This window comes from Platalea leucorodia (genome assembly GCF_965183815.1).
Source record: "Platalea leucorodia genome assembly, chromosome: 5".
NCBI classification, from domain to species: Eukaryota; Metazoa; Chordata; class Aves; order Pelecaniformes; family Threskiornithidae; genus Platalea; species Platalea leucorodia.
The window spans coordinates 22,098,633-22,239,776 of NC_138827.1; the positions used below are offsets into that span (position 1 = coordinate 22,098,633).

The 141,144-nt window shown below is 49.0% G+C and overlaps 4 protein-coding genes across 5 annotated transcripts; 3 read left to right on the plus strand and 1 right to left on the minus strand.

Annotated features, from left to right (window-relative positions):
* Positions 1–20,642: 20,642 nt before the first annotated feature.
* On the plus strand, positions 20,643–59,034 carry WLS (Wnt ligand secretion mediator; the record flags this gene model as incomplete). The annotated part of the gene is made up of 12 exons (XM_082314459.1): positions 20,643–20,748; positions 37,264–37,536; positions 46,841–46,965; positions 48,174–48,335; positions 49,385–49,521; positions 49,916–50,084; positions 50,271–50,368; positions 50,691–50,754; positions 51,610–51,753; positions 53,423–53,506; positions 54,987–55,140; positions 55,689–59,034. 12 exons carry the CDS (start codon positions 20,643–20,645, stop codon positions 55,796–55,798), a joined length of 1,626 nt encoding a protein of 541 aa, XP_082170585.1. The 3' UTR covers positions 55,799–59,034.
* Positions 59,035–72,713: 13,679 nt separating this feature from the next.
* On the plus strand, positions 72,714–73,310 carry DIRAS3 (DIRAS family GTPase 3; the record flags this gene model as incomplete). Its single annotated transcript, XM_082312115.1, has 1 exon — positions 72,714–73,310. The coding sequence occupies one exon, from the start codon at positions 72,714–72,716 to the stop codon at positions 73,308–73,310; it is 597 nt and encodes a 198-aa protein (XP_082168241.1).
* A 15,974-nt stretch (positions 73,311–89,284) lies between these two features.
* Positions 89,285–116,302, plus strand: GNG12 (G protein subunit gamma 12). Of its 2 annotated transcripts, XM_082314598.1 has the most exons (5): positions 89,285–89,326; positions 97,653–97,710; positions 98,342–98,441; positions 114,690–114,798; positions 115,921–116,302. In XM_082314598.1, the coding sequence occupies exons 3-5, from the start codon at positions 98,437–98,439 to the stop codon at positions 116,044–116,046; spliced, it is 240 nt and encodes a 79-aa protein (XP_082170724.1). In that variant the 5' UTR covers positions 89,285–89,326; positions 97,653–97,710; positions 98,342–98,436; the 3' UTR covers positions 116,047–116,302. The 2 variants fall into 2 exon arrangements, with proteins under 2 accessions (XP_082170724.1, XP_082170725.1); XM_082314599.1 differs by lacking the exon at positions 89,285–89,326 and having other exon boundaries at positions 97,584–97,710.
* A 5,638-nt stretch (positions 116,303–121,940) lies between these two features.
* GADD45A (growth arrest and DNA damage inducible alpha) lies at positions 121,941–124,115 on the minus strand. The gene is made up of 4 exons (XM_082312435.1): positions 123,961–124,115; positions 123,773–123,874; positions 123,475–123,688; positions 121,941–122,740 (listed from the first exon to the last, which is right to left on the minus strand). The coding sequence occupies exons 1-4, from the start codon at positions 124,002–124,004 to the stop codon at positions 122,627–122,629; spliced, it is 474 nt and encodes a 157-aa protein (XP_082168561.1). The 5' UTR covers positions 124,005–124,115; the 3' UTR covers positions 121,941–122,626.
* Positions 124,116–141,144: the final 17,029 nt, after the last annotated feature.

Here is a 141,144-nt window from a genome sequence, read left to right on the forward strand (position 1 = left end):
GCAACCCTCAAAAATTTGGAAAAGCTAATGTTTCTTTTCATAGTTTTAAAAGTAACTCTGTTCACTCTCTCAAAAAGCTAAAATCTTAGCTCCTCAACAAAGCTGGATTGTTTTAAAATCATGGAAAACATTTTTTGAAGACAAAACTTATGTCTGAGCTTTGAACTCCGTGAAGTTTACCATGATTTGTAGAATATCTCTACCTTGAGTTTTGGTGCAAAGTTTCAGCAAGGAACTGAATATTAAGCAACAACACATAGAAAATTACATAAGCTATTACCAGACAAGATATTGCAGTGATACCATAAAATCCTTCTCCAGTTATTGCTTTCCTGAGCCACTTGGCATGAAATGTTAACTTGACTTCTACTTACTATTATCATAAAAACCACAGGGGTTTCTTCTTGCTGCTACTTGTTTTGTCAAAGATCCAGTAATTGGTAACATGTGAATTAACATTTTGCAGTAACAGAAGAGTGCACCAACAACGGTCAGAAGTGGTGTTCTGAAAAGTCACTTGAGCATTTAAACCTACAGCAAGCATCAGGGCTAGAAAACCACAATCTTTAAGAAGCAATGAACTTTTACATATCAAATAGCTTACATTTCTCCTGCTGGTAACCGCCTATGTGAATATACAACTAAAATGGAAACATGATAAAAAATTAATAGTCATCGCAGATCCTTTTATGTGATGCTTATATTTTTGTAAATCTTTGCAGTAAATTCTGTTGTATCTTCATACTGGAAGAGTTTTATACTTGGTTTGAAGGTTTTGCAATATTATGTACACTGCTTTGTTAGAATTTTAGTTATTGGCAACATGTTTAGCTTAGTTTGGTGCACTACAAATTATGTGTGTGCTCCATGATGTTGATTGTGACACATAGTGAACAACCACCACACTAGAAAAAGAATGAAAAAGAAAAATCAGAATCAAAACACCCTGTAAAGTCTTAAGGTACTTTTTAAAAGATTGATGAATTCTCCAGCCTCCTGTGGGTTACCTCTACTATACAGGCTAGTGAATTACTTGGATCATCTTCTCCCTCGTATCCTTGACTTAATTGAGCTGTAGTGTGAGAAACATTCATTCAACAACTGCAGGCGCTGACGCGGCGGGGAGCTCTTCAGCTGGGCTGGAAAGCGAGGACTGCAAGATTCAGAGATTGTTCAATATAGCCGTTAAAACACAGCAATGGATAAAGCCTTCTTGAAATCTCTGAGTCATTGGATAGATCTTTTGATTCGATATCTTTTTGAACTAGGGTCACCTATGGTTCCTTTGCAGCTCTCAGCCTCGCCGTTGCATAAAAGAGGCCTTCACATTTCACCCGTTTTGTCTGACGAGATCCTTCTTTCAGCGTTCATCCTTCATGACCACAATTCAATCATTTAAGATGACAAAAAACACCTAACAGTGGGTTCTCAATTGTAATGGAGTCATTTTTAGCTGGTATTCTTAGTAATAAAGTAAAAAAGGAACACAGGGTTTCAAATTGGAAGCAACCTGGTACTTTTAAGAAGCTATTCTAGATAACCAAATGAGCAGTGCCAAAGAAATGGAAGGAAATTTAAATTTTGTCCTTGCAAGATACTTTAATCCACTATTTATAGCAACACTGTAAAATCAGGACTGTCAGAGAAAGAGCTCTGTAACTGAAAGTGGAAACTCGCTGGTTCCGGACCTGGCCCTGCTTTGTGACAGTAAGCACATCGCTTAATTACGTTGTCTTGGTGTCCTCTGGTTTTGATGCTGGTATGAGAAGCACCTACGAGTAAGGCTGAATGTACCTATGCTACAGAAGAGAAGAGATGGAGCAACAAGTTTTCTGCTGGCCGGTGGCACGAAGCGCTTCCTGCGGCAGGTGGGGCTGGGGGACTGTGTGCCATCCTCTTTGCCCCTCCGGTAAACCCAGTCCACACTGGTGACCCGAGAATCGCTGTAAACAGCGAACTTTGAACTGTTCATAGGGAGGATATTATAGAAAGGCAATAAACCATGGCTGGGATATGCAGTTAGCAGAGTGAATTTTTCCACAAAAGCCGCAAAGAGATTTCCAGTGTAATGTTTTTAGCTTTGAAAATATAATCCAACTTTTTCATTTTTAGGTCTCTGACCGTTATCCTCTGGTCTCAGCAGAACAGCAGCAGCGTATTTAACAGCTTCATTAACGCCAGAGTAATAATTATCTACTGCAGGAGTGGCTATCGCGTCAGGAATTTTTATACCAGAACTGCAGCAGCATCCTGATTCTTCAGAACTGAGGAGCAACTTTTGTAAAGGTACAAAATTAGTGAAAAAGATTATGTAATCTGAATCTAAAACAATACCAATATATTAAAAAAGAGAAAATGGGAGCTGGCTGCACTGCAGAACTGGTAGCTTACGCAGAATGGGGTTAGTTACAGCTGCTCAGAATAACTGTTTCATCCTCCACCCCTTCACAGGAAAGGCTAAGGCAAAAGTGCAAGCTGTTGGCTGGGCTGAGTAATTAATCCACAGGGAATGGCTTACCCAATGAGTCCACTTTGTACATAGATTTGAGTTATAACAGTATTTGAAATTATGTATTTTCATTTGTTTCCTTGCTACAACATGATCGTAAGTTACCTGCTGTGGATTTTTTTCAGTGCAATATTCAAAACCGTGTGTTTCCTATTTAAAATTGGCCAAATAATCCAAATGCCAGTTTCTGTTTTCTTTGTGATTATTAGTTGTGTTTATTACATTTATATATATAAATGTAGTATCTAAATATTCTCAGAGTTATCATACTAGATTTCAAAACATGCACAAAGCAATAACAAAACTAAAGTAAAAAAATTTACAGAATCTTGGAGTATTTGCTGATTTATAAAAGACAGAGATCACTAACTATGTGTGAATCATAAAGGTGGGAAAAACAGATCATCTATCATGTTTCCTTCCTCTGATTCTTGAAAACAGAAACTGGAGCTGGGTCAAGGGTGCACTGCAAGAAATGCATTTCTCTTTCAGAGACACTTACTTAGGGAAACAAAGAGAGAGATGCGAAGCTTTGCACATATTTACAAACTCTTTTCATCTTAATTACGAGCATCTGAGACCTTACAATTTTTTGAAGCATCAGGATGGTACAGTGATGTTATTTTATAGCAAGGCCTGTACAATTATAGTTAGAATTCACATGCACATTTTCACATAGCCCTTAGGTACCTGGTTAATCAGTTGGGTCCCTTAGTGACTCTCTTCTAAGATTCGGGTTAGTTTCGGAAGTGTAACATTTCCAGAGCCTTCCCACCATTCTGCCTATTAACATTTTTAAAATGACACTTTAATTTGGTATTTAATTATTGTCCAGCCTGGAAAGGAGGGAGCCAGGGTGGAGGGTTTGAGGCGGCTGCTGAGGGCTGCGGCTGGACCGGCCGCAGGGCCTTGCACCCTGGCACTTACCTATCTTCATCCTCAGATCACCTGTCAGGTCGCAGCCAAGCTGTCTTTGTGCTCCCAAGATCTTGGCTTAAACATTATTTATGCCTTTTCTTGTAACTTGGCCAATCTGCATAGAACCCGGCTAGGGAAGTTGGGGTGTGCTTTATAAATCGCCTGTAAAGCTACAGCATGTGGCAGCAGCGTGAAGTTTTCCTCTGCACCCATTCCCCATCATATATGGAGAAAAGACCAGTAAACGTGGGTAGAGCAGAGGCAAGGAGCTTTCATGCCCTGGCCCATTACATCACTTCGGCACTGCCCGCTGGTTATTTGCTCTCTATATCGCTTCCCCCCAGGGGGCTCAAAGAAATCAGCAGATCTCCCCCAGCAGAGCTACGAATCCCTAGTCCAATTCATTAAGGCGCAGTGGGACAGCCAGGGATTAATCAGAGGGGGAATGCTGTGAATTCCTGCGTGCTCTTTCTTTCCCCAGCGCAGCTGGTGGCGGGGACACTGCCAGATGAAAGCGGGGCTGTCAGCATCCATCAGCCTGGCTCCGGCAGCTGCATTCCAGGGGATGGACTGGCCTCAGCTGGTAGCTCTGGTGCCGCTTCCCTCTGCTAGGTTAGACGTGGGAGGAATCCAAATTCAAGTACACCTCACTCTTCCAGCTTTTGATCTGTTTTTAGGAGTTACCAAATTCTCTAAGACAAAATGAGAATGGAGATATTTTTGAATGTTAGGCCACAGCATCACAGAAACCAGGGATGGGAGAATTTATTGACAGCCCATCTTCTTGCCACTTCGGAGTTGTTCTCTTTCTGATCTGAAATTTCCTAAACGAGGTTTCCATGATGTAGCAGGGAAGCTATTCTTAAGGAGCTTTTTATGGGGAATTCTGTTTTCTCTAGGGTGTCATTGTTCAGTTACAACTTAACGTAGTAGTTCTTCACAGTGGTAAAATACCCACTGATAGAGCTGAATTTTTCTTTTTTTTTCTTCACAGAATTCCACTATATGTATTAATCATCTTCTGTTCTTCAGCCCCCACAGCATTGTCCACGTGTATTACCATTACATAGCTGTGCTGCGATCATACATAGGACTCACTGGGTGGGAGCCTGTGTTGTTTATTGTTGCATTTTTATCTGAAGAGTGCTCAGCTGCACTGCAAACAGTAAACAAGTATCAGAAATACTGTGATAAATGAATGTTAGAACAGCACAGCACGAAGCAGTGGCCCAGCAGCCTCACTGCTAGGTCTTACCATAAAATCGGGCACTCATTAGGTCTGCCGTATTTCTGGAAATGTGTCCCTCCAGGTTTCCTCCCATGAAGACAGTGATTCCCAGTAATCCCCTGCTGTGCTGACCGCCAGCGATCTGCCACATCACAGTCAGCAGCCTGCAGCTGGCCAGCAGAATCATTTTCTATACAATAATGATGGTCTGTGAGAAATGTTAAGGAAGGGGAAAAAATTGGAAACGATTGCTTTTAAGACAATTTAAGTTCAAGGGCCAGCCTGTGCCAAGACTAATCCCAAATGTGGCAAAAACTAATATGCCATCTTTTACGAATATGAGAATCAATTTATTTGTAATATAGTTTATAATACTATTAATTAAATTTGTGAGTACATATGATTTTAAGTAGTAGCATACTCATGTTAAAAGTCTTTATTTAGAAATTTGGGATTTGGGGATTTGTTTACATTTTAGCATATATAATTCCAAAAATCTTAATTCTCTTTCATTGCTATTTGCCATTCTTCAACTATTTTTTCTTTCCTTCTTTGATTTGAAAGGCAAGGCCATTTCAGGTCCACTTCGGCACCTGTCTTTGCAGAATAGAGCATTTACCACTTGGCCATGCAAACAGTTGTGCCAGGGTGGCACAAGGCTGGGGATAAGCAGTCAGAGATGGTAAAGAGGTTTTACCTTAAGCCAGTGCTGCTGTTAAAAACTGATTCATGAAACACAACCAGGGGGAGGGAGGTGAAAAAATGAGCATGGGGATGAAGGTGAATGACATGGGGGAAGAAATTCTTAAATCAGCATTGCCACTGGAAAAATTGTATTTTTATCCATTTCAATTGTATCCTTAGTGTCCTCAGGCTCCTGAACTTTGGATGTGAAGGGCTGAACAGGCCTATTTGCTATTCAGTACCTTTTCATGCTTTTCTGTGATTCTCTAAATATATTTATCTTGTACATGCATATGTAAAAGTCTGTTATTTTAGTTATTGTTTTCCTTCCCGACCAAAAGCTTGTATTCCTACTAGTAAAGACTTGCTGGAGACTAAGTAGGCATTGTTTAAACACTTCCCATCTAGCTCCACTGGGATGCTTCAATCTGTCTTGCTAAAGAGAAAAACAGATTAATCATTCTTAGGGTTTGGTTGGTTTTTTTTTTTTTTAGAATACCTGATTCTGACAGTGAAAGCAATTTGTGTGGCTTAACTGTGATGCAGACACTTTCCTCCTGTTGTTTGAGTCATACTATCTTATTTTATCCAAGTTCTTAGAAATAACTCTCTGAAAGGTCAATCTTAGTTTAGTAATTGGGATTTTGGGGGTTTGGTAGGAACAATCTAATTCCAAATAATTAACCTGGACAGCATGTCATTCAAGGAAGAAGAAAATAACTCTCTCATTTCTCTGCTTTCTTCTTACATCTCTGTACAGGTTACCAAGCCCTAGGGTCTCAGTGTGCAGTCGTACAGTGCGTCTGCTCACCTGTTTATGCCTCTCGAGAGGTGAAGAATGAGCAGAACGTGTCTGAATTCCTTCTGCGCAGGATAGCTGAGCTGGGGGTAATAATTTACTGCAGATACAGACCGACAATAAATTAGTACGCCCCCAAGAGTCTGGAAGAAACAGAGGAGGAGCAGTGACTCATTTCTGAGTCATAGAGCCTCCCCGGATTTATCCTGGGATGATGTACTGTATGCACCACTCCTTGATCTGGTCTGTCTCGAAAGGACAACCGAGCCCTCAACAGCCCTGGATATAATTGTGGAAAAATAAATGCTAGCAGCAATCATTCCTTGGCAGGAGCAGACTTTATTATGCTTTGTAAGATCTTCCCTGTATCAGGTCAGTATTTTGATAAGAAATGGTGAAAAACACACAGGGCAGATTGGTTTGGCTGATCAGGCAGCCTGCAATCAGAATTTGTAAGATCACCCCTCTGCAACCCTTGGCACGAGCTACAGGAGCTGCTTTGGGGTGTATCAGGGATCAGTCAGAGATCCTTACATTGTTAAAGTGGTGGGCAGCCATGCAGCAGCCGAGACAAGGCTTATTGTGCTTTTTCTTTCTCCTCGGTTTCTTCTAAAGGTTCTTTCTAATGAGAGCATTTTCAGTTTAGCACTGTTTCATGCCTGAGGCTGCATCAATCTCCCACCCAGCCCCGATCCCCGTGGCTGCCCGCCACGGGTGTGCTCAGGGACCTGCCCTTCTTCTCAGCACCGATTCCTAACGGCAGGGGAGTATGGAGGTTTCAGACCTCTGGCACAAACAAGGCGTCCTGTAATCAAAACCATCTGGCTTTATATGGGTCCTTTTGAATTGGGTGGAAACCACCACTTGAGAATGCCAATTGTACCAGAAGCTTTCTCAGCCAAATAAAACTCATGTAAGGGATTTGTACCAGTCCTGTGCTCATTCGTGGGGTGTACAAGACGATAGGAGCAGAGGTATCTGGAAAGCCCTGCAGTATTCTGTGGTTGGGGCTCCAGTGTAATTACAGCAACTTCAGACCCTTGTACGGCACAGCATATAGGAACTGTAAAGCTTCCCTAAAGTCATGGTCCCTGTTCTTTGCCAAAGCACAAGAATAGAGCCGCTGAAAATCTGGAGTTTAGACTTTGACAAAATCTGTTCTGAGGCGGGAGCAGTTCTAATTCCTTATAATCTTGTCAGGACTGTTTACACCATGTTTCCATACTAGAGCTGTGGCTGCATTTGTCTTACTGGGCACCAAAATCAAGATTTGAACCCCTGTTTATGAAGTATTTTGGTTGAAGGCATTTTAATCTCTTTGCGGTGCTGACTACTAGCTGGCAGAATAGCTGTGCTAGTTGGACTGTGGACTGTTTGTTGCTAATTTTCACAGATTCTTCTTTTTACAGATCACAAGTATACAAAGACTTTGTGTGCGATTTGATGAGCAATCTAAAAGGAGGAGGTTGTATTCCCTCTTTTTTCTACTTTCCCTTTAGTCCAAGCCTTATGGTTCCACTTCCACTCTATTATTCAAAGTATAGCACTCATTAGACCTTTTGGTGAGCTGATTTAACTCCCCGTCTGGCAAGAAACTGTTAGCTTTGCAAGATAAAAAGTGTGCTTTCTGCTTGGTTAGCAGTTGGAGGGGCCCAACAAGCATCAGAGCCAGCACATGATAAGCTTCAGGAATGCATGGCTGTGAGGAAAAGGAATGGTTCCTCCCCCTTTAAGGATCAGAGAGCTATTAGATCAGCTTGCTCCATCTCCTGTAACTTCACCCTGAACCTCCCACCATGTTCCAAATTTGAACAGTCAACAGGTTAGGAAAAAGTGAACAGGCTTTCAAACTCAGACACTGGTGCAGGATGAGGGGACCAGCAAGCTAAAAACAACCACAGAAACTCAACTGACGGCGCAAATGGGACAGGAGAGTTCTTATTTCTCTGTGTCTGTCTAACAGACCTCTTTTGGCTTATTATATCTATTTCCTTGTGAAAGTTTTATGAATAATGTATCTTAAGTCCATTAAGTGTCAAGATATTTTGGCAGGGGTCCATCTGAATGACAGTTCTGTTTTAAAGATGATGAATGTCCACTGTAAAAAATTAATTCTCCTTCTTCCTGTTAACTGAGATAGGTATTGATAACAGTCTGAGAAGATGAAGCCTTCAGTCACTAAATGGTCATAAACATTAAAAATGTATGTAAAGAAATAAATTTCTCTTATTTCTATTTCTTTTGCACACATCAAAGATGGTATACAATGAGAGGTTTGGGTTAAAGATTAGTGCTAAGTTTGATTTGAGACGATCTAATGAACTGTAATAGACACCATGCTGAACCATACAGCATCGCCAGTAGCGAATATACCCAGATAGAAAGGCAAAATTCATTAGAAACATCATTGCACAAGAAGGAATATTTATTTCTGTGACTTCTCTATCTTTCTATCAAATGGAGTCATTTCATGAGCAATTCTTGCTTCCTGCTGTATGAGCAGGCCTCATTGCAGGTGCACAGGCGGTTCTAATCATCCTAACACTATCAGGCAGTAAGAAGCTCTCAGAAAAAATACAAGGATGTAACTCAACATTACATATATATATGCAAATAATTTTATTAAGCACAGTTTAGGAAGCTTGGCTGCTATTTTTTTTTAAATAACTGAATGCAAAATAAGTTTGCTACACCTATAAAAATAGCAGTTACAGATAGACCTCCAGATCAGAATGTTATTCACAACATTAGACTTGTGATCAATATCTGTGAGCGAGTGTTGCTACAAATAGTCATGCTATGGTAAACGTACATGGCGTTTGCTTCCTGCTAGCTCAGAACAGTTCATGCCCCAGTCATGTTGCAAAGTTTCTACTGGATTTTATCTTCAAGTACATACAGAAGAAACAAAGCCACTCGACTCAATGGAGAACAAAAAAATCCTCCATGTTCTTAGATTGCATAGCAGTATCATGTACTCACTGAAAGGAAATGACCACTAGCTCTGCCTTTGCCTTATGAGGTTATATTTTCATTCCAAGAAGACTTGCATTTATGCAACTATAAATTAGCAGATTAGAAACAGGAGGAAAGCTTTGCCTGCGTACATGTTCCGCAGTATGCGGGGCATTTATTGTAAATCAACAAACTGGTCCTCCAGACACAAATCTCTTTTTGAACAACGCAACTGTGAAGTTTGTATCTGGATCTGATGCTGCCACCTGGTGTCTAGGTGATGCTTTAGGCTGGCCCCAACCAGCAGGTGAGGGCCATCCCTGGCCACAGGGCTGTTGCCATCCTAGATCGTATAAGGGCCTGGGGTAAGAGGACCAGGGATAAAACGGGCTTGTAAGCTTAGCTGCACCTAAGGATCAGCTGGATTATCTCCAACTCCACAAAAAGCTGATTCCATCTACCATGCTGTCCGCAGCGGCCAGTGAGGAGGAACCTGGGTTGTGAAAGTCCTCAGCACTAGCTCTGGTAGGGGGGAACTGGGATTCTTCTGTCTGGAGCAATCTGGCAAATTGTCATTTCATCTTCCCAGCAGGAGCAGGCAGGAGAGTGGCCCTGGAGGCAGGACAATCCCCACAGAGGGGTCCAGGGCTTTAAGATGGGTAAGCGCTAGAGTCAAAAGACATCTTTTAGGAAGCAGAGACGGAGGACTTCACAGTAGCTTTCCATTTACGAGATCAGCTGTACAAAGTGAGCAGGACAAGAGAGACCCGGCCCTGAAGGGTGGGACAGTTTGGCCGAGCTGGCGTGTAGGGTGGCTCTGCTGCCACTGCGCTCAGCTGCATCGCAGGGCGGCTGCGGTGGAGGGGCACTGCCTTTGATAACAGTGATTGATTACGCAGCCCTCCTGTTTTTTCTTGTGTCATAACGTGATATCGGTAAAACTGTTTGTGTAGCCATGCTGTGAATTAGGTTAGAAACACCCACCACCCCCCTGTTTATTTTTAACATGGATGAATCCCTCATCCAGTTCACTCTGCAAAAACACTTGTACAAGAATTTGCACGGCCTCTTGACGAACCGGATGGGAAATCAATCCAGCTGGAAAAACAAAAATCTGTATCCCCGTTCCAACCAAAAAAATTATCTCCCGGCCAAATCAGTTCCTCAGTCTGTGCCATGCTGCGCAGAGACAGGACAAAGCACCCGTGTGAGGCACAGTTTAAGCAACCCAGCCTTTGAATGTGAGACACTCTAAGGCTACAAGTGGAAACAATTTCCTCTCCACCTCTTTTTCTTTCCCTCTTTTTCTTTCTTTCTTTCTCTGCGGCATGCCTTTTAGCTTGGTTTCACTATACAGCACGGCTTTACCAGCATGGAGCAGGGATAATTCATATGGCCAGTGCTGGGGAGAGGAGAGGCTGCCTGAGCTGATGCTGCTGCCAGCAGAATGTCTGGAACTGGGGCCAAGTAATCAGGTAAAATGCTTTCTGTCTGCCTATGCCAAGCAGTGTCTTTTTCTATTCTCCAAATATTTATGTCTTCGCAAAATAGATAAACATTTCAACAGTGGTCTCTTTAGCGTTTATTTCCAGCACTTAATGTGAAGTTGCTGTTTCCATGCCCCTAAACCTCCTTCAATATGACTAATTCACACTGCGTGAGCTCCTTACTTGCCTAACCAGAGGCACGTAGCCCCATAATATGAGCAACAAACGCAGACAGAGAAGTGACGGGAAGTGGTGACGGGGACAGCTGCGCTGCTGCGTGTTTGCATACCTGCAATTGAAGTTCACGTCTCCTTAGTTCTCCTTTTCCTTTCTTTTTTCCTCCTTCCTCCTTTTCCGCAGTGGTTAACATAAGAAATTTGAGGTTTAAAAGGTACCTGTCTCTGAACTTTCCAAAAGTAACAAAAATGCAGGAGAAGTTCAGAGAGTTAACGTTAAATCTAAATTCAGCTGGTATATTACAGTTCAGTGTTTCCTCTACTATTTATTAGTAATTTACACATTTAGTGTATCTTCTCATCTTAAAATTCTGAACTGCTCACTGATCTACACTAGCAAACATGCCGTCACGTAAGAATTTTCCCAGTTAGGATTAGTAATTGAGGAGCTGAATTAATCAACATTGTGTGGTCTGTGGCAGCCAGCAGATAAATTCCCCAGTCCCCGTTACTGCTTTTACTTTCTGTAAAAAGCCTTCCGTTTATATTTTTAGAGCTTAGAGGATGGCATGTACAGAGCAAGTTACATCTAAATAGCACGCTCTCCAAAAAGTTTGCTATTTTCTTAATGTTCATGAATATTTCAGGAACTCATGCTAAGAGGTTTCGGTGCATTCCAGGACAATGATTTCAGGTTTCTGTTTTGCCTTAAGAGGAAACGTGGCTTACTGTGACACATTCTACATGGTTTGCATTATTCTTTTAGAGAGGGTTTATTACTGTTATAGAATCAGATGTCCTGAAAATATACTACCTTTTTTTTTTTTTTGTAAGAAGGAGTATATGTTCTTAATGCTTTCTCCCTGTTTTTCCATTCTTGTCATCAGTCCTTGACACAAGATGGGCATCATTTTTGACTGTTGTGAGAGTAGAGTTCTCTCTAGAAATTCATGCATTCTCTTAAGTCATGAGCAATACCAGAGTTAAGGAATAGAGTTTACTTTTCTCACCCTTTCATCTCATTGTTTTCCATTGCTTGAACCGGTTAATACACTTGGATAAAATTTTGCAGTGACAGCAGTGCACAAGATGATAACCAAATTAGTCTTTTCCAGCTGAAATGTCTGTGATTCTGTTGTAGAATAACTAAAGGGATTTGCATGAGCATATATTATAGCATCTGGGAAACGTTAGCTTAATCACAGTACAAATTACATTTAAATATTTAAATATATAATTTCATTAGTAATCTGCTTCCTTTGCTTATATTGATGCATTTTTAATATACCATACAACCTCTTAAAAATAATACTCTGTTAACAAATACATTTGTTCCCTACAAGGTATATGTTCTCAGAAAACTGAATGAGCACTTAAATAACATATAAAAGTTCAAGATCTGTGCTTATGCTGATTACTTTTACTTTAAAGAAAAGCCTGATAGCAGACTAAGGAAATTATTCTAATTTAAAAAACCAGAACGTGAGAAAAGCCAATATTAAAAAGTATCTGGGTCATTCCTACTTGTAGTTAGAGCAGAGAACTTAAGGACTGCTGAGAGACAAGCTCTAGCTAATCTCTCTATCATAATGTAACATGAACTTGCCTTGCAGCTGATATAGGTGGGTTTGCACAAAAATACAGAGCTGCTAATTGGGACAGTCATTTTGCCAACTTTGCATCTGGGAGCAGAAAGGCAGAGGGCTGACTGATAACCCAAACTGCTGCATATGAATGTGAATCATTGCATTAAGATTAGAGGCAATGGATTATTTTTCCCTTAAGTTAGACATTTCTTTCATTAACTATTTTAGACTCTGAGTAAAATGAGGACAGCAAGATTCAGTAATACAAAGTCCTTTGACCACACTACATGTTTCTGTTATTTAGCTCAGTTAAACGATGCTCAAATAGTCAATGACACAGAGACAGCAATTTACTACTTCAGTTACAAGGCACTTCCATGCCCAGGGACATAGAGCTGTAACTCCTAATTACAGGTGGATTAATCTGTGACAACTGAGACAACTATTACTGCTAGCTGCCCTCTTCTGCCATGGATCACCTCCTCACAGGTTTGGGAGCTGTCTGCGCTTCTTGGCCAGCTCCATTTACAGCCCAATATAGTGATGTAATTTGAAATCAGTGACAGTTAATGTAAATATGCTGGGTTGTGAACTGGGACAGCTGAGGAGCAGAAGGTTCCTTGACTAGGATGTGTATCTACAGGGATGGAAACGTCCAAGGAACACAGCTCACAGCAATAATTGCTTTAGCCACCCCACCTCTAATCATCTGCTCTTGGAATAAGAGCCTGCACTTGGGCTCAGATTAACAAGAAAACCATCTTTCTTTCTAAATTTTTTCCCTGTATAATACACATACTTTTATTTAAGAGGACAATAAAACCTATCTTGCTAACTCTAATTCAGTCCCTGGTCTGTGGGGCAGCTTGCCTTGATTACATTGTACTAAATTACTCATCTTGGATATATGCTTCTCTTTATTTTCTCTGCCAAAAGCAAAAATATGATATTATTTGGCAAGAGGAATGTGTATCTAAAATGTCAAATTACAGCTCATAACTATTACGGGATAGTTTTGGCGATAGCCCTTTGTGATTGTTCCAAAACAGATGTCTCTTTCTAGGAGATCCTTAAAACTAATACATGCTTTATGTTTGGTTTTAGGTGGTATTTTGAGAGTGTCACACAAGGACACTAGCTGGGTGCATATATTGCTTTAGTTTAAATTTCTAATTGCTCAAGACTTCTGAGTCTTCAGATTGCATTAACTGATAATTCTGCGTGTACACACAGCGCAAACATGGAGAATTGCAGATCGTGTTTTACAATAACCAATATAGCCAATCTACGAAACTGCATGTTATTTAACATAACAGAAGAATAAAATGATAAAGCTAGTCCATATTTGTCAACTTTTTCATCTGACGTTACAAGAGTTACCACTGAAACTTGTGCCTTTGCCATCTTAATTAACTAATACCAGCTTTTACTAAAATTGAATTAAAGCGTGTTGCTTGGTGTTACAGTTCTGAAGCAGGTACCACCGTTACAAATGCTCAGCCCACGTGCATTTGTTCACTTCTCATGGGACTATGAAAAGTCTCCAGTGCTAAACTTAGCGTGGATTGAATTCATGGGAATATAAAGGCTCAACAGAGAAATGGTAAGAGGCTGTCAAAAAACCCTCTGGAATTCATTCTTTGTATTCTGAACACTGATAGGAGCAATTGAACCATGAAGATTTTACTATAAACAATTGTACAGTTCAGCTAGTAGAAGGAATTTACTTTTGCTAATCTTACTGTCCTAAGATAGCATACTGGACATCATTTTTAATATTAAAGTATCCATATCTATTAGTAATACAACTTTTTTCACTGGCTTTTGAGGAGGTTACCAACCTGGCGAAAGGCAGTCTCCCAGGATGGATGTATGCTTGAAGCCATTCTCGTGTTTCACTGCTTCTGTATGTGGTGCCTACTTGGATATACTATTCTTTGGAGGCCCTGAACCCAACTGTGCCATGTCTGAGCTGGTATCGGTGATGTCCATCACTGGAGTGGATGAAAACAGACACGCAGGTAGAGAAATGCTAGACTGGAATGGTCTTTGTAAAGGAAAGACATGATATTATGGTAGATGCCAGAAGTGGCGAGTTTTGGATAGGGTTTGATGTGGAGGTTCAACACAAGGCAAGAAGCCCTATGAGAGGTGGAGTGACCGTGGTAAAAGCCATCACAGAAGTTTGATGCGAGAGGGGAGATTCAGTCTGAGGGACGGTGGCTGAGGAAAGGCCCAGCTATAGAGAGAGTCCTAAGAGAGAATAAAAAAGCAGAGCTCCAAGCTTGCATTTTCATGAGGACTGAGAAGAGGCAAGAAGTGGCAAAATGGTCCATGGGAAAGTTCTGAGAGGCTGAGCACAACTGAGGCTGAGCACAACTTTGGCTGATGATGCATGGTCCACTGCACACTGATCACACAAACTTACACTTGTCAAAAATATCAGGGGTGCCATTTGAATTGATGCGACAAATTTAGACCAGGCCAGCATGGTATATTGTCAGCCCTCAACTGCGGATTAGCAAAACCTTCTGAGTGACCCGAGTTATGTGGCTTCTGAACAGTGGCTTTTTTAAAATGGATTTTGTAGAGGTGGGAGGTAGTCATGTGGGGGTGGGGGGCATTAGGAGTGTTTTTGATGAGAGAAATCTTTTGGGCCGCCGGATGATTCCTTAATTAATCAAAGAGAAGGATTCAAGTAGAGCTGTACTTACTGCCAGATGATCATTATGTTATGGAAGAGGTTTGGATGGAAAAACTTGGAAATTCAGTGATAGACTAATGATGAATCTGCCCTAGACTTGTTCAGATATCCCGTTGCAGAAACTCTGCCTCTTGATGATTGGATTAATGGTTGAAAGAGACAGCTTGGCAGACTCGAATAAAAGCCTTTCCACAGATTTGCTTTGGAGGGCTTGAGCCTTTTAACCACATGGTAATTGCAAAGACTATAAATAAAATTTTAAGATCTAGTTTAAACAGTCTTTAATAAATTATTTTAATGCACTGTTATTGGATCCTCCTTCAGGATATCACAAGTCTGCACTTTCAGTCTGACAAGCTGAAATGTGCTCTCTGTCAAATTATCAGCTTGGTTCTGTCTCACATACTTAACGGAAGCCTTGATGTCCCTATTGAAGCTTCATCCTAATGCGAGGAGGGCTTTGTCATCTGATTGAAAGCATATCAGAGAAGAGCCATCAAGAGAATTATCTGGGACTGTTCTCTCAATGTTTTTCAAATGCTGGTCCACACCCAATGAATTATGGCTTTTCTTGCCTAGTTCCTTACCGAGACAGGCAGGACTTGGCAAGGAAACAGAGCGCAGAGGGACAACTGAGTGGAGACAGTTGCTTTGAAGCAACTCTGAAGCTGGACATTGCCACCCACCCAGTGCTGCTGAGGAGTCCAGTAGGTACAGAGTGGCTGGGAGCGGGCATTTGGGGCTGTACTGCACAGGTCTTCTGTTCTCAGCTGTTTGTGGTCATTGTGTGCTTTAAGATTAAAATCCGGGTGGCTGGGTAATTCCCTTACTAAATTTGTGTTCCTTTCTTTCTTGTCATATTGTCATCAAAGAAATTATACGAGGAGTCCATGACTCCCAGCAGAGATGGAGCTTCAGGTTGCACATGTAAAGCCTGAAGAACAGCATGGGATCTCAGATCTAGCAGGCTGGGTGGCTTAAGTAAAAGGTGTCATGCAGGGGAAAAAAAAAAAATTAAGCCTAGCTCTGAGTTCCCAGATGTAGAAACAGTGGCAAAATTCAACTTTCCTGGTTCCTAATAAGTGGATGAGTATTTAGCCTTAAACTACAGTGGCGCTTGGAAATCACTCAAAATATTTACATTCTAGAGTGGGGCTTGCTTAAGATGAAATATTGCATACCTGTCGATTTTCTTCCTAATCCTACCTGCAATGGACAGTTACAAGTTGTAGATCTCTGTCTACTCACCGATCTCAGCCCCCCCACACTATTTTTTTGATGTGTGCTGCACTAAGTTTTACATTTGAGTATCTTTATGAACCACCAAAAAGGCTTTTCTTACAAAGATAAAATGTTCCCCACCATCTGTGCTCTAGAAATAACATAAAACGCCCTTTTCCTGTTCTATGAGAAAATTTTCCATGTTATCAGTATTTGTAAGAGAACAAAACCAGAAAGTTACCTATGCAAGCAGTTAGGAGTACTGAGAAGTAAGCAGTGGTTTTTAACACTTTTAATTGTCTTTCCCCCGTAGCAGCAAACTACACATTATTTATTACTAGGGGTAACTTTGTAATGCATTAGGTGTATTCCAAAAAAAACCAAGAAACTGCAGTCATAGCATTAAGCAACACCAATACCCACACTGAAAAATATAGCCTACAAACTGGAGACCAGAGCCAAAGCTTAATCCCCACAGGTCTGTCGTTGTTATGTTGCATGCTATATTGTAAAGAAAGTAGACAAGTACAAACAAGAGTTCAAAACATTATATCTGGCGGTAGATGACCATGATTTAATCAGCTTTTTGTCCACTACTATACTTTTTGTATTTTACATATGGGGTCAGAGTCCACCGTTGTGCTGGTATAAATAACAATGCTACTAATATTAAAAAACCTTGCCTCTGTAAAGCAAGAATGAAGCAGCTCAATACTGGAATTCTATGCAGCAACATAAGTCCAAATAACTGTGGTGGGGGTTTGGATTTTGGGGTGGTTTGGGTTGGTTTTGGTTTTTTTTTTTTTTTAGCTTTCTAAAGCTGGAAATTATTACTGTGATCATGTCATTTGACTTCCTAATGCAGATCATAGGTGTTCCTTTGTCAAGCCTTTCTGTTGTATTTGTAGCATATGTCCTTCTCTTACAGTTGGGTTTGGAAAATACCTCTAATTCTAGCTTTTTTTTTTTTCCCCAAATTATTTCTCTTAACTGTCCAATTGAAATGAGACAACAGAGGAGAAAAAACACTGACACTTTCAGAGAGTTTGATCTCTGTGCAAACTGAGCATCCAAAGACAGTTTTCTCAAAACTGTTGCAGTAACTCGTAGCACAGACACGTAGCACCAAGAATTAGGAGCTTGCGGAAACCCCGCTGAGCCCTTACCTACATCTGCAGGCAGCTAAACCCCTTTGAAAATCTGGGCTCTAGGCCCAACCCTGCAAAGAGTTCTCTGTGGAAAGACTCCTCCTCCTGCCTGGGGCTGGCTGTAGGATAGCTATTTTAATAGCTGAAGCTTTCAAAACAGCCTGAAGCAGTCAGGAAAAAATAATGTAATAAGCGGCAAGTAGATGAGTTCCCAGATGATTGATTCTGGAGACCTTACAAGTTGTGATTTGTAAACAGCTGAAAAGGAAAAGCGATGGCTAGAGATGTACTTTCTAATATGCTTTGGGCCAGTTTCTCTCTTGTGTGATTTTCTGTGTGGTCACTTTCTGGCAAAGGAGAGGTCCCAACTCACTATGGTATGTGCTCTATACGCCCTTTGGACGCGTGTCAAAAGTCACATGTGATTAATATCTCTAAACTTTGCGGTATTAAAGATGTAGGAATGTGGTAGAGATGGAAAGTGCCTTATAAATGTGAAGTATTGTTTCCTGTGTTTCTGTTATTTTACTTTTTTCACTTAGGATTTTTTTATTATGGCAAGAGCTTAGCTCTACCTCTTACATTTTTGTCCCAGAAATAAATTGATCGGAACAAATGGGACATTTAACAGAAGATTGCACCACGTAACTTTTGTAGAGTCATTAAGGTAGATTTGATTTAGTGGCACTCATGGCTCCAAAGATGTTCAGTCATATAGGTCCTTGCATTTGGATAACTGTGGGACCTGGAAGGGTGGCCTGGACTTGTAAGAGTCTCCTAGTCAGCAGGGATTGCAGACTCTAAGGGAACCAATGCAATTCAAAAGCTCGTGCCATTTCCAACAGAGAAAATAGCAGAAGTTGTCACTCAGAATCAAATGTTAGATTAGTATTAGATATTTCAAAATAAGCCTTTTTAATAGCAATTTAATAGCAATTGCTCTATGTGGGTATTTTTTTTTTTTAAATGTCAGTATAAAGTATTTGGTATTTTAAGTCTTTAATTGTCTTGGCAAAAAGCCACTAACAGGCTTTGATTTTGGAAGCACATCTGTGTGAATGATCCTCGTGGGTTCATAATGGGTACGCAGGACTTGTCCATTAAGAGCTATTTTTAACAATGAAGTCATAACTGTAATGTAAAAGTAAAGCTAAAACTAAACTAAAAAAAAGTTAAACTTGCAATATTCTAGAAGATTAAACTGTCCCGCAGTCACAAAAGGTCTAAGGTTATCCCTGACGCCTATATTCCAACTTCTGTTATTAGCCTGATGGTCAGAGGAAGAGAATTTGTTAGCTCTGCACATCAAGAAAAGATCACAGCAGTAAAACACATGAGCTTGGTTTCATTTAGTTTTTCAAGACCAACTTTGGAAGCCAAAGACTTACTGCTAGAAAACCAACATAAGCATTTGGGGATCATTTCTGCAATCCCTTTCAGATGGATTCTGTTGTATCCAGGATCTTGATCGTAGCATCACATCTTATTACATCATCCAAAATACCTCATCAGATCGTTGGTTGGCCTCCAGCATTATATCTTTGCATGTCGCTGGCACCCTGGGGGTCCGACGCGTGAAATGCTCCTTTGAATGCATAAACCTGAAGGGCTGGGTTCTAGACTCAGGAGAGGAATTTGCCACTTTGCTGGGGAAGGGTTGAGTTGCCAGCTGCGGTCCTTTTTCTGGTCATGGAAAGGGCGCGAAGAAAACCAGCTAGTGGCGGTGACTGAGGCCTGATCTTGGGCAGGGGCACATACCCTCCCTCTTTCTGAAGGGGACCTCTTCCTAAACATCTATCGGCAAAACATCAAGTACAAACAGTTCTTGTGCTTACCTCCTTGGGTTGACTGTACATTGTATGGTCAAGGTCTGGATAACCCTTCCCGTCGTCTTTCCTTACAAGTCAAACCCTATGCCCTCTGCTTCTCTACTCTTCCTTGAATTTCTAGATTCATTTTTGATGCTGCTACCTGTGTCGTTGTAACGCGCAAAGCTCCCATGAGGCTAGGCAAGGCAAATAAGCACACAGACGTTGTCTGTATCCTGAATGAACTGAGCATGTTGCTCGAAGCCAGGTAGGTTCGGCTACAGGGCTACCGCATTGCGTTGCCAACACCTCTGCAATCTTACTGTGATTTCTGTTGGGTTTTTTTGCATTTTTTTCTTCTAAACTTTTTTTCTTGTCACTGACTCTTTGCTTCTGATTATTATTGGTTTGTGCCTCTAAATATTTGGCCCATATTTCATTTTGTCTGTATTTTTGTCACCTTTCCTGGCTTATTTGTCTTCAAGGGGTGTTTCCAGCAGCTCCCCATCTAGTTTCAGTCGCAGACGACAGTATTCTGTGCTCTCCGTTGCACGTCTGACGGGGCAGCACAGCACGGATCCTTGTGCTATCCCGTGAATAGCTGGAAGGCACTAATGCCAAAAACCAGAGGTGGTGGCGGGGGGTAGCGAACGCATCCCGGGGGATGTGCGGGGACGTGCGAGCGGGCAGACCGCCGCCGGCCGGGAGGCGAGCGGCTTCCAGGGAGCGGGAGCGGGAGCGGGGCCGGGGCGCGGCCCCCGCGCTGCCGAGCGCTCCCAACCCGCCTCTGGGGCCTGGGGACGGGCGAGGGGCAGCAGAACTCGGAACACCGCCCGGCGTGACCTGCCGGGGGGAATCACGGCGGCGCGAAGGGAAGGACAAAGCCTCGCCTCAGAGCTGCGGGAGAAAACGGGAGACAACGCGGTAGCGCCCTTCGGCCGAGCCGGAGGCCGCCGTGCCGCCGCCGGGCGGGGGCCGAGCCGCCGGGGCGGGAGGGGGGCGCGGGGCAGCCCAGCCCCTCACCTGCGGCGCCGGCGGCGGCGGTGGAGGCGACCCGCGGCTCCCCCCGCGCACCCGGCCCGGGGCTGCGGCGGCGGGGGGGGGGGGGGCGGCACCGGGCGACCCCGGCCCCTCGGGGAGCCGGGCGGGGGGGAGGCGAGCGGGGGGGCCCGGTCCGGGCCCGGCGGCGGGGCTGCAGGAGCGGGGAGGGGCGGCGGAGGCGGCGTCATGTGACCCGCTGCCAGCTCCTTTAAAGCAGCCACATGCGGCCGAGCAGCGGCCACAATCACGGCTGGCGGCGGCGGAGCGGAGCCGGCTGCCGGCTGGCCCGGGCAATCAGTGCGGAGCCTGCCCGCCCGTCCCCCGCGCCGCCTGCCCCGGCCCCCCGCTTGGGGAGCGGGGGGCTAGCGCCGGGCGAAGATGGCTGGGGCCATCATCGAGAACATGAGCACCAAAAAGCTATGCATTGTCGGGGGGATCTTGCTGGTTTTCCAAGTCATCGCCTTTCTGGTGGGAGGTCTGATCGGTGAGTGCCGAAGGTGCAAACTTGCTCTTCCTCCTCTCCTCGCTCGTGTTGTTTAGCTACTTGTTACAGTATCGCTGACTCGCTCCTATGATCTAATTAGCCCTGCCATTGTAGTTAAGAAAACACGGCTCCCTGGGCCTCTTTGTGCACATTTCACTCTAGTGCCTGCAAGAAAAGAAGGGGCAGAGAAAAGTTTTTTTGGCCTGGTTTCAGTCTGTACTTAAAGAAAGAGGAAGGGGGAAAATCTTCAGTATGGCGACTGATCGCGCAGGGAAGCCTTGCATTGCAAAGTTGGCTTTTTTAAACATATTTTTATTTTTTAAAAAATTCTTCCTCCACTCTTTTCCTACCTCTGCCCCTCCCCGTTTCTCGGCCTCCGGACCGACCGCAGGAGGAAACCTCACCGCTTGCGATAATGATAAAAAAAAAAAAAAATAAAAAAAAAAAAAGGAAAATTAATGGGCGCTGCTCCGGGCGAGGCCAGGACTGGTTTCGTGGTCGGGGGGGGCGCGTTTGGGGGCTGCCCCCCTCCGGCAGCCGCTCCCCGCGCCCGGCCCCGCTCCCCCCGCGCCGCCGCCCTCCCGCTTTTGTCCCGGGTCGTTTCTCCTGCGGGGACCCCCCCTCCCCGAGCCGCTGCCAGGAGGCGCTTGAAACCCCGCGGGGTCGGCTTGGGTTTGTTCCTGCTCACGGAAAACTCGGGTGGCTGCTGGGGGGGGGGGGGGGGGGGGGGCTTAAACCGCCCCCCCCCACCCCGAACCCCCGCCGTGCTCCGCGGCCCCCCGCGCCCAGCCACGGGGGACGGCCGCGGCCCCCCACCCGCGCTGGAAGCTCCGCGGGTGGCACCCAGCCTTCCCCGGGCCGCTTCCCCACGCCGGCGGGTCAGCCCGACTTTTCGCACGCAAATCTCCTCGCCTAAAACTTTTAAGCCCAGATTGCGTTTCTTTCTTCATTAGCTGGCAGGGAGCGTTACAAAATCCTCGGGGAAGCGCCGGCATAGGATGTAACCTTTGGCAACAAACTTGCAGCCGGGGTTTGCCATCCCTCTGCCTCCGGGGATTTTGATTTTTGCCTGGGGAAGGAGCTGGGGGATGGAAGGAGAAAGATGGAGGAGAGCAGGGTTTTGGGGCAGTCCCTGGAATTTTTTTTTTTTTTTTTTTTTTACTAGAAAGCAGCTGAGTTATGCGCCGGCTCCCTGTAATGATCCTCGTATGTATCTGACTACTTTGGCCATTTCCAGTGTTGAGATGTTCGGGAAGGGCTGGGCTGCCCTGCGGAGGAATTCCCGCCCCCAACCCTCCCCGCTCTCCCCGTCCCCCTCGGGCGAGGGCTGGCTCCCCAGGGATTTGCTCCCCTTCCTCTGGTGCAGGCTCGTATGCGGGGCTGTTGGGATTTTCAGTAACGACTGTGGGTAGCTGAAGTCACGGTGCTCGGAAAGGGCAGCGGGAAAATTTGTCGCACTTTTTATTTGGGAGAATAAAGTTGGGTTGTTCTCGCGGTGGTCTTTATTTGAGAGATATTGAAGAAATACCTACAGCCATCCCTCAGAAAGCAGATTCGGTGTTTCTGATGCACATTAATGCTTTGCATTTGTAGCCTCTCTAAATTATCTGTTCTTAAGAGCCATGGGAGTTCTACTAAACATAATTTTCAAAAACTTTCGTTTCCCTCATTCTCTTGCTTCAATTCCTCATCTTAATCACAAAGGAGGTGGTGGCAAACACTGAATTAAAACTCAGTTTTTCTAGTCCTGTGGGCCTGAACCAACACTAAAGATTATTGGGATTGTCTTTTTTTTTTTCTTCCTTTTTTTTTTCTTTTTTTTTTTTTTTTTTTTTCTTTAAGAGCTGGTTCAAGAGCAGGTTACTGAACCCGGTGCTGATTCATTAGATAAAAAGTCTTGGCCTGTGTTGTGCAGAGAAGCCAGACTCGGTGTTCATCTTAAAAGTGTTTTTCTAGTAGCTTCTTGCTTCTAAGTTTAAAAACATGAGTTGCTTGTACAAAAGGAAGGTGTCGATTGGAAAGGCCCGTTTCTGTTGTCATCTGGGGAGGAGTGTGATAAACAGATATGTTTATGTTTAGTTTCGTAGGGAATAAACACAAATGTTTTTGTTCAGATTGGTACGGGTTGGGAGATGAAAGAATTTAGATGCTGTTAGTTCAGTCTTCCATCTTGCCTATTGCCTGCCTCACCGGCTGCTGCCGCCGAGCACCCACGGCGGGGGCCCCCGTCCTGGGTGGGGGGCACAAGGTGATGCTGGGAAGCCGCAGGGGCAGGTCTGCTGGGCAGGGCCCGCTGGGGCCGAGCAGCTCTTCTGCCTACAGCGATTCGAGGGCGAGTCTCAACGTCTTGCATAAACTCAGAGCAACTTCGTACCGCTGGAGTAAGTGCATCTTCTATCTGCCGGGGAGTCCTAGGGGGTTATTGTGGGCAAACTTTCTTTAATTGCTGGAAAACCCCACTTCTGATCTTTTAGCAGATAAAACTGTACTCATCAATCACCCAAACTGGTTTTTCCTCTGCAGTATTTACCACTTCTGATGCATTCAAGGATTTAAGAGGCTCATCCCCCTCTTCACTCCAGTGGCTGTGGGGCAGCTGTGCTGACGGGCTCCAGCAGCTCCCAGCCAGCCCTCCTAGGAGCTGGAAGCCTGAGTGTATATGGTGCCTGTGAAACAACTGTAAGTTCCTACGTGTCAGCTAGGTGTGGTCCCCAGCACCTGGCACAGTGACACGCAAGCAGGGCATCGCAGCCCCGGGGGTCTGCATGCAACTCTTCCCAGGAACTAGCCCTGGAGCATGCCTTGCAGTCAGTGCCCCGGTGTCCCTGGAAGCTCTGAGGCAGTGGCTTGCGACCGATCCCTTGGACCACAGCTGGGGCCTGCAGCTCAGCGTTCTTGTCCTTTTAGTTAGTCCCTAGCACGTGGCATTCTGAAAGAGGCATCTGATGAGAAATGGGTCGGCGGCTGGCATTCTTCTGCAGCATGCCTGGAGACAGCGGGTGGGGAGCAAAGCAGTGCTATGAGTACTCACACTGCCGATAGCTCTGGCAGCAATGACACGGGACTGCTGCTTTTCAGAGAGGTGTGACACAAGGTGGGATGGGAGCTGAGGTGTCACTGAAATAGCGTTCCTGGTCTGGTTTGATCCAGTGTACCAAACAGACACCAAGAATCTAGTTATTTTAGTTTATTCAGGTCTAGACAAACCAAAATATGTACACAACTGGAACACAGCTACAAAGCTAAACCAGCTTTTCCTTTAGCAGTCAGTTAGGTCATATTTCAAAACAATGACTAAGTGCTCTATTTTAACAGATTACTTGTGCAAGTCCAAAACACACAAATGCAGCGCATTGGTACCTGATATGACAACGACAACAAAGCTTCATTTTTCTGAAATTGGGGTTTTCTGCCAGCGGTGGTTCTCTAGCTAGTTTTCGAACAGTCAACTGCATAATGTCTGAGTTTTAATACGGCTTGCACATTTCCAACAGCTCTTTTATTTTATTTAAAAGCAGGAGTCTTATCAGCTCTCACATGGATTTTACTCAGAACTGAATGTTGGCAAAGCATGAGATATACATGTATGGGAGTCATTCCCTTACCAGGGTGAAGCTCCTGTGGCAGTCTAAGGGAGCTTTGCAAAGCTAGGGAGTGAGGAAATGCCTCAAAAGAGAATTTTATTGAGCCGTTTCTTTGTTGTCATGCTATGGTAATGAACTGTTGGCTCTGGAAAACTGGGACTGTCACTGCTTCAAACCCTCCTGTTTTCAAGCCCTGCAGAATTTCTGGTGTCTGCTTCACTCCGTGGTAAACATCTTGTTTAAAGGTTACGCTTCTGGATTGTGTGTGTTATGTGTACAGTTAGGATGTATCAGTACTAGGTAAAACATGATCCATAAAATTAGTCATAATAAAACCTCATCTTCCCTACCCCGCTATAAGTGATAGCATACATGTATTATAGGAGAATGGGATAAAACAGGAATGGTTTCTGTTATCATTCAAGGCAGCATTAATGTTTGTGAGAAATTAGGCTAATGCTAATTTACAGTCATGCAGGCATTCCCAGGAGCTCTCGCATACTATGCATATGTATGCTCTCTGCCTTTTCAATATACGGTGTGGGTTTAGCCAGGTATCTGGCATCCTGGCTGTCTCCAGGGGTGCCACCAGGCTTGTACAGGCTTTGAGTTGTGCTAATCAGCCAACGTGGAGCCAGGTTAGCTGGTGACTGCCTTGGGCTCGGCGCCTGAGGACAAACCTTCCCACGGCTGGACCAGCTGCAGCATCCCTCTGGCCGTGCTTGTTACTGGGAGTTTTGACCAGGGCGTTCCAATGGAGGTCACATCACAACTGCTGCTCTAGGGCCAAAGGTGAGCCAGGACACCTTCTGTCCTCTCCTTCGGACTGCTGGCCAGGTGGTAGAAATTTTGTGTGTATGGAAATCTGACTTGGCTCTAGTGTGGGTTCAATGCCTCTTTGTTTTCTTTAAACGAAACTTTTGATTACGAATTATCTTCCTCTGTATACTTTGTGGGAAGCTGTTGATGGTGTTCCTCTTCCTAATTTCCTTTGCATCCTGGAATTCTTTTATATATACGGTATTTTAAAAAGAAAAAAAAAAAAAAAGGAAAGAAAGAAAACAGACTTTACTGCTCAAATCTGTCCAGAGTTTGTGGAGAGAGCAGGAAATTGTGTGTTAATCGAGTCCCAAAGCGTGGGGCACTTTTCGAAATGCTCCGTAGCTCTGCAGCTCCCACAGAGCACCGGAGAATGCTGAGCCTCCTGGGTGCTGCTGGCGCCCAGGCAGGGTTTCATGCATCTCGGTGGGCTTTGTGCCGCTGCCTGACCACCACAAAAGCTGGGCAGATGTACAAACCTGCAGCCTCTGACTCCGGCATGCTCGCTGGTTTGTTGTTAAGCTAGCTTGTGCTCCCCTGAATGGTCTGGTCTGTTCTAACGACCCAGGGTCAAGAAATTACCCCACCTTCCCTGCGGCTTTCTCTCTCCATTACTTTAGTCAAGCAAAGCGATGTGCCCCTGGTTTTCCAGTCCCACGGGAGGCTGTAGCAAAGAGCAAAGCTGCTGGGCAGGTGGGCAAGCTGCAACGGAGGGCACAGGAGGAAATCGGACAGCAGAGCTCTGTGGAGCAATATCCCTGCTTCAAAACTGTGATTTTTTGTTCCTTTAGAGAAGTTATTGAAAAGACAACTTTTCAATAACTTATTTTAAGTGAGTTACTTCTAGGACTACAAGGACGCCTTGTCCCAAGTCACAGATTATCTTGGTTTCAGTTCGAATGAGCTGACTGAATGCAGGAGAAGCTCTCTGTAGTGAAGACAAAGTCCAGGAGCAGGCATACATACAGTTAAGTACTGAAAGGCCTGTGCCCAACCATATGCTTTACAAATTTAACTGATTGGAAAAGTGGAGGTATTTATTTAGCACATGAGTCTTCTGGGACGAGGGGGATGCCTTTAAGAAGGTGCAGGTTCACTGCTCCCTTGCCTCGGCTTAAGGTTGAAAAAACAGAATTGTTTTGACTGGAGCAAATAAAACTTACTTGTGTGTCTCGCCCAGAGAGATAATGAGTCATGTGTATAAATGGCTGAGCAGCTATCAACAATTCCAGTTCATTATCTAAATGTCTGATTTGGCTCCTGAGCAGAGAGTTTCCAGGATTTAATTTTCCTTCCTGGGATTTCATTACCTTCTTGGGGCTGAACTGATCTTTTGACAGGAGAGACGCTCTGATTTCTAAGGTATGTGCCTGCAGCCTGCTAGGGAAGAGTGTCTGTGGGCTCCAGGACAAAGACCATTTTTATGTGCCTGACTTTCTTTCATCACCGGCCTCTCCAGAAGATGGGCAAGCTGTGCTGAATAGGTCGGTGCTGTACCGTGGACATGAATGCCAATAGACTGCTCTGTATAGACACATTCCTTTAGTGCTGCAGCCTTGGCAGAAGCACTGGGAGCCGATGAAAAAGCAGACATGAAAGGTCATGTCTATTTAGTTTAGGTCTGCTCAATTCTTCTTTTTAAGAGCTGTAACTGTAGCTGAATGGGCAAATGTGCCAGAAATGGTGAGTTCCCAGGCAGAAATGTCCATGCTGGGGGCCTGAGGAGCAGGCAGCGAGGCTGTAAATCCTCCGAGGCACTGGTTTTTTTGCTCTTCTCACAGTTGCATCACTTCCGAACTACAGTTAACTTGGGAGAGGTGCATCAGGGAAACTGTGCCTTGTACTTTGCGTAAAGACGGTCCTCTTGCTGCTTCTCTTTTCTACTGTGTTGATACTAACTACACAGGCTTGGTTTTAAACATGACCAAGCGGTGGTCGTGCTGCCTCTCGGAGCTTTGTAAGGGATAACGATTAAGCAGGAAGTCTTTTCGTTAGTAAATAACATTTATGGTCTTTGAAGTCAAGTTATAACTCTCTGATAGCCTCGGAAAGCCTTTGAAGGGCACAAGGTGTCCATCTGCTCCAGGACTGCCTGCTGCTGGCCCCAGCCTGGGGAAATGCCCGAGGATCTGATCCCTCCTATTCAAATGCAGATGAAATTCTTTACATATCTGAGTATTGGCGGTTTCAGGGTATCTTGTTATCTGTAGTGGTCGGCTTGGAGACTTCCAGGCTGTCGCTCAGGAGAAAAGCTGCTGGATAACATCGGGTCATACTGCTATTTTAGACCTCTCTTTGCAGGGATTTAATATCTTGGCTGGGCGTAGCAGGAAATGCATTTCATCCGAGTTGAAAATTGACAAAGGATGACTTGGAAGAAGATCAAACTGTCTGTGGCAATTAGTAAATCAGTTTTACTTTCTTTTTTTTTGTTCCCCTTTCTTTTAAATAAAATATTTTTGAATATATATTTCTGCATTTATGGGATTTGTACTGCTAGTGTTCACTTCATTTGCATTTGTTGCTGCTGTTGCATATGTATATGAATCATGGGGGTCATTCATTCAGTTCTCCAGCAAATATACTTGTACTCTACTGCCTCATAAGGTTTTATTGCTTTGTGACTTGCCTGGGGCTGAGGGAATAATCCCTTATCTGTGAGAGCAAGATTGTTCCCCAGAAGCCCTTTGGTTGGTGTTCTGGTGGCAGCAGCCTTGCAGGGTGCTTGGACTCCTGTTCCCACAGTGGGGATCCTGACTGCACTTTCAGGTTTAAAGGCTCTTGGCACAGCTGCTCCTCTGGCTCTTTGAGAACTGATTTATTGTAGAAAATCTCCAGTTTGTGCTGCTCTAAAGAGGCCATGCTGCACGGACAACTTTTCTGCTAGCACGGCCCAAAGCTGCAAAAGTAGCATTGAAGAACAAACCTTGAGCAAAAAAAAACCAGCCACCCCTCCAATACGAATACACATCCATCTCTCTAGCTACTGCATGGTTATAGGAAGCTAAGAAAGCATAGAAATTCCTCAAAACCACAGTAAGACTGTTCTGCTGGCTGTAGTGCTTGGTTAGGGACCTCCAAATCCTGACAGCTCACATACCACCCCAGGCTACTATAAGATGGTAGGTTTGAGTTTGGCAGAGGTCTGTGCCACCAAATATCATCTTTCATCCAGCCATACTCTGAACCGGGTCAGGACTACCATCACTCTCCAAATGAGGTGGGAAAGCCAGTGCTGCCCAAGCCAATCCTGTCGCTAGAGGAGGTACGTGCACAGCCCAGTCCTGGCTTGTTCTTCACGTCCAAAGCAGGAGACCTGAATGCAGAACACGAACTTGGGTCAGGAATCTCCCAGACTAGGCTTTGGTAGTTTGGACAGGTTCCTTTTCATGGTCTGAAACAAAAAAAGACAGAAACCTGTAGCATTTAAAAATCTACTGGAGACAACACAAATAAGGGTGTTCAGCTACAATACTATGTCTGGCAATTCCCACTGTAAATAAGGATGGAAATGGTGCCCTGGGGATTTAAAGGACTATGGGCTTCTATGGGTTTCTAACAGGTAGTGGCTTTTTTGTTTTGTTTGTTTTTTTTAAAGATTAATTAGATTATTTAAATGTACAGCAATTCTGCATATAAAAGCTGCTGCAGTATTCAGAAAAAGGCTTTCACGTAGCTTGTGAAATAGTAACTAGTAATAAAAAATAGTAATTTAAAGACTGCGTTAGTGGTCACTCTCATTAACTTATTAAACATCAAGGTCAGGAAAGAGGAAGGTAGAAAAGAAAACTTCCATGCTGCAATAAATATATATTTATAAATAATAAGTATATGTAATGTTATTCAGGTTCTCACTGTTCTAGTTGGAAAAGCTCAGTCCGTCGATGATAAATTAGCTTGTTTATTCCTATCCTGCTGTCGGTTAGTGTAATGAAGCAGAAGTCCATTGTGTGTGCTCGTTGGGTAGTGATGGCCCTGCACAGAAGGGGGTAATTGAGTAGAAAAGCAGAATGCTCCTGGTGCATGGGAGAAGTTAACACCACATGAGGTCAGTAGGATTCAAGCTTTAATCAATGTAGACACAATGCAATTGAGATTTTCTAAAGGGCTTGTTTATAGTGTGAGAGCAAGGGTCAGTAGTTAATTTGAAATGCTGTAGGTGTTCTGGATGAGAAGGTACAAAATATATATCATAGAGGTAAGTATTCATGTGGGAGAAGAGGGGGATGTTGTTCTTGTAACTGGGCTGAATGCCTTGTTTGCAGGAGTACGGGGGAGGGAAGAAGGAAGGAATTATTTGAGGGTTTATCACAGAAGCTTTTTAAAGATCTGCTTAATTTATTGAAATTAATAAACTGAGTGATGGTGGCTCTTATGCAAATCTAGGCATATGTAATATTGTAAAATGAAAACATTGAAAAATTGAGCTCGCTTATCTCATAGTAAATCTTCCTTTTTTTTTTTTTAACCTAAAGAGTTAAGTCTAAATACAGTGAAACAGTTGTGGTTTTTTTTCTCTGAGGAATGGTTCCTGAGGTAAGCCCCTTTGCAGGCAGGATCTTATTTTCTGCTTTTCTTCTCAGAAAAGAAACGGGCAATGAATGCTTACATGTTAATGGAGATAGATTGCTTCAAGGACAGTATAGCTGAAACTAAAGGAAAGCTATTATTGCTGTACTAGAGAGATGTTAAAGCGTTACCGGCTTAGCCCCCATCAACCTTTCAACTGGGACTTCAAGAATTAAAAAAAAAAAAAAAAAATTAGTTCTACAGCTGCTTTGTGCTATTTGCTAGCATCTTTCAGGGTAGGGCCAGTGGGCTATGAATGGTGCTGGAATTTGTCTAAATGAAACTCTCTGTTCCATTTGCCCTTGCCCATCCCCACGTACCATCACTACCATGCTTTGCAGGAGAGGTAAGCCCAGGAGATAGGTAGGAACAAGTTTTGCTTGTGGCACAAAGATGTGAAAGGGTATTTATTAAAGATTGATAGCCATTTGGAGAAAGTGGGCTTTATTTTCTTCTTTCTTAAAACCATTAGGTCGTCTTAGTCTTTTTCTTGTAGAAATTTGATGGTGAAATGTCATTTTTGCCATGTTTGAAGATTTATTAAAGGTTCATTGCCACTAAAAAGCTTCCTTACTCTACTGGGTTTTGCTTTCTCTTTTTGTATTCTACCTCAACTAAGCTTTGGGCCCCTAAGTTTTCTGTAGGGCAGCCAAGCATCAGCTGTAAATGCACCCAACAGTGGGAGGGAGGGAGTTGGGTGGAGAACAGCAGAAGCATCTGTGGGGCTGAGGGAAGAGCAAGGCCTGGGACACAGTATGTAGGAGAACTGGGAGCTCTAGGGAAAACCAGCTGTGACTCTTCTGAGAAGAAAAGTGAACTATGTTGGTGGTCGAATTGTGTCATGTCCATACGATATGCTCCATGGCAGATGCTCACATGCAACCACCAAATAAGTGGATTGTAAACGCAGTTGCTGCTTGGCGTGGGGAGGCTTCACCCTTGCAGGCAAGAGCAGGATTTCCCAATGCCTCTCTTGATCCAGTGTACGATTTCACAGAATGGTTAAGACTTTGTCTGATATCCTGGGTTGTAGAAGCAGCTTTAAAAACTGTTTTGAGGAATGAAGCATGGCTATTTGATATGGGGTGAAGATTCAGGGCATTTGGAGGAGAGAGTGAAGAAAGTGGCAACTAAAAATCTGAAGAAGTGGAATATATGCTCATTAGGGCTCATTGCGTGCACGTGATCCAGCTGGCAGTAATCTCTACCTCATGTAAACTCAACTTTGACTGCTATATAGTAACTTAATATTTAGTCTGTATGTGAAATGATAAAAATGGGGATGAGAGGGCAGCAAGAGCAGCACATCAGCATCCCAGGAGCAGTAACCACCTTGAAGACCTGGTGGGATAATGCCCTGAGTGCTCTGCTCTGACCTCCTGGCTGAACCCTGCCATGAGCAGGAGGTTGGATGAGAGACCTCCTGAGGTCCCGTCCCATCCAGAGTAACTCTGGTTCCTCAGTGTCAAACAGTTCTATTCCCTTTGAATGGGTTCATTTTTAATATGCTGTCCAAAGAAGCATATTTCTGTAATATGAAGCTCTAGCTTTTGAAAAATTATGTTAACAAAATCAAGGTTGGGATGCTGTGATTAATTACTTATATTGATTGGGGGAATGGGTTTTTACTTTCATTTTTGAATAACCATACTAGGAGGATTAAGTCTCAACTAAAACTTTTGCCAGCTCCCTTACCCCTCAAAATACTCTGTTTGTTTCACTTAGTTGGCCACAGTGTTGCACTCATCTTGAGCGGAATTAAAACTTTCCATTCTGAGGATTTCCCAAAGCCAGACTTTAGAGCATGGTGGCAACCAGGATCTAACCCAGTGGCTCAAGAAAGCAAGACACCTGTCACGGACAGGCCTGGATCCCCCGCGTCCCTTCAGAGTATCCCACTATTTACCAGTTTGCTGGGTATTTGGGGCAGGATGCTCAGTTTCTTCAGCAAATACTGTAGGGTTTTGCTATGGAAAATACAGGGGGGCAGAAGCAGCAGTGGATGGCTCGGGGTGTCTCGACCGTGTGTTGAATCACTTCAGCTGTTTGCTTCCAGTCGTACTCTGTTTCGTCTATGTGAAGTGAAAGAATTTCAATTCCAGTTGAGATGTAGGAGAGAAATCCTCTGTATCTTGGCAATGAGGATGGTCACCAATGCTGAGAAATGAAATCATGACATCTTTTGCTGAATCAGGTCATAAGATCTTTGACCTGTCTGACCAGTAGATATAAGGTATGCTGAGATGTCTCCTTCAACTCCTCTTATTTGGAGTTATTCTATAACGCTGTCATCTTCTTAGTTTTAGGTGAAACACTGCTACCAATTCAACATGAGACTGAGTAGTTTTGGATCATTCAAAACTGAAAGCAATTCAACTTCTGTCCATCCCTCTGCCATAAATGTCTCTTTTTTAGCTGTTGCTGTTTCTTGGGGACATAGCTTGAGAAAATCCGTATGCTTGAGCCAATGTACCATTGGCTATGTGCTACTTTCAATATGAAAAGTCTCACTGAAAGCCTTGCTGGAAATTATATGCAAGAGTTGCTTCAGTGTGTAAGACAGCTGAAATGGCTTTGAAAGTTCATCAGAAGTCCCCCCTGGGAAGCAGTGACCATGCTGCTGAAGGCACCTGGCTCTCCGGGGGGCTCGCTGGCTAAAGCTGCTGCAAGGAGCTGTGCTTCCATGGCAGAGAATGGCAGGGTCTGTGGTGACCCATGTAATTTGGGATAACCTTGGGGCTTTTGCAGTGAGCCAGGCACCTCCAAAGCCTCTTCTGGAGGAGATGGAGTGGGCGGCTTCCCCATTCCCCAGCAGCATGTGGGGTGGCTGTGTCAGCTGGTCACCACATACCTTAAGGTAAGTGTGTTTATAGCATATATGCAAAGAAGCTTCAAAGAGGGTAAACTGTATTCACTCCCTGAACTAGTATGAAAACCAGTGAACTGCAAAGGTGAGGTTGCTCAGACTCTGTTGGGTTTATTTTCATGTCTGTGCTTGCTTGGGTTTTTAAGGAAGATTTAATGAAGGTTTGTCCCATCAGAGTTAAGGAGGGCTCTGGTGGTGACAGTCACCTCCTGCCCGCTTCCCGCAGGCACAGGCACGCCGGCTCCTTGGAGATCATGGCTGTTGCTCTGAAAGCGTTTGCTGTGAATCATCCTGTCTCTAAACTTGTCTGTGGGAAGTTTTTTCTCTTAAGTAGGGGGGTTGGAAGTATCCACCGACAGTGCTAGCAGCTCCGCTGGCCTTGTGCCTATGGCTTTTGGCATCCAGCACTGCTGAGGTTGAACCCCTTGGAGTGAGGGGTCTCTGCCCAGTGCCTGCTCACAGCCCCTGGAGCCAGGGCTCCTGCATGGGGGCTCCCCAGGCAGCCCCAACCCAAGCTCGCAGGGTTGGCTCCTGGAGAGCCGTGTTCCAGACCAGCTCTGCAGAAGCCTCCTGATAAAAGCCCTGCTCCTTGGTTACCCTGCTAACCCCTCCAAATGGTACCTGCATTACTGCAGTGCTTCTCTTCACAGCGAGCAGACTGGAACATGGGCTGAGGCTTATCCACTGTATTATGCACAAACGGCTATTTAATTATTTACAGGCTGACATATATCATTTAATATATAAAGCTGAACCATCTACTAGCCCACAGGCAGAATGACTGAAAGCAGCCTGCTTGGCACCACGTTTTAACTGAAATCCCTCGATGCTAGCTTTGTTTTGCATAGCACTTTGTAATACTGTTAGTTGACTTGGCTGCAGTTTCACAAAGCATTTTTTTCCACTTGGTTCAACACTCACTTGAATTTAATGGGCCTGGAGCCAAACAAGTAATGCAAGCCAAGTGCCGACGTTTGTTTGGTGTGCAGTTCCCAACAAGGAATATATATAGTAATTGTCTCTTGCTCCTCAAAGCTGTAACTTTGGCAGAGGGGATACTTGAGTTAGCACGCCAAGGATTTAAAATCATAATCAGTCAGTGATGAAAACATGTATTTATGGCTATAATGAGTTGCATCAAAGCAAGAAACATTCATCTTCTCTGTAGAAGTAACAATGTCTCTTAATTCAGAAATGCCTACTTTTAAATCACACAAAGATCTGTCAAAGTGAAACGGCTCTGAGAGCTTGGCCTGAACATCCGGCTTATTTCACAACAATATTCCTAATATTCACTTACAGCTGCAATTTTAGCCACGGTTACTAGGTTCTGCATCGAGGCATGATAAAGGAACGTTGCACCGGTTTATGCACTTATGGCACATTGTTAAAGCATTCTGTAATCCTGGACTTGCAGTTAGATTTCTTGTTTGTTTGTTGAATGCTTTATTTTATTCTATTTTGCTGTTCCTTTCTGGCATATCAATGATTTGTTCTTTTGGGGGGCTGCTGTAATGTATGGGCTATGGTTCCTGGAGGACTGCTGGATGCAGCGAGGGTTTGAGATGCAGCAGTGCTATGTATCTGTGATGCACTTAGGCTGTGGATTAATAGCGAGAGCAGGTATGAATCTGGAAGTATGCCTGCTTAAGCAAATCCCTTTCCTTTTAGCCTACGCTTTATGCCAGCATCACTGCTACTTTTCAGCTGGAAGAAACTTATTGCTGTAAAAAAAATTGAAAAAATGCAGTTTATAAACAACTGCTTTTTAATAACTTCCTCCCGACTCGCACGTTGAGTCATGTCTCCCCTGCCTGCAGGAAGGAGTGCAGATGTCATCTTTCTAACGAGGTGGCATGTTAGTGAAGATGCTACGCAGGGTTCCTGGCTTGGATCCCAAAAAGCAACAGAGCTGCTGTTGTGATGCTGTGCCCAAATGACAAGGGAGCCAGGTCTGAATCATCTGGGTGTAGCGCGTGCGGATGTCAGCGTGCTGAGCCTGCCCAAACCTTGCGCCGCTCGGGAACCCTGAGCTGGCTCTGCCCCGCGCGGGGCTGGGGGTGGCTGGGTGGGTGTTGCTCTGTTTGGGTTTGTTTTTCTCACTGAAATACTTGCAGTTTGTAGGTAGAGTGTTATTGCTTGCTGCTGGAGTTTTTAGCGGGCTCTGATCTGTTTGGGAAGTCCTGGACCATCTGTCAGAATGAGGATGGTGACAATGTGAAAACAGCCTTCTACAGGAGCCCGCGGGCTGGCCAGCTTATCCCCAATTTTATGTGACTGCCCCAGCACCTTTTCTCTGGAGACTTCGACATTAGGTCATCTGTTGTTCTGTATGTCTGGATATCTGTTATTCTGTATGCTACTTCTGTTTTAACTCATAGTATAGGAACATTTCAATGCCTATCACTTGCGTTAGAGCATTTTTACATTGTTAGGTTAGATTTGTGCTTAAATTTTTGAATTTCAAGTCCTATTTTCATTTTTAAAAGGGCTGGATATTTTGGGGTTTTTCATAAATGTAATTTCACAAGAAACTTGTATTACATAACTTTAATTTCTTCAAATTATAGTGAAAACAGAAATTAAGTAAAACTCTTTAACAGCTTAAAAAGAAAGAGTTAACCTACTCCATCTGCTTCCCAAAACCTGCAAAGCTGGAAGGAATTCATTACAGCCTGTCCAATAGTACCTTACTGGTAATACTTCAGAAAATAGGACAGTTCTGGTTTAATTGCAGTGAAATGTATTGGGTGTTAAAATGTGTTGAGCTGGGTGTTGTGCAAAAAAATACTTCTTTCTATGACAAAAAAGGAATAGATCCATAAGGGACAGGGGAATTACTGACCTTCTGGTTGCTGGACTTTCTGACCCATGGAAGCCCTTCTGATCATACTGGGGAAATGAGGAACTGGAGCATCTCCAGCTCTGCTTGCCTCCCTAGTTTGCCAGTTCTGTGATGCATTAAAATAGCATTAAAATATTTATTTCCCAAATGATATTTGAAAGAGGGCAGAAGAGCTGTCATAGGAAGTCTTCGCATGGAAGAACTATGTTGGAAATGTATTTGAGTTTTTAAAAGCCTTTTCTTTCTCTCAGAATTGAAGGTGTTTTGTGCTCAAATTCTGTCTGAATGTAGAATGTATTTCTTTTCTGCTTTCATCCCTATTTGTACTTCAGAGTTTCTGACTGTTTCCTCAACAATGTAAAGCCTGAGCCATATAAATCCTCCATAGCTTTAATTATCTCATCTGGGATGTTATACATTATCCTGATACAATGAAAATTAGTATCTTGTGCACATGCCCAAAGCCTCGTTTCTTGCTGTGGTGATGGGGGCAGTGCAGAGTATGGGGAGCACTTCAGAGCCAAGATCTCTATTAAGCTTCTTTTCTCCCAATATCTTAAAGACCCCTGTGGCTAGGGGAAAAAGAGAGACAAATCTTTGGTGGTAATAATCATTAGTTCACACCTGACTTATAGCAAAAGGAAGAAATACCTTCATGCAAAATGTTTCTCTACATTTAGCAGCAGTGGGTGAGCACGGATCTTTGGAGCATAATGGAGGTGGCCAGCTTGCCTGCTGTTTTCCATGTAGGGAGTTTTGGTGAGGCTGAGATGGCTTCCACAGCAAGTTTGTGGACAGCAGGTGTGGGTGATGGCTCTGGGCTGGGTTAGATGCTGAGTGGTGCTGGTCTCTCCCTTTACAAGGATTCAGGCTAACTTGCATCCCTTGTTTGGGCACGCTCCCGCGGCAGCTGTGTGATGGAGGCAGGACCAGCTCCGCTAGCAGTGTGATTAGAGAAGCAGCAAAAGCACTGCTGCCTCCAGCAGCAATGGCAAAAATCCATGAGAATGGTCCATTGGTGATGGTGCTTGTGAGTGATAACCTCACAGGATAGAAACTTGTTTGCTTTTAGCTTGGTTTTCTGAAGATGCTTTGCTTACCTTACTAATTTGAGCTATGTTGGGATGAGGATATACCCCCACATAAAGAGGGAGTGTGAAGTGGAAGCGGCATTAGTGCCATGCTGCTGCGAGGCTCATCATCCCTGTGGAAGATGAGACAGTTATGGCACAGGGAGGGCTGTACCACCTTCTTCACTTGGCATACTGCAGATCAGGTCACCAGTGGGTGTGAAAGTAAGTACAGAAAAATTAATGCAGCAATATCCAGTTTATCAGTGCTGGGAGCATTTTAAAAGTCTTCCTGCCCAAGAAAACGTGTGGCTGTGCGTGGTTTGAACCACTGCGGTAAGCCCTGCTCTGCTCTGCAGGACCACAAGGTCTAGGATTAGTTCATCTATCTAGGTTTGTGATATCCACATGTTTTCCAAGTGGATTTGTTCGAGTGAGCAAACTAGAAAAGTGTATGCATATGAAAAAGATGCCAGTAACTTTCCATGTGATTTTGGTGTAACTGAGGTATCTGAGACTGATCCGGCAGATTCCCACTGCTTCAGCTAATCCTGATTTGATCCCACTGCAAAGTCAGTCATACGTCTGTAGATGTAATAAACTTAATTACTTAACTGCAAGATCAAGGAGCTGTGAAGGAGAATCATTTGATGCATTTGTTTTAAATTGCCTTCAAATAGTTGAATGGGGAGCTGCATATTTTGATGGGGAAACCACTATATATCTAAAGATGCTAAAAATGTGCTTCTCTTCCATTTGCAGCTCCCAGCCCCACTACAGCTGTTCCTTACGTGTCAGTGAAATGCATTGATATAAGAAAAAACCACCACAAAACCAAGTGGCTGACGCCCTGGGGACCCAACCACTGCGAGAAGATCAAAGACTTCGACGAGGCGATGAGCAGGCAGATCGAAGCCAATGATATCGTGTTTGCCGTGCACGTTCCCCTCCCCAACAAGGAGATGAGCCCTTGGTTCCAGTTCATGCTTTTCATCATGCAGCTGGACATCGCATTCAAGATGGACAACGACCTAAGTAAGTCCCTCTCCATCATTTGTTAGATGCTGACTGTAGTCTAATTTCCCAAGGTGTTTCTCTTAAAGTTGCTTTTATCCCACACCATATGTTAACTGCTACAGTGCCTCCATACAGTGAGGTGATACAGGAGCATGTTCTAAAGGTGAGAATCGGTAATGAGACATTTCAATATGTATCTTTGCAGGGAAAGCTGTTCATGCTGCACTAGCAAGTAGCTAAGCAGATGATGAGCAGGTTCCCTGTTTTAAAGTACATAAACCATCAGCAACTACACTGGTTTAAATCCAGCAATTCACTTTCACAGCATATGCTCCTGGGTTTTGTATTGTTTTCCAAAATATTCCAGGATGCTGAGTGCACAGCAACAGTTTGCAGTCGATAATACAGCCCAGCCCTTTCCTGCTTCTTTCCTTCTGCTTCTACATGTTCCCATCCCGTCCCTTGCGCTGGCTCTGCACGTGCCTGGCCCCGTGCTGAGCTGCATCGTGCAGCCTCCTCAGCACAAACTTGAGTTTGGCTGGGCGAGCTTTCTGACCGGTTAGCAGGTGGACTTGGTTGCTGCCGTACAAGGTAGTGCCAGGGCCACCACTGAAGATCTGCTGGAGCAGGTGAGGAGTGGGGATGTCCCTTCTGGAGGCAGCATGTCTGCTGGAGCAGCAGCATCACCTTGCTCTGCTCTAGTTTGCTCTAGTTTCAATCTGTGTGGAGGTGGTGAAATGCAGAGTCATGAGATTTTTTTTTTATTATTATTTTTATAAATGTCTCTGCCCCAAAAATCCTTTATACAAAGACTTGAACTGGTTACTCGTTTCCCAGTGCTGAAGACTTTAATCCATGGTATTTTGCTCCATGTTTGCCAGATGCTTTTGTGTGATGAGTTTTTAAACTGCGACCCAAAGTACTTAGTAAATGAAGTTATTGATCCATAAGTTTACATGAGGAGCTCATAAGAAAGATTGCTCATGTCTGAGTTCTTAAACACATGCTCTCCATTGGGCACCAGTTGCAGAAGAGTTGATGTTTATTTACTGAGCCTTTGTCATAATAACAACTTCGACTTCTTCAGTTTGAGGTTGGTTGTTGGTGAACTGAAATAGTTTCCATCAATTGTTGTGAGATACATTTTTTTGCTAGGATTTGATACATGCAGATGGAAAGTACCTTCTGGCCTTGAAACTGCAGTGGTCCAAATTAACTGGAAAACTGTACAGGTACAGGAACCGTGGAAGAAGCTGTCTTACTGGGATTCACCCTTAGTGCCTGGAAGAAGATAAAATATATATTAAAAAAAAAAAAAAACACAACCAAAACAAAAAAAAATCCCAAACAACAAAAAAAAACAAACTCAAAACTAGCCCTGCAAAAAATCTGCAAAATGATGTTGGGAGCAGCAAGGGCAAGACTGATCTGCCCTTACTGAAAGACGAGTTGTATGTGTGTGTGCATGTTTTAAAGTGTTTGGGGAAAAAGCCTTCTCTCTAACAATTATAACCTCACGATGACTAAACAATTTACTTTTCAAGCTGGTCTGCACTGGGGCTTCTGTAGCTCTTTCTCTGGCTGCAGCTGGTCTGTTGGTCTGGCTCCAGTGTTCACAAAACCAGGTGGTGGATCAGTTCAGGGAGCAAATCTGTTTCAGAAACTGGCTGCTGGGTTGGGGATGTGGACTAGGAAATGTGCGTGCTGGTGCTGGGGGAGCTGGCAGCCTGCACCCCAGGGACGGCAGCCAGGGCACCGCAGATCTGCTGAAGCTTTCATGACAGCTTTACATTTTCTTTACTGCCTTGCCTGCTCAGCGTGGACCTGTTCCTTCCTAGCCATTTAATGTATCGTCATTAAGATAAGTTAAAAATGAGATTGTATAAAGCTTACATATGTATTCTTATCCCTGTAATTATCTCTCAAAATCAGAGAGTAGCTTTGTAACTTTATTAAGGCCTCAACTTCTTAGACCTCACTAGATGATTGCATTTAGAGAAATAACTCTTTGTTCCAAGGCTTTTAAAGTCAAACCGCTGAGCTGGAGTCAGTAACTGGCTGAGCACCTGGGAGCAGGTTGCTAAAATGCTAAACAAGCTTTTGATGGTAATTTCTCCTGTAAGTGCAGAGAGCCTTTTCTTCAGGTCATTATTTGTGCTGTTCAGTGACCAAGTCCTTCAAAGATGGGAACTTTTTTTGATATTTAAAAGCAGAAAAGCTTGTCTTGGGCCACCCTCTGGGTAATAAAAGCAAGGTTTGGGGCTGAGCTGTACCACTTCTGCAGCTGGAAAAGACTCCGTGTCTGGTCATTATCAGTTCAGTTGCTGCTGATGGTTTTTGTTTATAAGAAGCATTTGGAGACGAGGGACATTAATACTTCTTATGGTATGAGCTTACTTGGCACATCTTGAAGGTTTTCTTTCATTGACTGAAGAAAGTATTTTAAAATGCTATTTTCCTATGCTTTGTGCCAAGCTGAAGGCAGATGTAAATTAAGTGTAAAATCTAAGAAACTAGTAACACATTGTTTGCTTGCTAGATTATGTCATAACAGATGAAATAAAAATAAAAATAAATCTTGTTAAGCCAAAATAATTGCATATGTGTCTCTATCTTGCTGCTAACTTTGCATTAGTGTTAAGAGCTTCATTGATTAGACAATTGGAATTAGCTCCTCAAAAGAGTCGACACTAAAGATGTGAAATAACCTCATCTCTTCTTTTAAATCAACAATTTGAGTTTCTTTGCTCAAGCTTTAATCTGAGACCTCAAAGACAGCAGTCACCCTGTTAATGCCAACACGGGCTAGTGCCAAACCAGGGATGGCTCCTGGAAGCCATCGCAGCTGCTAAAGCCTCTGCCAGTCACTGTCGTAATGACTGTCTTGAAGCTGCCTCAGATCATCTAGGAAAGCAGCACCGCCTGGTTACTGCAAATGCTTTTATCCTCCTGAAGAAGCTGGTTGCCTGTCTCCCTGAGGAAACATCTCGGTCTCTGGTGGCTCCCAAAACCCCGCAGCGTGATCCGAAGACATTAAAGTCAATGTGAGCCGTGCAAGGGTCCTGGGCTCAGTCGCTCTCCCCTTCTTGGTCTTCACCAGGGATGCTGCCAAGCCACATCTCAAACTGTCGCCTGCTTTTCTTTGCAAGGGCACGTGGTCACCCTCTTCCCCTGCAATCTGCAAGCAGGGCCAATGCACAGAACAAAAACTTACCTCCGCCGCGAGTCCGTGGGTTCGGGTTTTCCGGGGGTGCTGGCTGCCGCAGCCCTCCTGGGAGAGGGATGCTGCGGGGCGGGGGCGGCGAGGCTGCCCGTAGGGAGACGTCGGGGTGACTCACAGGCCTGACGCAGGCGCTTCCCCTCACCTCCGGAGAGACAGAGTCAGGCCTGTGTGTCAGCCCTCCTCATCCAGCCAGCAAGGGTTTTCCTGGGGCGGAGGGAAAGCGCAGCCCTGGCAAGGTGCCCCGGGGAGCAGGGGAGCTGCCTGCAGCTTTGCAGGGGCTGGGCACCCCAAAAGGCTCGTGGGATCTGCACCCTTCAGAGGAGGAACCAGCCTTAATTACATTTGCCTTGGGAACTTGCTCTGGACTTGCAAAATGCAGATGTTTAGAAAGGTTTTTGAAATGCAGATGTTTAGAAGCTGAGCTGCTTCCCTTGTGTTTACCCTTCACAGAAAGCTGAGAGAGACTCAGACTTGCTGTTTCTCTGAGGAAAAGGCTATTTCTGTGCCCAAGCTGTCCTTGCCCTTTTTTGATGCATTGTGTATTCAATTATTAAAAAACCCTTTCCAAAACAGGGAAAGGCGGTGGCAGAGAAATGAGATGAAGTTATCTTAAAACCACCTGTACCTCAATCACAAAAGCTGCAATGGGAAAGCTTTGCACCTCTCACAAGGACAGCAACACCTGAAAGTAGGACCCGTTCCCGCTGTGGTGCAAAATGCCCTGTTCGCAGGGACTGCGGGAAGCCCTCCAGCACTCACGCCGCTGCTGACACGGGGCAGTGGCCAGAGCCACCCGCCCCTGCCGTCCATCCGTGGGGCAGCCTGCTGCTGGCCGCATCCCCAGGGGAACAGCGGCCATCCTCTGGTTTCCAGCCATCAGCAATCTCCTGTGCACAAAAGACTTCTTTTGAAGCTGAAGTGTTACTCCATTACTGCGCAATTAGGTCTGGTTCCCATCATTGGATTTGAGGAACACCGAGCGCTTTTAGGGGAGGGATGGAGGCCGTTCACCTCATCGAGGACTGTTCTCCAAATAGCCCCTGCCCTCGGAATGACGGTCCCTGCTCCCAGACAGGACAGGCGGCTGAGCTGGCTGCTGGAGCCACCTGTCCTTTGCCCACACCTTTCTCCTGGGAGCAGAGCAGCGCTGCGGCCATCCATGGATGGGGTTGCTGGTAGCAAGTGTGCAAATTCCCCTCTCCTTGGCAGGTTAGGCGGTCACATCTCTGTTCCCTGCACACCAGATTCACTTTAAAATTCATTCCTGCTTTGCTTTAGTTGTTGCTTCTTGGCACATCTTGCTGCTGGGCTGTCATGGGCAGGATACCTTGGAGAAGGGTGGGAGGATGTGCTGTGATCTTGGAGGGGATTTCTTTTTTTTTTTTTTTTTTTTTTTAAATTTTATTTATTTTTTGGGCTGGTCTGCTGCCATGGGCCTGGGCTATTTGCATTTGGCAAGCTGCAGAGTTCTTAACAGGGAACATCAGTCCTTCTCTCTGAGCTGCTTTGCAGCATGACCTTCTATGTGCCAAGAAATAATTCACTGGTATCCGTCCTCAGCTGGAGCAGGGATCTGGAGGCTGCTTGTTCCCTGACTGCCACAGGCTTCAGGAGCCCCCAGAGCTGGGCTCTGCCTGCCTCAGTTTCACCTTGTGGAAAAGTAAACCCAAAATTGCTTAATATTGGATTTACATCTAGGAATGTAATGTCCCCGCGGAGTACAAAGTGATGGTTGCACTGTGCTGGGCATTGGATAATGATGCCTTTATTTATCACATGGCATAACAGTATGGAGGGGCCTTTACAAATTTTCAGCCTAAAAAAAAAAAAACAAAACCAACCACTTGTTTTCTTCTCTTTTTATATCTAGTGAACTTAAAACATTAGTCAGTGAGAATGACTTCCAGTTTCTTTGCAGTTGGAAAGCAATTGTGTACAGTCGGATGGCTGAGCACTGCAGGCTGCTGTTCAGATTCATCCAATTTTGGTCTTTTTGGTAGGTTTTGTAATTTTAGAGAGCTGGTGAAGCGTGGAAGTGTAATGCAAATAATTTTAGCATTTCTTCTGTTTGCTTGCATATGCTTCTTTCCAGACAGCTGTATTAGTATGCAGCTGGCACAGAGCCATCTTCTGAAACAACTTCTCTATTTTTAGACTATTGTAATGTGAGTGAAGATATCCTGTGCTAATATCATACTATAAAGTGAGTCATGGAAAAGATCTCGGACACTGAAGGTCTGGCAGTAAAATGCCAATGTGAAAAAATATACTGGCAGTGCTCGGAGCATGAGCGGTACCGGGGAGTCCCTCGCTGTAGGGGGGATCACGGCTCTGACCTGCTTCAGAGCATCTCGTAGCCCTGCGAATGGAGCACCACTGAGAAAGCTCAAAGCTGGGAACTCCAGCCAGGAGTGTGTCTTCTCCTCGTTGGTCATCCCTGGAATGCATAATCATCTAAACAAACCTGTCTTATTTCTGTAGGGTTTTTAATACAATCCTATGATACTAGGAGGTTGTCATTCAGTGCTCGAGCTGCTAATATCAGAGGGGATTTAACAGGCTCCAAATTATCTAGATGTTATCTACGAGATCTGTGAAGGCAAGATTAATCTGGAGCATGCCATGAGGAGATGCGCTGACATGGTCCTTGTGAGATGAAGTTTTCTGCATTGGGCAATTTCATCACTTGGTACTGAATAAGAGAGAAATTTTTACCTGCTTATTTCTACCTTTTATTGTTTGGAAACTCTGGAGAGTCTTGATTAACATGCATGGAGGAACTGAATAATTGCTTTCCTCAAACATGTTAGCACCTGGGAAGCTGAGCACAGGTTTGCAGTAGCTTTTTCTCTTCCTTCCTTGCATGTATTCTTCCTCTTCTGCTGTGGCTCAGCCTTGAATAATTAAAATACTCTGCTCTCTCTCAGCACTTCCAGAAGTAAAAACTGGCTTGACTGTCAGTCTCTTGCCTCCTGTTCGGTCCTTTCATCCACTGTTTTGACGGTAAATAACACTGTTTTAAATGACCTTTCTTTTATCTTGAAGCCAAGCATGGTGGAACATCAGCTGCTGCTTCTCTCCTTCTTCCCCTCAGGCACGTATGCATGCATAGGCACGTAGCCTGTCCTTGGTATTCAGAGGACTTCAGGAGCGTTAATGCTGTGCATGAAAAGGGCACACACACCCAAATTGTCTGTTCACCATCTGACATTTTGGTATTAACACAAATGTCATGAATCTTCTTAAAATTCAGTTCTCTGCCAAACGGTGTGTCGCTGTCCTTATTTGTTCCTCTTGGACAATGGGGACTGCTAATGAAAGGCTGAGTGGACTGGTGTAGGAGGATCAGTTTGCTGTCCTGAAATGCATATACGTGTGTGTGTGTGTGTATACATACATATATATGTATTTTATATTGACAGTCTTGACAGGTCTTTGTACAAAACTCTGTTGTAATGGGAGATGTTACCCCAACACAGAGACTGATGGAAGTTCAGAGGGAGATTGTAATCCACTGGTCTGGAAAGGCACACACTAGTATATCTTCTGCCTTCTGGTTTTCATACTCGATGGCAGCAGCAACATTTGGATTGCAAAGATGAAATAACGAAAGCTGTTTTTGTTGGATTTAATCCTAAGCATTCCAGTTGGTTTTATGGCTTCTGAAATGAAGTTTGTAGTTCTTTTTAGCCGGGCCAAGTTTAACCTTATGTTCCCATTTATCTGTTTTGCTGGTCTTCTAAATAGTGGATCCGAGATGGCAAATTCATGTTTCATGGAAACCTAACTAATGGCTGCTGTGGAAAGGAACTTGATATCAATCTGGATGGTATAGATCACGTGCAAAAAAAAATGCTCAGAAAAATCTTGATGCATCCACATTAAGGCATAGCAGAGCCACCTCCAAACACTGTATAAATAGCAAGTCTAAACCACAGATACCATCCACGCCCCTTCCCATCATTTTGGATGAGTATGCCACCACATATTCCCAACAAAAATATAACTGAAAAAGATGACAAATATATGGGACATGCAGCGCTTGAAAGACTCACGCTTACTCGTTGACACGAAACAGCCTCCCTTCAGAATTCTGAAGACCAGATTTTTTTCAGAGCTGAACTTCAAAGCTCATCAAGTATTGATGCGTCTTTGCAGCCCGTTCCCATGTGCGAGCTGCTGCTGTGAGAGCAGGCAAGCCCTGTTGTCACACAGGCTGTTCCTGGTGAAAAGCTATGGGCGTTGGCATCGCGTACAGCTTCCGCATCCATGCAGGACAGAGCACATACGGTGTCTGCCTATGCAGTGACGCAGCCCTGATGGAATATGTGTGTGTGTGTGAGCGAGCGTGAGCTTAGATCTGCAGAGGCATTTCTGGCGTCCTGAGCTCAGGAGCGTGCCACACCGCGCTTCCAGGGAGCTTGCAAGCGTGAGCTGTTTGCAGTGAGAGCATGGTACTTTGACACCGACACAACAAGTGGTTCTGTAGCCATCTTCCAACTCTTTTCCAATGGCTGCAGTTCTCAGAGTTTGGTGATCTATGAAAAGAGGCTAGATTGTAGCATGCACATGCTTGTTTCAGAATGTGTTCCTCTTTCAGAGCCTTCCCTGGGATCTCTGCCTTGTAAATAGGAGGATTTTACATCTGGTAGAGCTGGTACAGACTTGCCTGGGGTTTTTAAAGCACATTTATGTGTTGCTGCTTGGCAGGCTTCAGCTGTAACTCTCGATTTCATGAACTTGCTCAGTTATGGCACCTAAATCAGTCTGTTCCAGCCCCATTTCCTTCTTGCAGCAATGACCTCTTGGCAGCATCCTAGCAAGAGCATATTTAAAAGCAGTTACACCACATACTCGTACTGTGAACATGTCCAGGAGGTGATGAGCTGACTGTTTCCACACAAATTTGATGTGGTGACCTTACCTGGGCATATAAACCCTGTGTGTGTTTACTGACATGCAAGTTGGTACATCTGTAAAGGCAGAAACAAGCCAGTGCTGCTGTGGGGTGTGCACGTGGAGGGGAGGGCTTCAAAAGTCTTATGTAGAATGACTTAAGTTAAACAGTACATGTAGAAAACATCAGCTCTATCCTTATTTCTGAGGTTATAGGCCATCCCTTTTTCCAGCAAGGCCAGCATAGCTAAACTTTGATTTTTTTATTTTCTTTTTAAAGGAACTTTGTGTAGTGTTTTCTTATTACTCTGGAAACCCTGGCTTATCTTTTAAGAGTAGAGGATCTCAGGTATGGGCAATTGTGAAGAGATTTGGACTTCTGGTGATGCATTTTGACTTCTTTTTTGTTTCTTTCATTTAAAATCTCTCTGATAGAAAACATCTTTGTTAAGGGGCATATTCTAGACCTTTTTATTCAAGATGTTGGGCTTCAATGTTTGTGGATGACGAACCTACAGCCAGAAGAAACCCAAGGTTACATTGATAGATGCCTTCTGCTATCATGTCTAAATGAACAAAATGTACCATTAGTTGCATGGTTTCTCCTTTACACGGTTCATCTAACTATGTATACAGTATATACAGTTGTATACGTCATCTTTTTTGTGGTTTTCTGTAACAATGCTATTTCAATGTCAATTTAAAGCAAATCCTGTGATGCAATATAGTCGCTTCCTGAAGCGGAAGGACCTATTGCACACCCTTGCATTACCTGCAGAAGGTCTACGTTGGAGCCTGGCTTACTGTCCCTCTGCCAACCCGCAGCGAATAGGCTGCTGGATGGCTTTCTGGCTTAGTGTCTGTCTCTGCAGCTGTCTAGGTTCCAGTTTCATATGAATTATTGTTTCTACTGTTATATGAATAAATAATGCTCTGCACCCACAACTGTAACATAAGATGTAAGTCATGATATGTTAGAAAGATATCAGACCTCTACGACCAGTAAAAGTTTTTTCTTTTCTACTAGAGAGGACACTGATGTTTTGAAAAAGGTAATTTGATCTGTATTGTTGCAAAAATTGCCATTCCTCTCCGTAGCTGTGTGCCTCTCAGAGGTCTTTTCAGTGTCTAGAGGCTCTCCCACCCTTCTGACATTCTGTACCGTTCCTCTCTAACAAGCCCCATGTTTCCTTACTCTTGCAGAAGAAAACGCAGAAATTACCCTGGATGTGTCATTAGCATATCGCGATGACGTGTTTGATGATTGGGAAGAAATAGCACATGCAATAGAGATCAGGAAGCTGAAATGCACGTTTGGCTCACCAAAAGTAAGGTGTTTTGATGACGCTGGTGGTGGGGAGGTGTGGGAGTGTGGTGGGAGTTGTCCTCTTCCTTTCCTTAATGGTGCTTCCTAGAAGCTCTGAGTTGTTCAATCATAACTTTCAAATGTGTCAGCTTTCTCTTGGCTCAAAATCTTTGAAAACCTGATGAGTTCCAAATGCAAGTGGTTCTGTTTGGTGATACAAGAGAAGGGGATGAAGTCAAAGGTAGACTTAAAACTGTAAGGAAGAAAAGGTGTGAGGTCAACACACAGATCCAGGTGCAAGCAGAATTGTCCTCTGCAGTTGTGATCAGGCTGGATCTTGAATGCTTTGAGATCTGTATATGCCAAACCATCCTAGAGAACTTAGACCTTTCCACCTTGTGCTTCTGTGATGGGCAAAACCTTGTTCTTCAGGAGTGGCGAGGAAATAGCCCACCAGGGACACTGCAGCACCCAAAGAACCTGGAGAGGTGGGGCTAAGAGTTTCTTAAAATAACTTCTTAATGCCTGAAGCTACAAAGCTTAGGAGCGGAGAGCACAGCTAGCAGCTGAGAACAGAGCATCTTCTTTAAATAAAGATGTTTCTTTTTGTGCTGCAGACTGTAATTCCTGTGCTTAAATTAATCTGGTGTCTCTCTACCATGTTTTTCACCTCTGCGTCTTGTTCTCCCGTTTCACAGTCCCTTTCAGCAACCCACTTATGTCTTCAGTAACAGCTGTACTCTTCCATACAGCCACATATACGCAGTAAATACATATGAGGCGCAGAGGAGAGTATTGCTAGTAAAACAGGACTTAAGAAACTCCACATCAAGACATGTGTGAGAGGGTTGCCTATTTTGTTTTGGCTCAAGTTGTGCTTGCTGAAGGAGGAAGCTTGGATCCCAAAGCAGCCTTTCATCTTGAAAGGCTCCCTTGACTTTAAATATATTTAAGAGCCTGAGACATGAACCTGCTTGAGGTTCAAACACTAGTGACTCAATGACCCCTAACAATCAAAAACGTGAGCAAAAATGTCCCCAAACTGCTGGCGTTGTCCAGACTTGCACAGACTCTCCCCGGGCGAAGGCTGGTATTAGCAAACTGGCTCTCAGTGCTAGCAATGGTCCCAGCTGTGTTCAGCATCAGGGCTTTTGCAGACCCTCACTGTGGAGGGCGTGCTGGTCCATCTGAGACTGACTGCCGTCTTGGTGCTCTGTGCCCTTTCACTAGACCCTGGAGTCTGAAGGCCGTCACTATGACTGTGACTTCCTTCCCTTCATGGAGATCGGCAGCGTGGCTCACAAGTACTACCTCATCAACATCCGTCTCCCCGTGAACGAGAGAAAGGGAATTAACGTGGGCATTGGGGAAATCAAGGATATCCGCCTTGTGGTAAGTGTCTGTCTTGCTTCTGTCCATGCTTACCACCTCCCAGGAGAGTGGCTGTGCCCTGCGATGCTGCAGTCAGCAAGGGCATCTCCCCTGGGGCTGCTGCAGCTCCTTTCTTGATCTCCTCTTTTATCCACAGCAAACGTCCTACTCTTCATCACGGGTAGCTCCTGCCTGCAAATGTGCCTTTCTTCCTTCCTGAGGGATGCCCTCTTTGACTGCTGTCTTCTGGGGAGCCCTCCCCAAGCCTTGAGCAGTGCCACCTCCCTCCTGCGCTGCCTGGTGACCACCGCCAGAGCTGGGTTCTTCCCACGGCTCCAAGAGCTCCCCTCTGTCCTCTCCTCCCTGCTGCAGTCTGGCTCGGGCGCAGAGTCCTCCACCTGATTAAGTCCTGCATCTTGCAGATAGGAGCTAAGGAGGAACAGAACAGCAGGATTCGGGGCAGGGCGGGGAACCTGGTCTGTCTTGGAGTTGGCCATCACCATGCAGATGTTTGGGATGGCTGTCAGCTATCCCTGCTCCTGCTCTCTGTTGAGGGTTGGTGGCCATGGGTCCTTTTCCCAGCTGGAAAACCTCCCACCGCCGTCCCTCTCAGCAGAAGCAGTGAGCCAGCCAGCTGTGGTGGCTGCAGACGGCAGTGGGAGGGCATGTGTCTGGAGAAATGCATTAATTTGGCTGATGCGTTTCCCACCAGTGGTGACTTCGCTTCATGAATATCTTGTTACTTGTCTGAGAGCAATTCTGCCAGTTTTTTCCATGCTGTGTCAGAGTGCCCCTCTCTTGACTGCTCTCTACCTCGCAATGGGAAGCTGCATGTGTTGGCATTTGTTTTCAGGACTTTTGAAGCCTCCTCAGGTGTCCTGGGTGCTAAGTAGGCACCTGCTCCCTTTCCTGTGTCGGGCAAACCGCGTCTTTCAAAGAGCAGTTGCATCTACATGTGCTTCTATGTACTGCCATGTATGTGACTCTCCCGTCAGCTCCTGTAAGAAGCAGCATGGAGTAACGATGTTAAACCCTGTACAGCTGTTGCATTCCACTTTGGTTTTCCCTAGGGCATTCATCAAAATGGAGGCTTTACAAAAGTGTGGTTTGCCATGAAGACCTTCCTCACCCCCAGCGTTTTAATTATCATGGTCTGGTACTGGAGACGGATCATGCTGATGACACGTGCTCCTGTCCTGCTGGAGAAGTGAGTAGGGGCTTGTGTGCTGGGTAAAGTGACCCTCAAGCAAGAGGACCCTGACCAAGGCAGTCACTGCTCTCAGGCAGAGCCCGTGTCTGGGGAGACAGGGATGGTCTCTTCTCTGTCCCCTCCCTCCACCCAGGCACACTGGGAGCTGGAGACATCCATAGTTTCTCTTTTCTTTCCCATTAAACCCATAGAGAATGAGTAGCTGCATTTGCCTGTGACTGCTCAGAGAGGCCTAGCCCCAGAGGGTTTGCTGGCAGGAGGTGATACCGCACTGCCACTGCCCAAACAGTGCCAGATTTTCTTCTGTTGCTCTTCATGCACAGCTTTGGCTTCTGGGGCTCTGTGTCCTTGCCTTGCAAGCTGGAAAGAGATGGTGTTTCTGCCTCTCCAGGGTCATCTTTGCTCTGGGAATTTCCATGACGTTCATTAACATCCCCGTAGAGTGGTTTTCCATCGGATTTGACTGGACTTGGATGTTGCTCTTTGGAGACATTCGACAAGGCATTTTCTATGCCATGCTCCTGTCATTTTGGATCATCTTCTGCGGAGAGCACATGATGGTGGGTATGACACAGAAGGGAAGGTGGTTTCCAGCCCCACTTGCAGAGATACCTGGCAACTCCCTTGTACTTGTTGAGTGTTGGAGACAATGCTGTGGGGACTTGCTCCAGGTGAGAGGACTTCAGGCTAACTTGCTTTTCCTTTTTCTCCTCCTCTTCCTCCCCGCCTCTTGACCTTCTGATTAGGACCAGAATGAGCGGAATCGTCTCTCAGGGTACTGGAAGCAGGTTGGACCCATAGCTGTTGGCTCCTTCTGCCTCTTCATCTTTGACATGTGCGAGAGGTAGGTGCGGTGCTGCTCCCGGGGCAAGCCTTCCCTGCGCACCTCCTGCAGCAGGGACCAGCAGTTTAACCCCTGTGGCTGGATGCACAGCCCCATCTCATGAAGTGAGGAGAGGCTCCTGTCAGTGCACTGAAACATGCTGGTGTTTCACAGCAGTATATCTTGTCCCATAGGGTTGTAAAGAAATGCTTCCCACCTTGTCTCCTCCTTGCCCACATGGGAAAGCAGTGTGACTGCCTCTTTCCAGGCTGCAGAGCAGGTTCGGGGCTCTCTGAGCTTGTTGGCTTCTGTGGCAGCTCAGTGTTTTCTCTCCTCTTTGCAGGGGAGTGCAGCTGAAGAACCCCTTCTACAGCATCTGGACCACCGAAGTTGGCACAGAGCTGGCTGTATCCTTCCACCCGGCTTGGGGCAGGCTCGGTCTCTGTTATTAGGAGAGGGAGGTGTGGGGAAACCCTTCTCCTTTTGGCAGGCTGGGGCTGTGAGGGGGGGCTCGGGTGCTGTGGGAGATGCCAGTGTTGTTTGGAAGAAGCAGTCCTGGTAGGTTTGGTGCTTGGTACTGCAAGGGACTGGTGCTGTGCTTGGGGAAGTCACTGGAGAACTGAACTTCTCCTCAAGATGTCTGAGATTTGGGGGGAAGCACGGGGGATTTAGGTCCTGGATGTCATCACGATAACCCTAGAGCCAGTGCTGCTCCAGCAGCACCCGCTTTGCTTTCCCCTGCTGGCCCCAGCTGTGATGGCGTCTGCTCCGAGGCCCTCCGTTTGCTGCCATTACTCGGGCACGCGTTGCTGAGGCATTTCCATGAATTTCCCTTTCAGGTCCCACTGGAAGGGCTTGCTTTCACTGCCATTAATTTTGATTACTGGGCTGAGATAAACTAATGCAATTAGTCCCCCTTCTGCGGCATCCAGCCCTCTTGCAGAAGCCTCTCTGAAGATCACACTGGTCGGCGATGGCTTCCCAAATCTCCTCTGCAGATTTCGAATGGGCAGGCGTTTTGGTGGGTTATCCCTCCTCGCTGCCGTGCAGAGCGCTGCGGGACATCAGAACCTGTGCTCCTCACTGAGCCAGGGGGCTCACCCAGCGCTGCCTGGGTCACGGGCAGGCTGCTGTCCTGAGTGATTGCTGCTGGCTAGAATTTAATTATGATCTTTGGGATGATATTAAAATAAGTGAATCGCCTGAATAATGTTTTCTATTATCTCTGTTTAGCTCATTTTCTCTTAACTAGCGCTGCCCAGATGGCCTTTATTATAGTCGCAGGAATCTGCTTGTGTCTCTATTTTCTCTTCCTGTGTTTTATGGTCTTCCAAGTGTTCAGAAACATCAGTGGAAAGCAGTCAAGCCTCCCAGCCATGAGCAAGGCTCGCCGCCTTCATTACGAGGTAATGTCCCTCCTTGTTGCACAGATTCTTTATTTTTAAAATGCATTTTTGATCTTAAAAGCTGTACTGAGACCTTCTCTATCCATATAGCCCTGAACTGGAAGATCTGATCTGTATTGGCTTTCTCGCATTGCTCAAATCCCCTAAATGCCTTTTTGTTTGACTGCAGTGAAGTTTCTTCTTTATTTGGGTCTTTAGTCCCAATAAGGTATTTTAAACTGTCAGGAGGGTAGGTAAGCTAGCTCTTCTTTTCTATGAGTAGTTGCCATCTCCCAGCTTGCTGAACAGTGTTGGAGGACAGAAGAAAACTGGCCAAACTACCATTTAAATTACTATGGAGTCTAAGCCCATCAGCTCCCTGTACCTCCATTTCTCCTTCTGTAATATTAATGACTGTGTTTAATGGAAAGTGTTGCTAAGACCACCCTGTTTTTCCATGGCGTGAATCCAGATTCTCGGGGTTCTCTTTTCCTAACCTAGTTGCAGGAGGGAAACTGTCCTGCTAGGATCAAAATGCAACATGTTCAGCTCATTATCCCCATTTTTAGCCCGTGATTTTGTATGTTGTTTCTGTCCTAGCTAGCTTTATCTGCTGTAAAACACAAGGAGCTCACTTTAAGTACTTAAGCTGAGAGTGCCTGTTGTTTCCATGGGTCTGTAAACATCTGTCACCAATGTTGTTCTGTTAAATGATGGTCACTTCTGATTTAAACAGGCCAGTTATCACCCACCAGGAATGTACATAAAAAACAGAAAATCAGACTTGTGAGAATTTGAACAAGATATTGAGCATTTTTTCCATCTTTCCCTTTAGCAAGAGGCACAACAGTTCAGCTTGTATTGTAGAGCTCCTGCAGCCATGCTCTAAATACAAACATCTAGCAAGCATGAATCTGGTCTGGAAGAGTTAAATTAATAGTTATTTGTTGTCGTAGTGTGGCATAGTAATTACGCACACACTGACATTTCCACCAAAATTCCAGAAACAGGTTAAAAAAAACAACACACACAAAAACAAAACCAAAAGAATTTGTAAGTAAAAATGTAAAACTAGTGAAAGCAAGTATGGTATGCAGTCAGATTCCCAACCAAGTGATCTTGAGCCATAGTTTGTCTTATAATCTACATTCTTCTGTAATAGCCAGCATAGTTTTGACAAGCGTTGAGAATCGCTGCAGTTTCCAGCCAGCCAGACCGTGGAGGTGAGGATTAGTCTGGTACCAGTACCCGCGCTGTAGAAACACCGACTCATCTCGCTAAACTGTGCAAGCTCTCCACAGATGTTTGTTTAAGAAAAGCTACGAGCTATCAGGCTGGCTGGTGGATGAAACCCATGGCTTACGCTGACATGCCTCCTCTTCCACGTTAACTCTTGGTAAATCAGTCACAAAAGCAAATGTAATGGAAAGCAAGAGCTGTCCAGACATGCACACCCCGCTCGGAGCATCCGGGAGGAATGCAGACGTGTGGGGAGCGGAGAATATGGGCTGTCGTGAACACGGTGCAGAGGAGTGGGTGGAGGTTGTTTTGCTTTGGGGTTTCGTGGGTTGGACCCTTTTTTTTCTTTGCCCTTTTTTTTTTTTTTATACTTGTGTCTTGTATATACTAAAAACAAAAATGGATTTTGTGGATTCTGTTAATGTGACCAGTGACATTTCTCTCTAAACAGGGGCTGATTTTTAGGTTCAAGTTCCTGATGCTCATTACCCTGACTTGTGCAGCAATGACAGTCATCTTCTTCATCGTGAGCCAGGTGAGTGACGAAACTCGGCTCCATCTGAGAACATCAGCTTCTGATTCCCTAACCACTAATGACGTCAGCTCACTTGCTGTTCAGGCAAGGCATGCCTGTTATAAGCAGATTTGATAATAAGTTGCTTTTTAAGAAGTTGTTTTCATTTATTTGAAACAGTGCTATAAAATTGCTTAGGCTGAAGCTTTCACAAAGGCCTTTGGCTCACGGTAAGGTTTGGGGCTGTGCAGTTTGAAATATCAGCCAACACGGTTTAGTCATTTCTGAGAACTCAGCAAGAGGAAAATCTTCTGTTCACATTGAAAAAATCCAGTGGCTTTGTATGCCCACAGAGAAATAACAGAATTCAATATTGCCTGGGTTGACTTTGCAACGCTGCTGTTTCCAACACTATCTATACCTATTTATTCTGAGCTCCAATGCAGTCTCTGTCGCTACTTAAATGTACTTTGATGGTTTACTCTAAGAGACTTTTAAGATTGCATCTGTTTCAAAGATGTCATTTCTGGTTGTTCCTAAGCATAGGCAGCTTGTAGCTTTGGGAGAGCCATGGGTACAGCCTCGCAAGTCCAGTATTGCAGAATTACAGGTGCAGGAGCAGTTTCTGCCTCAATGCACTGCTTACACTTTGGGGTACGTGGTGGGTCCCAGCGCAAAATATAGCGGCAGATGATTTCGCTCTTAAAAATCTGTTAGGCTGAAGCAATGGTTTGAGAAATATCACTTGGCAATTTGATTCATCGAGTGCTGATGACCATAACCATTACTGCATATGGGCGTAATGCAAACAATTCTGTCCAGCTACTCTTTTCCAGGTACTTTAGCTTTTGTCTTTCTCCCTTATGTCTTTTTCTTTAACGGAAAGCCAACATTTCAGTGTGAACAGTCTGCTATCTTCAAGTAATATTGATATTGATGATTAAAGTACTATTAATATTGATGATATTTTCATAAATCTTGACAAATGTCTGCATGTCTAAGTCTGATGCTGTCAGCCTAGGCCCCTCGTGTAAGACAGAAGCAGCAAGCAGGCACCCAGCACATTATCTCTTCGCATTATTCATGCTGGTTTTCCTACTATAAAAGGTCTATTTATAGAAGTCTAATGTTTTCAGATGTAACTAGTTGTCTCCTAGGTACTGCCCTTTATGTGGCAATCTTTGCTGAACACCTCAGTTATGGCAGGGACATATTGCAGAATATGAGAGATTTTGTCATATTTAAGAATGATGAATCAAAGTTAAAGAAATCCTGATGCAATCATTTTGTGAGGACCATTTTTTTTCCTGCAGATTAAGGCTAAAGAGGAGAATCCTAGCCTGACTTCTCCCTCACTGAATACTCTGTTTACTCAGTCCTGTTGAACTGACGCTGTTCTTATTGATTTACTCCAAGCTAATGCTTTAGGGGGTCACTTCTGTATTTTTACAGAATTTGGTCTTACTGACCGGCTCATGCACGTCTGCTTTCTCCTGGGCAGGTGACCGAAGGCCACTGGAAGTGGGGGGACATAACAATACAAGCAAACAGCGCCTTCTTCACTGGCATCTACGGGATGTGGAACCTGTATGTCTTTGCCCTGATGTTCCTGTACGCGCCATCGCACAAGAATTACGGTGAAGACCAGTCAAATGGTAAATTCCTCTAAATGATCTGAAGGCTGTCATGGGACGAAAGCGATATAAAGTGGGTGATACCTTTTGTGCATTTTTTTTTTTTTTTTTGACCAAAGTACACATTCAGCACATTGAAATGTTATGCAAATGATGGTTTGGTTTTCCTAGCAGACATTTTAATTAATGATGAGGTTAGATGGGTTTGAGTACTTAGCCAAGGCTGTCTAAACCCCTCTAGATGTTTTTTGTACTTTTTAGCATTGCCCAGTTGTAATTGTGTAGCTCAAATGGAGGAACGAGGAAAGGAGAAAATAGAAATCCAGGCAAGTGGAGAATGGCAATGCTGGTGGTTTCATCTATCAGTAGTCTTCAGTAGCACAGACATAGTCCTTTACTGATATGCTTGTATTTAAATAACTGTAAATAAAAGCATTTATAGAAATGTTGCATAGTCCATAGCTCAGGTAGTTCCTGAGAGCCTGGAGGGAATAAAATGAATCTTTTCCTTTCTAATTGTCAAATATTTTATTGTGATACCAGGCTAACAAAATAACTTTCTTTTTCAGGTGACCTGGGAGTAAACAGTGGAGAAGAGCTTCAGCTCACCACCACCATCACCCACGTGGATGGGCCAACGGAGGTTTATAAGCTGGCTCGCAAGGACGCTCAGGAGTAATGCTGAGATGGCCTCAGCTGGGACCCAGACTGGGGTGGAGAGCAGAGGACAACACAACGCCCTCTGGGAGGAGACCTCTCTGACCTAACTTGCTTCTCGAGCACCCCATATCTAGTGTATTTCACAGAGCAGTGACACTGAGCAGAACATTTGTAAACTCTTTAATATGGTGTAGTTATTTCTGGGGGGAGGGATATGTATATTGTGTTACACTCAAGCACGTAAAAACCTGCTAGAAAAGCATTAAGGTTGCAAAGTCGCACATTTAGAAGTTAGGAAGGGGCAGAGCTGACATTGGGCAGTTTTTATTTGGCTACTGTGTGCCTGTGCATAAAGGTGGTGCAGGGAGCTCAGCTGGTGGGCGCGTATTCAGTACTTCGAGTTTTCTTCTTGTGTGCAACTTCAAACAAGGTGTTGGTTGGGGGGGAACTGAAGCCTCATTTTAAAAACATTTAATTCCACCATCTGTAATTGTATTGAACCTTGTTTGATGTCTTTAGTACAGCCCTGCAACTCCGCAACAAACCTCTGTCACTTGAATGAAACACAGCTGGGGAAGGGAGTAGACTGTAATATATAAGTTATAGCAGAAGCAGCAACATGCTTTCTCAGTAGGTTTACAGCTGTTTGTTAAATATAGGGGAATGTAAAAACTGAATGCCTGAGCTGAGTTGCAGGAGAAAGGAGTGCTCCTGTCCTGAGCTCCCAGAGGTAGCAGTCTTGCAGCCAGCTCCTGCCTATTCTCAGCCCCTTTGGCTTCTCTTGCTTTTGTTGTCCTCCTCCATCTTTTTTGTTACGGCTTCTTCATTTTTATGCTGCTTTTGTGCCATGGGGAGAAGAGAAAGGCCACGGGAGGGATGGTGCATTCTCAGTTCCCGTGCTTGTGAGCCGGGCAATCCTGCTCCTCCTTGCACTGCCAGGATGGAGCATGCTTGGCAGAGCTGGGTTCTTCCAGGGATTATCGGGCTTGAAAAAAATCCGCTTGTCATGCACTAATGTGGATATTTGCTTTTCAGAGCAAAAGCAGACAATGAGGTCACTCACCCCCATGCTGCGCCTGGGTGGGTCTGGCTGTGAGACTGTTGGCAGTGTAAGGGGACTGGAACTGATCTGGGGTGGAGGCTTAAACTGGACCGTGCTGGGGACCAGTTAAGAGAAGTGTTAATGGCGTGTGCGGGAAGAAGCATGGCCAGAAGGGTCTGTGCTGTTCAGGGCACACCTTCCAGGGCCTGGAAGATCTAGAGGGCCTTGTTAGCTGGCACTAGTAAATGTCTGTGTTAACTACTAGTAACTGTAACTCAACCTCCCAGTTTTGTCCCTAAAAGATAAGAACCCGCTACTGCTGTTTGTTGCTGAGGGGTCAGAGACTAGGGAGAGAGGGGAAGCTTCCAAAGCTGCTGACAGGCAGTCATCGCGGGTCAGGTACTGGTAGAAGCGCTGTCCTGGAAAAAGGGACACATTGTCCTTGGATTCTTAAAACTTCTGAAATTGCACATCGATTGTTAGAGTATTAAGGCTGCAAAATGAAAGTATAATTGGGAAATACCGGACGTGAGATCACCTATGAAACCTTAATCCATCTCTCCAACGTATGCATTATGACATGCAATTAAAGCTCATTGCATGCTGGCTTTTTGGTCACATTCAGGATTGTATGCGAGTTTGGGGCTCTGGGCAGGAGCTGAGGCTATGCAGCTAGGGCTCTGGTTTGCACCAGAGGTGCTGGTTCATCCCGATTCCCACCCCAGCAAACAGCTGCCCGTCCCTGGCTGCCCCGTGCACCCGCTCTGCTGTCTGCAAGGGGCTGCAGCTCCAGAGGGCCAGCTCAGTTCGGCTCTAACCATCCCTGTCACCATTTCAAGCATGTTAGTAACCAAATACAGCACCAACTTTCCTTGCCTTTTGCTTTCCTTGCCTTTTGCTTTCCTTTCCCTGTGTTTCTTGAGCCAAGTCAATACTTCAGCTGGGGTAAGGCATTCAAATCGTTCCTCCTTATTTTCCCAGTCCACCAGGGAATGGGGTCAGAAGGCTCAGCCGTGTGCAGGGCCAGCCGGGCACCCCGTCTCCGTACCAGCCTTTCCCCAGAAGGGATTTCTCACTGGGGCTGCTGACTGCGTCAAACGAGTCGCACCAGGAGGTGCTGGGCTGTTATGATCTCAGTAAGAATGGCACTCTGTAAAGTAGCATTTAAAATACCATTTATTAGAGCTCAACACTGTGAAGAAAGAGAGGGTAGCGTAGATAAACTTGCACCCTTTTGGTTGCTGGGAACCTGAAGTTGTGCACCATCGGACGGGTCTCTGACCAGGGTGCGGCACGCCGGGCAGACCCTGTCTGCAGAAGGGCTGCTCAGTTTTTGTTAATTGGAGCTACTATAGGATTTTCTTAAAAGAAAGCAATTCTGTTCATTGTTCTGTTCACCCTCACTGGGATCCCCAGCTCCCCCCGCCCCTGGCAGCGTCTCAGCCGAGACACAGGGCCAGAGCTGAGGAGCGCTGAATGCATCGCTCTGGGTGAAGTCACTCGTGTGCTGCTATGTCTGAGCGTGTGAAGTCACTGTAGCACAGAAAAAGTGCTGAACATTACTTAAGGAGGTAGCTTTGGGTGATTTTGGATACTTGAACTGGAACACTAATAATTTTTTGTAAGTTTGGGGTTTTTTTTTGTAAAGTGGGATGACAATGCCCCTGTACTGGAAGGAAATGTGGTTTAAAAGGAAAAAAAATAACAAAGAAAAAGAAGGGGGCACACTTACCATATGTGGAATAAGTGTTGGGACCGCACCTTCAACACGGGTGGCAAAATGTAACTTGTTAGCAATTTACATAAGGAAAATAAGTGCTAGTAGGTCCAAGCAATGTTCCTACTTGCAGTAGTTGTTCAATTACAAAGTGAATTAAATTAACGCACACCATCATAACTCTGGCATGTTCCTGGCTGAGTGCTTGACTTTGCAACTTTAACATCATTTTTACCTTGGGTTCTTACGTGATATTTATGTTGTTCCGATAGATGTGTCCATGGTTTCTTTTACAGCTTAGTATAGCATTGCATTTTGTAAAGGCTCCTTACAAACGGGGAATTGCAGCTTTAAAACCAAATTTTGTGTCAAACACTAACAATTTGTTTACGGGGCGTGTGTATGTGTGCGTGTGTGTGTGTGTGTGGTTTTTTTATTTCTTAATTCCTAAGCCCTACTCATATGTCTCAGAAATAGTCCCTGGGTCTTATTAAAATATATCCTTTTTTGTTTAGGTTGAGTTCAGTTTTTACAGAATGCTTTCAGCAACCTGGAAAACGTGTAGTTTTGTTAATTTAAATAAAATATACAATATTGTGGATTTGTCGTTGGCCTGGTTCAGTGACTGAGAAATCATAGCTCTTCTGCTGTGATCTTGTTTGCTTTTATTTGGTCTTTTACTTCAGGCACTTGCAAGTCGCACAACGTGTTGCTGGGGAAAACGGTTGACTCATTTGGACAATTTTCTCACGCATCTCTCTCCAAATGCTTCGCAGTGCAGAAACATGGTACTTCAATGCTAATGGGTTTTTGACCTTTAAAACCTTTGCTTTAGGACTAATTGTTAGCAGAGCCATCTCTGCCTTGCCTCTGGAGCGCTGGTTGCAGCTCCTGCTCCAGAGGTTACAGCTCCCCTTGCCCGTGGGACTGGAGTGTTGAGCTCCCCCCCACTGGGTTTTCCTTTGGACTCTGTCCCCTGGGCCTGCCTGTCCCTGCTCGCCAGCCCTGGCGTTGCCACGGCTTTGCTGTGAACTTTGCAGGTTGGCTGTTAGCCCACCGTGACATCAAGATTCGAGTGTCCTCCTCTATCTGCCGCCACATTCGAAGGTGCTGCCTCCCACTGCTTGGAGCCCACTCTCCCCCATGTCGTCTTTCTGTCTATTATCCAGGAAAAAAAAGGTTTCCCAGGACTTGCGCTTAAGGAGTCATGGAAAATTTGATAACAACAGATTAATTTCAATATCAACAGTTTGAAGTTCCCATTGTAATAGGGGCTGCCTTGATAAAATGGCACACGAGAGAGGAACTGGGCTGCTGAGTTTTAGGCAGAGCCTGTGGCTCTGTTTCTGCTGCAGTCTGTGGTGGCTACGGCTTCTCTGCCACGGCGAGAAACCAGGGCTGCTCAAAGACAAACTAGAGGCAGCACAGCACGTTCAGGATCTAATGAATTTCAAAAGAGCAAATTCATGAATTTTAAATAACTGTAAAACCACTGCCACCCTCCTACATGGCTTCTCTTCCCAGGTTTCTTATTTTTAGACTCCTTGCTGGCTGGGGTGCAGCCCTGCCCTGGCAGGCCTTTGCTGCCCTCTGCTGCCAGCAGAACACGGCTTTCATCCAGATTAGGGGAAAAAAAATAATAAATCCCTCACCTCTAAAAATGTGGGAAATTTGCTTATGTGTAGAAGTTCCTATTACCTGCAAAGTGCTGCTCGGGGTCAGAGCTGTCCCAGGAGCTTTGTGCTTCTGTGCCACTGGGCAAGGACGCGGTGGGAACTGGAGAGGAATGGGAAAAACTGCCTAGAAAGTTTCTTTAAGAGGCTATCTGGTATTGCTATGAGCAGCCAAAGCCAGCAGGAGAGGGGAAAAGGGTTATGATAGACCTTTGTGGGCGAGCCGGGGACCACAGTTCTTGAGGTCAGCAAATGGCCTTTAGTTGGGACAGTTTGACTGTTTTTCTTATTAGACTGCTTCTGTGTTTTTTTAGGACAAGTCTGGGACCAGAGTCTCTTTCTGCTCTAAAACTGATTTGTGACTGAAGAGCAAAGCAAGGAGCTGCAGCAGACTCCAAAGCAGCCTTGCCTGCCATTGCTTTGCTCCCAGTCGTGCCAGCGCAAGGTGAGGCGTAAGCATGCAGCACTGGGCTGACCTGCCTTCAAACAAACCTCAGCGTGGGGTGACAGCGATGCCCGGAGCTCCCTTTGCTCCCTCCCTCCTGGGGGACCCATCGACAGCAAAGGAGCCATGAGAAGTCTACACTGTGATACTTGCAATGATGTTCTGGGAGGCACTGGGGGAACTGGGCTTGTGACCCTGGTGCCCATCCCTCTGAAAGGGTACGTTAGATCTAGGAAAGGCTCAGGGAAGGGTGACAAAAATGACTGAAAATTATATGGCTGTGTCTCACCACATGCCTGCTGGCCACAAGCTCCAGCAGCAAGGCTTGTGGGACAGATCTGGCCCATGTTTTCCAGCTTAAAAATGGAAGAAGCAACTTGTGACTGGGTGGGTTTGAGTGTCCCAGCAGCAGCCTGACATTGTCCCCAGGTCCGATGGTGCTGATGAGCACTGGCTCGGGAGAGGGAGGTCCTGGCGTTTTCTCCTTGTCCCTTTTAAACCCACTCCCAGCAGTCCCCAGACAATTAGTACATTGTGGGACACTGAAACACGTCCCCTCTCTCACCACAAATCCTGTAGCCCAAGGCTATTGTATGGGATTTCATTATGATGAAAATAAAGCATTGGCTGTATTGCTGGGGAAAGAATTGCAGGAGACTGAACTGTAGGAGATGAGATGTACAGAGCTGGGGACTGTTGCTCACGTCCACTCTGGTTCTTGTTATAAATGACTGTCACTCCTGCTCTCAAAGATGTGACACAGTCAGTGCATTTCTATTGAGGTAAAATAAGCAATAAGCAGCAACAGATTTATTTTTGGAAGGATTTTGCTCTGTGGTTGGCACACAGACGTGCATCACAGGTCTGCTTTCCTACTTAGCACCTGACATTACATTGTACAAGAGCCGATGGCTCTTTGAGATTTTCCCTTGTCAGAGACTATTATAGGAAATCAATACACATCAGGCTTTAGATCTAGAGTTTTAAATAAAATACAAGCTCTTATCATGGCTATAATTGTTGTCACCTTCTGCATCTCCATCTCTGACATGTGTAAGAGGTAAGTCTGGAGCTGGTGCTGCACAGGGCGAGCCTTCCCCGAGCAGGGCCAGAGGCTCAGCCGCCTCCAGCTGCCAGTGCTGCTCCAGCAGCACCCGCTCTGCTTCCCCCCAGCCCCAGCTGCGATGGCATCTGCTTCGGGGCCCTCCGTTTGCTGCCATTACTCGGGCACATGTTGCTGAGGCATTTCCATGAATTTCCCTTTCAGGTCCCACTGGAAAGGCTTGCTTTCACTGCCATTAATTTTGATTACTGGGCTGAGATAAGCTAATGCAATTAGTCCCCCTTCCATGGCATCCAGCCCTCTTGCAGGAGCCTCTCTGAAGATCACACTGGTTGGCGATGGCTTCCCAAATCTCCTCTGCAGATTTCAAATGGGCAGGCGTTTTGGTGGGTTATCCCTCCTCGCTGATGTGCCAGGCGCTGGGGGATATCAGAGCCCGTGCTCCCCGCTCGCTCACGGGCAGGCTGCAGGTCAGGTGTTTGTTTCTGACTCAGCTGAGCTGACGTGTGATGGCTCCATGCAGTGAATTCCTTGCTGAGACTGTTTAAATATTGTCCTATCCTTTAGCTCTTTCATTATTTCGAGTCAAGGAAAGTTTATATCCCTTATAATAGCAAGTATTTGTCTTGTCTTCTGTTTTTCCATCCTTGTTTTGTTGTGCTTAAAGCCCTCCAGAGTTTCCAGAGGAAGGACACTCTTCCAGGTACAGACAAGGCTCACTCATGAGACGGATGTTATGGCTCAAAAACAGGTAAGCCACTCTGGAACATTTTCTAATAAATATTTTACAGGCTGAACTGCACCGCCAAGTATCGGCATTACTGGGAAGAGACATTCTCTCTGATAAGCAATATGCACCAGTGACACACACCCTCTGGTTTCATAATAATTTATGGAATTCCAGAGGAAAATCCTTTTTCTGCCTTCAGCTGCTGTCTCCTACCTCTCCACAGGAATCAGTGACATTCAAAGCAATATTAAGAAGATGGCTGTACTGGCCAAGAATATCAAGCTCCATCTCCCACAAGAAAAGGAAAGCCTTGGTGGGCTCCAGAGGAAAAGCAGTAGAAATGGAGCACAGTGAGGAGAAAGCAGGACGAGTGCCCATCCCCAGGTCTTGGGGTGCCATGCTCCCTGCTGTACCCCAGGTCACTTGGACATCTCCTAGCAAGACCCTGAGGGCCTTTGGGGCTATTAGTGCTGTGCTGTGCCTCAGTGGTACCCAAAAGTTGGACATTTTAACTTCAGGAGGTCAGAACTGGAGTTTGCAGAACTTCCTCTGTAGTGGTATAGGAAGTAACATACATTGGTTTCTAATTCAGAATTGCCCGAAGCGCTCATGTTCTGGCCCGGTTTCAGCCTGGCTGCTGCTCACTGTTGCGGTCTGGGTAAGGATAGGTTGTACAGGAATCCACATGGGAGCTGAGGGCTGTCAAACCTTAAATGAAGCCTGTTTCTAGGGTGCCCCGTCCGTGCTGAGGAACAGGCACCCCTCACTCTTCCTCCCTGCCAGGAGCAAGCGTGGGGGAGGCAGCAGCACGGGCTGTATGTGTGGGCCTAAAGCAAGGCTCCCCCTCCACCCCAAAAGCATTGACCTGCATGATTTCAGCCAGGTAGCTCCAGGATGAAGTTAAGAGCAGACCCTGCACACTCTCTCCTCTCCAAAGGAAACCCATGAAGTTTGGTGGGGTGTCCCCCATGCTTGCTAAGCAATGGGAAAGGGGGATTTACCACCCTAAACGTGGATAGAAAAGCAGTGAGGAGCACTGCCTGGGCTTGGTAACCCAGGAAAGTACGTTCTTGTGCAGTCTCTGCAAGTCCCAAGGGAGTCCTGACATAACAGAAACAATCTGTGGCAAAATCACTACAGAAAAGAGATCTGATTGTCTTCACCCACCCCTTCTGCGGGTCCCCACCGCTGTCCTGCACCAGCTCGCAGCTCCAGACATTCCCGAGGCAGTTTTCCGGGGCAGCAGCAGGAGCAGGCAAAGCAGCACACAGTGCCTCTCCCCTGCTCCCTCTGCGCTCTGCCTTCCGGGGGGGGGCTCTTGCAAACAGCTGATTTCCTTTTAAAATTTCCATTTAAAATCTCTCTGGTTGCTGTCAGCTCCAGCCAAAGCAAATCCTGACCGACAGCAGGGCATTGAGCCAGCATCTCGTGGCCATGTCCCTCCTCGATCAGTCTGTCCCACCCAAGACAGAGGTACTGCACAGGACATGTCTCTCTCCTCTCTACCCTTTCTCCAAGGAGGCTGGAGACCTTCCCACTCTTTTGCCTCTGCTAAGTTGACTCACAGCTTCTTTCCTACTGTACTCCATGGAGAAGAGTCGGAAATCCTTCCCTGAACACAGGAGCCCGTTGGCTTTTCATCTTGCCTTACTTATCAAACAAATAACTCTTGGAAAGAGCTGCCTTCTAGCTCGTGCTGGTCTGGGCTCAGTTCTGCGCCCAGCTAGGTAGCACGTGGCTGAGCCCTGCTCAGCTGCCTAACGCAGGCAAAACACAGCTGGCAGGCTGGGCTCCGCGGTTGAGAGAAACCTGCCAAAAAAGGGCGAAATCCCAGGCACAACCTCCTAATTGGGTTCAGATGGACAGCGGCTGAGGAATGGTAATCCACCCAAAACCTTAGAAGGCTTGGAAAATGTTGTCTGAAAATGGGATGTCTGCCTTTGAGCAAACATGGCTAGCTGAGATAGTGAATAAGCTACTAAATACTAGTTAGCATTTCATTGTGGTTAATAAATACCTCATAAACACCAGAAATTACATTTTATAAATCACCTCTGGAAATCCCCATTATGGATAGGATTCAAGCAAAATGAATGACTTGCAGGTTATTAGGCTGAGCAAGTCATCCTGCCTGGAGAGACAAGAACCGTAAAAGCAGCCACATGAGGGACAAGAATTGTTTTCCAGCAAAGGGAAGGTGAGAGGTGATTAAATTCTCCCCTGAGCCACTTGCAGCAGACAGAGAAAGGCATGTGGGACTCTGTGCCTGCTACCGACAGCCACTTGTGGGTTTGCCAGCACTCAAAACCACAGCAAAGGCGGGTGAGAAATGGAAACTCTTTCAAGTGGACACAAGCATCGCCTGGATTAAAAAGGGCTTTTGTGGCAACTTTTGTCATGGTCTAGCCATGTTTTCATCTGGGGTGATGCTTGCAGGCACTCGTGCCATAGCCCAAAGGACTCAGGGAAGTGAAGCCTTTGCACAGGGCAAGTCTCTGCTCTTGGAGAGAAATCTTTTCATTTCCCCAAATAAATCCCTGCAGCAGAGTAAATACACTGGACACTTTCACCGCCAAATGCATGTAGTCAGGACAACCCAGGTACCATTACAGCACCCTGTGGATTTAGGAATCCCCAAGGACGCAGTCCTGGAAACCTGGATAAGCTGCAATGCCCTGACTTCACAGGCTCGTGCAGGTTTGGACACAGGCACTAGATCTGGGTCTTGCTTAAATGGTTTTAATGGAAAACTACATGCAAAGAGTAGCAAACAGAGGTTCGAGCCATTGGCTGCCCAAGAGAAGGAGCACCTTCAGCTTGCCAAAGCACAGTGGATCCTGCACTGGGGTTGGGAACGTGAGGGAGGGATTCAGGAACCAGCGCTTTGGCTGCTCCAAAAATCAGATGGCAAATGTGGTCAGCTCGGGAGTCAGCAGTTCCCAGCAAGGACCTTAGGAACAGCTTTTGTGTTGCAGCAGGTGGAAACATGGACTTTAAAGAGAGAATATTTGAGAGGAGGTGGGGAGAGTAGGAGAGAAATGGGCACGAGTCAGCTGATGGTGCCAGATACCTTGAAGTGGGATGTTTTGGGATTACATCAGGATTTTAAAACTAAGATGTTTCAGGATTGCAGAGGCCTTAAAAAAGCAAAGCAAAAAGGTGTGCTGAATGAAAGTCTGTAGAAAATTGCTGCTGACATGACCAGACAGATCTCCACGAGTTCCTATGCAGTGATACCTGCACAGGAGCACACTGCTGCCAGCACACCCGGGCCCCCTGGCATGCATGTCGTGCATCGCTGAGCAGGACCACGCCTGTCCTCTGCACTTCTTCTGGGCACCTTGCCACCACAGCAATGCCCCTCCTGACCTTTCACTACGTGAGGTGTTTGGTTTTGCTCATAGTCTAACACATGTAACCTTATGTGGTTACCCAGCGGGCACCTTGTATTTACACCTATGGAACTGAGCACAGGTTTATTGAGATGACTAATTAACAACAGGAGAAAATCTCCTGAATAGCATCAGCTCTCCACATAGTTATGATTCAACAGCTGTGATTACAGCATTAATGATTCTCTAATGTTACAGAAGTACAGTTTATTAGAACTAATTTCCATCCCTTTGTATTAAGCATGAAGCAATGTTGATTAGTGTACTGTTAGAGATCTGTTTCATTCCCCGATTTTAATTTTCCTCATTATTATTATTATTACTATTATCATTATTATTATTATTATTATTATTACTGCTACTGCTACTGCTACTGCTACTGCTACTACTATATCATTATTTCAGACAGGAACTTTCAAAGTAGCTCAGTGCAACTGGGTGCCTTACTGGCTTTAGAGGCTTTTTTTTTGAAGGTCTCAGTTATAGTTCCCCTTACTTTTGGATGGCTTTTGATCGAAGTTCTACCCTGGGTGTTTCTGAGTACCTTGCAAAACTTGGGTGTTCTGCTTATATGTTGTGCACCTGAGCTGAGAATCAGCCCTAATCTTTATCAGCAGCTGACTTTGAGATATCTTGCTTCTGCATCTAAAACAGCTGGCCCAGTAGTTGAGCATCTGCTTTCATTTTCCCCTAGCAAATAATGCAGTAAATGATGACAGGACTTGACAGGACCTCATGTTAAGACTGAAGCTCCTTGAGAAAATCCTCTGGGCTTTTTGTGTTGGACAAAAAATCCAGAGCAGTATGAAATAGGTCTAAAGACCTTTTTTTTTTTCAGACTGGGATAGGAGGCAGGCATTGCAAGGCTGCTCAGCAAGGACAGAAGTGGATTCAAGATAGATGGGAGAATACCATGGAGTTGGTGAGGCAGCAAGCATCAGAGAAATAAGAAACGATAACCTGGGAAACCACAAATGGTTTTGGAAGAATAAGCTTGGGGAAGGACTGAGAAATGTTTCCTTCACAAGTGCTCACTAACACTTTAGGCGCTGCTGTACCTCCCAAAGTGAGATTTGGCTACAGACAGAAAGTGCTTAAGTGCTTAACTAAGAGATGGAAACACAAATAGGAATGATAGTGCTGCAGTAGCCCTCCACATGGCTGATGCAGGCTTGGTAACAGATGCGGCAATACTGGGAGTGTGCCAGCCAGGAATCTTTCTATCAAAGTATCCACGTGCAGTGGGAAAGAACTGGGGCCACCAGAGCTCAGGATGCGAACGGGTTGTATGTAATCCAGATACGACCCCAAGCATAAGGGGTTCATGAGATGCATTAATTTTTAGTAGGCTAAAAACATACAGCAGGAAGACAAGAGATGTGACAGCAGGAAGATGTGGAAGCACAATGATGGCAAACAGGGCAGGAGAGACAGGGAGGAAAGCTCCTCAGTGCCACCAGGACCCTTTCATTGTTTTTTTTCCTCAAAGAAAGGAGGGAGTACCCGGAAAGGGAAGCGTTGCCTCTTCAGCCATCAGAAATTCGCCTGCTAATACATGACCAGCAGTCTCAGAGCCTGACGCAAGGATATGCCTGTGCCAATGGATTCTGGACTTACCAAATACTACCCTGATGGTGAGGTGGGATAGCACAGCCCTGCTGTGGGTGGCTAATTAGCAGCAGTACCAATGCATCTCTGTCTTATCTGCAGATGCTCAGTTGTTATTCCTTAGTTTCTCACCAGCACCTGAGCCATGGGGGGATTGCAGCTGCTGCTGCACTGACAGGGAAGGGTGTCACAGCGCTAACCACCTCCTCATGCAAAACCAGTTTGGTTCCTGGCGCAGATCTGCTCTTCCCGAGTCACTGCTCAGAACAAAGATGGGCACACGTCCAATAACGCAGGCACTGGTGTGGGCAAAAACTTCCTCCAGCATCAGAAAGAATGAAAACTATTCACAGGACTCAAGTAAAGGGCGAGCTCCTGTTAAACACGTGGCCACGCTCACACCAACACATTTCTCCACAAGAAGCAGTGGTGTGTGCCCTGCCCGGCTTCCCTCGGATGTGGGAACCTGCCTTTCCTCTGCAGCACAGCCTCTTTAGCATGCCTTCAGATGGGGACTAGGTACCCAAATGAAACCCACCCATAGTTTCTGAACGGTGTGATACCTTTCTGTTTCTGCCCAGCATTTGGCTGATGGGAAAGGATCCAACCAGACCCTGGTGCCAGCTGAGCAGCTGCAGAAATGGTTTCAAGCAGGGAACTGGACCATTTTCTCCCTTAAAGGTCTGTTGCTTGATCCTGTACTGTTCCCGAGTGAACAACTACAACTGCTGCCTTAACACCCAATAATTCCCGTGCGGGGTGGTGCAAGGGCTGGTGCGGGCTGTGCCCTGCAGGAAGGGGAGGTGTTAGCTCTGGGAAACACTCAAGTGCTTTGCAGCGTGCTGGTATCAAGACCCAAGCTCCTGCCAGCTGCCCTCCCTCATGACGAGGAAGAGGCTGCAGAGTCTGCTGCTGGCTATCCACTCAGCCAGGTCCAAGGCTTTATTTTAAGGCCAGAGCCTCAACTGGCAGAAGTCTATTGCCTATAGGGAACATGGGAATAAACTACCACGGTAAAGTAGGGGAGGGTTTCTGGGGAGAGGCAAAATGGTGGGATATTGCCTTAAAGAGGCTTTTGCACAGCCAGTTGGCCCTGAGCAAAATCAACCTGTTCACAAATCCCAGCAAAAGCAGTTTTGCCTGGTTTGCTCCCAGTGACACGGCCAAAGCTGGGGTCGGTGGGTCAGGTGTGTTGGACACTTGCAGAAGCGGGATTTTGAGATAGGGAAAAACTAATTTTAGCAATGGAAATTGTGCTTTTGTCAACATTTTTTCCTTTTTGGGTGCACTCCCTCTGTTCCAGGATTCGTCTGAGACCACCTAGAAGCATATTGCTCTCCAGCTCCTGCACCAGAGCAAGCAGGAGATTTACAGGGCTTTTAACTTGCCAGGCACCTGCAATTGCATTCCCAAGGTCATCCTCTGCCATGGAGGTCTTCCCTCCCTCTCCCACCGTGCCATGCACAGTATGCCCTACGGCTGCCTGCCCTCCGAAGGCAACCCTGGCATTGGAGAGGCTGCAGGGAAGCCGGGAGCCTCGGGGGGAGACTGCTGGGGAGCAGCCAAGGGATTAAGCCTTGGACTTTCAATAATGCCATTCGCCTTTGGTCTGCGTGGGGAACGGCACAGCTCCTTGCCTACCTCCCTGCCGGGGCAACCAGGCTCCCGCTGCTGCCAAATTGTTCTTTGTAATTATTCTGCAACCTGCCTCAGTATTTAGGCTACATGTGTCTTTCCTCTTTCAGTTACTTCATTAATTTCATGACTCTCTAAGTCATCAGCAGGATTCAAATCCAGGCTACCTTAACCTCTTCCACTTGGCTTTTACGGCTACTCCCAGCTGCTCTGGATCAGTTAGTGTCAACGTGGCAGAGAAACATCCCACCAGGGAGTGATCCTTCACTTCCCAGGCTCCAAGATTTCTAGGAAGGGCTGTGACAAATGCCCCCAAAGAGATTTAACTCTTCGGCTTACAGACCTGAGCGTGCCCCAGCCAGAAGCTTGCATACTCATCCCAGACTGCAAGCAGCAGCATCGCCCTTCTGTGACGAGGATGTAATTATGGCTTTTGAAACCAAGGGTTATTAAGCATCATGTGCTGGGATAAGCAATTATTTCTTAGAGAGTTTAGCCTCTGAAAGAGACAGTCGCTGCCAATCTGCATGGGGAGCACAGGAGGAGCAGGGGACCGGAGCGGGCAAGCTTGCTGTCCAAAACATGCCACCAAAGGGCCAGGCAGAAACATGTGTGGTTGGGGTGGATGTGAGGCCAGGGCAAGGCAGGTGGTCTGCAGGAGAAGCTGAGGAGAACCATGTTCCTGTAGACTTTCAGAAGTATTTTATTTGCCCCTTTTAGAGCTGTTATTCCCCAAACCAGGCCCTGTGGCCCACAGAACCAGGGAAAACATCTATGGCACCGTCTTTAACCATGTTTTCAGTTACAGCTTCTGTGAGGGGGAAAGAGTTTTGGACCATCGCCTCCTGAGGTCGGCAGCACAGGGAGGTCCTCAGGCAGGTGTACCAGCCCCTTCAGCTGTAGAGTTTGTCCTGCTGTAGTTTAACTGTAACAACAACAATAAAAGAGTGAAGCTTTGCAAAAGCGTTTCTTAAACACAGCCATCTTGGGCAGCACGAGAGTTACAGACAAGACAGCCAGACCCTGAAGACGCCCCTTGGCCAAGGGTACCCTCATTTTCAAGTCTCCCAGTCGGAGCTGAGCACTTAACAGGGACGTTTGTCCCCCTTGCTCTGTTCCTGCTGAATGTGCCAGCAGCAGAGCACCACAAATGCCCTTTAGTCACATTTTAAAATTGGCATATTCCTCGTTTCCCAGCCCTGGCTGCAGCTTTCCCAGGGCCTGGCCTTGCCCGCACGTGCCGGCTGGGGACCATCCTCTCTCCCCAAAGCAGTTCAGCTCCATGCTGACGACTCCCCGACAGTCGCCCAGGGACCCACGGCTTTTTGCAGACTTCCAGATGGGAAGCTCTAGTCCAAGCCTGAGGTTGCGCTCATAAAAAAAAAAAATTCTAGAGAAAAAAAAGAGCAGAATTCTCATCCAGGCAATGCAGCACCCCCCTCCCAGTCACAGTCAGACACAGGGGTGGTTTTAATTGTCGCGGTGGGAGATGTTGCTGTTAGTACAAGCCGAGACTGGCATCCTCAGGAATCAGGGCTAAAGGAATCGCGCCTGTCAACATGACAAATGTTGAACCTCTGCTCCAAGGCCCTCCAGCCCTCCCGCTCTCTGCGGCCAGGAGCTGGGGAGGAGAGCTGACCCCTGCCAGTGTGCCCAGCAAAGGCAGACGAGCACTGCAGTGCTCCTGTGGTGGTTTGGAGTTGCCAGCTGGCCAATTAAGATGTCCATATTAACCTGCTAATGGGCCAGGCCTAGCCCCTGGGGTGGAGGCTGGCGTGGCCCTTCTCTGGGTGCAGGTGGGTGGCTCTGGAGAAGCGGGTTTGGGGCCTGCCAGGAGCCGGACTTCTTGCCGGTTTCTGACTGGGGTTGGCTGCCCTGAGCTCCGGGGTCGTCGGTGCCGAGCTCCCTCCGTGGGGGCCGGCAGCCATTTTGCGGCGTGGGGCAGGGCCTGGGCTGCGCCTCAGCGGGGCTCCGCGGCCGGGAAGGCCCTGCCGGGGGGACGGCGGGGCCAGGGAAGGGGCTGCGCCCGGCCGCCTCCCGCTGCGGGGCTGTGAGGGGGGAGCCGAGCGCGGGGCGCCCTCTCCCGCCCGCCATGGCGGCGGCGGCCAGGGCGGCGGCTCGGGCGGAGCGGGGCGAGGAGGCGCCGAGGCGGGACGGGAGCTGAGGACGGCGGGAGCGGCCGCTGTGGGCCCGGCTCGGCCCCGAGCCGTTTTGGAGGCGTAGCAGGGGGTACACGGGCGCCTTCTGTCAGGCACTGGGCTCTCCGGACTGCTGATCCGGTCTGCCTTAGGAGAGGGTGTGTGGAGAGACGGTGTTTTGGGGGAATTTCTCATAAATGACGAGAAATACAACTGTGATTGTGAAATACCGCTCTTTCTTTTATTTGCCAGTGTGATGGAGCCGAATGAAAGTAGCGGACCTTAGCGGCCGTAGCCCGGACGGTTTGGCGGCTTCTCTGGGGGCGGGCGGCAGGAGTACCTCGGGGCGGGCGGCAGGAGTACCTCGGGGCATCCCCGCCGCTTTTCATGGCAGCGGGGGCGGACGCCTGACCCGGGTTTTACGTGTTGAAGCCGAACCAGCGCTGGGTGTGAGCGGGGGCCGTGCAGGCCGGGGGACGGCCGGCAAGGCCGGCCAGCGCTCGGGGTGCGGGGGGCCGCGGGCCGTGCTGGGGGGCGATGGAGGGGAAGAGACTCGCGTTTGTGCGTGGAGTGAGAGGGATGCAGCACCAGAACGGGCTCCAGCAGCTGTAACCGCCAGCCTCAGGCGGTTGTGCTGATTGTCTCTTTATTTTTACGGGGCTTTGGAGGGGCGGGTTGGATTTTATGGTGCTTTTGAGGCACAGGGGCAGGCAGGTCCCCTGGCCGGAGGGCGCGGCGGGGCAGGGCCGCGGGCGCGGTGTGCCGCCCGGCCGCTTGCGCGGCGCCCTGGGCGGGGAGGCGGCGCAGCCCGCCGCCCGCTGCGGGAGCTGCCGTCCCTCGTTAGGGCCGCCGCAGCGCCCGCGCTCCCAGCCCGGCAGCTCCCGCCGCTTTCGGGGGCCCCGCAGGCAGAGGGGTGGATGGAGCACGTAGGAGGGGAGAGAGAGCCTGGGGCGCTGCCTGCCCGCCAGTGCCGAGCGGGAGCGGGGGAGCTCCTCGCAGGCCGGGGGGGGAGGAGGAGGAGGAGGAGGAGGAGGAGGGAGGCGGCGGCGGGGGCAGGGGCAGGCACGGAGCCGAGCCGAGCCTCCCCGCAGCGCCGGGGCTCCGGCCGGAGCTGGCAGAGCTTCCCCGCTGCTGGTAGGCGATTTTAGTCTCGTTTCGCTGGACGGTGGAGCTGATGGCTACAGGTGAATGCGTTTTCACTTCTCGTAACGTTGAGTGGGCATGGGATGGATGCCTGGGGGGTTAGTGGTTTATTTCTCTTTAACCTAAGAAAAAAGGATGGGAGGGGAGTGACTTGTTTAATTGCTTATTTCAATAACGTACTGTAAAATTACCGATATGGTGTGAACAATTTCTTTCTCTCCCCCTGCTCCTCTTTTTCCCTTTTGCCCCCTCCCCTCTCCGCAGGCCACCTCTGTAACGGGGTGTGTAAACTTGAAGAAGTCGGGCTTTTTCGGTTAAAATCTTCACTTGTATCGCAGCACAGCAAACATGCCTGAACAAAGCAATGATTACAGGGTGGTTGTGTTTGGAGCAGCGGGGGTTGGTAAAAGCTCCTTGGTCCTTCGTTTTGTAAGGGGAACTTTCAGGGAAACCTATATCCCCACAATTGAAGATACGTACCGGCAGGTAATCAGCTGTGATAAGAGCATCTGCACCCTTCAGATTACAGACACCACGGGAAGCCATCAGTTCCCTGCTATGCAGAGGCTGTCCATATCCAAAGGGCATGCTTTCATCTTGGTGTACTCTGTCACCAGCAGGCAGTCCATGGAAGATCTTCAGCCCATCTTTGAACAGATTTGTCAGATTAAAGGGGACATCCAAAAAATCCCAATAATGTTGGTGGGTAACAAAAGTGACGAGACCCAGAGGGAGCTGGATGCCAGCGAGGGGCAAGCATTAGCCAGCAAATGGAAGTGCTCCTTTATGGAGACATCAGCCAAAATGAACTACAACGTGCAGGAGCTCTTCCAGGAGCTCCTGAATCTGGAGAAGAGGAGAACTGTCAGTCTCCAGGTGGATGGAAAGAAATCCAAGCAGCAGAAAAAGAAAGATAAACTGCAAGGCAAGTGCTCTCTTATGTGATTAACTTTGGCTGGACTCGCACCACTGCATGGTGTAATCGGAGCATGGGGTCCCACAGAAAATATATTTCTGCGGGAGCTTTCAGATGAATCCATGCCTTACAGGGCTATTGCTTTTCTCTGAAATCTGTGCTGGATTATTTTATGTGTTGGTTTTAAAGAGGATGGCTTTCTGCATGTGTATTTTTTTTAATAATAAATATTTAATGTTAGCAATTACATGTGACTAGAAGTTTTTAATGCAAGAAGTTTCAGAAGATAATGTCAGCCAGAAACAAACATCTCTGTTCCTGTAGGTACATGCTAGTTTTTAAGTATTTCCAGCCTATTAGCTTGAAAGAAATCATGGTATCTATAATGCGTATACTTCAAAAATTGTTTTCAGGAATCTATTGACCAGCGCAAGTCTTTCTTTAACAAAGCTAGGTGTTTGCACTGCAAATGAACATATATGTGGCTCCAGATGCTTACATTTCTGGCAGACAGACTGGCTTGTCTACCCAAGACACATTTTTTTTTTTTCATGGTAAAAGTTAGGTTTTCCTGTGCGCTATGCAATTCCTGAAACTTCTGCAGTTCTGTGAGTGATTAAAGCTATACCTGCGTATTATCAGGCTGTCTGCTTTTTTCCCCCCTTTACTCTGACTTCCCCTGTTTGCTGAGGTAGGAGGTTCCACGTGCTCTGGCTCCAAATCCAGGGGTGACTCCTGGCCTCCTTAAGCAAGAGCTGCCTCCTCTGTGAAGGTAATTAAGTACCAGTTGATGTAGTGGTTGGGTATCCTGGCAATTTGCCTTTCCTTTCTCAACTGTCAGTCTGGTTTTGCATGTGGTGGAAGCTACTTTTGCAACCTTCCTGGAGTTCCCTTAAATATTCCCCCCCCCTCTTATTTCATCCAAGTTACCCAGGTTTTAGTTGAGGCTTATGACAAGTCAGTTCAGGTAACACTGTTTCAGGAAGAAACATCTACACCTGCAAGCTGCATGTTTAAAGCAATCTCCTTGCCCACGGAAACTTTCAGCAGACGCTTCCCACAAATCACAGGACTGGAGACAGGGGCTTAGTCTCTCTCTTGTCTTCCCCCCTCCCTGGCTTTTTTTTTTCCTGGCTATCGTTAACAAGAGACAAGCATGATAAGCCTCATCTGCAGTGCATGGTTGAGAAAGTTTTCAAGAAAATAAGTGCAAGCATTTGCTGTCAGCCTATGCCGTAGATCTCCTACTTTGTGTATGTATTAGTCCAAGCAGAAAACTGTAAGGACTTCAGTATTGCACTGTAGATTAGATTTTTACAGAGCAACATAGTCTTGACACAAGAGGCATGGGAGAGGGGAGTCACTTCTTTTTATACCACTTTACTAGTGAAATGATTTTATTGTAGAAGATGAACAAAATATGGAACAGGGCATGCTGCAAAGTACGTACCCTTTCTTAGTTTGAAAGTAGTAGTGTCTATTAATAACTGCTGGTTTTCTGCGTAAGCTGCTAGAGAAGGGCCTGTTCTCTCAGCCATTGTTCATGTGTTGCAGACTAATACACAAAGCCATGAGGTTTGTATCTGTGTTAATATCTCACATACTTGAACAACTCTTACAATCTATGCTGGCTCCTGATGCTCCATTATCTCCTATGTCTGTCCGTGAGCTGCTTTTCTATCTCCTCAGGCTGTTCCTGCACAAACATAAGGGGTCAGTTGGCTTGGTGTGTGCCAGGGGAGTTTGCCCCAGTTACAGCTGAAGCCCTCAGGCCATTTGATTCAGCAGAAAATCTTACTCATTATGATTTCAGAAACCCAAGCAAGTTCTGCATGAGCATTCAGTGCTGACCGCAATGTTATCCTTACTTGCCAAAATAAAGCGTGGATTTGCCAAGCTGATAAAAAGGCTCTACACCTGAGTTTTCTTATTGGAGATGATATCGTGCAGGTCCCGTGAGCGTCCTGTGCTGGACCGGTGGTGCTGGCTGGTGTAGTCCTCTGTGCCACTGCTGTGTGTAACCTTCACCACTTCTGTTGCAGTCAGGGGTGAGTCAGGCTGAAGGGCGGCTGAAGAAGCAGCCATAATGGCTTTGCTTGAAAATAACTCTTGCTTTTTCCTCTCTAACTTTGTGCATGGATTTTGATCTCTCTGTTCTTTCATTTCCAAGCAGTTATGCAATGCTTCTCTGCGGGTCGTTTTTAGCATCTGGCAATTATTATTGCAAAGACTATTTCAGTTCCATTCCAGCCTTTAAACCCCCTATAAGACATTGTATATTTAAGTCTTTAAAGTGTCATGAGACCTAATAACGTCTCTACAACTCCCACTGCCTTCATAGAGATGCCTGTGCAAAGGGAGGGCAGCATGTATCTGTGATTATTCACCCAGCCGAGGTGTACTGTAATGTATCATTATCACTGTGGTGGTTTCCCTGTACGTGGTATGGAGATCGCAGAGGACCGGAGTCCGGCAGAGCACAAGGCACAACTAATGTGAACGAAACGGGCTCAATCCCTCCTGCACCTGGCAGAATCGCATGCAGATCCCCCGAGCTGCCTTTGGTGGCTATGAGAGGAGGTCCCACGGGACTGCGTGGGCGATGGGAGATGCTTGGGAGCTCCTGGCGATGCAGGATGGTGCTGTGGGGGCACCAGCACCCCGAGTCCCAGAGTAGCAGCCTAGAGCAGACTGGCAACAAGTGACACCTGGTGTGGGCTGCCTTTCATGCTGTGTAAATCACCTGTGTTTTGTGTGTGCTAGATCAATTGTATTGTAAATTAAAACTGTATTAATAAATAAATTGTATAATTATATTTGTTTTCATATAAACTGAACTAGTCTGATTTTTGTGTGTGTGTAATCTATCATTCTTATAAGAAAGGATATTTATTTTAATTGAACTGATGCCTGTCAAGATGTTGGCTATTAAAAGCTCCGTACAAATCTAATTTAAAGGGCAATATCTTCACAGTCTTCCAGGGAGCTATGTAGACAATGATTATAGTTAGTAACAGAGTGAAAAATACCATATTGCTTGGGGATGCTCATTAATCGTTATGAAACAGTGGCCACGTTCCACTTGTAAATGAATGTTACGTCATAAACCTTGTACTTGGTCCTGGATCTGGTGGGTTTGCGTGTGCTGGGACAGCTGGTGGTATCGTTCCTCTCGTGCTCTGATAACCAGTAATCTTGGGCTAACGTTGCTATTCTGGAGTAAGCTGTGGAATTCTGGAGCGTAGCTGTAGCCTTATGGCCCTCAGACTAACTGGAGAAGAGCTGAAGATCCACCGATTTTAGGGACTGATGGGTAAGTTTTTGCTAAAACTGTACTTGAAGTAATATGTGTCTCTTTCTTACAGACAGCTTTTGAGGAGTTCATTGCACACGTTCAAGTTTTGTTTCTCACGTAGGAGCATTTTGCTGAATTAACGGAATAATGATTTTTCTTTAAGGATTAAAGTGTTTTGTAGTGTAAGGAGTATATGTTGGATGTAAATGCTTTATCGTTTTTTGAATAAGTGCAGTTTAAAAAAGTGAACAGATCTGTTTTTTAAAAAAAAAAAAGGGCAAAAGATACTCTGATGAAAGACATTTCAGGTAAAATCATTTGTCCGGAGTAAACAAGCAGTTCTGATCTCTGGTACAGCTCCTGTATTACGTTACAGGCTTTGTCCTTAGCTGCTGTTTGCCAACAGTATGCTTTTTCATGAGGCAGTGACAACATGTTTTTTATGGAGCTATTTATGCATCCTGTGAACTTTTCAGCTTGGAGACATGCCTTGACATGCTGTTGATATCTGGCAAGCAGAACGGTAACTCACTATTTCTCAAGTTGGTTGTTTTTCTCTTTTTTTTTTTTTTAATTTTATTTTTCTCATTCAATCAAACTTCATTCAATCTCAGAACTCACTACTTTTCCGAAATGTTCTTCACGAGTTCAGATGCAGCAAGACAAGGTCATGGAAGACGCTGATAGAACTTGTTGAGTTGCTATTAATGTCTCCGTAATGTCTTTCCAGGATCACGAGGTGAACACAGTTGACAGTAAAAATTCTCTGTGCAGCGTCTTGAATGAATCATGAGACCTGTCAGTAGCCTGGGTGGCTGGATGAAGGCTGAGGCATTCCAGGCAAAGTCACTGCATTTACTCGATACCCTCGGTCTCAGGACTCAGTGAGGACTGGCGGTTCCTAGCTTTGACCAGCTAAGTACGTATTTACAGCGGTAATTTAACCCTGTCTTTCAGTTTCTTGAGTGGAGCATTAATACAGGTTTTCCTGAGATCTGCATTTCAGAAGCTCAAGCTTGCTTTAAAGCTTGGCTCAAATTTTGCTCTTAAAAATCAATTCCTTGCTTTCTGCTACTGTAGAACTCTTAAATAATTTTCAGGAGCAGCATTGCAGTACATTTCCAATAACTTATTAAGCAATATTCAGCCTAGAAGGTGTCAAATCAGAAGTGTTTTAATGGACAAAGATAATAGCGCTGCAGGCCTTCCGTTTCTTTGCTGGAGGAAAAATATTATAGCACCTTTCCTTTTAACTGTTCCAAGGTTTCCTCTCTGCAATCCAGAAATTCAGACATTTCTCAATTAGTAATACTTATTATTTCCATGCAATGCTTGTTGACTGGCTTGAGGCAGCTTTCTTCCTGAGTCTGGCCAACAAAATTAGTGTCGAGAAAATACCAGGGAGGAGAATCAGTAACAGCTCTTCTGCGACTTGCAAGAGAAAAATGTGAGCAGTAGCTGGAGTGTCCACCCACACGTGTATTTTAAAAACAAGCAGACAGAATATTGCAATATTTTAATTTCTCTTCCCAGAGCAAAGCAGGCACATGATTAATGTAACAAACAGCTCTGAATAATAAGCGATATTGCTTTATATGCTTGGTCCGTAGCTACAAGGTACTTGGCGCACTCTAGAAGCGTAAAAGCACATCTTAATCATCGTCTGCCATCTTCTGCAGTTTCTGTGGCGTAAATTAAGTATGTCAAAAGCATCTAAGAGCTAATGAAAATGCTGAAGACTGCTTAAAACTAATTGCAGCATAGCAGCCTCCTAGTTAATGGATGCTAGGCTGGCACTGCTACACCTGATTGTTTCCTTTTTCCCCACTTTTGAACATACATCTAATAATGCAAAAGAACAGAAGCAGAGAAAGGAGGGAAAGACCCAAGTGCCAGCACCACCTTGGCATGGTCGCTTTCCTTCTGCTCAAGGTCGCGATGTCCCACGGTGGCAGAGCTGAGCCTCGCTGGCACGGCTGGGCACCTGGTGCAGCAGCAGCAAGCACAGGGTCTGGCTTGGTCTGCTTCGTCCAGTCCGATTTGCTGCTGTCTATTCTTTTCAGATATTTAGCAAGTCTAAACTGCAAGTCTTAACTGCTCCTGCAACCCTCTTGTTGCCCCTCGGTCCTTAGCTGAGTGGAAAAGGTGGGCGTGGGGGAGCCACCATGGCCCATCGCTCCTCGTCAGCCTGTGCTCAGGACTTGCTCCTTGACTTGAGGAGATGGCAAATGCAGTTGATTTGCCGTAAGATAGCTTCTCTGTGAACCCTCCCATGAGCTCTGCTGACAAGGATAAATGGTATGGGACTACGGGTCTCTTCCCGCTGCCACAGGAAGCTGGGGCCTGGAAGCAGTGGCCTGGCATACAGCAGGTATCACTGACAGTGCTTGTAGGGACAGGCAAAGCCCGTGTGTCCTGAGCTGTGCCTACAGAGTCAGCTGCAGGAGAAGGCTGGATTTTTCTCAAGCTGTTCAGGGTCAATTCTGTATGTGCATTTATTTAGCTCTGGTAAATGCAATGATCTGTATCTGTTGGAGACTGATTCCTGTTTAACTCTGGTGAAAATTAAGCACTTGTGTAAGTGCTGGCAAAGAGTCAGAAGCTGAAACCAACCAAAACTCACTTCTTGCGCACAGTTTTCCCCAGACGTGCTGAAGTGACTTAGGTGCCCAGTCCCTTTGGCTCTAGGAGGTCCAAGGCACTGCACAGCCTGCATAGTTTGCCAGCATAGCCCTCGTACCATCCTTAATACACAGAATTAATTCAGCCTGCTCCCCTGGACCAAATGGCCAGCAGGTCTGCAGCTTTTCTGTTTGAGCTACTTCTTAAGACAGCAGCTGTGGATCTAGACAAATCAATGAATGAAAACTTGATCCTCCAAGAGCAGCTGTAGGCAGAGGTAACCTCACTGATGGTGTTAGTAAATACAGTGCTAACTCCAGAGCAAAGTATGTGTGTTTCCCAGTTGGAAACTGTCTCCTCCTGGAAGGTATTTGATCTACTTTTAATGACTGCAATTTAAAACATTTTACTGATAATGATATATTATTAACACACCCATGACAAGACCCCTGCATCTCACCCGCTGAGACCATGATGTCTCCTCCAGCTACAAGGAGATGGTTTTCATACACTTGTGAATGCTGCCCTAGTGCTAAAACATCTGGGCAGCACAGAAGCAAAAGCCTTGCATCTTGAGCGTCAGCAAGCGTCCTGTTGTTTCACCTCTGCTTTTTGGGAAGGGCACTTCTGAGGTGACAGCTCTTTATACCCAGAGGTGAGACTAAAATAAAACACACCAACATCACAACAATAGCCAAGGCTGAGCAACCCGAGTGTGCAGCGGTGCTCCGAGTTACCCAGGAGAGGCATGGACGCTGGGTTTGCAGTTTGTCAACCAGAAATACGCAGAATCCGGCAAACATCAATGTTGACTGCTCAGCAAAGCCTTTGGGGGAGCTTTACCCAGCCCATGCCTCCTGGGGCTGAGTCTGCAGCAGTGCAGGAGTGGGCCGTCGGTGCCCGCAAGTACCTCCTGCAGCCCCTTTTACATGAGAGAGGAGGGTAGGACGTGTTCAGGATATGCTGCAGTGTGACACAGCACCGTGGCACGATCACATCCTTGACACCAAGAGGCAGCGCAGCCAGATAAGGAGAGCTGGCCTGCAGAAATCGAAATCTTTTTCTCCCAGTGGAGAACAGAAAAAGTTGCTCCTTTTTCCCAGAATGACAGTATGGGCAAGGATGTAACATGTATCTTGATGGAGACTCTCCTTTTAAAAATGCATCCTGTTTTTCCACCCAGATGAAGGTAAGAGGAAATCAGTCATATCTGACAGATATATTCTACCTAATTCTACTGAGTTTTTTTCAGGGATCGGTATCTGAAAAGCTTATGCGCGTACGCTGTATTGTGCCCCTGTTTCTGTTACAAGGTTTCTGTTGCCCGCAAAGAAGGGATGGTTGAACGTGCTGCTGTTTGCCACCAGCATCCAGGCTGTTCCCACAGGATCGCCTGCCCCTCTCCCTGAACAGAGGGGGCTGTGCTGGGGTGTCATGCGGGCAGGTGGGTGAATGGGGGCTGTTCCTTTCCTAACTGGGCTCCCTTCCACCCCCCAAGAGTCCCTGCTCCCACCCTGCCATAGGGCGAGCATCTGACTGGGGTGGGAAGCAGGCGGAGCACCACACCGAACTCTCCAGCACGGGGAGCAGCAGGGAGCTTTCTTTTTATATCTCAGTGATGCATTTATGCTTTTGAGACTAAAAATATCTAAGGATGGACATATGAAGACTCTTCTCTCCTCTGTGGCCGTTTCTCCTTTGTTCCTACATGGTTTTCTCCAACCCCTGCCTCCCATTATCTGCCTCAGGCTGCCTGTGGTCTCCCAGCAGGTGAGGGATGAGCAGCTCACACCCAGGCAGTGAAAATCCCTCCTTGGAGGGAAAAATCCATCTGTCCGGTGGAGTCCCTGGACCAAGACTGAGGTCTTGTCTGAGGAGGGAGTGATGAAAAGGCTTCTTCAGCCAGCGCTGCCCACATCCTGCTGCTGCTGAGCAGACAGCTCTTGGCTGCATTGCTGCTGTCGCTGCTGCTGGCTCGGAGCATCCCAGGCAGGCAGGGGATGGAGCAGACCCTGGCCAGCAGATAAAACCTACCTCTGCAAAATGCTCAGCCCCATACAGGGCCATATAGGCTTGCTGAAATTAATATGGAGGTGAGGGGGTAACTTGAATAGGCTCCCTCTGCCTCTGAGGAGCAGCACACCAGAGCTGCAAGACATAGGTCTGTCCCTGTGCAGTCCTGACATTTCATTTCTACAAAGTAAAACCCACGAAAGGAAAGGGGAGGAAAATTAATAAATAAGGGGGTATTTGTGCTCAAATTGTTTCAGCTATTTCTGCTGTCAGATGCTTTACCAGCTGGACAAGCTGGAACAGGGAGATTGGCTGATTTCTTGATTATCTGGAAAGATTAGCCAGAATGTGGCTCAAAAATGGAAAATATTTCTATTGACTGTAAGAAATTACTCTTTTCCACAGGCATAATTCCAGGCATTGATTTGTTACGTTCTTTTTTAGGTGAAAAAAATTGTCTTTACACGCAAGAAAGAGGATGCTGAAGTGTGTCTGGTGTTTGTCCATTATGTGAGTCATACGTAACAGAAGGATATTTGGTGTTTAATATTTTTTGCTGTATTCATTACTGCTCAAAACAGCCTTAGCATGGCCCAGGGTGCTGCCTGGCACAGCTCTTCCCAGGGGTGCCCAGCATGGACCCCCCCAGCAGCAGCCGGGGCAGGGTTGTGGTCCCAACTGGATTTGGCCCACAGACACGGACAGGGTGAGAAGCAGCCGGCCCACAGCCAGCTCCATGGTGTGCCTGCCAGTGCTGTGGGTACTGAAATACACCCTTAAAAGAAAGCAGGTTGTGCAATTTGAAATATATTCAGCTATTCTATCAAATTGTGAATGTCTGGGGAAATCTAACAGGCCTGCATTTTCTTTACATGCCATGTTGCAGTTGGAGGATTTCAGTTATATGGAGCATGGGAAGGTTACAGCCCTATCAAGCAATTTTTGGCCGCTGCGTGTTTTCAGTCTGCAGTGCAGTGCCAGTTGCTCTTGTAATATGCATGATGTAAAACAGCGTGGTTTTCTTATGGGTCAGGGTAATTTATCACACATGCTCCTTTTGGACAGCCTTTTCCAGGGAAGGCTGGTCCACCCACCCGGTGATGGGGATTTAAGTAAGATACTCCTTCATTTGTGAAAGAAATACATGATAAATAGTAAGGGAAAATAAGCATAGGGAGGGTTTCAGACCATATTGCCAGGGGCTGGCTCCGCAGGACATGGGTAGGCAAGTGAGAGGTAGCAAAGCCAGGGGAGCCTGGGCTCTGTTTTTTTTCTCCGATGACACTGTAGCTGGCTGGTAGCTCTTGCCCCTTTATCCATTTTCTGCTGCCAGAAGGGCTTGGGGGACCTTTCCAACCCTCTTCCCCGAGCATTGCAGGTGCTGGTGCCCCCTCCCCTGGCTGGCCCTCCCTGCAGGCTGAACCCCCTGCCCTTTTCTGTGCTGGAGCTGGCTGGGAGAGGTGAACAGCAATATGTCTCTCTTGGTCTTTCTCCTTTAGCAGAGTCTATTCAACAAAACAGCCAGATATTGATTTTTTTTTTTGACTCATTAATTCAGGCTTTGCTCTGCAAATGCAAGAAAGCGCAGTGCCGGGGTGGCTGGGACAGAGCTGGCTGGTGGCAGCGTGGGTGTCCCACAGCTCAGTGTGGCACGGGGACTGTCACAGCACGGAACGCTGGTTGTTAACGGGGCAGGGGTGGTGATGGGGGAGCAAGGACTGCTCTTGGCCGGGGACCACGGTCACAGGCACAGGCTCTGACCCCTGCAGAGAGGAGCAATGAGGGATGGCTGCCCTGTAAATTGCATTGCGCTGTCTGCTGTACCTCCGGTTCTCCTTCCCCGCATGTCTACATGGAATTTGATTACTCTTATGCTCTACAGAAAAGCTTTCTTGACTGCTGGCTGTGCACATCTGTCTGGTTTATTTATAAAGTGCCTTTCTGTAACTATTACTCTGGACTCAGTGCCCAGTGAGCTAAACCCACAGGATAGCAGCGACCAACCCCTCCCGAAAGACACGACAACCACCTCCACCCCCTGCCAGCACCTAACCGGGAGCAAGTACTAGCCTACTCTCAGCTATTTTCAGGATCATTTTTCTGTGCATTTCTAGTTAAGTACAAGCTCAGCAGAGCTACTGAGTCAAAATCCCCGTTCTGCACAAATCCTGAGGAAAAATCACTGTCTTGGGGGGGGGGACACACACAGACGACATGATACAATTTTGAGGATTTCTTAGGGAGGGGAAAAAGCTAAGAACTGAGCTTTTCTGCTCTGCCTTTTCTTGCCTGTCTCCTGCCTGCTCCATCTTCCCTGACAGGAGAAGGGCAATGGCTGGGCCTGGGGGCTCGGCTGCAGCACCTGCCAGCCCACCCAGCGTAGACAACCCATGCTGACTTCTTTGGACATCTTGCAAAAGAAGTGGGCAATTTACACAGGGTATTGGTATTTCATTTTTGCTGAGTACTGCTAGCGTGTCCAGCACCTTACTTTGAGGTGCAGGTTCAGGAAAGCATTTTTGGTCGTGGTAGTGTCAGAGCAAGGCACCTGGCTGATGTTTTTCTGACAAAATATGTTTTTGTAAGAAAATGATGAATGCTTAAAGTCAAAACGCATCATAAAAAGTGTCAGTTTTAGAACAAACACCCACTGAATACAGCTTTGGACATGGACACTGGGTGGGTGCACCACACTTGCACCAGGGCCTCAGACTGACCCCACCTCGGTGCAAAGGCAAACTGCTTCTTAGTCCTCGGAGAGACCAGCCCTGCTACTGGCAGCGTTCAACTTAGTGTTGGCTTTTGGTCAAATGGATGGAAAAAAATGGCTTTATTTCTCTTTGTGCATCCCTCCCCCTGGGATGACACACTTGACCTTCGGGCACTGCTCATCCAGCACTGCAAATGTGAGGCTAATGCTGATTTTCCACAATGCTGTCAGTGGGGCTGCAGGTCCTCCCCTTGACTGCAGCCGTGCCCACAGCACCTCCGAGCACCTCAGAAGTTATTAGCCGCTGGCAACCATGCACTACTTTTCATTTCAAGGTCTGCTGCCGCTCCATCGTGTGAAACGCTGTGTCTCGTTCCCTGGCAGGAAAGAGGCAACACACTCACCTCTGAAAGTGGATTATTCAGGAGCTGCACTCTCACTGCTCTCTGCAACGCTCCTGCCAACAGCAGCTCCACTAATTGCCTTTGAGGAGAGATTTATGCAACCACTGCTGTTTCTCTTGTTCAGCTGGTTGTGCACCGTATGTTCCATGTGCGATCATTTTTCAGCCTAAGTGCCCCGAGGCATTGGGAGCATCCTCTGTGGTCACTGCAGCTCAGCATCCCTTAGCACTGGGCTCTGGTTGGCAAGTGCCTGCTCCTGGCAGGGTGCTCGGAGCCTCCTCGGGCCACAAGGAACCACTTCTGGGCAAAAAGGTGGCTGTCCTTTCTAGGGTGGCTGTGTGAGAGACAGGTGGTCCCTGGGAATAGGCTTTGCTGGGTGCCGGCGTTCAGAAGCCCGGTGCCGGGCAGGCTCCGGTGCTGTCCCTTTCCCATGGGTGAGGGTGAAGCTCTGCCTTTCCAATAGTGCTGGCCCCACTCCTTTAACCCACTCACACTTGGTTCACTGTGCACTGGAGGGTCGTTAGGGCTGGGAGTGTTTTGGCTATTTTTCTCCAGCATCAGAGGTTTCCACAATTCGGCTGGGGAAGACCCCCCAGCTCATTCAGTGAAACCCACCCCAGTCACTGGCAGCGGGCAGGGCAGGACGCTGGTGATGCCTGGCTGGTGATGTGCTAGAGCTGCAGCATCTTCTCAGTCAGCCCTGGAATGGGCTACAGTGCACCCGACGCAGAAAGGAGCCACAGCGTCAAACACGCAGAAGAAATCTGGCTTTGCTTTAGCATGGCCAAAGTGCATGCTGAGACCAGATCTTCTGTCTTCAGGTTTATGTTATTGCAGTATGTCCCTTGGCTGAACTCTAAACCTTGTTACACAGGAAATAATGAGAGTTCAGCAAAGATAAATGATCGCGGTGGACAGGAATACACCCTGGGTACCGCACTGAATCCCACAGGCGTGGGCTGCTGCTAATACCTCACATTTAAAACAATGTTCACATACTTTGCTATGGGTTAAGGGGAGCAAAATAAAAGAATCAAATAACAAAAAAGTTTTTGCAATAGCCTAGGTTGAAATACAGGTGTAAGATGTGTGAAAAGCAAGCTGCAAAACAAACCGTTGCTTTGCTTTGTGTCATCTTCCTCGTGCGTGTCTATGGTCAGAACAGCAGGTAAGCACGAGGCTAAGACAGGACGGTGGACTGGGGGTGCCGCACCACTGGCCTGGCTGCAGGGAAGATTTTCACGGTTTTCCTTGAACCAGTTTCAGTCACTGATCTGTGTCGTGTCCTTGGGAAAGTGATTTCATCTCCCCACTCTCCCCCTGGTCCTTCTGAATGGACAAAAGATGGGAAGAAGGTAAGGTCTTGAAGCAAAGGCTCTTTAGTAGCATGCGTGCTCTAGTCTTAATACACCCTAATAATAGTAAACATATTTATAGATATATATTTGTGTTTGGAGGAGAAAGGAAAAACTGTGCTTGTAATCCTGCAGATCTGAAGAACTCAGTCCTGACTTCGGACAAAGGTGACACACCCTTTGTTTTAATGTCTGGGACAGAAAAAAAAGGAAGGAAAGCCAAGAGATCTCATGCTGTGTCTTTATCCAGCCCCTGGTGAAAAGGAAAATAAAAGTTTAATAGAGGAAATATGACATTCAGACTCACTTTAAGTTTTGCGGTCCAGTTGCTCAGAGTCAGAGCGGTGAGGCTGGTCCCATGCATGGCCACTTGGTGCAACTTGCTCTTTTTCTTGGAAGCATTTAAGAGTGCAGGATGCTGCAGAGGCATGTAGCCCATTGCAGAAATGCAACACTCCTGTATAACCTGGCGTCACGTCAGCTCCGTTTGCCTCCCCAGAGGAGCAGGGTGGCTGGAGCCCTGTGGCCGGGGCCTCCACCAGCTTCAGCAGCATTCTTCTGACATACGGTCACTATTTGTTTGGCAGTTGCAAAAATGGTTGCGAATGGCGTATAAAAATGCCTTTTTTAAGAGGAAGTGGAGAAAAAGAAGTGAAGCTCATTAATCACCAAAAGAATGGTTGGAACAACAAATCCTATTGTGGCTGGGAGGGGAGGGCGATGCGGGGGCAGCCACTGCTGGGTGATGCCGCTGCAGGGCAGGCATGCGAGGGATGGGGTGAGGGACGAAGGAGCCTTTGTGGGATGAGCCATGAAGGCGCAAGCCCAAGCTGTTGGGCAGCCTGTGCTGGAGGAGAGCCTGCGCCAGCACGGGCGCAGAGCAGGCACGGGCTGCAGAGAGCTCCCCAGGGCCCTCTTTTGCAGACACAGAGCTGAAGCTGAGCACGACAGGGTTCATCAGTGGAGACTGAGGCAGATCCTATGCTGCCAAACCTTTCTGCGCCAGCAAACCCCTCCACCCCAGTCATCCCACTGGCCCAGCCTGGGCTCTTCTTGCCCAGGCTCAGCCCCTGGGGCATTTATAAGAATCCCCCATGCTGGAGCCACCCACACTAATGCACACACATGGCCCCCAGCCTCGCACCCCTGCCCAAACCCCTGGGCACTGCACGCCTCAGCTCCCAGTGCACCCAGCACATGCAACAATGGGCCCAGTGTATGCTCCACTGTGCATATCGCACATGCCAGTGTGCCTAGTGCATGCTCCAGTGCACTCAACGTGCCCTCCCAGTGCACCCAGTGCATGCTCCCGTGCACCCAGCATGTGCTCCTGTGCACACAAGACACCCCTCCAGTACAGTGCCCAGCGGGGCCCTCGCTCGCCCGTGGCCCCCAAGGGCTGCGTGCAAGCCCTGCATGGCAAACTGGCTGGGGTGAGACAAGAGCCCCAGGCAAAAGCTCCCGCTCGGGTCAGGCAATGGCCCCACGCTGCCCTAGCGGGTCAGGCTCTGCTCGCCCAGGAAGGCTGCACTGCAAGGTACCGGGTAGGTAATTAACCAACAGGCTGGTTAATTAAGTTCACGCCTAGAACTGAATTAGCGGGTAGCTGCTTCTTTAGCCCACAAGAGGGCATTGCTTCCCGGGGCCCGGCTGGCTGGTGATGGAGCTTGGGAAAAGTGTCTTTCTCTTTTTTTAATTAGCAGTTGCACGAGGAATTCGTTCTCTTTCGACAGTTTTCCTAAGGGTTTTGTGGGTGATTTTTTTGCACCAGGGCATAACACATGACAATGTCCTTCTGTGCATCCAAGGCTTACTTTATAGTCCTGAAGTGTTACCAGCTATGATGCAGGAGATGCGCAATAAAAAGAAGCCAAGCAGGATGGCGATACCACCTCCTCTCCTATAAACCCTGGCTGCGGAGACGGGCTGGCATCATCCATGAAGACCTGACTGTGCCAAGGAGAGCAACAACCGGGCTGCATCTGCGTCAAACAGAACACGGCCGTGGAAAGGACCGCGGAGGGCTTTTCCTGATGCTTTCAGCCCTGCTGTGCGGCAGAGGAGCAGCTCAGGATGCCGTGTGGGGCCACGCTCTGCCCAAAATTGGTGTGGGCTGGTGATGAGCACAGCCGCTTCCCCGTCTCTCCCCACAATGGGACCGGCATTTCCTCCCGTCCAGCTGCCTCCCCTTCCTCCCGTCTCCTTTTTCCCAGTCTCAGTGCCCAGTCCCTCCCAGGGAAGGCAAGCAGCTGAGAGCTGGCAGCAGAATTTGGGAGCTGGGCATGGTGCTGCCTTCCTCCTGTACCGCCCGTGGCTGCCCCGGCCTCCCTTCGGAGGGGGAAGCCCAGTGTCCAAACCCAGCATTGCTGCAAATAGCCAAGGAGGTACGGGAGACACATTGAACTCCACATGTTCACATGTCCTCCTGGAGTTTAACAGCAGCGAGTCTGGTATAAAAACAAGACCGAGACCAAACTTAATCTGATCTAATGAGCACTCCTGTGGGCTCCCAGGCAGCAACCTGTATTTAAGTGTTAATCAACGCCCTCCTCTGCCTCTGAAGACAAATGTATTCCCGAGCAGTTCACTGCATCAAAGCACCCAGCCCCACAAGCAGAGGCACGTCGGGCCCGTTCGGGCAGCAGACAAGTCTTTGCAGGTGCCAGGCCTGCTCCTCCCTGGGGGCTGGTGCTGCCCCTGCGCTCCTGCAAACCCCACGGGACACCCAGCTCGTCCCCGGGCGTGGGGGCACAGGGATGCTCCAGCTGTTCCAGCATCCGGGATGCTCGGCCACTGCACCCTGCAGGCCAGCTCTGCTCCAGTCCCCGGGCACACACTGCTCCTGTTGCAATCCCTTTGGAAACAGCATTGACGGGTCTGAATCCGCCCTTCAGAGCAGGAGAGACTGGATTTGGTTGCGCAACCTCCCCTAGATCTGAAAGAGGAGCTTTGAACATCAGGCGCTTTGCACATCAGTCACCTGCACGTCTCTATGGGGTTTGGCGGATGATGGGGTTTGGGAATGGGCACCGTGTTTTGTAAAAACTCCCCATTCCCCATGGCCTGCTCCCTGGGGCTGCGCACGCTGAGGCTCAGGAATAAAAAAAAATTAAACTTAAAAAATTAAAATATCAATAATATCTTTCTTAAAAGTGTTCACGCTTGCTGTACCAGTGCCTGAGTCTCATCAGGGAAGATGCGACAGCTCTCCAGATCAGGAGGCACCCAACACGCTGCCGCCAGGCTACGGGCTGTATGAATTCCCTGATGCAATGTACTATGCTTATGTCATCATGACGTCACACCAGCAAAAAAATGCCATTATACCTTAAAAAAAAAAAGAGGAGAAATCCATTTCTAACGTGAAAGCAGGTATCCCACGAGCTGGGAAAGCGGGGGGGCCGCGGTGAGGCAGGAACACCGTATTTTCGGGATGCCCGAGCCCCCGCTGGGAGCGGGGAGGCCCCGCCCACCCCCGCCCGGCCCCGCCCCGCCCCTGAGGGGCGGGGCGGGGCCGGGCGGGGGTGGGCGGGGCGAGCGCAGGCGGTGGGCGGGGCGAGCGCAGGCGGTGGGCGGGGCCAGGCCGCCCGCTCGCTCCGGTCGCCCGTGGAGACGGGCTGCGGGCGGAGGACGGGAGCGGCGGGCGGTGAGTGCCGGGCCGGGCCGGGCCTGGGCGGGGAAGGGGTACCGGGTCGGGGGTTCTGCTGGCCGGGGGACGGCTGCACGGAGTCGGAGGGGCAGCGGGAGGCGTCAGCGGGAGGCGCCAGTTCGGCCCCCGTTGGCGGCCGGGCCCCCCTGGTGGGCCGCGGGCGGTGCTGGGCCCGGCGGGGCGGGTTGGGCCCGCGCGGTCCCCGGGCAGCTTTTAGGTTGGTTTGGGCTTTTTGTGTTTTGTGTTTTTTTTTTTTTTTATCCTCCCCCAGCTCTCCTGAGGAGCAGTCCCGGCGAGTCAGCTCGGAGCCGCTTTGATGCGGTTCAACAAGTTGCGTGCGACTCCTGAAAGGGCCGAAATCTGCTCAAATTATGTAAAAAAAAAAAAAACCAAAACAATAAAAGAGGCCTTTCTCTTGGAGACAGGGTCTGTGCAGCAGCAGACGGCCTTCCCGCCGCCCGCCTCCGTCCCTCCAGACCTTCTGTACGGAGGCGATGGCTGCACAGGGCTGGGGGTGGGAGACTGCGGGGGGGCAGCCCCAGCCTTCAGATAAATCCTTTAAACTCGATCTGTTTTCGTGTTCCCGCTCGTCAGGCGATGGGCTTTCCTCGGCCCCGCTGGGGTCGCGGCGCTCTGCTTGACGGAGGAAGTTTCCCATGTGCGAGGAGTTGTGGGATTAGTGTGGGAAGGAGTTTAATTAGTGGTAAGCGTCATTATTCAAGGAGGTTTCATGTTGATATTGAGAAGATTACACACCCCGTTGCAGTAATAAGTTTACTTTAGTAACTTTTAAATTGCAATACTCTATTCCAAGCTGAAATTCTTTACTTTTTTTGAGGGGGAAAGGGTATCTGGAGTGTATATTGTGTTTTTAGCCTGGTGCTATTGGGAAGGAGGACCCACGCTGAGCCGATGCCCATCTCAGCCCATCCATCTCCGTCCCCCCTCGCTGGCACTGAGCCCGCCGCCGGTGCGCGGGGGACACTGGGGTCTTGTCACCACTGGAGGAAAGGCAGCAGGACGTGCGTCAAAGTGTGCCTTCAAGTTGGGGGGATTTGTCGCATCAAACGCGACGGGGACAGGCACCGGAGTTACTGCAAAGCAGAGGAGGGCTCGGGAAGCCAGGCTGAATATGTAGGAAGCTCGACCTCGTTAGTTCTGACGATCAGGAAACAATTTGATTAGTATGGCATATCAAATTGAATTCACAGTAATTTGTCAGGCTATTAGACAGCATTTCTATTGACTTAGAGCTAATAGCATCAGTGACAAGTTACTTGTTTGCATTTATCTTGGTTGTAAATTGGTTTAGAAATAAAATTCTGTGAGTAAATAGCGAGTACTGGACAGCAGTAGCATTTTATGCTACTCCAGTAGCACTAAATGAGATTGAGGGATTAGTACACAGTTAATGACTTCTCAGTCCCGTATTTCATCCTTGCGTTGAACATATTGCAGTCATTTAGGATAGCTTTAATCAAGCACTAAAGCAGCAAATAAACTCTAAAGGAGAACAGTGGATGGGGTCTGGTGCTGTGGTCAAGCTCACTTGTGTAATCACCCAGCTGACGGGACCACCTTCATTTAAAATTAAGCTCTACTGCTATTGGGAGAAGTTTCAGAGGGCTCCCAAACAGCAGACACCACTGGTCAGAAGCAGCATCTCTTATCTCTCACGGGCATTATACTTTAATGCAAATATCGAGTTGTGCTGTAGGTTTCAGAGACTTCTTTTGTTTCAGATGCATGTCTCTGTGGCTATATAATAACTTTTTTTACGAATACCGAAAGTTCTTAATTTCTTAGGCTCTTTTCTTCAACAGACTTGGTATATTTGAGCCAAATTCACAAGTTCTCTGCAGTGCTGCAAGGTCTGGGATGCAGACAGTAGCATGGTGATGGCTCCACAATCCCTTCAAGTGTTGCTGAAATGTTGAGTCTGTTGTGGAAGATGCTAAACACGACAGCTCTGCGGGGTGGGAACATGCTTCCTTCCCGGGCACAGCTTCCCAAACCCCAATGCATCAGCCTTTGATTAGGCTCTGTTGCAAAAGCAAATTCAAATTACTGCAGAAGTTTGTGGTACAGCCCCGTAAATCCTCACCCTCAGCCCTTTCACTTTGTCCCCAGTGCGAGAGCAGAGATTACCGCAGGAGCTGGCTTCATGGGGACAGAGAGAAGTACTTTCCAAACAGCGTATAGTTAGCATGGGAAACACCACCGCAACCTTGGCCAAGCTATGGAGCAGTATTCCTGGGAGGACTGTATTGCTGCAAATTCATCTGCGCTTCCAAAGAGTGTAGGAATGGCTAGGGCTCGCGGGTCTCGTGTTCTAGCACAGAAATGCCGTTGTCGTGCAGAGGTAGGAATCGGTAGTGAAACTTTCGTTAGCTTTAATGGAAGCGGAAAGCAAGTTCCCCAGATCTTGAAAGTAGTTGTGGACTTGCCGTTTCTTGGGAAATTGAAGCTGCAGATGTTTGATGACTCTCGGGATTTGCTTCATATTAATCACTGCTGGAATCGTGCAGCTATTTTCTGAATTTTGCAATATTACACAACTAGACCTCATTTTTCTGAACCTGAATGTTCATCCTGCATTCAACACTGTGGTCTCTTCTGAAATCACATCTTTGCTGTGCCCAGCAGTAATCTATAGAGGAATGTAGAACGGAGGGAGAAGAGAAAATACTAATGACACAAGCAAAAAGTTTTCACTCTGTATTTTGCAAGGATTAATGAGAAGTAGCAGAAAGAGCAGGGGTAGTGACAAAAGTCCTCAGAGTGACTGAGTTACGGTAGGATTCTCTGTGGGGGTTTTTCAGAGGTAGGTAGAAGCGGGAAGGTGGGGGGAGCGGTGGGGGTACCCGGGGGAGGTGGGAACACGGTGGGAATATGTCCATCCCCCAGAGAGGCACACAGCTTGGGGAGATCCAGCATTCCCATGTACCATGACAGTGCTCGATACTGCGGAGCAACTCAGCCCCCTTCTAGCCGGGTGTCCGTGGGGAGGAGGAGGTCCTTAAAACTGAGACCTGGGGTACAGCGTACCCCGCACCCTGCATCTGCAAGCTCTTTGGTTCCTGGGGGCCCCCAGGCAGCGTAGCCTGCCAGCGTGGGTGTGGGCAGTTCATAGCTTTGAGATGTTCAGGGACACCATCGCCTGTGTATTTTTAGTTGTGTTCCTTTGAATATTTGGTAAAGCAGGCAATGTGTTTATATTCAGCTTCCTGTATCTGTATCAGCCTCTTGGCATGTGATGGAGTTAGAGAGTAAAAAAAAAAAAAAAAAAAAAAAAAAAAAAGTGTGCTGTAAGGATTATTTGTATTGCAGCAGCTGACGACTGCAGGATGTGGCCTCTGGGATGCCACGGGTCCTGAGCCCCACACGAGGGGTGGCACCCTGTGTTGGCTCCCATGGGCTCGCCCAGGACTCGTGCATCAGCTTGGGGTCAGCTCCTTCTCGTTCAAACAGTCAGCTCAACTTGAAGCAGGAACCAGGCTTGCTCTTCCATTTGTTTACACCATTTTAACTCCTGTCCCTTCTGCCGTGTCTTTACAAACCTGCCGTACCGGAACAGGTTACTTTTTGGCACATTTTGGTTTTGGACGTACGCGTGACCCAAGCCTTACTGCTTCCCTCTGCTATGCCTCCGCTCTGACACACGGCATCGGCTTAGAGCCCTCGCTCGCCGTGCGGGTAAGGATCCTCTGACACTGGCTTTCCCGAGCATTTGGAGGCGGCACAGCCGATCTTTGCCCTGGTGGGTGGGGGGCAGCCCAGTTCCCCAGCCCAGGCTGTGCTGGCAGCTGCACAGGCTGATGCCGGCAGTGCTCTGTTGAATCATCCCTTCGCTATTCATAACCTCTCCTTGTGCAGAGGCAGTTGGAGCACATGGGAGATTTTGCCTGATCTTGCTGTCTAAATGATAGTTATCTTTGTGCAATGCTGATTATCTTTGTGTGAAAGCTCCCCCAGCTAGGTGCTGATATTCAGAATCACTTTTTTCCCTTGCTGGGGCAAGAACTGGGCAATTCAGAAGCTGACGCTAAATGCACATGAGAGAAAGTGGCTGTGTTATTTGTAGAGGGGGTGTAGAATTAACCATGGGGAAGAGAAAAGGTTTTCTGGTGCTTTAAGCTGAGGAGAGCAAAAAAACCTCCCTCCCGGTTTCTGTTGTGATAAGATGATGCCATGGGACCCAGCGCTGCCCTCGCAGCCTCCTTCAGCTGTGTTGAGCTTCTGTACCAGGGAAGCGTAAGGTAAGGTGCAGTATGTTCTCGTGAGGGACTGGTGGATGTCATTAGAAAGGGAAAATATGGGCTGAGAACCAGGGAAAGCCGTTGTGGCTATGAAAGCTGGTGCTGCGGGTCTGGCTTGCAGAGCAGGAACCACCGCAGCCATGGGAAGGGTTGAGAAGCTCCGCATGCGGGGACTCGGTGGTGACGGAAGGGTATAAAGGTGGCCCTGCAGAGGAGAGGGCTTATTCAGCAGAAACAGCCATTCTAATTGTTTATAAATTTAAGTTTTAATTTAAAGTTGATTGTAATGTAGGAAGTCTGTCTCCAGAAAGGCCTTTCCTGGACTGTCTGTCCCTAATTGGATACGTTTAGATTTCTGTCCTCTGTTGTTAGGTCTTTGGGCTTAAATTTTCTCGGCGACTGAAGCAGTCTGCAGTTCTGAGATACTCGATGTATCTGTGTATACCTTTTCAGTTAATAAAAGAAAAAAAGGTTCTTTGCTATGTCATTAATAATCTCGATGAATAGCCAGAGTATTTCCAGAAGAAAATTTCCTTTCTCTTTTTAAAAACAAAATCAAGCAGATACCAAAGGCATTTACGCTATTTCTTGTGTGCTGCTATATCACAGTGAAATGCAAGAAATTTTGTCCCAGGGTAGTTCATTATAGTTTGTGTTAGAAAAACAAAGTTCTTGTGAAGGATCCTGTGCCATAGTATGGTGCAGCTTTCAAAATCTTCCACTGATGATCTTCCTCTCCCTTGTTGATCCCGCTCTTCAGTTGTCCTTATTAATCACCGCCAGCACAACTGGCAAGAAGTTATCCTCTCTGGAAAGCTCCACTGTCGTAGGAAATACTCGAGGAGAACATAAACCAGCATGCAATATGAATTTGCAGTCGTGTAGCAGTTCTGCAGAAGCCCAGGAGCTTTTGTTTCTGAATCAAAATAATTCTGAAAGCATCTCCAACTTCATTCACCAGGAAAAGGGTCCGTCTGTGCTGCGGAGGAAGAAGTTAAGCAAGTGCAACGAAAAGTCTCAGAAATGTGAGATTACATGGAAAGAGCTTGTTATTTTTGTTAATGAAAATTCATAATCTTTCAGCCAAGCTCTTGTTTTCCTGCATCATCTTACTCTTGTAAGGCATGGTATAAAAGGTGTTTTGTTCTCCTGTTGCTTGTTTTTGCAGCTGTCTGGAGTGTGTATTAAACCACTGGGGTCACTGCCCTGAAAATGTAGAAGTTGGTGGTGTTATACGTAAAATACTCTGTTTTGTTGGTCATTGCTGTGAATAAGTTTGAGCAGATCCCAAAATAAGTTTTCAGCTGTGTTTTTAGATTCAAGCCAAAAAATAAGTCAGGCTTTTTGGTCTAAGCTTGGAGCTGGGATAAGCAGAAAGTGTTGCTGACAGTTTTGGGAGATGGACCATCTTCTTTCCAGCCAAATCCAGTTTATGTTACTGTAAAACTTGTGAGGGATTCATCCTGCAAAGCAGGGAAGCTCCAGCTGGAGCTGGCTGCCAGGGCCCGTGGCACAGGAGGGCCTGGGCTTGGGCAGCTGCCCTTGGCCGGAGGGTCTGGGACCCATTTGGCAGCAGTATTTCCTCGCTTCTCTCCCACGTGCCCTTCCCTGATTTATTCCTTCCCGAGGCTGGCCTGACCTCTCAATGCTTACACTCCAGCTATGTAGCATGTCTTAAGGAGGGTTTCGGAGGGGGTGCATTACACCAGCCTCAAACTATGCTAGTAATGTTGGGTTTGTGGGTTTTTATGACTAATTTGATAGGAGCTTTGATTAGGCAGGAATATTGAGTCTTTATGGCTCTAGGGTGGAAAGCGGCCCCTATGAGCCATATTTTTTTTTAGATGCATTTAATGATTGTTTTGACTATGTGTTTTGATCTCCATCAGGAAGCAGAAGTCAACAGATTAAAATTTTTCTTACTTTTCCTTAACAATTGTCAGGGTGTGTGACCAGAGTGAGGACTAGCACAGATAAGCAAAGCAGAAGCTTTTCCATTAAAACTCATATTTTGTGCGGCACAGCTGTCACACATATGTAAAGGAGGGTTACGTGTTGCATTTATTTTTGTTTCCCTGCTGTATGTGAAAAGCACAAGCTTGGCATTGGTACAACAAGGACTGGCTGCGGCGAGGCAGTCTCTTTTTGAATGCAATTTATTTTGCTACTCTATACAATGATTTTTAACAGCAGCTATTAAAGTTTCAGTGCCATTTCCAACATGGGAAGTGGCGTGTGATTTATAAAGGGGTCGCTGCCCCTGCTGCCAGCCCATGGCAGTCAGCACCTCTCTGCCTTGTTGAGGACCATCCCCTGGGAACTTTCAGTGCTTTTTTTTTTTTCCCCCTTGTTTCCTGGGAATGGGGGAGCTGAATTGCTCTGGCTCCTCCGACCCCATCGTTGCTGCCTGGGGAAGGCTGGGGGCTGCGTGCAGCCCCTCTGCCAAAGCCTTTCGTGGTCACTCTGTGCTGCCGCGTGCCAGCCAAAAGGCAACAGCCACCCGCTCCTACTCTCTCCCTGCTGGTGGTCGTTGCCATCGCTTTGCCCCCGTGAATCACTCTGGGTTTAGTATGCCGGGAATTGGCTCTCCATTTCATGCATACCGGGGCTTGTAAATCTCGTAGCTAATTGCGTTATTCGGCCGGTTACTGAGTGGTGCCAGGGCTCTGCGCCAGATCTCCGCTGGCCATTTGGCAAATGACGGTTCTTTTTCTTCCAAAAAGTGTCAGTGGCGATTCTGGATCCTGCCGTGCCCTGGTTAATGAGTTGTCTGTGCCCCAGCTGCTTTGCCAATTTAGTAAATGCCTGGTGCATATAATCTGTTTTGTACCGTATTTGACAGTGGGTGTCTCTACAGGGATACAAAGGTATATAAACACACATTATAAATTACAGGAAAGGTTAACATAGCAATTACCAGTCAATGTTAGATTATTAGTTGCTGTTTTTAGAACTTGACGTGTATTTGCACACCTGTGTGTGTATTGCACTGAATGTGCACGCCCTTAGGCTTCATGCAGCAGCAAAGCAATGCGAATAAAGACAACTTTATTTGTAAATGAAGTCCCCCCTCTAGCTATCACAGAAGGCATGTCACCTTATGTTTTTTGTCACCTTCTCTTTTACCCATAGCATCAAGGCAGCCAACTTGGTTTGTGTTTGTATTATAGACAGATGTTTTTAAACAAATAAACCCTTGTGTTCTTCAGTTGCTGGTTTCTGTTTTAGCAGCGCTGAGCTGTATGTATTAGGTGCACATCTCCACTATCGTTCATGACCAAAATTCTTAGAAAATTGCTTCCCTCATTGAAATGTCATTGTTGTATGGGTTTAGTTTAAAATTAGCATTTTATACAATGAAAATTTAAGAAGGGCATTACATATAGCGTGCTCCGGATTTGCCAGTCTTGGATCAGTGAAGAGTATCTGGTGCAGGAACTTGTACTTTTTAGGACTGATCAAATTCCAGGATTTTTTTCTGGGTGTGTAAAGGCCTCCGTAGGAAACGTGGGCTCTCGGATTTGTTTCTCCTGTGGTTTAAGCACAGCTGCTAGAATATATCAATGGAGGCTTACATCTCAGAGTAGTCTAAAGGAGGCAAAGTAATACATGTGCCCAACATCAGCTACACTGGCACTTAATGTAAACCTGCTCAGGGTTTTACCCTGAGTAGTTTAACTCATTTTAAAGCCAGTAGCTTTTCTAACAGCTGCCTCTAAATCTCATCTCGTCTGCCAAGGTCTGTGTGGGACCTCCGCCTTGGGAGCATGGGCTTCAGGAGGAGCTGTAGTGGCAGTGAGGGGTCAAAAAGGCTGTGAAAACGTGTTGACTTCATTCACATTTGGGAGGTGTCCAGAGGGAATTGGCCACCCATGGCCATATCCTTGGGAAGGGAAATAGGGGAGCTGGCCATAAGAAAGGTTTGAGGTAAATTTTTCAGTAAGGCCAATCTCAAAATACTGTAGTCTTTGTGACGAGAATTAAACCACAAGTGCTAACCCTTCTTAGCTTTGGCTTTCTTGTGCTATGAAGTACTTACAATTTTTCTTTTACTCTTGTTTCAGGATCATTACACCAATAAAATCAAAGCAAGCTGGACACGTAGCAAGACTGCCTATGTAGGTGAGTTTCCAGTAGACACTTGTTCCTTTCTTTCATGCAAAACATAAAGCAGCATGACAAGTCCCAAACCCCGGTGATTTAATTTTATTCTGGAGTAGAAGAAATACGAAATACTCGGCAGCTTTATGGAGGAGAGGCCACAAGGATGGCACGGGCTCTGTGGCAGGCGCGGCAGCCGGGCAGGCTCTGTGCTTGCCGCTCGGTGCAGTGCTGGCTGTTCCCACTCTCTAAGGCATTAGCAGCAGTGGTTGCTGATACTCATTCATCTCCCTTTTAGCTACCTGACCACCTTCCCGTTGAATATTGGGGAGCAGAAACGCTGTTTTGAATGGGCTGCTTCTCCCATGGAAATTAGGCTTTTCCTTGTTTACTACACCAGTTAGCAAAGGGCAGCATGGAAGTCTTCATAATTTCTGTATTTGCTGTGTTACATGTATATTGTTTGACCACCTCAGTATGCAAATTCCTCTTCCTGTATTTGCCCCTTCCTTAAAATAGGTACTTCAATAAATTAATGTAACCAAGAAGCTCGTGAAATACTTTGCACCCTGTTGGTGGCTTTGAGCTCAGAACTACAGAGCTCTTCACAGAGCATCTCCCACCAGTGTCCTCGGCTTTATCTCTCTTTCAGACTGAAGAATTTGCTGAAGGTCACGTAACCTGAGGCCAAGCTGGATCTCGTGACTCCCAGTCTGGTGCTTTAATCACGGACCGCTCCTGCTTTACATGCTGTAAGATGAACTGGTTTTGATACAACTAAAAGTCTCTTTGCAAATGTCTCTTTGTAGTTTGTGTATGTCTTTTCTGGTGTGAGTTAGCTGGCTAGTGCCCTGTGGGGAGAAACAGGTACCTTCTGTGGGGAAACTGCACCACAGTTCGTTAGGGAGCACAGGTTGTCTTTACTAATGACTTCAGGCTGATGTCTTTAAAATACTACTGCTCAGATGTTTTTCAAAGTATTCTTGATCTAGAAGTCAGTTTTCATGGCTTTCATTTGTACTAAAGATATAAAAAGCTAAGTCAGAAAAAACGCGGAGGAAAATAAAAGTGGATTTTTTTTTTCCGCTACTCATTTCCCAACAAGTAAATTGGGTGTGACAGAATCACAGGTATGGAGGCTGACTTTGAAAATCAAATGTAGCTCTAGCCCAGTTTTGATAGGCAGGATGGTACTGGCATAACTTGCAAAATGGAGGTTATGAAGGAATACATCCTTAATTAAATACCTAGAACGCTAAATCCAATTAAAGATCTTGGGAGTTGTCTGTTTTGTTTCATTTCACATTATTTTGAATTTTTATACATTTTAGAAAGACTAATTAAGACACTGGCAGTATTGTTTATAATTTAAAAAATATTTCAACTGTAAAATCTGTAAATATTCTCAAGTGTAAATTCTCTGAAGAAGCAAACACCACAAATTCGTGTACCGTGCTTTAAGGAGCTTTTATTCTCCATGTGCACTGACAGGCCGCTTGCCTCTGGGGCAAGCAGGTGTTATCTGCATGCCCAGACTTCCCATTGCTAACCTAGCCCTAATTACTGCAGTTTCTCCAAGCGATACAGATGGAAGTAGAGTTTGTTGTACTGTATCTCTTCTGCTGTAAAAGTGGTTTTGAAATCTGCTAATATATACTGTAATCCAAACGAGGCGAACAGACTGAACAGAGCTGAGGCATGCCGGTCCCCTGCTTACGCCTCACTTTTATACCTCTGATGTGTAAAACCCTGCCTCTGTGTTTGCTTCAAGCTTGTGTTGCGTGTAAGATCCGTACTTGTGCAGGCTGTATAAAAGACCAAGCAACTTTGTGCTAAACAGAAGCTTCTGTGCCCAGCCGTGCCCAGCAAAACAGAAGTTGGGTCTTCTGGGGCGCCCGAGTTTCCCTGATCCCTTCAGCTGTGGTGCTGTGCAGGGTATGCATCCGAAAGCATCCATGTCCTTCACAAAAAACGCTGTGTGCAAGTAGTGCAGCTGCCAGATGTTTCAGTTTTCTGTGTGCATCGTATTACTGTGATCCTTGAATACGCAAGGGAGTTGTTTTTGTTTGGGGAGAATCTTGTTTTCTTTTACCAAACACAAACTTTTTCTAGTGTGCGTAAAATATTTGTGCCGTGATTGTAAATATTGCGTGATACCTGTTTAAAAATCAAGTCCTCCTCACCTGCCAGGAACCAGCTAGCCATCACTGTCACTGCTGCTACTAACAGTTTGGTTTGCAGTAGCTGTGGAGGCAGGAGTAGAAACCTTCCCCTGGCTGCCGGTCCCCTGCGATGGCAGCTAGTGCAGGCACCACAGCTGGCAGCCACAGCCTCGCTGATGAAAACTACCCAGGCCTTGGCTGGGGCTGTGCGGAGGGAGGGTGAGGGAGCGGGGTGCTGCTCACGGCCCCCCGTGGTACCCCCAGAGCCAGTGGGGAGGTTGTGGGCAATCACAGCCGCCGTTTTCCCTGGGAAGTTTGCATCACAGGTATTGTGTTCAGTACTGCAAAGTGCACGAGCATCTCTGAGTCCTTCTCACAGTAAGCTCTGGCATATCACACAATCTTGTCTCTCCTTTTGTTGGGTGTGGTATAAGTATCATAAAGAGAGAAATGACCAGAAAGCGTCTCTAATCCCTGTTTAATTTTAGTACTCAATTCTGTTTCCTTGCTGAGGGCAGGGCTCTGATGTTTTCCTGTTAACCAGGTTTTATTTTCCCTTCTATTTAGTAGCATAGCAGAAGGAAAAGATTTCAGCCGCGGTGTTTCCCTCCGCTGGGCGTCTCGCCGTGGTTTCCACTGGGTGTCAGCACGGCCCCGCGTTGGGGCCAGGGCGGCAGGAGCCCTGCCAGCCCCTCTGGGCTTTCCCTTTGGCTGCACCCACCGCTGGAAAAACTAGGTTGGCTGCATAGCCAGAGCAAGGTGCTGGCTGAGGCGCAGCTTTGAGATGATGGGATCACCCTGCGCAGGCGCAAGAGGTGGGTGAGCTGGGAAGGGGCTGTTTTGCTGGAGGTAGTTTCCTTCTCCAAGCAGAGCAACCGGTTGGAGCAGGAGGAGTGTCGAACATGCCCTCCTCGTTCCAGTGCTCTCTAATTAGGGTTACATCTGGGACAGTGGGTCCCCGTTTCTGGAAGATCAGCGTGCATAACTTTTGTAGTATTTACTTTGAAGGTGTGGATGTGATAAAGAGTGCTTCCGGAGAGGTGCTGTGGATATATGCATGCAGGAATCAGTGTGCGCTGGGCTGTGTCCGGCAGGTGTGGCAGATCAGGGCAGCTCACCTTGTGCTTCCTCCACACCAACCCTTGCACTCTTTTTTCCACACTCGCTATGCATCCTGGCTTCCCAAGTCCTTTATAAAATCCTTGGGCCTGCTGCCTGTCCTGCCAACCTGAGGCACCTCCTTCAGGCCCCTCAACTTTCTGTGGTCAATGTTAGGTGAGAAGAAGCATCCCTGAGGGCAATTTGGGTTTCAGATGGGTAGAGGCATTCCCCTGATGCGCCTTTCTCCCACCTGCTGCTGCCATCGGGGTCACCTCGCAGGGGCTAGACAGCAGCAAAAAACACGTGCCCAGTCCCGCTGCGCAGCAAAGAGAAGGTGGTATTGGGGAAGGGGCCTGGGGATCCCCTGCTGCTCCATGCGGGAGGGCAGGAGCAGCCGGAGCCCTACACTGGGATGCTCAGCCTCAGCACAGGGAAGAGGAGAGCACAGCCTCCCAGTTGGCTATGGGAGCTGGCATCTCCTTTGCCAGGTGGTTGTGGAAGGGCGCCGCTGCGTGCCAGGGCGTGCAGGATCTGGGGGGGCAATGCGTTGACGCTCGCTGGGACTCTGCTCCGCAGCAAATGCGGTTCCCCTCCAGGTCTGCTCCAGCGCAAAGAGGGAAGCAGTTTGGCTGAAGGTAGTGCCAGGCGCTTTGGGATTCCTCCAGCAGATTCTTCCCTCGGGCACCTAAACATTAAAAAATCAAGGCCGTGAAATATCACAATGACAGAGACTTTTTGACGCTTGCGTGCAACCATGTTTCTGTATGCTGACATACCTGGTTATGTATATACCCTCAGAATAGAGTTGTTTATTTCTGCACCCAGCTATGGCCTTTAATGCCAGCGTCAGGCCTCTTGGCTTGGACTCGGGAGAGTTTTTAGGTTCTGCAAGTCATAACAAACCTGCTCCCAAGCAGCCATGTCTGCCCTGTAGGAAAGCCAACAACCAGCAGTCAAGTCCCAACTAGCCACCAGCCTTCACGCTCCCACACAAGCGCCTGGGAAAGCGGCACGTGCAGAAGCACTCGCGGCACCCAGAGAACCTGTGGAAACCTTGCACTGAAACACCCCACACCCTGCCTCTGTGCCTGGTGCACGTAGTAAGTGGTGCACGTAGCCCACAGTCATCCCAGGTGCTGGAGAGGGGCTCTGGCATCACCGCCTCCTTAAACTACCCCCTCCAGGGGCCATTGCAGCTCCTCCTGCCCGCTCCCCACGAGGACTGACCTTTACTGTAGCTGCTGGTGCCTCTCCATGCTGCTTGCAGCCGCTCTTCCTCTCGCTGCCTTCGTGCTCTTTCCAGCCTCCTCAGCCCATGCATGGTGTCCTGCTTAACCAGGCTGGGGGTGAAGGGGGGGTTTGCCTCCTACAGTGCCTGTTCCCCCTGAAGCAGAGCACTGACGGGCTGCATGGTGCTGGGCAGGCAGCTCCTCTGAAGGTCCAGCTGCAGTCGCACGGGATAAGTGTCGAGGCAGGAGAGGAGGTCCTGCTCACCATTAGGAGTGGGACAGGGTCTTTGCACGGGGGCAGAGGGGCTGCAGAGCGCTGCCTGATCAGGGGGTCACCCCACTGAGGAAGGAGCACCCCTGCCTGGTGGTGGCAATGAGCCCCAGGTGGCAGCTCGCTGTGCTGTCCCAGTTGCGTCCTGGGCAGCAGCATGGCTTAGTCTTGGGAGGAGCAAGGGGCTTTATAGAGCAAAAGCAAAACTTGTAAGCGCAGAAAAGCAACCATAAAAACACCACCTTCCTGCCCAACAAATCTATTCTCTGTATTTTCAGAAGCAAAATTGCTGACTTCAGAGATAGGCATAAGCACCTGGCTTTTTATTCCTGCTAGCTCTGGAGAGTGTAAGTAGGTAAGAGGAGACAGCCAGATCTGGTGTTTGGTGCTGTGTTATTACCGAATTGTTTGCAGAGTCCCAGCTCAAGGCAGCAGGGGTGAAAGGGTGCCAGTGAGGATGGTGTTGGTAAGGACACTGCAAAATGTTTTTGCAGACAACACTGAAGTAGCGGGGAGTCATTGGTGTAATTTGGTGGGCAGAGTCTTTATTGTTGGTGGCGATATGCAAAACGGATCAAGCTTAAAACTGTTTGAGCAAAGACTGGGGAGGTTGCAGGACTGGGGACAGTTTGACTTGCGAACCTGCAGGATTTGTTGTGGAATCACTGGAACTGTCAATACGAGCTCCTGTGGTACTATGTTGCAGTTGTTTTTTGGAGCAGAAATGCTGCCCAAAGGCCACCCGGCACCGCTGAGCAGCTCCTTGGGATGCATGTGCTTCCCCCGGCAGCAGCTGTGCCCGGCGCTACCTTTGGTACCCAGCTCAGGGCAGAGGCGAGGAGCGTGGGCTGGGTGCAGCCCAGCCCTTGAGCAGCTCCGTCCTACCACTGGTCACGCTGCATCCTACTGCACGGGGCGCTCAGCAGCGCAAGGGGTCCGTCTTCACACATGGCCTAGCAAAGGTCCAGCCTCAGGGCAAGGAAACGTTTGCCACCCTGGGTTCAGTCAGCGTGCAGGAGCTCTGCTCTCCCGACAGCCTGCACAGTTTGGGAAGCGAGGGGCCAGGCACCCGTGCAGGCAGAGGGAGCTTGCGTCCTGCCGTCCCCACGTTGGTCTGTCGTTCCCCTGCTGCAGGTGACCCCTCGGTGCAGTGCATTGACCCCGCGGTGCAGGGTGTCTGCATGGTTCTAAGCCAGGCACGAGCCTGCACCTCTCTTGTTGATAAAATGCTCGTGGCTGGTTACAGCCATGGACGGCCCCGGGCTCACAGCCGCACTGCTGTGTGCCCGAGCTCGTAGTCAAATCCACGGTTTGGACCCTCGTGAGGGATGTATGAAGCGGTTTGTTTCTTTGTCAGAAGAGCAAAAGAAACACTTGGGGGTTTCTGGCTTTGACCTCATCAGGCTGCTTGTTTGTTTCTTTTTTCTCTATTACTGTGTTTTTAAGAAAAGCAAAATAATTTCTGTGGTGGTGTTTGTTTCTTTTTTTTCTTTTTTTTCCTTCAGCAGGCTCACGCGAGCAGCAGCATCCAAACATTTCTAAGCTGGAGGAGCTCCCGGCAGCGATTCAGCGCCGGGTGCGGGAGCAGCAGTGGCGACTCCCTGGGGTGCACGCTCCTCTGTCCCGCAGGGGCACGGCGGGGGCGGCCACCCGAGCAAAGGCTGGGGCTGCCGCAGGGGCGTTTGCGGTGGGTGATGGGCAATGCCCTTGGCGAGGAGGGATCCCCTCTGCCAGCACCCCCAGCAGCGTGCTACGGGGGGGTCACCGGGAAGGCTGGCATCCCCCTCTGGTTTGGGGCCAACTGTATGAGGTTCAACAAGGCTCAGTGCCGGGTCCTGCACTTGGGTCACAACAACCCCATGTAATGCTACAGGCTGGGGAAGAGTGGCTGGAGAGCTGCCTGGCAGAAAAGGACCTGGGGGTGTTGGTTGACAGCCGCCTGAACGTGAGCCAGCAGTGTGCCCAGGTGGCCAAGAGGGCCAATGGCATCCTGGCTTGTATCAGGAATAGCATGGCCAGCAGGACCAGGGAGGTGATCGTTCCCCTGTACTTGGCACTGGTGAGGCCGCACCTCGAGTACTGTGTTCAGTTTTGGGCCCCTCACTACAAGAAGGACATCGAGGTGCTGGAGCGTGTCCAGAGAAGGGCAACAAAGTTGGTGAAGGGTCTGGAGCACACGTGTTATGAGGAGTGGCTGAGGGAGCTGGGGTTCTTTAGTCTGGAGAAGAGGAGGCTGAGGGGAGACCTTCTTGCTCTCTCCAACTACCTGAAAGGAGGTTGTAGCGAGGTGGGGGTCGGTCTCTTCTTCCTAGTAACAAGCGATAGGACGAGAGGAAACGGCCTCAAGCTGCGCCAGGGGAGGTTTAGGTTGGATATTAGGAAAAACTTCTTCACCGAAAGGGCAGTCAGGCACTGGAACAGGCTGCCCAGGGAAGTGGTTGAGTCCCCATCCCTGGAGGTATTTAAAGAATGGATAGATGTGGTGCTCGAGGACATGGTATAGATGGACTTGGCAGTGATAGGTTAACGGTTGGACTTGATGATCTTAAGGGTCTTTTCTAACCTTGACGATTCTATGATTCTATGGAACTGCTCGTGTCCTCCTTTGCCCACTGTTTCCTTGCCAAATTTGAAGCCTGCCATGCCACCGCTTCCCTGCAGCCCCCACGCCAAGGGCAGAGTGCGGAGGGCATTTCCCACAGTGCGGCTTCTGTGGCTTGAAAAAGGAGATGCCTTAGGAACTTGCATTTGCAGATCAGCTGTAACTTTAGACTCGCGCCGACCCCCAGCGGTGGGCTGTTGCCCTGGAAAACCAGAGGCTGAGGGTGCGTTAAAGCCATGCGCATCTTGTACGATTTTAGATGCCATAGTTCTTAGTGTTGTCGTTTTGTGTTTTGTTCAGTCTGCTCTATTGATCTAGAGTTTTCAGTTATTCAACTTAAAAGCTGTTTTACTTCAAAAGAAATAGTAACAAAATACCCTTTTGAACTTTTATTCCGCTGCTAGCTGGAGTTGGGAGCTGCAGTATAAGCTGACTTTACATAACTGGAGCAAATAGGGAACTGTTTGCAAGGCAGAACTGCTGGGCGATTCCCAGGTGTACTTTAGCACTGATGATTTAATTACATTTCACTCAGCACGTGGTTCGTTGTCAGTCATGGATCTAAAAGAGTAAAAAAGATACATTGGTGTTTAATTGTCCTGGTTGGAGCTACAGTTCAATGCCCAGCCGCGTACCCGCTGAGGCTGCTGTTCTGAGGGCCTGCTGCATGGTAACCCCGGTACCTGAAGCTGGCAGAAAGAAAAAGGACAAAGCCTTGAAAAATAGGGTAGAAAAACTTAGGGAAGAGGGAAGCTAGGGAAGAGAAAAACCTAGGAAGAGGGGCTGCTCCACCTGTTTGTAGGTGTTTCTGTTGTTATTTATAAGAAAGGGAAAAAAAAAAAATGCAGGTGTGTGGCCTGCATGAAATGCACTGGAAGTTTCATGTGTTTTGCTCTTAGTGGTTGAACCTTTGCCTGGCAAAGTGTGGCTGGTGACCATCCTCCTCTTTTAAACAAACCTAACTCTTCAGTTTTCTGTGCAAAAAGGTATTTTCCCCAAAGGGTGAGCTAAGCCTTCCCACTGGCATATTTGCTCCATGCGTTTGTTGACTCTGCTGTTAATTACAGAGCCCTAGCCCAGCATGTGCCTCTGCAAGCCTGCGGTACCTGGAGAGGGCAGGCAGCCTTGCTCCCTCCCGTTGTTATTAGTACCTTTCTCATGCTCATTCTTTTCACTTCTGATGACTTTCAAACAGAGCAGGGGTGGGGATGAACAGTGAAAAAGGGCAGGAGGTGACAACGAGTGCACGGTAGTGTGTGCTGTGGTGTTTTGTGGGCTGGACGTCGGTCCCCTCTGCGGGAAGCCGCGGGGTCCCGGCGGGGTTAATGGCTGCTGCAATGGAAACTGTTCTTCCAGTTGTCCGTCTCGCTGCACCTTTCTGCTCCTGCAGTCTCCTTGTATTAAGAAGGCGAAAGTCAAAGCTGCACGATGTGCTTGGGACTGAAAATAAAGAAAGATCATCCTGGCTCACTCAAGAAACACAGTGCTGCGGCGGTGGCCTTGGAGCTGGGGGGACCGAAGGGCAGGGTTGTGGGGTGGTGTAGCTGGAGAAGGCAGACAAACCTGCGAGCCCCTCGCTAGCTGACATGAAACACAGGCATGAAAGCTTGCTTGTTTTATTAGTCCAGCCAGCACAGCTGGAAAAAACATACCCATTCTGTTTTCAAACATAGCTGTTCATGTTTTCAGAGCACTTTCTGCAGAAAGGCTTTGCCTTGGTCACGATGGCCAGAGAAGGCTGTTGGTGGGACTGATTATTTTGTCTCTTTTTAGGATGTGAGTCAGAGACAAGTGAGAGTTGCAGCCATGCCCGCAGCTGCTCTGGGCTAGGGAATCTCTGTCATTGTCTGCCTCGGGTCTGGCAAGCCCTCATTCAGCGCTATCACTTGCGGGGACCGAGGTTGTCACTCGCTGTGTGTTCCTACAGCAGCGGGCGCAGCTGACCCCCTGCTCGCCTCCTGCCTAGAACGGCACAAGATCACACCAGCCATGTTTTGTCTTAGGTGGTGAACTGAAAAACTTGCTGGAACTTTGGGTTTGGTCCATTTAATAGAGAATGAATAGTTGTGACTGTGAGTGCTGGGGGACAGGAAAAATCCTGCTGAGAAAAGTGATGGGGTGAGTTTGGCTCTCGGGGTGTCTTTGGTTTTGGCTGAGGGCTGCCTATTGAGCAGTGTAGGCTTGTTTCCCGGAAATTGGAGCAGTGCTCTCCCCGACTGAGTGGTCTTTTCTTTAGAGAGCGATTTAATTCTCCTGGGAGACATCCCTGGAGACATCCCTGCCCCAGAAAGGCCTGCCCCGGGCTCCGAGGGCACGAAATCCCAAGTTCTGCAGAACTGTGTACACCCCTGATACAGATCTGCAGTTTTATGCAGTTTGTTGCTGTTGTCTGAAATCAAGTGTACCCTACGAGAAATCCTGTGGCTCGAGATGGCCGCAGCAGCTTAGTTAATAGGGTAGGTTGCCAGGAACTCGGAGGGAAAACAGTATTATTGGGCGATGACCTAGTTGTTTGTAAATCTCTCTGTAGAAGAGATTTAGTGATCTTAGGAGGACTATTAAAGTAATGCTGCTTATGTTTGTTTGAAGATGAGGAAACACAGCAATTTAATTTCAAATGTTATGGTTTGTTTTTTTTTTTTTAAACATCTAATTTATTAACAAAGCTAACCAGCTGGGAAAATAAGCACTGAAACTTTCCTAACGAGGTCATTCATGTACGATTGGAAGGCACTCCAGAGAAACTCCAACCTCTCCAGTGGCAAAAGGGGTTTTGGGGCTGTGGCTTGGGGGTGGGGAAAGGAAGGCTGAACAAAGTCAGCCTAGGCTTGCCCCAGCAAAATGAGAAGAGAATGGTTTATCATTTAATTTTGCAGTAATTGTTTTTTAACCTTATGTCTTAAAAATAGTACTAAAATTAGAGGAATCAGCAAATGTGGAACTGTCTTACTTCTCAGAGGTGCATGCATTACTTTATAAAAATAAATTGCTTTGGGTTGTTTGTTTTGTTTTGTTTTTTCACACCATAGTTTTTCAACGTAGTAAGTGAAAACTGTGGGATCTGGAATGGGAGTTTGGGCTCAGTTTGTAGTGGATCCGTGCTTCTTTTGTATCTATATGAAACGGCTCCTTGTTATTCCAGCAATGATTATTTTAAAGGACTCGCAGACAGTTTGGAACACACCAGCAGAGTTCATTATCAAATTCAGCAGCTGCATTCATCAGCTCTAACAGTGCGTGTTGAAGGTTCTTGGTTGGAAGTCTCATTTTTCACGACCATCTGATCCTGTTGGGTATGGGGAAGCTTTTGCAGCTGTGTCCATCTTCTGCGGGTCCTTCTGGGCAGTACCTGCACGGCAGCGAGGCTGTTGGGTTCAGTGCGCCTGTGCCTGTTTCATGAGTCAGTTGGCCACCTTCGCCCCAGGGTCCTGCAGAGGTTCTGGCTGGATGCCCTCTGATGATGGTGATGAGGAGGCAGGGAGAGTGGGGTGAACGCAGTACTCTGATCCTGTGGTTTTATTCTGATGAAAACCGAAACCCCCAGAAGGCAGGGTCTTCCGATTTCTCACTGTATTCTTTGCAGAGTAAATTTCCCAAAGTAGCCAATAGTCTCATATCTATTATCTTTTCTTAAGAGTACTACCTAAACATGAGAAATTCCTTTTTAAATTCCTCTTCTACCATTTCAGTTCCATGTAGGCAAGACACTGTTTTGTATTGGCACATCTCCCACTTGGTGTCTGTGGACTTGCTCTCCATCAGGAGCAGGGTCATTTTCCTCCACTGCTGATGGTGCAGGAGGACTTCTTACAGGGATTACAATCCCATTGCAAGAACGTCCTCCAGATGTGGCATCAGCACCGCTCCTTGGGCCCGGAGAAGGGTCGCTGATATTCTCAGCGAGCTGTGCCTTGCTTTGGGCACCTAGGCATGGCGTTGCCTACCTGGGAGCATGGTCTGCAACCCCGCATTGGGTGCCAGGGTGGGAGTCACAGCAGCGAGCAGCCCTGGGAGCTGTGGTGGGGGGACAGGGGAAGGCACTGCCTGCACGGGTGATCCCATTTACAAATGAGTTAAGCCTCATTTACGTGTTGAGCAGAAGTCCCAGTTGGACTCTGCAGCCTAAGCGAGTGCCAGGATTAGGCAAGGAAACCCAGATCCAGCAAAACCCCCAGTCTGGTAGTTCCCCATTGCAGTCAATTGCTTCCAGTGGGAAGGAGTCTCAAAATTTGGGCTTGAATGTATTAATGGCTTTGAGCAGAACAGGACCCAGGTGTGATTTTTGTGTGTCGAAAGGGGGCTGTGGCAACAGAGCAGCTGTCCCCCTGCCTTTCTCATGGCATGCCAGCAAAGGCAGGAAGCGTTGAACAAAAGCCACAAAATCTATGTCCTTTTAAACTTCCTTTCTAGGAACTCTAGCTTAACAATTAGCCTTGCAATAATTAAATTCCTCAAATTATCAGGTTAAATACCCCAAAAGTCTAGTAACAGAAGACTCTATTATGTTTCTAAATACTATTTGAAACGAGCAGACGGTGCTGTGGAGTGGAGCCTGCTTGTGTTATCTATTGGATCTGAGGTTACAGCTCCTTGGGCAGTCCCGGTGTGCCAAGATGTGCAGGTCTCCTGGCTCCATTTGTCTGGCAACAGCATCACAAAATCATGTGGCAGGTTTACCAGCAGAGATTACACGTGTCCTGGCTCAGGTGCTGCCGTCAAGAGTCACGGGTGCTCCAGCTTGGTCCTTCTCACTGCCTCTGGTGAGCAGCTGGTGGAGGTCAAGATCCGCGTGCAGGTCTGCTGCAAAGCAGCCCGTGCTCCCAGGGCCGGCGGGACCTGCAGCAGTGCTGGAGGAGATGGAGGCTCCCTGTGGCCATCGTGGTCCCCCGCTCTGTGGCACCAAGCCCTGGATGTGGTCCTGACCCTGCCAATTCACATCAGCTAAAACATGGCCCGCTCCTTGAGATGTGAGGTAATTCTCCTGATTTTATAAAAATCTGCTTTTGTGTTGGTGGTGAAGCCCACAGTGCGTTCCTGCGTTGCCTGGTGTGGTGTAAGCCTCCCTGGCTTGTTGAGTTGGCCATCGCTGACTTGAACTGGAAAAGATCTTGTCGGTGTCGTGGCACTGCAAGGCTTATGTCAGAGGTAGTTAATACACCATGGCCTTTGCCTTGAATTCCAGGGAGTTTTCACTTTGTATTTTACAAATACTATGACATGCATTCAACCTACACCTCTCATCATCACTTACAATGAGAAACATGCTCCAAGTAGCTTGCCCTTTCCCAGCAATAAAGCAAAACGTCTGACTATTAAACCTTTATGAACAGATTTATGACTATTTCCAGACAAATGTGTTTATGCTGTCAGTCAGCACTCCGTCTTCTCTTGGGTAATTTGCAGACTGAATCACTAAATGTGCCATTAAAATGCACTTTAATATTTGGGTGCTACAAATATTAGTAATTCAGGATGTATACACTGTGTACTTGCCGTGGGATGTTACAGCTCCATGATTAGCAATAACTCGACTGTAATATGGTGGATCTGGGTTAGTAACTGAGAGTTTGTGTTGTGATGTTTATACAGAGGGTATTTCAGACACCTGTGCATCTCTAACTCTCCTTCTCACAGCCAAAGCATGCAAAGACTTCACACCTCCCTAGAGCAAGCACCGCTCCCAAAACTCTATACCCACAGCCGTGCCCAGTAAGTAGCTGGCGGTGCTGGGAGATGGTAGCCCTGCTCCCGGCCTTGCCTGGTCCTGCACGGTCACAGCTGTGCCTCAGCTGCCCTGCGCTGACTCACGGTTTGGCTTTGTCAGCTCCTGCCTCATCGTGCATGGATTAAGTGAGGGCTGGAAGAGGCTTGCAGGGCTGGGGGATGAGCTGCTTTCACGCAGACAGTCCTGGCTTGTTCCCTTTGCGCTGCGCTGAATGCAGCACTGGAGCAGTGGGGCGGTAGGTGCCTAGTGAGGATGAGTGCCTGTGTCTTCAGTTAGGAGAGTGCCATAGAGGGAACGCTGCTTCACAGAGGAAAAATCCTGTTGGTTTTTTTTTTAATTTTACATTAAGTACCTTCCATGGGTGGTAAGCAGTAAATCATGTGCAACTCAGTCCGTAGGTGACCTCTCTGGAGAACAGCAGGAAATTTTGGGGCGGTGGGGGGCTTGTGGGGAACTGGGGCAGTGGATGACTGCTACAGACTGAGGCTGGAGTTACTGACCCAGCTATTGCGGAGGTGAGGCAACCACAGTTTACAAGCTGTCCTCCTGCACAGCCGGGATGAGTCAGCCGGCAGCGTGTGCTGCCAGCCCGGCCTCCTCGGCCTCCGTGTCACGGGCGTCTGCTCTGCTCAAATTTCCTCAGCTTTGCTGCAGCTTTACTTGTGATAGCTGCACACAGAAACCCTGGGTGGAAATATTTAGAGGAGCGGAAGGTAGGCGCTTCAAATGCAGCATGGCCCTGAAATGGCCGGTGCCTCACCTGCTGCGGGGCGCTTGCTCAGAGCTGTGATCTCTGAATTGGCACATGTTTAAAGGTTCTAAAATTACAAAAGACCTGTGATTTGCCCTGAAATCGGTCATTTGGAGTATATGCAGCATTTAAACCAGTTCTGGGTATCAAGCTCATCTCCTGCTCCTAGATGCAAAGAGTTACTGGGAAAGTAGGCCAGTGAGCTGAAGAGGGGGCTGTTATATGGCCACTCAGATTCATGCAGATTGGAGAGATTCATGAGTATGCTCTTAATATTTGTTTCAGGAAATAAGTTTTTAGCGATACCTGATAACAGTCCCTCCTACTTGCGCGTGAGCAGGCGGTGTTACCTGCCGCTTGGCAATTACTCTGCTCCAAGCCATTGCGAGGAAAGTCCCCCCGCGTCCTGCTGCTGGCTGTTCCCCAGCTATGGCAGCATCCCCGTGCTGCTCTCATTGCAGCTCAGCTGCCGAGTGCAGCCGGCGTTCGCTCTGCTCTGCAATGCTGCTTGCCACATGCAGCCTGATCCTGCTCTCACTGGGCTTCGCCATTACTGGTGCGGATGTAGCTGGGAAAAACAGCAGGTTGCTTCATTTGCAATTCACTGCTGGGATGTTAGAAGAGCAGCAGAAGTCAGCTGTGAGCTGTAAAGCATGAAATACCAGTTAGCACGCCACTTGCGGTACTTCTCACCGGTAGATTGCAGGGCTGCAGAGGAAGCTGAGTGCGCTTGGTGCTGCAGGAGCGCAGGTCAGTGGATCGCTCCTAACAGAAAACGCCGAGGATGCTGTGCGGGGGGTGCTTGCTGCTGGCTGTGCATGGTTCCTGGCCAGCAGAAAGCACCCATGGGTGCCTGCGCTACTGTTGGAGGAGAGCTGGGCAGTGTACCGCAGCATTCTGCGGGCATCCCACATCTCCCGTGGGTGCTGCCTGCCGGGGCGGGCTGTATTGGCCTGGCACGCACCAGGGAGTGAACTTCAAACCCAGGCCTTTTTTCTGCAGAGGGAGAGAAAAACTTTGGAAATCTGGGCCCTGCTGAGCAGCCTAGAAATGATGGCACGTGCCGAAATGGGGACTTCGTGCAAAATGACGCTGTTCCCAGCTAGCCGGGCAGGCACGAGCACCGGCTGGAAAAACAGCACTTCTACCCAGGCTGAGGCATGAGAAACCTGAAGCCTACAAGAAAACGCTGTATGCAGCGCTTGGAAAGGTCACATGTAGCTACATTGGACTCGAGTCCCTGTAATGCAATAAATGATTTAAGCACAGCACCACGGAGCCAATTATTCTCATGGATCTGTGGAAAACAAACGGCAGGGTTTGTGTACAGTCCCGCTAGAGATTGCATGCAAGGATTGGCACAGAAAGGACAGTTTCACAGGCTGGGGCTGTCCTAAACCAGCTGCTCTTTGAACTCCTGGGTACCTGAATAATTTAGCAATAAGCTCTTTGCCGCTGCAATGCCTGTAGGGATATTCTTTTGAACGCGATGCTGCACAGTCCTCAGCCCTTCCCTGCCCCTGCTGCTCCATGCGTGGGTAGTTTCCTTCCAGCAGCAGCAGTTGCATGGCTACACGGGATGAGAAACATCTGGGGATGCCGGGGGCATGCAGCAAGAAGGGTGCTGCAGGGAGATGGGGCAAGGTGGCCTTCAGCGTGGCACGGGTGAAGGGACAGCTCGTGGTGGTCCAGTAAGCCAGGGCAGGCTCAAACATGCCATATGCGTTAGGTACAGCTGAAGAACCTGAGGTTTTCTGGGACCACCCAGAGGTTAAGACCTCCAGATCCCAAGTGGTGTAAATGCCAGTGGAGCACTGACTTACAGCGTGCAACTAAGCATACTTTTTTTAGACATAATGAAGGAACCTCGTTCGGGTCTTTGTTGCAGAGTGCCTGCAGCAAAGCTGCTCAGGGACAGCAGTGCCAGCACCAGCAAAACTAACCCTTAACTGTTTACTGGTGCTGCCTGTCCTCTTGGACCTGGTCTTGAGTCAGAGCTGGCACACGAGCTGTCTTCCTTCTCTGGATATGGTCGCCCACGTACGATCCTAGTTCACTCCTTGCTCTTTGGTGGTGTCAGGAGCATGTCTTCTTCCCTGTGCCAGCTCGCAGGGAAGCACGTGGCATCCTGGCATGGGCTGGGCATGTAAGCTGGCAGCACGTGCTGCATTCGTGCCGCTTGTGGGCATCCTGCGGGTAGCTGCAAGTGAGGGCTCAGGCTGCAAAAGCTGTGCTTGAATCGCTGCCGGACCAGCCAGCTGATCCTGATGCAGAGCATCCTCCCTTCTCGCTGGACACCATCCAACCGCCGGCCCCATGTCAGGATTGATGCTTTGCGTTCTTACCCAGAGAAGGAAAGTCCCGGAGCTGCTTGGTTTTTTTCCGCCATCCCCCCATATATGGCCACATGGGAGCAGACAGCAGCCGGGAATGCGTTTCTGAACTTTGCCTTCTTGTTTTCCTTTTCCTCTGACGTGTCGTAAAGCTGCTGCTGGGCTGCCACAGACCTGCAATGCAGCCCGTCTGGAGCGAGCTGGAGGAAGAGGAGAGGCCGGGCCGGCACAGCCGATGTGTCCACGCCTCTGCCCATCCTCCTCGCTGCAGCGGGCTCAACAGAGAGGCAGTAACTGGCCATGAAATCCTCTTCTGCCTGCGAGAGGGAGAGGAGAGGACACTCCTCGTCCCCAGTGCTCAGGCAGGCGGGCGGCAGCTCTCCTCCCTCCCGGCCCCACCTGGGGCAACCGGCCCTTCCCATGCAGCAGGATCCGTCCCACTGTGGGGCAGCGGCTGGTGCAGAGACTGACCATGTTGCATCCAGCCCCTCTGCAAATGGCAGGCATAGGGGTGGGCACACAGTGCGGTGCTGGCTGCCCTCCGGCTTGGGAAAAGTACGAGTCAATAAACCCATATCACCTATTAACACAGGAAAGAGTGAAGCAATAGGATGCACAAGAGCTCAATCCATTTTTTTCTGGGGGGTATTTTGGTTTCTGAGCATCGTTCGCTGAGCTGCTTCTCAGCTGACCAGTCCTGTTGTGCGAAATAATAAAAAAAAAAAAAAAGGCACTTTTTGCAGCGTGTCACCGTTGCCTCTGTGTAAAAGCAGTTTAACATGCTGTGCCACCTCCTGGAAAAATAACCCACTGTCTTTCAAAACAGAGCTTCACCGAAGATGTCTGGCAAAACAGCTAGCACAACCAACAACATAGCCCAGGCCCGAAGGACTGTCCAGCAGTTAAGAATAGAAGCCTCAATAGAAAGAATAAAGGTGAGAGCACATCCTTCGTCACCCCTCTTTTTTTCCTGTTTATTTTCCCCCTTCCAGATGTAGGGTGATAAGATAAGGGAGTGTGTGTGTGTGCATGTGTGTGCCCATAGTTCATTTCCCCCCCTCCCATCTCAGAACATGACATTTGCGTTTCAGCCCAACAAGTCGGAATAAATCTAATTCTTGTGGCCACTTACCAGTAGTATCCTCAGGTAGCTCTGTGTTTATGGACTTGTAGGAGAACCAAAGCAAAGTACGAAGTGCAAATCAAATGTGTGAAACAGAAGGCAGGTATCAGTTTCCAGTGTCATGCATGTTGTGTTAATTGATTTTGTTCTGCCCTTCAGTTGGCTGAATACTACGTCTGCAAGGAAGGTGAATGTGTAGGGACGTTATTAAAAAGAAAAAAAAAAAAAGGAAAAAAAAAAAAAGAAGGTAGCAGAAACAGGATTCCTTTAACTTAAGGCAGAAAAGAAGCCAAACTTTTTTTCCAGCTAGCAGGGATAGGATATTGGCTACACCAGTAATGTTGCCTTTTGGCAATATTACATTTTCGGCAACTAGCCCTTTGTCAGGCTGCTTGAATTGCTGCCCAGCCCCTTTTGAAGGCCAGTAGAACAAATGTCCAGATTGACGGAGCAGCAGTGCCCTTCCTCAGGTGACGGGGGTCAGGAGCAGGGCTGTGCGAGGAAGGACCCTGCACTGGGTTCCTGAAACGACTAGCCGTCTGAGGACACTTCTGTTTACTGTCCCCAAATTTATAGATGAGAAGTTCCTCATTACGAGCCTACTGTATTATTTTGAACCTTCTCCTGTTTGTTTTTAGTCTTCTGTAGAAGCCGTGTAGCAGCCGAGCAGTACTTTTGCCTGGTGTCACAAACTAACCCCACAGAGCACCGGGGTCCATCCTTTTCTCCTCCCTGCAGATAAAGCCGGAGCGAGCCAGCGGCAGCATGTCTTCGCAGGCCGGGCCCCAGAGAGCGTGTTGATGTCCGAGCACCTCTCCCGTCCCACGCAGGGACTTTGCACCTGTCAGCAGCTCTCAGCATGTTTGATCATGTTACTAGTTATGGAGAAATGCCATTTTATGTTTGTTTTTGGTCCCCCCCCCGTCTTCTGCAGGTGTCAAAAGCATCGGCAGACCTAATGCTCTACTGTGAAGAACATGCAAAGAAAGATCCGTTGCTAATGGGCATACCTGCTTCTGAGAACCCTTTCAAGGACAAGAAGACCTGCATTTTGTTATAGGAGAGCGGCAGCTCCTCCGCAGCCCTCCTGGGCAAAGCCAGCCACTGGCGGGCGTATAGGCAAATACTCTGTAAGGTACCAGCTATTAACTGTGTAAGAGCGGCCGTTCTTTTACCAAGCGTATAAACGATTTCTTAAGCTTTCTAAAGTATTTTTTCTGTTCCCTATCTTTATTAGGAAGCAAGGTTTCAAACTGAATTAACTTCTTTCTTGTCCAAAGGAATGGGATCTCGGGCATCGAGCCTGCGAGCGCTGCGCCGGCGTCCCCGAGGTGGGACGGGCAGGGCGGGCCGGGGGTCTTGTCCTCTGCAGGATCAGGTCCCAGTTTCACTTTTCAAGTTACACAAACAAGACCAAAGTTGCCTGAGCTTTGCTGACAGAGCAGAGGCAAAGGAGTAGAAACGTGATTGAACATCACTGGTTTTACATTTTTTTAAATTATGTATGCGGGGAGGGGGAGGTGTACCTGTGTTGGTAGCGTGTGTTTATGCACAGACACATTTCGAAGTGCATTATCTAGCAAAAGCTACGTTGAAAAATGATTGTAGCAGCTTCTGGTGAACTCCAGGGAGCCATGCCTGCATCCTTCCTTACGTTGGCTTCTCTTGACAGAGGTTTTTTAAGTGTAAAATCTGAAGTGTCAAGAATCAGAGATCTGCGGATTTCTTTTCCTTCTTTTTAAGAGGAGTTGAAAAAGCAGAATTTTCAGCTTTGATTCTGCTTCTCTGAATTATCTTCTCTAATTAAAAATCTGTGTTAGTCTAAAAAAACCCTGTCAAAAGAATCAAAGACTGCGAGCTAGTACTGCCTTGGCTTTGTGCTGAGCTGGAGGCATGGTTCTGTCACTTGAAGTCCCAGTTATATTTTGTGCAGGGAGTCAGAATTTGACTCTTTTAAATTCATTTTTAAAGGGGAAAAATGCCAAATTATATCCAGATTGTAGTTATGCAGATATAATTGGAGGGCCTTTCCATCAAGTGATTTTATATATACACATAATAAAAAAGTCTTTCTCTGTGTGCGTGTGTGTGTATATATATATATATATATAAAAAAACTTTAATAGTATATTTATACAAACATTGCATATTCACGGAAAACGGAAGGGATTGAAAATAATACTGACTTCAGGTGGCTACAAATGTCTGTCTTTGTAGCCAGTGGTTCAGAGGTTGAAGTTGCAATCTGCCATAACCGTGCATTTCTGTAATGATATTTACAGAATTTATTAACCACTTGTAATTTACTGTCTTACATTGCATATTTGTCATTTCTATATTAAATTATATACACACTATTGATATATATTGAGAAATTATAATTTGTTTAACAAGCCTCTTTAACAGACTTCAAAAATCGACATACAAGACTGATAGAAAATTGTACTGCTTATTCTGTGCTTACATGCAAATTATTTTTATAATTAGAGTATTTTTCTAGTGACAATTTAAAAAACAATAATGTAGATCCACATTAATTTTTTTTTTTTACTGTGTTTGTGTCTATCATTTTATATCACGCTAAAAATAGTAATTAACTTAGTTTGGGTATGCAAGACTGTAACTGTTGAGAGAACTCCAGCTGTGCTCAGAAGTGTGCAGGCAGGTTCGTGGGGCACAGGGCGGGTAAATAACCTCGTGGTGTTGCCTGAATGTTGTTCTCCCATCAATCTGTTGTCCCCATAGTAATCTGCATTTTTATTTTGTTAGAGCTCCCGGCCCCCCTGCCCCCCCCCCCCCCCAATCACCTGTGTAGCTGCAGAGATTGTCTGGCTTTTTCTCTATTGCGTGCCCTTAAATAAAGCCTGCAGCAGGGACTGGTTGGTGATCCAGCCGTGGGGGCCCGCCGGCACTCTGCCCTGAGCTGGAGCTTGGCCACCCCCCGTCATTCCCACCCATCACGCCGCGTCCATAGGGGCATGTAACTCTGTACTTTCTAACAAAGAGCTTTGGCACGTTCCTCGGGCTCGCTCTGTCACTCCTCTCCTACGAACGCACTGGCGTTTGTCAAGCCGATGTCGAGCGTGTCCCGGCTGTGGCCGTGGCTCTGTCCCAGCCCAGCAGCTGAGCTAAGTGTATTTTCCAACTTTTTCCATGCAATTTTGACATCCTTGCAGCACTGGGGCAAGATTTATACCAGCATCTATTTCATGCTTGCTTACACATCCAAAGAGCAAAAGGATTGATTGTAGGTGGCCATGGTCACATTGGTGATCAGAGGCATAGGACTAAAAACACCATGCCAGGTTTTTTTTCAGGTGCTTTCTCAGTTTTAGGTAGAAGACTTGAGATCATCAGCTGACTCAGCACCACGCAACTGCCTGCTTCTGATGGCGTTTAGCGTATAGATTTTCAGTAAACTCTTTATTTTTTAAATGCAATATATAGGGACATGCGAAAGCTCAAGTGGTTACATTTGCACTTTGCTCTTTTGCTATAAATACTCCCGTGAAAGAACAGGAATTGTAAAATTCGGGGGAAATACAGACTCTGCTGTAGTAGAATGAAAAAGGAGAAACGAGACCATCTGCATCCACAGCTGCTTGGGGAAACCCACAGAGGCAGCATGGTGGGGTGGTACGGTGATGTGGTGTGGTGGGGCGGCACAGCCATGCCACACGGCATCACCGTGCCGCCCCTCTCTTTTATATCAAGTGAACACAGTACTACTCCAGAATGGGTATTTATTCTTTTTTTTTTCCCCCATAAATTAAGCAGCCAGCTTGTTATTTGTGTGTTTTCTCTGTATTTTTCTAATTTGACTCTTTAATGCTGTGTTGCATTAAAGGGAGAAGGGCTGTTTGGTGTCTTGGAGACCTGACTCTTGCTAAAATAGCCCCTTGCTAAAACATGTCTGTTTTCTATGCTCCCAGTTTATCATCATTCCTTTCCCTTGGCCTCCTGGAGCTGGTGAGCTGCAGAGGCTGGACTCGGGGCTGCTGTGCTGGTGCATTGCTGGGTGTTTCCATGGGAAGGGTGGTGATGGGATTGGGATGGGAATGGCCTGGTGCAGGTGTGACCAGAACCCCCTGCTCCTGACCCCTCCTAATCTGCCAAGGGTCCCCAAAAGAACCTGGCTGTCCCCATAGCATTGGGTGACAGCAGGACCGGTCTTCTGCAGCCCCCAGGTGGGATGGCTAGGATGTGCCTACCGAGACCCTCAAGCGTGCTTGCAGGTAGTATTTAAATCTTGTCTCAGGTAGGACCTGTTCATATCAAACCGATGGGGTTCAAAGGGGGAAAAAAGGATATCACACAAGATCTGCTCACAGTTCTTCTTGGCCGGGCATCGGAGGGTTTTTATTTGGGTGAGCACGGCCGCAGGGCTGAGAGCTGCAGGACACCTCGGCCTTGGAGCAGGGACAGAAGCTAGGTGTTCCTTATTTAAAAAAAAAAAAAAAAAAAAGTTTAGATTTATTAAAGACCCTTGGTAAAGCCTTGGTTCTGTTGGGGAGAGATGATTTTTTCTTTTCTTTTTTTTCCTTACTTTCCACATCCTTTATCCCAGGGCAATCCTGACCCGTCCCTCGTTTGGCTTAGCTCAGTGTGCCGGGTGCAGGCCTGTCATCCCCATCCCCAAAGCGCAGGTGTCCCTCCCCAGGGCCATCCCCTGGGGGCTGCGGTCCCCTGCGCGAGGCGCAGCCATTGCCCAGGGAGCCGGCAGGCCAGCTGGGCTGCTTCTCATGCTGTGCTTTGCCAAAAATGATCAGATTTTGCTTGAACTTGTCGCTCTTGTCTTGATGGTGTTTGGTTTTGAGGCTGCAGTGCAATTAAGCCCCAAACCAGCGCCCATTTTAAATGAGGGGTGCAGCGATCAGAGGGCAGAGCAGGATCTCAAGTCCAGCTCTCCAGGCCCTGCTCCGGCATCGGAAGACGTCCCATCGCTGCATGCAGCTGCCGCTTACTCCTCCTTTTGCCTGGTTATCGGAATTAACGTCCTTTCCGGTACGTGTTGTACGCCCTTCCCGCCTCTCCTGGCACCCTTCCTGCCTCTCCAGCAGCCGGTGCTTCCCTGGTGGGTGGGCGCTGCTGGGCTCCCGTCCGGCCGTGCCATTTCTGGCTGTGGCTGCTCACGGGGTCGGGGCCTCTCTCGCCTGGGTGTTTTTGGGAGGGCTTGGCATGTGGCCAGACAGGACCCCCCTCCTCGGAGCTGGCTGGTTTGGGGGGAAAAAAGAGCGTTTGGGTGCACATGTGTGCTGGGCCATGTGCCCCCGGGGCCACCCATGGGTCCTGGCCAGGCAGTTTATATCCTCGAGAAGCCAGGATTTCAGGGGGTTCTGCTCAAGGTCAAGCTCAGTGAAATTGCAAATGTTTGCAATTAATTTTAATTCCAAAAATGTGATTGATCCACCCACCCTCTGTTACACACTTAGGGAAGAGCAACAGAGAGTCTGTTGTACAACAGCAAAGGAGGGTACAAGATCCCCAGAGCTGGATTTGCATGTGTTAGGTGTGGTTAAACTTTCTCTTCAATATCTTACGTTTGTGCTGCTAAAGTAACTTGCAACAGAAAGAGGATTTTTTTTAACTATATGTGCGAATGGAGGCAAGAGCCAACAGATCAACTCTTGGGAGTATATTTGCTGTTGAAATGCTGATGCTGAATGCATGCCATAGTAATGAAGCTAAAAATACTATGTTCAGAAAACTCCCATTTTGTGCAGCTACTGTGTCTGAGTCTGACGTAACCTCCTTGTTGGTGGCTGCTGCTGGGGCTCCCTGTGTTTTTCCCTCAGGCCCGTGCTGTGGTGGGCAGCAAGTGCAACTCCTGTGCAAGGCATCCGTGGTCAGGAGCCCCTGCGTGCCGCCGTGGGACGATGGTGGTGCTGCTCCTGCACCGTCGTGCTCCCGCAGCCATCCCATGTCCCCAGGGGCCGAGGACGGTGCCTGCCCGGTCCCGAGCTACGTGCCAGAGACGGCACGAGGCCGCTGCGGGGCGGGTGACGTGGCCTTGCAGCACCGCGCGGGATGGGGACGGGCGGCCTCGTGCCGGAGCGTGCTGTCCCGTGCGTCTGGGGAGCGGGAGAACTGGTCCGGCCTCGCCACCTGGCTGGGCTGGCAGCCGCCAGCGGCAGCGGGGCACCCATCCTGCTGGGGCTGGGGACAAAGTGACCCCCCCGCTGCCACTGCTGGGGCGCACGCGAGGGCTGTGGCGGCATCCAAGCCCGGTACCACAAGGCAGCGCGCTGGGGTGCGGCACAGACGTGCAATTAGGGAAGCCCCGATGTAGGTCACCGGCGTCTCTGCGGCCTCCCCCAGGCAGCGCGGCAGCGGGAGCACGGGCGGCACAGGGCTCTTGCTGGCAGCAAGCGGCGTGGGTGTGAGGGAGGCTGTTTTCCTGCTCTCTTGGGGCCTGGAGAGAGATTTCTGCCACAAGGAGTCCAGCTTTTTGTGTGCCAGTGTAATTAAAAGAGGAGCCCAGCACAGAAACCCCCTAACCCTAGGGGGCACAGGCAGTGCTGGGGGTGCACAGGCAACAAACCCAGGAGGGCTTGCAGCAGCTTGGGCTGACACCTTCCCGGGAAAGGAAACATCAGGTCAAGTTTTCCTCCTACACGGAATCAGGTTTCCCCACCTTCCAAGAAGACTCGGGCTCTGCAGGAGTGTCAGAGCCTCAAAAAATAATGCTTCCTTTTTTTTTTTTTTTATTTTTTAAAAAAAACCTCTTGTTTAAGAAAAATAAATAACATTTCCTGCAGCACATCAGCTGCTTTTTCATTTAATGGCATGGCAGGAGCTAGGAATAAACCCACATAGGAGCAGTGCAACAGGACCTTGCGCATGGCCAGAACAATGAAGCAGCTGCCAAATGAGCCCTTTTGACTCTACATTAATGAACGGGGTAAGAAAATGACACCCAGTACTAAGGGTTGGAGTTTAAACTTTATTTCAAAAAAAAAACAAACAAAAAAAAAAAACACAAACCAAAACAAAACCCCGAAAAACAAAACACTACCCAATTTCAAACAATTATATTAATGTAGCTGCTTTTAACAGCCAACTGTTGAAAGATATGTGGTTGCAGACCAACTGCTTAAGGGCATTCTGGTTCTCAAACCTCAGAGTATAAATAATTTTTTCATCAATATCATAAAATAACTTATTATATATCTTAGCATAAAAACTTGAGCATTAACATCCCAAAAATACAATAAAATTGTTTGTAAAATGTTTTGATTAACCTTTCTGCTCTGTAAGGTATTTAAACCAGAAACTCTAAGTTGCACTTTAAAAAACCGTGAAGGGTGTTGGGCGTTTTCGGTGAGTAACCCGGCTGTGTGGCACCCCAGGCAGGGCTCACTCCTCCAGCAACACAGGCGCTGCTCTTCCCTTTGCTTCCACGCTCATCCCCATTGCTTCGGAGTCACTTTCCTTCAGTCCCACACAAGATGCGGTTCAACTTCAGCCTACCCCCTTGACATCAGTTTTATCTTTTTTTGTTGTTGTTGTTGTTGGTTTTTTCCCCTCCCCCCTCCCCTGTAATCCTTGTGCCAGGGCAGGGAGTTACTTCCTGAGCAACTGCTAAAAGTATTGCAAAACTTCAGTGCAATTCGGTTCAGTTCGTTTTCGGCCCGGCGCGGTCACCGCTCGGGGAGGTTAATCACTGGCACCCACTGATCCATGTAGCGACTCTCCCGGCAGAAGCACATCAGCTGACTCAGCGCGGGATCCTTCCACTGCGAGGCATGGGGGTTCTGGAAAGAGAGGAGAGAGCGTTGTAACAGAGAAGCAAAAACAACCCACACAGAAAGAAAGAAAGAAAAAAAGAAAAAGCACAGCAGAAAACCCAGGAGCATGAATCATCTTAAATTGCCACTAAGGCAAACAAACAAACCAACGCCAGACCCATGAGAGGAGTTTTGCAGCCTTAGACTCCAGGGCAGAGTGGGAAAAGGAAAAAGAAGGGGGGGGAAGGACAAAAAAAAGGGGGGGGGGGGGAGGTTTCCCTTGGGCCCTCGCGGGTCCGGTGGCACCCTCTCCGTGCCGGCCCGCTTGCCGGAGACGGGTCCGAGCCCAGGCGAGGGCCGTCGCCGCCGTGCCCAGGCGCGGTCAGTCCCGGTTTTGCCAAGTGACATTTTGAAACTGCGCTCGGCTCCAGGCTTTGCAGGATAAAAGACGTGCTCTGCACATTCATCACTGCTTACTGGACAGACGAGTTACGCCTTGCAGCCGGGCTGCACGGCGCGCCGGCTGCCCGCTTCGGGGGGAGCTGCCCGGCACCGGGGGGTCCCTCTGCGGCACCCCGCCTCCCCCGGGGACGGGGGGCGGCCGGAGCCGCCGGCTCAAGGCCTACGAGCGCGTCCTCGCCCGCTCGCAGCGCGATGCAAGGCGCGGGGAAAGCCAGGGCGCTCGGCCCCGGCGGCGCTCGGCCCCGGCGGCGCTCGGCCCCGGCGGCGCTCGGCCCCGGCGGCGCTCGGCCCCGGCTCACCGTCACCAGGACGCAGTGGAGGTCGGCGGGCGGCTCGGGGCCGGCGGCGGGCAGCAGGAGCTGGGCCAGCCGCGCCGGGTTGCTGACGCGCAGGATGTTAATGTCGTTCTCGCAGCAGAAGGCCTGGATCAGCGTGAAGTGGATCTGCAGAGCCGCGTCCCCCGCCTCCTCCTCGTCGGCCGCCAGCAGGCACAGCACCACGTTGTCCGGATCCCTGCGGGGACAGCCGCGGTCACCCGCGGGGAGGGGGGAAACACCGGGGGATCGGGGGAGGGGGGCGGCGGGGGGGGTCACTCACACGTTGAGCAGCTTGGCGGCCTCGTAGACACCGAGGGTGAGGCTCTGCTGGCTCAGCGCCTTGCTCAGCACCTCCTCCAGCGCGTCCCCCGCCTGCTCCATCCTGCCGCCGGGACAAGCACAGACAGGCCTCCGTCACCCGGGGCCGACACCCCTCCGCGCCCCCGCGCCCCGGTACCCGTGCCGTACCTCCCGGCGGTGCGGTGGTCCCCAGGCAGCTCCTCCAGAGTCATAGTGCAGCCGCGGGGAGGTGCCGCTGCTGCCGGTGCTGCCGGTGCCGCCGGTGGTGGTGGTGGTGGTGCTGCTGCTGCTGCTGCCGCCGCCGCCCGCCCCGCTCCCTCCGCGCCGCCGCCGCCTCTGCGGCACAAAGGCGCCCCCCGGGCGTTATCCGACCCGCGACCGGCCAACCCGCGCCGGCCGGATTTGCATACTTCCCTCCCATTGGTTCATGCAAATGAGGTCGCTCCCCCTCCGCCGCCGAGGCCGGCCGGCCTGACCCCGCGCCCGCGCCGCGGCTGCCGGCCGGGCCGCCACGGGAACCGGCGGGGCGGCGGCTGCTGATTGGCCAAGGGAGGGGAGGGAGGGGCGCGGCCTGGGGAGGAGGCGGGGCGGGGGGGCGGGCAGCACGCGCCGGGGGGCAGGGGAGCGCGGCCGCTGCGGGCAGCGCGTGCGCGGGGAGCGCTGATTCGCCCCGCAGGAACGGGCAGGCGCCGGTGCCGGGGCGGGCCGGGCCGGGGCGGAGCGGGCCGGGGCGGGGCTCGGCGGGGCCGGTCCGGTCCGGCCGCCGGCTGCGTGCGGAGGTGACACAGATTCGTTCCCAAAAGCGTAAAAAGCTGAAACACGGCTGCGAGCCCTGGCTGAGCGCGCGCCGGGCCGTGCCCCCCGCCCTGCGGCGCTGGGGAGCAGAGCTGGGCCGCGGGTCGGTGCAGCAGCCCGGGTGTCACGCGATGTGCGCAGCGCATGCACCGTTTTAAACGTCTCACCTGTGTTTAATTTTCCTAGGCCAGGCCGAGCCCCAGGCCTCCGGCTCGGTGCCGGCGGGGCCGAGCAACGCGAAGTTTGCCCGCTCCTGCTGCGACGCAGGTGCTTCGCTGCCCGCCGTTTCCGTCGCCTGAGTCAGCGGCAGGCGTCGCCGATTTATGGTGATACCTGGAGATAACAGCTGGGAGCACGGGCTGTACCCTCGGAGAGAAGCCGCGGGAGCACCGCCATGTCACGCGTTAAGCGAGGGCCCGGTACGTCCTCCCGCAGAGGTCGTGCATCTCGCTCTGGCTTTGCAGTCAGTAGCGCGGGGCAGAGCTTGGCCTGGCAAAGCTGCGAACGTCTTTCCGTACCGGAGCATTGTCAGAGCAGCCTGGCGCTGTCGCCTATCGGGCCTCCAAAGACCACATGTTTCCCTTTAAATTCACAGCTAGGATGAAGTTGTCCATCTTCCCTGCAACCACAAAGAGTGCACTCTTGCTGTTCCCCTTCGAGTGAACGCCAGCACGCTCAGGAAATAACCTCACTAGCTCTTTAAAACCTCAGCACACAATATTGTGAAATATCTGGTACAGTCTGTAGCACTGGCAGCGGTGAAAGCAAACAATATTTTGACGCACGGTTTTCACCAGAAATGTGATACAGCAATCCCTCGGCATAATGCTACCAGCAGCATTTTGCAGTTCATGACAGCGCCGACATAGCTGCGTTTATGCCAAGAGTCAACTGGGGAGGTGAGAGGGACCCGTGGGCTGCAGACAGCGCCTGTCCGGAGTTGCACAATGCGATTTAGCCCACAGCCCTGGCGAGCATCTGCAATGCTGGGGACACGCGCAGGGGGGCTGCTGCCCCCGCGTGCCACTGTCCTTCCAGGAACTCGCAGTTTCCTTCACACAGGCTCCGGCTTTCACGTCGGCGGCGTCTCCTGGGACGTGGTTTCTGCCCCGTGCGTCTGCTGTGATATCTTTTGTTGGTTTTGAATTAGCTCCCCCGTGTCCTGCATGGGGCAGGTCAGAAGCAGGGCGAGACCTTTCCATCAGATCCCTGCCTGGGGTGGAGGTTACCCCAAGAGGCCTTAGAGGACACCCCACCACCTCTTGTACTACTCGGGACACCGGTGTTAGACCCAGAGGAGGCAAATAAGGCAGCAGAATCTTGAAATACATGCTCTGTGTGCAGTAAACAGTGTAGTTTCACTTCCAGCCTTGCTGGCTGGGAAAGGTAGGGCGGCCTGTTGAGAAACCCCAAACTTTGGAGGCAGCCTCAGCAGCTCTGGCCCCCAGCTCACAGGTTAGCCGGGGCTGGCACGGCGCGTGCTCGCCGCGCGGATCAGCGCCGCGGCTGCCGCTGTGTTTGGTACGGTGCAAGGTCCCGCGTGCTGGTGATGTTGACGCCCAGCTGCTGGGTAGCCACATCGCCCTCCTACGCGGGCCAGTGCCGCAGGGTGTGCAGCCCGACGGCCACCAGGACGCTGCCTGCACCTTGGGCTGGGGGAGCGGCAGCAGCGCAGTGACCGGCACCTTTCCCGACGCGAGCAGTAAGGAAAGGCAAGCAGCAGCTCCGGCGCGCAGCTGGTATGTCTGACAGCTGCAGCTCAGCATGCATCCTTCTGCTGTAAGGAGTGATCTGTTCCCTCTCTCCAGTTTGTCTTCTGCTAGGTCACATTCTAATTTGCTGGTGAGTCACAGGCATTGCAGCCTGTGCTAATACTTGCAAGAAATACCTTTCCTGAGCGCAGTCTGAAGCCTGCGATAGTCCGAAGTCACAGAGTTATCCTGACTTACCGCACCGGCAGCGGGGATGGTGGCGTTTCAGCGGAGCCACCAGCGCACCAGGCCATGCTTCACCATCTGGCAGGCTCCTGCCCCAGAGCCTGCGCGTGCTGACCAAAGGCATAGTGTGTTGCTGGTGGCAGTGATGTTGCAAATGACGCCTGCCAGTGCTTGCACCTGCAAATATCCCTGATGGGGGGAGCCGTGCTGGACTCTTCTCGACCGCTGCTACGGTAGAGCAATGCTTCATGTCAGCCAGAGCCGTAAGACCGCTCTGCAACTGGGTGCTCAAGCTTGCTTTTCTGATGCTGACTTAGCTAAACCGTGGGTGTTTGAGCCTGGTGGGGGAGACCTACTCCCCCAGCCCCCCCAGGCCAGCTGGCTGCCAGGGGGTGGGCAGCATCTCACCCTGGCCAGCCCCTCAGCAGGGTTTCCAAGTGCGGGGTTGAACCTGGGGTTTCTCTGTGAACTTACTTTTGCTGCCATATGGCCTGTCTCAGCCTGGGAGACCTCCGGGGAGGATTTCTTCTAATGGGGGCTGTGTCAAAGATCATGCTTTCTCAGCTGTCACACCTAAAAGCCTCCATCCTGCCATGGTGAGTGCCAAAACGCTTGCCCAACCTGGGCTGTGAGCTGGCATGGTCCCACTAGCTCCAGCAGACTGGGGCTGCAGACAGGACCCTTGACGGTCCCTCGCGGAGCTTTTGGCAGCATGTGCTTTAAAGGTTTGCTTGTGTTAGCGTTTTCCTTCAGCTCGTAAACAGCAGCAGCCGCTTTTCCAAGGTGGTGTTTGCTGAAGCGTGGTGCAGCGTGCCAGTGAGTGCAGCTGAGAGATGCAGAGCAGCATTCAATACGCTGCTTGCAGAATCACTTAATTAGCCATTTGGAAAACAAGATCTGGATATGAAACTGTTTTCCGTAGCAGAATATAGAGAGTGGTTTGAGTAGCCCCTTGATTGCACTGGCTCCGGCAAGGAAAGCTTCCAAAAGTTTGCATATGTTCCCTCAGCTCAGCTCTCGCTGCCCATTGTCCTGCCGCTGCAGCCCTGATGAGATACGACACGACTTAACGAAGCCCACGGCGTCAGGAGAAAGGGAAAAAAGCCTCTTTTGCATCAGGTAGAGGGGTGGCAGATGGCAGAACCACAGCAAAACAGGTGGAAGCATTGTGTGGTGACCCTCCGAATTAAGTTCGGTTAATTTGCTCTATCTCTATTAGCAACTAAAGTCTCCGGCTTCACTGCGAGATCTGATTGTATCTCACAGGCAGTCTGGCCGCGCAGCCCCATCTGTGGCTGGCCGCAGAGCTAAATCTGTCTTGAAGGCAACTGAAAAGCAGCTGAAGCCTCTTTTCTCTCTCCTCAGTAGCCGCAGCTCCCTGACCCGCACTGGTAACGACGGCAGGCGAGGCTCTAAAACTGCATTTTCCCTGCAGGTTTCCCAGCTGGAAGCAGTTTTCCTTCCCTCGCTTTGCCCAGAGAAGCAGGAAGGATGCCTGGGAGGCACATGGGTCCCTCCTGCTTTGCAGTGAGGAGAGAGAAAGTGGCTGTGCTGGGGATGCACCGTGGCTGCTGTCCTGGGGAGCCCGGGATGGAGTCGGACCCACAGTTGTCCCTCTGCCGGCTCCCAGCTGGCAGCTGCTGCTAAACCTTCCTTTCATCGCCTGCCAAAAAGCGTCTGGGGCATTTTGCTCCCCCCCTGCCCTTTCATCCTGACTTTCATAATTCACCAGGCTGATGCTTGCAATCCCCTCCGCATTCAGCATCACAGAGACAGGGGGCCCAGGAGCTGTGTCAGGCTCAGCTGGGGGGGCTCGTCTCTTCCCCCCATGCTGGCAGACCCTCGGCCCCAAATGTTATCTGGGGACGTGGGTTTTAGCTGCTTGGCGGTTTGAGGCAGATTGGAGAGCACTGGGTTAACATGCAGGGGTTTAGGAGATGGCCACTCAAGTCCTGCCTGCAGTTCAGCGGGAGCTGCCACCGCGGGAGGACATTCTCAGCCAGCCGGAGACATGTTTCCTGCACGTAAGAGCACCAAGTTGTTTAATTTAAGTTTTTGGGAATGAGACCAAACATCAAATGGTGTCAGTGAGAGATGACTAAGCCCCGTCACTGCAGAAGGGGCTGGCAGCTGGCCAAGGCCCTTTCCCGGGGCAGTGTGGGGGGCTGCCCACCGGGTGGTCCTGGCCACCACTGCTGCTCCTACACCATGAGCCCCACAGCGCAGTGCCAGGGGCCTTTCAGCTCCTTTTTCCCTCAGCTCTGTGCTGTCCCCATGCTCATGTGGCCCCATTCCCATTTTCAGCAATCCGCTCCCTCGGTCTCCTGCCTTGCTCTGTCCCACATGGGACCCTTCGCCAGCTCCGCTGACCCCCCCAGCCATCCTGTTGCTGCATGAAGGTCCCAGGTCTGGCCCTTTGCTCAGCACTGCAGAAACACGCTGCCTGCACTGCTGAGAAGGACAGCACCCCAGTAACGCTCGTGTGGTGGAGCCATGTGTTCCAGGCTAGCGTTTTCACTCCCCTTTCAATCTGCTGGATAACAAGGGCAGCGATCGCCTTTGCAAAGCAAACGCCAGCTTGCACATTCCCTGGGGTGGCCTGTGGTCCAACAGTCACTGCATTTTCCCAGCAGCGCCCGGTCCTGTGTCGCTGAGCTGACCCCAGCACTCCGGCTGGCCCTGCTGTTTCCAGTTAGCGCAGGCAGCAGCACCCACATTCACCTTCCCAGGCCAGGGCATCCCTGCCTGCACTGCCCCGGACACCTGCGGGAGCAGAGCCCCCAGCCTCCAATGCTCGGCAAGCTTTGGCACACTCGGGTTTGCCTCCCTGCAGAGCAGAGCAAGAGCCCGGGCTCACCCCAGGTCTGGGGGACCTGGCTTCCCTGTGCACCATCAGTGCATGCTCCTTGCTTGGCCACAGAGCACTGTGTCCCCGGAGAGTGCTGGCAGCAAAGCAAGGGCAGATGTGGGGGCCACAGGATGGGGCCTGCACCCCATGCAGGACTGAGCCCAGCCGTGGCAGGGTTAGGGGCTCCGGGTAACCTGCTGGCAGGCAGCCCGTGCCCTGGCAGCACGACCACGAGGCACTAAAACCACCAAAAAAGCAAAACCAGCAATCAGAGCTTGGGGAAGGGCAGGCAGGCACACCTCCCCATGGGGGCACGGGGTCTCCGAAGCCACCCTGGGGTGGTGGGACCCCTGTGTATATGAGACAAAAAAAACATTTTCCCTCTTTTCTTTTGAGGAGCTTCTCCATCCCCGATGGAAATAAAAGTGGGGTTCAGCTGAAGCAATCCCTGCTGGCATTCGGGGTTTGACTTTGGCCGGCGCCTGGGAGTGTGCAGGGCAGCCAGGAAGCACGGCCCCGGCTTGGTTTGGCTCCAGAGCCAGGCACCGAGCCAGCGGCTTTCCTAACCGCCCAGGTCGCAGGAGCCCGGCCGAGAGCCCAGCTGGGTGGCACTTCACAGGTGGTGCAGAGGAGGGACAGGACTTTCCTGACAGAGGCATTTGCCTTTCCCAGCAGATGCTGGGAGCAGCCTAGGCCAAGCCATAGCCATGCCCCCTCCCCACAGCCGTGGGGTCGGGTTGTGCAGACATAGGTGGCAGAGGCCAACTGTCCGCAAAATCCCAACTCCCAGCCCCAGAAGACTGGGTGCGGGTTCAGAAAGAAAGGGGTGCTGGCAATTTTATACTAAACTAAGCTGACTGGTCTGGTATGAGGCGTTTCATACAGTGCTGGGCTCCCTGCACCAAAAGCAAACAATTGCAGCCCTGGCTTTCATCGGTGGAGGTGGAAACTGCAAGCAAGGACAGCAGCGAGAGAACAGCAGCGAAGGGGCTGGGGGCAAATGCTGGCTGTCCCCCTGCGGCCCCATCTGCATGCATGAAAGGAGAAAAGTTGGGGTGCATGACCCCACATTCAGGATAATGCTGCCTGCTGCCCTTTGCACAGCAGGGCTGGCTGCGGACTCCTGACCTGGGGGTTACCTCTCCCAAAGGCGGGGGTGCAGGGATCTGGGATGTGTTTATCTGACCCCAGTTTGCCAGCGCTCAGCACATTCCTGCTGTCCTTTGCGGTGCTGAAGCATCGCTGAAAGGGATTCGGGTCTCACCGGCCACGGCATGCTGGGGTTTGGCAGCAGGCTGCTGTGCTGAGCGGGCTGCGAGAACCAGCTGGGTTTGTGCAAAATAAAGGACCCGCTTCCCATCAGCAGATGTTTTCACCTGCGGCCAAAAGCCTGTGCTGCTGCCGGCTCCTGCTGCCCCAGCTGCGCCGCATCTGCGGCAGCATCCCAGCTGCCCCTCTCGCTGAGAAAATGAGGTTTTGGGCTGCGCGGGGAACAGCGAGTGGGCCAGGAGCCGTGTTTGGTTTGGACTGCTTTGAGCACTGCAATAGAAAAGCAGCGCCTTTGGTTGGTGCTGCAGGAAAGCCTGCGTGGGGCTGGGAGAGGCGTGCAGGCAGCCTGCGCCGGGGCAGCGTGCCTTCCCACACCAGGCACTGGAGAAAATGCCGAAACCCGCAGTGGTGCTGCCAGCCGTGCCCCTCAAGCTGGGGTGGTTTTATTCACCCAGGCCTGAATTTTTATTGCAGAGGCCCAGTGATTTTGGGACAGCAGGAACCCTGCAAATGGGGAACACAAGTGGGAGCCCTGGCAGTGCTTCACCCTTGTTCCACCACCCTGGGCAGGTGCTTGAATGTCTTTTCCTTCCTCAGCAGAAGTCCGGCAGCCTGTGGCTGTGCTGCCTCAGCAAGCCTCTGCCCCACTGCCGGCTGCAGGCGGTTAAGGCTCAAGCAGCTCCTGGTACCTGTTAATTTAGGACAGCAGAAACCGGTGCTGCTTTGTGAAACCTGAAACATGCCGGAGAGGGCTGCTGCTGCTCCTGGCAGCAATGTTCCCTCTGCCTGCGCCTGCCCACTGCCATCCCTGGCCCTAGATGCATCCCTACATCCCTTCTCTCCGGATGAGGAAGGCATTTTCCCCACCCTGTGCTCGTCTGCCTTTGCAGATGCCCCCACAACCCAGGTCTGTGCCGGAGCTGTGGCTGGGGGCCCAGCGGCCTGGGCTGCGGTGCCGGCAGGCTGGGCACACGCAGTGGCGTTGGGTGCTTGCGAGAGCCCTGCTGCCTGGCCCAGAGCCAAAGCCCCGCCAGCACCGGGCGAAGTCCGGGAGCCGGGACACCCCCTCGCCGCCCACAGCGCCACTCCCCAGATAAACCTGCAGTAAGAGGCAAAAACAAACTTTGTCCTATTTAATAGCTGTGTGGAATCGTAAAATAGCCCACGAGCGGCATTTGCGTGAGCAAACACTCCCCTGGCCCGCATACTTTCTCTGCAAGGAAATTGGCTTCATGTGAAATTGCTGCGGGAGCCACCCTGGCAGTCACCAGCTTCCCCCGGTCCTGCCTCCCACGGGGATGTTTCCCGTTTCCCAAGCGCTTTGCTTTCCCCCGTGCCTGCAGGAAAGCCCCGGTGTGAGCAGCAGGGAGGGCTGCCCCCCCCCCGTGCAAAAACAACCCCTGCTACTGAGCACAGTCACCCACATGGAAACAGAGAACTGGTTTTGTTCACCCGTTCAGTTACAGTCATCTTTACTGCCGCTCCTGGAATAGCAGGTAGGTCATTTGGGGACAGGATATGGGTTTATGTTAATTTCATTTAATTTTGTCTCATATAAAGCACTGAATGGGGAAAGTGTTTAGAGATAAAAAGGGAAGGGACCTTGAAGTGAAGCACTGAGTTTGACGGTCATAGCAGTAACAACTATTGCAGTATATATAAATGAAACCATGACATTTATTGGAAAGCAGATTTAAAAATTCATATAATGGTCAGAAACACAGGAATCTTGTTTTCAAGGGCTCTGGCAGTTTTTAAGGGCAATTTTGACCTGCACTGGCAGGGACCCCCTCTGCCCACCCCAGGGTACAGCCCCTCCAGCGCCTTGCCGGGCAGCAAAGCCCTTCGAGTGGTTGTGCCACGCTCGCTCGCCAAAAGGCTGCTCGGGTGATTAATGGTGCCTGTGGCTGCCGATTAGCTGGTTTGCATCACGTCCACATCCCAGTTCCTCCAGCAGCAGCGCTGACAGGGGCTGCAGGGGCCGGTGACTGCACCACCCTCCCCGGCAACCCCGCAGCCCGGCTGGGCGCTGCCGCGGCGAGCACAGAGCCAAGCCGCAGGCCGATGGTCCGGCACCGAGGAGGGGAGGAGACGCAGGAGCCGCACGCAGCGGCGCCGGGCTGGGCCCAGCTACGGCGCAGCTCACAGCCAGGAGCCGGTGCCGCCTCTGCCGTGCCCGCAGCGCAGGCCGGTTGTGCGAGGCCCGGGACTTTGCGGCTCTCCGTAGCCGTGCTGCCGGCTCCCGACACCGGCACGCGTGGGCAGAGGCCGCGCGGCCAAGGGAGCCCCCAAAGAACAGGAGCAAAACCCGCGCTTGGGAAGAAAATTTCAGTGTCTTTGAGCAGCCGGGAGGCGGGCCGCCGGCAGCCCCCGCCGGGGCGGGCGCCTCTCCCGCGCCCCCTGGCGGCCGCGGCGGGGGCAGCGGGCCCCCGGGCTGCCTGACGGAGCTCAGCACAGGGGATTTCTGGCGCCTGCACGAGAGAAAAAATGTTTAATTTTTTTTTTTAAAGTAATTTTGCAGTAAGGAGAAAAAGTACGCACCGTGCAGCATGTTGCGACAGTTAAGTCCAGCCTTTAATGCCCGTCCTGGGGCTCACTGCCGGGGGCTGACCTGCCTTTTGGAGGGGGATGAGGTCGGTGACCCCAGCCGGGTCCCTGCTGGCACTGGGCCAGCCTGGCGGGAGCAGCGGGACTGGGGCGCTGCTGGCTGCCCATGCGCCCGTGCCAAACCCCCTGCCGCAGGGGGCTGCAGGCTGGGAGACACCGACTCCCCGGGGAGGACTTGGACTGCAAAACCAGAGAAGAAAGGATGAGAAACCTTCCCACGGCAGGGAGGATGGAGGCAGCGGCTGCAGGAGCAGTGGGAGCCAGCTGGGATGGAATTGGGGACATCCTCGCCTGATGGCATCTCCCCACCAAACCTATCCCCCGGCACAGGGAGCGGCTGCAGCCCTGGGGGATGCAGGGCCTCTCCACCCCCCAGCCCAGAAGCTCTTTAGGAGGAATTAGAGGGGATGAAACAAGCAAAAAAATGCAGCAACACGTGCTCTGGGGCATCTGCAATGAGCTGCTTCCTGGCTGGCCTCATGGAGCAGCAATGTCCTGCAGGGCAGCAGCAGGGCCTGGGGCTCCTGACTTCCCCAGCCGCAGCCGTGTCACCAAGGACATGTGGTGCCACCGCAGCACCCGCTTCCCTACCTGCAAAGGGGGGACGAGGAGCTGCCCTTGCTTCCTGCAGAGGTGCCTGGGGATGTGAGGACCTGTCCCTGCAGGCCCTGCTCCCAGAAAGAACGGATTGTTTCTGAGCTTGTGAGCAACGATGAGCACTCAGAAAGCATCGGGTGCTTGCTTGGAGGATGCTTTCCCAGCCGGCGCAGGGGCACTGCTGCAGAGCGCTTGCAAACAGGGTGACTGCAAACTGACGGGAAATTAGCACTCGTTAACTGAGTTTTAGTATTGCTAGCATTGCAGAACTCCTTTATTTTCCACCAGCTAGCCTTCCTCTGTGCCTCCTGTAGCGTCAGGAATGCTGGATGGTGAGGGCTCAGCCCGGGTGGGTGTTTTGGGTGCAGTAGGGGTACCCCTGGGTGGCTCCGCTGTGGGGCTGGGGCGGCCCATCCTCATACCTTCACCTCAGCCCAGGAGCTGAGGCTGTAAGAAAAACATTGAATAACCCCAAACTCATGACCCGGTCCCAGGGAAAGGTGCGTGCAGCCACCCCTGCAGTGCCGCAGCCCAGGGCCTGCTGGCTGGGAATGGCGGCGCTGCCGCCAGGCAGCTCTTCCCAGGGAAGGGATGGGGCAGAGAGCCTGGAGCAGCACCTTTCAGGCCAATCCTTTAACATAAATCTCTAACAAAGGTAATTTTTTTGGTTAAGAAAATATATATAGGGGTTTTTTTTAATATGCATAGTTTTCTCATGAATGGTATAAGGGTTTTTTTAAGAAAGTACACTTCTAAAGAAATCAAATATTGCTGCTACAGGTCCCTGCTGCTGGAAGATTCACTCGTCCCAAAGCAGTCTGGCAGATCAGCCCTGTTCTGCAGTCGCTGGGGGAGCCAGGGATGCTTACAGAGGCCAGTCCAGAGCAGTAGCAGCAAGCTGTGCTGGTTTTATTTTCATGTGTTATGGGAGCTGCCAGTACTTTTTAATTAACTTGAGGATTTTTGCCTCTTTTTCTGCTCAGGAGCAGTCTCTAGGCAGGAGACAGTTTTCTCAGACTGATTTGCAGTTACTTGTGTAATGATTACCCCGCATGCATACATTCAAGTAAAGTGATTTCTAGCGTTGGCGTTACTGTTTGCACTGTGCAGCTCCCTCCTCCTTTGCAGCTGGGCTGGGAGCCGAGCAAATACTGTGTTTTCACAATTTTTCATTTGTTTTTGGGCTGAGGCTTTTCCAGGGGCTGCAGCAGTGTTGGCTCCTGAGCAGTCGCCATGCATCACTTGCAGAAGAGCTGGACGGATAAAATGGCGTGTCTCTGCAGCTGAGGCACCCCGGGGCTGTGGGAGGGTGACTTCAGGGTGGCAGCTTGGGATGTGGTTTCCCATTTTCCATGGAAATCACATTTTGGGTCTGGTCCTTTCTATGTCTCAGCTGGGTCCCAGGACACGGGGACACCAGAGGAGCTGCCAACACAGAACGGCTGCAGGGTGATATCCTGGGGGTGAAGAGGATGCTCTGGAGGGCTGCTCAGGAGATGGGGAGGGGGCTTGGGTCTCAACTGCTGGAAGAGGGTGAGCTGTGAACCAGAAGGCTCCTCTGAAGATTGATAAAAAGGGATTTCCTTTGGGCAGTGGTTGCACGGCTGTGAGGAACCTCGGTGGGAGGGTTCCCTGCCTTAAAGAGGGGATAAGAGCTCGTCAAGGCAGCAGAGGTGGGCCTAGCAGGGCTGGCAGCGGCTCCTGGCATGGAGCGGGTGCCGTTCCCCACGTAGCCACTTGTGTTGCAGGCAATATGTTAATAACACTTTGTTCTTCGGTTCTTTCATCAGAGGCGCTCAGAGCAATTCACAGGCAGCAGTTGGTGTGTGCAGCACGCCCACAGCGAACACAAATCCCTTTTTTCCTTCCGTTTTCACAGGTGGGGGCTGGCAGCAAGGGGCTGCCCAGACTGCCAGGCAGGTGCAGCGGGGACAGGGGCATGCTTGGTCCAGCCAAGTCCCTGCCGTGTGGGGCGGGCTGGTGGCTCGAGCAAGCGGGGTGGCTCCATGGCCCTCTGTCACCCAAGTCTGGCCCCTCGCTACAGGCTGCACAAAACTCCCACTATTTTTGGTCCATTTTTATCATGCCTTTTCAGCCAGAAAAGTAGTGTCTTGGTCTGATTCTTCCTACAGTTCTCCACAGTCTATTTTCAGTGATGTTTGTGGTTATACATGCATGTGTCATGGTGGGGTGTCCCCTCTGCGCTGGGGACCCGTGCCCCGTTATCAGAGCAGGCAGCCCCACGCTGCTGTTCGCTCTTACCACAAATGGGACCTCCACCATGAACAGGACCTCTACCGCGAATGGGACCTCCACCGCGAAGAGAACCTCCACCGCTGGCCCAGGGACTGTGCTTCCCTCAGCACCTTATCTGAGCAGGCAGCCCTGTGGCTCTCTGCTCGTTTGTCTCTTTATCTAAAGCAGCAGCCACAGGGACCCTGTGGGACATTAATGCTGGGACAGTCAATGAGCGATGCAACGCAGACAGTGAAGCACGCCAGGTTAAACCCACTGTGTGGGGAGGTGTTGGAGGTCTTGCTGCAGGTCTCGGGCTACAGGCTGAGCACCTCTCATTCATCTGATGTGCTGGCATGTGCCCACACCTCAGGAGCCAGGCAGGATGGGTGGGCAGGTAAAGGTTGCACTGCCTGGGCAGGAGCTGAGGGCGCTTGGGATCTCTCAGAAACATAACCTGAGCAATGGCACATCCTCCTTAGGCATTTTTGAGGCCAATGCCTTAATGATCGTGTGTGATGGAGAACCAGACCCTCAGCACTCTGCTTGTGAGCAGCCTCCTGGGTGCTTCTCCACTGGCCTCACCAGTGGGCCTGGCTGAAGTTCAGTCCCCTTAGTCCCCCTGCACCATCCCTGGGAAGTGAAGGTCTTTGCACCTCAATCCCCCTGGCTGTACATCAGCTACAGGCTCCTGATGGCAGCAGCATTGCTCAGATGGGCTGAGGATGCACCCCAGCTCCACACTGCACCCCAAGGATGCACAGCGAGCCTACCCAGGGTGTGCTGCAGCCACAGGGATTTGGGGCCTCAGCGCTGGTTGGGTCAGGAGACCCCTTGCAGGGCAGGAGACTGGGATGAGCCGGAGCAGTGGGGAAACGTCCCAAGCTGCCAGCCATAGCTGAACGTGCAATAACAGCCCCAGGGCTTGTTTGGGCTGCAGAGACCTGCGCCGGTCAGGCAGCCCACACCACTCGTTAGCAGAGAGCTGGGGTAGTTCCTCTGCCTGTAATCACCCTAATGAGTAGTTGTGTTGCCCAGCTGCAGCAGAGGCAATTCTGTGACCTGCTTTTGGTGTGTTTGATCTTGCTTTTCTTGTATTTCCTTGCTGGGGTGAGCCTGCTGCCGCAGCAGGTATGGTCAAGCACGCATGGTCCGAGAGTGCCCAGGACCTGCACGTTGACTGAAGCCAACGTCCTCTGCCGCTCGCTGCCAGCACCCAGAGACTCAGTGCATGCGCCCTGCTCACCTTCTGCAAATACATACCTCATTAGTGACTGACAGCATCAGCATTAATGGCTTGGCTAATTACCCAAGCCTTCCATCACGGTGGTGGAGGAGGCAATGCCTTCCACACACTCATAACGCGCAAGCTTTGCTGCATGGGAGCTGCTGCTCCTGTGCATGCCCGTCTGCCCAGAAATCCACAGAAGTTCTGCAGTTTGCCTCAAGTCCCCAGGACTGTTTGGAGATTCCCCTTGCTTGTTCCTGGCCTTCCCGACGCCTCTGCAGAGGTTTCGTCCCTGGTGAGAGGAGCCAGCGGCCATCAGAGGCGGCCGCGGGGGTGAATCACGGCTGCTTTAATCCCCGCGTCGGTGCCCTGCCCCACAGCGCTTGCCTGCCGCAGCGCCGGGCACAAGGGCTCGCTGACGAGCTGGGGTTAACACTGACGCTGAGCGGTGCCGCGGCCCGGCCCTCCGCCTGCAACACAACGAGGGGCACGGGATCCAACCGTTGCCAATCTGGGATGCTCCCAGAGAAGGATGGCTCTGCTTCTGCTTGCCTGCTGTAGGGGATTGTATTTCTTTGCAGGGGTATTTCTGCCTCTCAAGGAAGAGCTAAAATCGGTGCTGAACAACACCCCCAGGCATTTCTGGTGCTTGTTTTGCATAAGGACTGCAGGCCTCTGAACCACCACCCTGGTGGCCAGCACAGGGTCTCTTCCCAGCCATCTCCAGGGGAAAGCAGTGAATTACTCGCCCCTTTATCCTGCTCCAGATTCGAGGGCAGGGTGACCTCGAAACCTGGCTCTACCCAAGCAAAACATTAGGGAAATGCCCAGAAACACAAAAAGCAGAGCAATGCCTTTTTCGAGTAGCGATCTGCATGGATGAGATGGGCTGGCTGCGTGGGGGCTGGTGGGTCCCACAGGGGCTCCTCCCCACCCTCCCAGACCCCGCAGCTCCCCCAGCTGAGAGCACCCACGGCCGGTCCCACAGCCTCTGTCCTCTGCAAGGAGCACAGACTGCACTGCTGCGTGCCTCGCTGCAAAGCCACCCCCAGGGGCCTCTCCTCCCTCCCCAGGGGTCCTGCAGGGCTCCGCTCTTCCCAGAACCAAAGCAGGCAAGCAGAAACGGGCAGGGCGAAGCAGGCAGGGTGAGGGGAGCTGGGGGCCCTGCCCCATGTGCAAACAGCCACAGCCGAGTGCTGCCTGCACAGGGCGCTCCCAGGCTGGGCTGCTGGCAGGGAGGGCTACGTCGTTTTTATTTTAAATGCATCTGCAGGGACAAGTAAGAAAAACCAAGCACAAGGGCTGGGTTGTGTTTGGGACAAGTCCCTCATGCGGGAAGGCTGGGGAAGTCTGCGGGTGGCAGACCGTCTGCACACGCAGCAAATGGGTGCGCGGGGCAGCAGGACAAAGGTCCTGGGTTCATTTACGCTGCTCTCTATTAGAAATTGCTGGGGGCAGGAGGGAGAGCTGCGGGATGGATGTGTGGCATAGCTGGGTTTAGGGTAGTGAGTCTTTTCTAACCCATTAAATTGGTAACTTCTTGGGGGCCGAGGTTTGTAGCATTCTCAGAGAAACCAGGAATGAGCCAGCTGTGGTATCATTATAGCTAAAGACGCAGCAAAGTGACATTTTTTTTAATACCCTGATATGGTAGAAATTTCCCTTTTCTGGATTGCTGCATTTCTGTGTCAGCCCAGGAGTACTTCCACTTACACGAGCGCCTGGAGGCGGTGGACATGCCTGGGGTTCCTCTGGGTCCTGGGAAGGACCATCCTGTGCTTCAGGACAGATCAGTCAGGTGCCGCACTGCGGTGCCATGAGGCTGGGGGTCTGCCGGCACGGCGGGGAGCCTGGCCAAGCTGCCAGCTTGCAGATCTCGCTCCTGCTCCTTGCTCTCCTGCAGCTGCCAGGTGAGAAGCTGTGTCTTCCTTAACTTAGCCCTGCCTTGGCCATACCCCAAAATACCCATACACTTGTTCCCTGCCCTGCATTGTGCTCCATAAAACAAAGGGGCCCTTTTTATTTGTGCAACAGCTGAAATCTGGGCTCTGTGGAGCGGCTGTAGCCAGCCTGTAGCCAGTGGAGGGGAAGGAGAGGCTGAGAGGCTGAGCCGCTGGCTGGGGAGCGAGGCGGGCGGGCAGGCTGAGGATGCTGAGGGAGAGCACTGCCTCTGCAGCCCCAGTGCTGGGCAGAGGTGGCTGCAGGGTGACTCAGAGCAGTCTCACCTGCTCCTGCTTCACAGCTTGCCCCGCCGTGTCCCTGCGAAGCTGCCGGCTCAGCAGCCCAGCCCAGCTCTCCCATGGCCGCTCTCCACACCCTGCAGCCCATCCAACTCGGAGCCGGGTGCACAAACAGGACAGGCTGGTTTTCGGCACAGAGTTGGGCTTGATGCTGGCGGGGCTTGGAGCCAGTGCTGCTGAACGCAGCTTCATCCCCACGGATGCTTCTCCAGCAGGACTGGGACTGGCCAAAGCTCTCCCGAACAGCCTTGGCAGCAGCGTCAGCATGGGGCACATTAATAGTTGTACCCTGGGGGTTTTCAGCACCCTGTGGACAATGCCGGTCCAGATTTAAACTATGTCTGTTCTGGATACGTGGCAGCAAGTCAGCCTGTTGCAAAGACGTGCCCTGTTTACACTGTGTGGCTCTGGACTCAAACTTTGGCCAAACCTGTAACTTCAGGATGCTTGAATCCAAAGGCCCAAGCCCAGCCCCACCTGCGCATGCTTACAGGCAGGACACAGGCAGGGATGCAGGCAGGGCAGGACACAGCACCAGGCTTTGCTTGCTGGCACAGGAAGCCACGCCAATGGCTTTGCTCTGAAACAACACGGGTTGCAGGCTGCTTTGGTTCATTTTCTAGGGGACGTTCACAGGAGCGGTGCAGCGCTAGAGCACCCAGCACAGGTCCAGCCCTGCCCCTGTGACTGGGGACAGGGGCAGGTTATGGCAGGTATCTGGGCTCCTGTGCGCCTTTGATGTGCGTGAGAATCTCAGCTACCACTGGAGTCCCCAAATGCCTCTCAGGGGTAGCGTGACCCCGCAGGCACCTGAGCCCCCCAGCACCAAAGACTGTGGCTGTGGGTCAGTGTCAGCAGCGAGCCCAGTGCAAGGGGCTGCGCTGCCCCATCGAAGGCAGCAGAGGAGGTGTGGAGGAAACATAACTCCTGACACTGGACCTGCTGCTGAAAACGCAGGAACATGCAACCATGGGCTGCCCTGCGTTTGGCTGCAATCGTGGTTTAACGTATTCCCCTTCCTGCTGGCCACAGGGCTGCAGCGTGAACCCAGCCAGCCTAAAAAAAAAAGTAACACGGGGGGAAAAAACCCAGCATCTTTGCTTTTTTCCAGCCAGATCGGGGCCCTGATCCAGCTGCCGGTGCAGCCCTGCGGGCGGTGTGCTGGCACAGCGGCGGCGACGGCAGCGTGTGGGAGGCGGCAGCAGGCAGAAAGCGGCCATGTCAGCTGCAGCTGAGATGGGAACCTGCCCGTGGAAGCAGGAGGCAGTTTTAGCTAGCAGGAAGGAGCAGTTTTCTGCCCAGACAGTTACCAGCTGGCCCAGCGGGTTTCACTTTGGCATGTCCCAGTCTTCCCAGCGCTGCTGCACACGGCCGTTGGCTGTTTCACTAAGGCACCTTCATTTTTTTCCCCGTCTAATTTTGCCTGGTAATAACCCTGAGAAGAGCGGCTGGGAACACCTGGGCAGGACCATTGCTAACTGCATTATTTAACCCGTGGCAGTGGCTCCCCTCAGCCCCACAGCATGCAGACCTTGGCATCCCTGCGCTCTGCTGAGCCTTTTAAGAAGGGGAAACATTTTTTTCTCCTCTTTTCCT

Excerpts from the sequence above, each read along its gene's own strand:
- GNG12 (XM_082314598.1), top strand. Across the intron at positions 114,799-115,920 it reads CCTCAATAGAAAGAATAAAG|GTGTCAAAAGCATCGGCAGA; the intron begins GTGAGAGCACAT and ends CGTCTTCTGCAG.
- GADD45A (XM_082312435.1), bottom strand. The coding sequence starts at position 124,004 with ATGACTCTGGAGGAGCTGCCTGGGGACCACCGCACCGCCGGGAG. Across the intron at positions 123,875-123,960 it reads GACCACCGCACCGCCGGGAG|GATGGAGCAGGCGGGGGACG; the intron begins GTACGGCACGGG and ends TCCCGGCGGCAG. Across the intron at positions 123,689-123,772 it reads GCCGCCAAGCTGCTCAACGT|GGATCCGGACAACGTGGTGC; the intron begins GTGAGTGACCCC and ends CTGTCCCCGCAG.